Raw genomic sequence first — 135,791 nt, 5'->3', positions numbered from 1 at the left:
CTCTCGTTTCATTGAGTTTATTCTCCTCCCATTTTTAGTGCCATTATTTTATTTTTACTTTATGGAAACATAGAACACATAAAGAGCAGGTTACCTAACATTGTTCTCTCCTTTGCACCTTAGTTTCCATCTTAGATTTTCAATGAAGTATCTATTAAAGCTGAATTGCTTAAGTTTTCCCAGTCATTTTTTGCTTGAATGAGGTTTATTCTCTTGTAGATTCCTCAAAAAAGAACTCATGGAGAGAGTTCTTTGAGTTCTTGATGTTCAGCATCTTTTCTAAGATGTTTCTAAGTCTCTAAGTATATTTTCATACTTAAGAGACTATGGGTGGATCCAGCGATGTTGTTGCTGTTCTTTGTGGCAGCTAAACTCTTCATTGTACCTTTGGTACGCATCTCCTTTGGAAGACTTTCTTGCCCCTCCCCAAGTTAGGAGATCTGTCTCATAGTCTGGGCACAGGATAGCTTCCTTACCTTTCCCAGCGATATAGTTTTTGGATTTTTGTGAGTTGTTTGTTTCCATTTACCCTTTTCCAAGCCACAATGAGAATTTAAATGTGCCTACTTGACAGTGTTTGATGACCTTACAGTGATCTAGAGTGACAGGCTTTTTTTCAGTAGGGAACAAGAGCCCTCGTAGGTACTTGTGTCTCCTGCAGCACTAATGTCTCCTTTCAGGTGTGTACCATCAATGAAAACTTTATCTCTGCTCTATCCCCCATCTGTCTCCTGAATGCCCAGTGTAGGCCCATGGAGCCCCCATACTCTCTAAAGTTCCTGACATAGTTCTTCTCTTTTTTCCTCTACGACTTTTTATACGTTTATGTTATATCTAGCCTTTAATCTATTTGGAACTTGCCCTATATACTCTGACAGATTGGCAAACTTCTTAATTCAATTAATACACAACCAATCTGTATTTCTCAGCATCACTTGAAGTTAGATTGGGGTCCTGTGACTTAAGAATTTTTTAGTGGAATGTGGGTGAAAATGCTGTTAACTACTTCCAAGTCTAGCTCATAAAATCCTCTCTATCATCCACTCTTCTTGTGTCCCTTGGCTGGATGTCAATTCCCAGCAAGCCATTAGAAGACCCTCTTCTTAAGATGTAGGAGTAACCATCAGCCTGGGAACCTAAATAACCATGAGAATCATTGTCATCTACATATTCCTTCACTTGAACCAATTGGATTTAAGTTATCATAACAAACACCTATCATGTTAAACCAATGAAAATTAGGGATTTTTTTGTTAGAGGTGTTATTACTCTGATTCAGAAATTGGTGATGGAAAGAGGATGATACTGTAAAAATAAATCCATAGTACATGGCATTCATTGGTCCAGCAGTCAATCAAGATGAAAACTAATATCCAATATTATAAAATGAGGTTTGTGTAATGCAGTGATGAAAGAGGTTTTAAAAAGGTCACTTGCAAATACTTGGATTGTGAACCACATGTCCTTGGACCCATAGCTCTAGGGAAAGGCTAGAAAATATAATGTTGGTAGTGAGTGTTGACCCTTAACTACCTGCATTTATCAAGATAATAAAAGAAGAGATGGGATATGACAAGAATTTTTTACCTTGCAAGTATAAAAAAACAAAAAAGGATGGAAAAACCATTGCTTCTAGTCCTAAGTGATAAGAGATTATGCACATTATGACTTCTGGCTCCAGCACAGATCTGAGTAAAATTGTGGTATTTCCTCCTAAACAAGATTTCTTTAATATAAGGAGCAAAGGACAAAAAAATAAGTCAACCTTGAGAATTATATTTAGGAAATAACTTTGTGAGATGCTATTAGCATATGTAGCTGAAGAGATACCTTTCTCTCAAAAGCAAACATCTGCTTATTTATAATGCAAAAAAAAAAATCACAAGCCTTTTCTTTAGCAGCTTTTGGATGTTCTGTCATTAGAAGTATTTGGGGGCTCCTAAACTTGCTCAGGGGGAATATGGATTGCAAAAGTTTAAAAGTCTCTGAGGACGGTCATTCTCCATTATTTATATTTCAAATGTGCTAATGGACAAAACAGCTGCTAAAGAGTAGATCCAGAGCTATGAAGAACATTGAAGAAGTAGTTCCTCCCAGGTAGCAAAGTTGAAATCAAGGATATATTCTTACTGCCAGGTTAAAAGGACCTCAAAATTCCTGCCAGAAGCTTATCATAACTATTATAGACCAGTGCCTTCCACATGTTTCTTTACTAGGTACAGTTTATTACAAATTTTATCCCTGCTTGACTATAATATGTTGGGCCAGGTGGCAGTAGGAAGACTTCTATGACTTGTGTTGTTTGTGCAAGTATCACTGAATATCAAGGAACTATATCCAGAACTGATGGAAAAAACCATGTTATCACTCAGGGTTTGGACTTGAAGCTGGTTACAATAACTGGATGGAATTTGGGGTTTTCTCACTTGGCGAGTAAAGAAGTATGCTCTACTTATAGTAGGATACTTGGTAACCAGAAAGATGTACTGTACTAGATATTAGCTGAGTGCTCACTTCGTCTATTTCTTCTTTCCCTCAGGTACATGGCTGATACCTAACTTAGTTTGCCAGCCTTCTTGGAATTAGGCAAATGCTAGCCAATGGAATATGGGTAAAATGATTACATGATGTTCACCTCCCCACAAAATGTTCTAGGCCATCTTCCACATTTCTTCCCTTGTTTTCCAGCAGGAGGTTGACATCCTGGGCTCCCTTACAAGACATCTTTTGAAGATGAAGTTTCTGTCAGCCAGAGTCCTTGCGAGATTGCATGGAGAAGATCCCCTCAACCCATCCCACCACCTGTTGAGCTTTACATGAGCAAGAAGTAAGTGAGTATTCCGTTATATCATTGAAATTTAGGATGGTTATCTGTTACTGAGCTAGGGTTATTTTAATACATGTATGATATGTGGTGGTGAGCTACCTATTTTATTTTTTCCAGTATGTATATTGTGCTAATACTACTTTTAGTAGTTGGGTCATCCTTTCTCTACTAATTTGAAATGTCACCATGTAACCACAGGGATGTTCCTAGGTTCTCTTTTCCTCTATTTCAATGATCCAATATAAACATTCTCAATTATTATAGCTGATGAATGGACAAAAAAGATATAGTAGAAAAATAAAAAAATAAAAAAAAAAGATATAGTAGAATATTACTGATCCATAAAAAATAATAAAATCCTGTGAAATGCAATGACATGGATGGAGGCAGAGAGTATTACACTAAGTACAGTAAGTCAATCAGAAAAAGACAAATACTATATGATTTCACTCCTAAGTGGAATTTAAGAAACAAATCATAGGGGGAAAAAGAGCAAGACACACATACCAAGAAGCAGACTCTTAATAATAGAGAACAAACTGATGGTTATCAGAGAGGAGGTGGGTGGGAGATGGGCTAGATGGGTGATGGGTGTTAAAAAGGGCACTTGTTAGGATGAGCACTGAGTGTTAGATATAAGTGATGGATCACTAAATTCTATACCTGAAACTAATATTACACTGCATGTTAACTAACTGGAATTCAAATAAACCCAATAAATAAATAAATAATCAATCAATCAACCAGGCAAGCAAGCTTTATATTTTCCTTCGATACCCAGTAGCCTGGTTTACTCATAAGTCTTTTTTTTTTTTTTTTCAAAATTTTCTTGGCTATTCTTAGGTCTTTTCTTTATAAACAGATTTTAAAATTGGCTAGCAAATTTTAAAAAATATGTTGGAATATTGATTTTGGTTACTTTGAGAAATTATTTGTGACCTGGGAAGTACTTGTTTCTCTCACCAAGTTGCATAGAATGATAGGTCTTCTTCCATGAATAGGCCTAAATTTTAGAATTGTAGAAGAAATGATACATACAGGAGCATGTTCAGTAGCCTAAGTATGACGTCATTGTGCAGAAATTAAGTAGCCTTAAGTCAGACTCTGGAATGTTGTTTGTACTTTGGACATGTGTTTCTCTTCAAGGGAAAACTTGTTTTGAAAGAAAGTCATTCTCCATGTTGTTTTCAGGATTAAATTAAAAGGATGTTTTTTAGTAAAGACAGCCAAAATTTAGAGGGTGAGTGAAGGAAGGAGGGTTATTTGTGTTTATTTTTAAACTAAGCATGGTATAAAAATTCAGTCTTTGGCTTAACTCTCCCTATTATGGACAAAAGTTCAAGGTCCTCACATATACCAACAACAACCAATGTATTTTATGTATAAAATAGATGTGGACTAGTTCTGATCTTTTTTTTTTTTTTTTTAGCATTGGCACCCTCTTTATTAAAGAAGAGATTTTTCAGGCCTTATCAAATGTTTTAAGATTTTGTAAGCACTATAATCATACTATTAGTGCATAGAATTTACTTTATTTAGTATTTAAATTCATGCTGCCCACTTTGATATCCACATTGCTCCATACTTCAGCTTCATAGGTCTCTGCTCAAATGTCTTTCTGTCAGGGTGAGCAAGGAAAGCTTCTCTGACCTCCCTTCAAAAACATTAGCTGGTTATTCCTTCCTCCTTGCTTGGTTTTTCTTCTTTGACATTCACTACCTGACATATATTTATATAACTATATCAGCCTTCCCATCTAAAATATAAGCTTTGAATGCAGAGACTCGGTTTCCTTCTCTGCCATGTCCCAGACTTGAACACTGCTTAGTGTATAGTAGGTGCTCAGGTAAATATTTGCCTTTTGAATACATATGCTATAAATATTTGAATAAGTGTTAGTTTGAATAAATAATCATGGATATATATAAGTTTTCTCAGTTTATTAATGACTCCTATAATTGAATAGCTCCAGCTCCCAGTTAGGAATCTCTTAGAATAATCCTAGTGAGAGACAGGATGGCTTGGACTTGGGTAGCAGTGGAGAATAAGAATGGGAAAGAAGGGGATCCCTGGGTGGCGCAGCGGTTTGGCGCCTGCCTTTGGCCCAGGGCGCGATCCTGGAGACCCGGGATCGAGTCCCACGTCGGGCTCCCGGTGCCTGGAGCCTGCTTCTCCCTCTGCCTCTCTCTCTCTCTCTCTCTCTCTCTCTCTCTCTCTGTGTGTGTGTGTGTGTGACTATCATGGATAGATGAAGATTAAAAAAAAAAAATCTGCTACTTTATTAAAAAAAAAAAAAAAAAGAATGGGAAAGAAGGTAATGTCTGATTATAGAGGAGAAGGTATGGTATGGTATGAATTCATCTTCTATGAATAACTGAAGTAAGAAACTGGTATGAGTCCTGGACAGCATCGGAAGTCCATTCAGAGTTCATTGTCATTAATTCAAAGTGAGAACAGCACAGCATTCTGAATTTTCTTTTCTGGGACCTGTTTTTTGGTCATATTTATTTGGGGCTCTTAGTGTTTTTGTTACTGACTTGTAGGAGCTCTTCGTACATTAGGGCAACAAGCCCTTTGCCGACAATGATTTGCAGAAATTTTCATTTTATCATTTGTATTTTGACTTTGTTAGATTTTTCTCCCAAACAGAATATTTTATTTTATTCATGTTATAAATTATATCTGATCTTTAACCTTCTAAATGAATATGGTGGGCATATGTAAAGACTGTTAATGTTTGTATATCATCAGTTTCCCCAAGCACATTATCAAATTCTCATTGTTTTTAATAGTTACTCCATTATTTCTCTTCCATTTTTCCAGGTTTAGGATTATATCATCTTCATAAAGTGATCATTTACTTGCTCTTAATTTTTATAACTCTCTTTCTCTTACCTAATTAGAATGGCCACTATCTCCAGTACAACATAAAAAAAAATAGCACCTGCTGTCTATTCCTGACATTAATAGTACTACTTCTGGTGCTTCCCCTTAAGCAGGAAGCTGACTTGACTGATATGCATCTACCTACATAGATATATTAAGATCTATCCCTCTTACTTAGGTATATTTTTGTAATCCAAGAATAGATATAGAATTTTATCAAATACCTTTTAAGCATTTGTGAAAATGACCTCTGTGATTTTTCTCTTTTGTTCTTCAAAGATTTTGTGGAATAACTCTGAAAAAATATGATAGCTTCTTGCATTGTGATAACTTTCTCTGTCTTTTCTGTATTAATTCATTTAGATTTTCACCCAAACTCTCTCTCTATATATAATATATATGTAATGTATATATAACATATATATTATATATATCATTTTAATAACCATTTCATTCATGATATATTTTATTTGCAATGTGAAACAATGTAACCTCTTGACTCAAAATTACATCTGCAAGTTTAGGGTGTTTCACCTTCAACTTTTAGAAGTAGAAAAGTCAGTTATTTTACCAGTGAAATGGGTTTACTGGGGAATAACAGAAGAATTACAATTCAGGATACCCAAGCTATGGCAAACCATAGGCAAGTCCAGAGATGAAAGGAGAGGGATGTTACTTTACAGAGAAAGGGAGAAAATTGGGAGGGCCTGCTTTGTACACAAGTTCATTGGAGGAAAGTGAGAATTCAGGATGGTGATGGCTTCTCACTGACTGAATTACTGTGTGAACTTGTTACTGGGTAAAAAGAGAAATCCTTCCTTCCTCCTGCTAGAGCAATAAAGTAGGCTTCTTCCTGTGGGAAATGCAAGGTAGGTCTCCTGTTGGGAGTTTGCAATTGAGGACAAGTGGTAGAGCATGAGAGCTCCCCCTTCTGTCCTGCATCTTAAATGAGGTTTCTTTTATTCAGTTGCATAAATTTTTTGTCTTATTTTGCATATTTACACTTTTTTTTTTTAGATTACATAGTTAATGACGCATCTCAGTAAGACACATAGTTTTTCCTTTGTGTTCTCTTTTAACCATATCCCATAGATTCAGATACATTGTGAATTCTATGATACTGGTTTTCTCTCTTTCTACCTTTTAGTCAATTGCATTTCAAATGATTTTCCTATTTTCCTTCTCTGCTATTTTGGAATTTCTTTTGGCAATTACCTCTTAAATTTTAAAGTGAACATTTTCTTAAAATATAAATTAATTTCAGTAAGTCTTCCTGACAACACATAGACTTCATGCCTATCAATTCACTATTTTATCTTTCATGCATTTGTGTCAAATATCTTAGTTCTGCTGTTTAATTTTATCTCCAAATTAGACAGTTTCATTACTGTTTTATACAGTGTTTACATAGATCTCCTCACATGCTCCTTTGTTCATCAATTTTTCTTTGTTTCTGACCGTATTTCTGATATGATTTTCCTACTTCTGAAATACATTTTTTTAACATTGTATTATTGAAGATCTGTTAGTGGTATACTTTTTAAATCTTTGTCAGAATAATATCTTTATTTTAATCTCAGGCTCAAATGATAATCTAGTAGGGTAACTAAACTTGAATAATTATTTTCTTCTATTACTGTGAAAATATATCATTGTTCTCTGACTTAATTTCCATTGAAAAGCTGGCTGTCAATCACATTGTCATTCTTTCTGAGCAACTTCTATGTTGGTGATTTTTTAAATAATATGAAGTAATTGTATTTTTTAATAGAGGTTACCTTTATACTGGTAATTATATATACTGTACTTAATATTCTATTGCAATAGAGCAGGTATCCTCAAACATTTTCTGCAACAGGCAAGACAGTGAATATTCCAGGCTTTCCAGATTATCTCTGGCAGCTTCTTGGCTTAGTGTTGTAGCACAAAAACAGCCATAGATAATATGTAAACAAGCAGCTGTGTTCATTAAACTTTATCTACCAAAACAGATGGTGTGCCTGATTTCACCATTGGTTCTTATGTGTTGACCCCTGCTTTAGACAGTCTGTTCTGAATAATGATTACATTTTTTCTCCCTATTTCTCAGGGCACCTGGGTGACTCAGTGGTTGAGCATCTGCCTTTGGCTCAGGTCATGATCCCAGGGTCCTGGGATCTAGTCCCACATTGGGCTCCCCACAGAGAGCCTGCTTCTCCCTCTGCCTGTCTCTCTAACTCTCTCTGTGTGTCTCTCATGAATAAATAAATAAAATCTTTAAAAAGATAATAAATTAACCTATTTCTTCTTCCTCTCAATATTCTTTCCTCAAATGCCAAATATTAGCTTAGGGTTTATCTTCATAGTAATAAAGCTAAAAATAGGCAGATGGATATATCTATCAACTTTAAATTACATATTTTGACCGGAACTATAAAAATATAAGAAGTAGCAAACTTACCTTTTGTTTTCCATCCCTTCTCAATTCTTAATTGTCCCATTTTAACCTTGACATTCTGTTCTGTCACCCTTATCCTTGTCAGTCAGATGACTCTTTGAAGGTCATGCAGCAAATAAGTTGTCAAAGGCAGGATACTCAGTGAACCCTTTGACAGTGAACTTAGCTGGCCATGTTGTTAACAACTACATCATGCTGCCATGGTTTTTCCAAAGCCTACCTAATCTTCATACTAAACCAAACAAAAATTATAGGGTTGGTAAAAGGAGCCAAATCACTTATAAATGTGCTTCTGAAAATGTCATTCTTGCAAACCATATTCTCTGTATTTTTAAAGTTGTTCAGCATTACCATGGTTAATTACATTTTAGGAACAGAATTTGATCATAATAAACATCACTCCCATGAGACCAATATAAGTAAATCTTTTTTCACCCCAATAAGAAACTTGAAAACTCAATCTATCCATTGCTAAGCAAAGCATTCAAAAAATCTAGGAATAGCAGGCTAACTCCTAAACATGAAAATGGATATCTTAGACTAATAGCCAACATTGTATCTAATGAAGAAATATTAAAATTTAGAAACAAAAACAAGTTAGAAACAATACTTGCTCTTGTTATTACATCATTAGTACATTTTTACTTAACAGAGTACTGAAAGTTGAAGCCATTACAGTTTGAAACAAAAGAATTGTGGCAGGTATAACCAACTGGAAAGAAAGAAAATTAACATTGTTTTTTACCACTACCTCATAGGTAGGGAGGTTCCCCATTGATTTTATTCAGTTCCAGTTTGATTGTGATTACAGTAAGAGTTTTGTTTGATTTGCTTTTTCAGTGCCACCATCTTCTCATAAAAGATCCAAGTTCCCTTATCCTTTCTTTCAGAAGAAACCACAAGTGTCCAGGGTTTGTGAGGTTATCCATAGGTGAAAAATCAGAAAACCTTTCACTCTGTTCCATGAACCTCTGAAGGTTTTTGTCCTTTGTCCTTCTAACCATTTCCTTCTCCATTTTGACTTCCCACTCTACTCTGTGTCTTTCTTTTTTCCAATTCCAGTTTTATTTGTTCTTTTGGGATCAGAGAAAACAGCCCTCCAAGTATGCCTATTAGAACTCACCTGGCATCTTAGGTCTACATTTTTTAAAATCTTGGTTCCTGAGTGAATGTGAACTGAGACTAGAGTGATGACCCCCTGAGTGTAAGAGAGAGAAAGAAGAGAGAATGAGAAATACCCCCAAATACCACAAAATAAACACTAAGACGTGGTTTTGCCACATTTGCACATAGGATTCTTTGACAAGCACTCAGTGAATATTAGCTATTAATACTTGAAAAACTCATCTGCCTGCCGAGTAATCATTTCTAACCCTTCTTAGTCTTTTAGTAACTGCTTATAATTAAAATTCTATGGTGAAAGTGTCTTTTAATCCATCTAGGGTGGGACCAGGAGCTATCTATTGTTTGGTGTTGGACACCATGATTAACAGGGTCATGTGAGGGAGGTATTACCCCAAGAGGAGTTATGGTGCTCATTTCTTTTAAAAAGCATGAACACAAGGTGCTAGCCAAGATAGAGTAGCTGTCCACTGGAAGTCTAGTAAGAGAGCATGCATATGTGTGAATATACAAAGAAGGTGTTTACCTTAAGAAATAGGGAGGTAAAGCTCCTGTGTATCCAAAGGGCAAGTACTTTACACCTCAGGGGAACAAAAGGTCTAAGGGGAATAGTCAATTGTCAAGTTTGACTAGAAGGGAAATGCACAAAAATGGTAGGGTATAAAACCGATGAAGTTGGTAAAGGGGCCAGATAAAGGCAAGCATCAAATATTGTTAGGGTTCTTGAGATTTATTTTACAGGAACTTGAGAGACCAAATTTGAAATTGAAAAGTCTGAGGAAGAAGAAAGCTATGTAGTTGTGTAGAGATTTAAAGTATGTAATGTATCTACCTTGCCAAATGTCCTTAGCTTTCTTGTGTTTCCAGTAATCTCTTTGAAAATGTTCTAGGTCAGAGTTTTCCCATGATATTTCAAATCAACAGATCATTTGTGTAAGGCTAAAATTACACTTGACAGTAATGGAGGAAAAATACACACACACGATAAAAACAGCTCCAAAAACAACGTTTTGGCTTTTCTTGTGAAAGAGCACAGCACCTTAAGTGTCTTTTATAAGATTCCAAAATTATCTCAAATTACTAAAAGGAGGGAGAAAAAAGAAAGGTCAGTTATCAAGTTTCATTTTAAATGTTATTTAATTCAATAAAATACGTTAATGAAAGAAACAAGTAGTTCATTCCAAATGAAAAACCATATATGCCATTATGGAATACTCTCAACTCTTCAAAAAAAAATTAGTGATTCTGATAATTTGAGAGTGGATCTGACAGTGATCATTAATGGCTGCTAAAATGAGTAGGTAGGAAGATGTAGCTGGGAAATTTTACAGTGGATGGATCAGATGGACAACCCTGAACCCACTGATCAATCTTCACATAACAAAAAGACAGAGATAGCTGGAGACATCTTGGTATGAAAGACGTACCATCACCTAGCAAGTCTTCATGCTCTCCTGTATCAAACCTAACCTGTATCTAGTCAAGCCTCTAGGTCCGAGTTTTATAGGAAATACAAGGAACAGAGGAGTGGATTAAATGATACCACCAGGATATAGTCTCCAAAATCTAGAATATGGAAAATTCTGAAACAACAGGTATCCTATAAAAATCCCTATTTTTTATACAATTAATAGCAAGCAAAGGAAAAATGATAAAAGGAAAATCTATATATATATATTATAAAGCAACTGAAAACACATAATAACCAAATTCAATGTGTGGTCCTTGTTTGATCGTAATTGAAATGAACCAACTAAAAAAATAGTTATGAAACACTTTCTGAAGTATGAATACTAATTAGATTTTTGCTGATATTAAAGAACAGTGGTTCTTAGTGGTTACATCAGTGGATATTATTGATTGATGATCACCAACTTAAATGATTTAAGTGGAAATAGGATGAAAATATTGATTTTGAGTAAAGATCCAAAATATTCTGATAGGGTAAAGTACCAGTCTTGGATCTCCCCCCCCCCCCCCCCCGCCCCCGGATTCAAATGAGACCAGTGTCTGAGGTTAAAGCATTCATGATGGCCTCTTGTTGATCACTGAGAAAGAATCCCTGGGGACCCCCTGAAGCTAAATTGTGAAATCCTGTGCATGAGGACAGAGAAAAGAAGACTATGTCATTTTTTTTCCACAGCCCTAATACCCAGAGTATTCTCCTGAGAAAATTGGGGATGTGGGAGCAGGGAATAAAGCTATGTGTGCTTCACTCCTGATGAGCCTTCTCAAACCCTGAAACAATAACAGGATAACTCCCTGGGGACTAAAAGACATCCCTGGTCAGCCTGAATCTTGGGCACAATTTTGGCTTGATAGGGTATTTTCCAGACAGCAGGTTGCCTAAATTAGGGAAGAAGCCACCCCATGTGTATATTTTTTTCCCATCCCTCTGATCTCATCTCCTTAGATCTCTGATCTGCCAAGAAAATTTGGCCAAGTCACCGATGCTCTTGGACTCAGGTTCAGACACCTCTGGAATGAGTTGCATATCTGTACACCACCCCCGCCTCACCCCAGTGTCAACTGCAAGTCAGTTTTCTATACCCTGGATTTAAAAGAATGGTGTGAGCAATAGAATACTGAGAGATGGATGAGCATAGCTGACTGCTAGTTACTCTCACCCAAGGTTCCCATTACCACTTCAGGTGTTCCAGAATACTGAGATTGTGTTGTGTTTTTTTTCTCTGAGTTTTCCCTCTGTCTTTTTTCTACGATTGAACTATAGAGCATGGGTATACCATGCTACAGAGACTGTAAGTGTTTAAAGCACAACGTAACTAATAGAAATAAAGAGTGCAATGCCCCCTCTTCTAGGTATCCCTGCCAGAGAGAGCCTCTCATGGATGCTCAAAAATTAACAACAGGATAGAAGCATGGGGGAGGAGTTGACAGAAATGGGTAGCACCTGGACAAACAGAACCTTAAAACAATGCCTTTTCTCTTGTTCTTTTCTCTTTTTCTCTCTGGGTTGATCCTTGTATTTGGATAAGCAAGAACTAAAGTCTTCTTACCAGTAAGGATGAGCTTCCATTCTGAAATGTCCTACTAAGACTTCATGACACAGTAAAGGTGGGTTGAGAGTGAGCCGGCTGTTTAGCCCTGCCAGTAGGAGAGGCAGTAGCACTGAAAGGGAGAGCAGGATGGCACTACTTTCTGGAGGAAAAATCAGCTGTTTGATACTGATAATATGGGGTTTTCTTCACAGAAATCAGTTGAATGAGTAGCTGGAAGGAAAGGTCATGAGTTGGACTTTATAGACATTGATTTTGTTCAACTTTTTGTTAAACGTAAATAGGGTGGCTTGCTGGCTCCCAGTAATCCTCTCATTGACAATGCCCATAATAATTCAATCCCTACTGCTGGAGTAATCATTTTCTTTTCCCTCTCTTTCCTTACACGCCCACCCAAAAAGTCAAAATGCAGCTATTGTTTGGATAGGGGCAGCCATTCTCTTACCTAACCGTGTGTCCTTGACTTTGATGATTGAGTAAGAAAAGTACCTGACTCAATCTAGACCTATCTTAATATCCATATTACTGGGTCTGAGTTTGGCACATGACTGAGTGAGACTATGAAATGCCATCCTCTAGAATTTCAAACTTGAGCTATAGATTAATGCTGTTTTCTTTCTGATCAATAAGCCAGGTAGATGAGCACCCTGATCTTGTTGCTGATCTGTAAGCAACAAGGTTTTCCATTTTCATGGAGAAACTAAACCAAGAGAATGAAGCTGACACACAAATAAACAGAGAAAAGGCAGTAAGAATGTGACCTTGATGGTATTTGATTTCTGATTACAATGGCTCCTTACCTGAACTTTGCCTTTCCTCTTTTTGGTTACATGAGCCTACGAATTCCTTTTTGGACTAAGCAAGTTTAAGATATATATCTGTTACCAGAAACCAAAAAGCCCTAAAACAAAAATGAAGTGATCACAACTACCAGATTGTTGATATATCCATGAATGTTAGCTCCAGCAGCAACCCAACTGTAGATTGCTATAAAAGTTTTTTTTCCCTAATCCCATCCCTCTAAAAAAATAATGTCATTGTAGTAACTAAAAATGATTGACTCTGATGCTTTCTGCCTAACAGTGGTAAAATTAACCTGTTTGCAAATGACTGGTTGCAGTATCGATAATAATATTGGCTTCAAATTTGTCAGGCTCCAAATTTCTGCATTATCTCAATAAAGATAAGTGTAATGAAGATTCAATATTATTTCAATCATTTGCTACAAGGAATTGTTTCTTACCAGTCTCTGTCATTACATCTGTCCTTAATCCTTGTTACATACAGTTGTCACGAAGTCCAGTTTGACCAGTTTAAGAAATTGGGAACTAGCGATGTTCTCCTTCTAACAGTGAGGACATATCCTTGGTCATTGTATTGATGATTCACCTTTTGGTCTGTGCCTTTATATTTTTTTTCTGTCTCCAAATTTGGTGCCTATTACCCATAGTTAAGTAGCAAGTTCTTGGCAGCAAATTATAAATATATGCACATATCCTTCCAAGTCATTCATTTTGAGTCCTGTTTTTCCCTGCCCACTATGAGAAGTTCTAAGATATACTTGAAATTTACTTAAATTATGCTGTTACATGTAACATAAAATCATTTCAGTTATATGAAACGAATGAACCATGAAGAAAATGATTCACTCTGAATGTTATAAACAAGTATCTAGGAGAGGAGAGATTTTAATAAGGATTAAATAAAGCATTCAAGTTATCGGACAGATAGGAAAGATCTATATTTCCTTCTAAAACAGAACATGGTTTAGAGACTAAAATGATTGTTTCCACTGAAGGGATCCTATTTAACCATTAGGTTTTTTATAAAGCAAGGCAAGTGGTAAATTAGTGGGTTTTAGGTGTTTCTGTGTCCCATAGGCCAAATACTTCCACTTCTTCTATTTGTTTTAATTAATTTCTAAATTACCTCATTTTTATGAACTGGTTATTACTTACTATGTCAAATCCCAAATCTTCCAAGATAAGTGGTTTAACAGAATAGCAGTTGTTATTTAAAAAAAAAAAAAAAAAGATTTCTGTGGCAAATCAAGTTTAAGAAACACTGGATAACACAAAGTGGCTTCTTTACTGCAAGGTTTCTGAGATTCTTTAACATGGTAATATGTACCGGGAATCTCCACCATAGTGATAACATCTTCCATACTACTTCTTCTATGGGATTCTTTCTGAGTAACATGTCTTGTGAAAACTGGAATTCTTCTACATGTGCTTTAAGTGATTATTCAACCTCTGTATTAATCCTCTGCTAATAGCAATGGCAAGGATTAGAAATATTAATAAGTAACATGAGGCAGTCAGATTTTCTGAGAAGGAAAGATCCTCCCTCCCCTGTCTTTGCTTCATGAGCTTTTGTTTGAATCAACAGTGCTTGAAACACTGACCACTGATGAGACAAAAGAAATCATATTTTCATTAATAATGAAAGTGTGTTCAGATACTTTGAACAGGTAAGGGAAGCATGAAACTGGCAATGTCCCAGATACCATACAACTCAGATTTACACCACAAGCCTACATCCATTTTACCTGTAGGAGCTTGTGAAAGATGAATTGTTTTTGTGGGTTAGTTTTGCAAATCATGCCCCCAAAGCACTTGTCCACAGTTTGAGGCCTGTTTGTCCTTCCGGGTTACCAGCTTCCAGGCTAATCTGGTCCACATTTAGGTAAGGGTCACTGTAATAGCAATGGTTCTTTTTATAAGTAATTGGTAGCTTGAATTGGATAAGTTCTTGAGTATTTAAGCTCAGATATATTTCTTATAAACCCTAATTAGAGTGCCATTGTTCTCATAATGCCTGCTCTGCATCCTTAGAAGTTGTTGCTAATGGTGATAGAGGCTAGGATCCATTCATGTATGAGTTTCTTTTTAAAACATCGGCTAGGGGCACCTGGGTGGCTCAGTGGTTGAGAATCTGCCTTTGGTTCAGGTCATGATCCCGGCAGGCTCCCTGTGATCCCCTTGGTAATCTCCCTCTGCCTATGTCTCTGCCTCTCTCTCTCTCTCTGTATCTCTCATGAATAAATAAATAAAATCTTAAAAAAAAATAAAACATCAGCTAGGGGGGCACCTGGGTCACTCAGTCAGTAAAGCATCTGACTGTTAATTTAATTTTTGGCTCAGGCTGTGGTCTCAGTGAGATCAAGTCCCAGTCAGGCTCCATGCCCAGCATGCTTAGGATTCTCTCTCTCCATCTCCCTCTTCCCCTCCCCACTCCTTTTCTTTTAAAAAAAAAAAAAAAGAAAGAAAAGAAAAAAGAAACATCAGCTAGATTTTTATCCATCGAAGACAAGTTTCGGGTATGTGAGCTCTTTAAACAGTTTGTTAATAAAAAAGGCAGTTAAGCAAACCACCAACCATAGATATGGTTTTAGGATTTTAACGTAAAATGAAAGTCCTATCATTTATTTACACTTAGCAACAAATGACCACTACAGACACTTGAAATCATTTATTCAAGGCATTTTTACATAATCTTGCAATCATAATATAAGCATATAATAAAAGAATGTGAGAGTGTAAAGAAGACTATAAAGCCAGTGTCTGGGCATTTAAAATAAAATAAGAGCTCTTCAGAAAAAGTTACAAATGTTTTACAAATAGGATACCTGAAAAATTTGGAAGAAATTAAAACTTCATTAAAAACATTACAATACCAGATCACGTGTCGCTTAGTTTGTAGCAAGCATTAATTAAATGTTTATATCCTGTGAGCTACGATTTAATACATTTTACATTCAAGTTGAAGTATTTCAGCACCATTTTGGTTTGAAGGATAAATGAAATGCTTTAAGTGTTCAAAAGTGGCCCAGGACTTTTAGTAGTTAGGAATGAAATCAAGCTGTTGATTGAATATGTTGATTGTGAATATAAATTCTGAACATAAAAAATACAGGAAAAGGGTAATTTTTACCTATCAGTTACCATATGGTTAATATCAAAACAAGGTATTTTTAAAACAAAATATTGTCTGTATTTTCAGAAAGTTTACTGAAGATGAATTCTCAGTGCTGCAATCATTTTAGTGCACTGCATTTCCTCCGGAACCTGAATATTGGGAATGTTTATATATGGGATTATCCTATGAAATTTCAAAGAGAGAAAAAATTGTTCATTATTATGAATAATACCTAATTAGATGGTAGAGATTGTGAATAAAATTACTATGTAAAAATATAAAGATTCCCTGGAAATAGGCAATGGATTCTTATGGATACGTGTGGATTCGTATGTTATGGTACTGCTGGGAAACTGAATCCTAGCTTTAAAGGTCAAGACATCTTTAATCCAGACTGTAGTCTGAATAAGTGTGAGGCCACAAATATGGCATATGGAAGGAATCAATAAATTATTTTCCTATTTAGTTCATTTTTTTAGTCTTTATTAATTTAAAAGCCGGTTTCTTTTCAGTACTCAACAGTTTTAGGATTATTTCTGCTTCCTATTGTAAAAATATTTTATGTGGAGTTTGGTAAGACTGGATTAGGTTTTTTATTTAAATTTTATTAATGGGTGACTTTTACCAGCTAATCATTACAATTTTTGTAGTTACTTAAAGGAGAGATCCCTTGAGGTTCAAAAATATTGAGTGTTAAATCAATATGTGTAAGTTTTTTGAGAGTGTTTAGGGGTAGTGGGAGGAAGGAATATTTACATAAGGAATAAGAAGAATCTTTAGCCTCCTAATTGAAAGTTATTTTAAAAAAAACAACCAAATAGTAGGTGTTATATTTAAGAGGCAGACATTTTAATGATTGAAAACATAGTTTTAATTATTAGTAACACATACATGCATATAACTATTTATTTTAACTTATTTTTTAAAATAAAATATGGTCATGAAAAACAATAGTGCTAAAAATAGAAAAACTTTAGACATACATGTATAGTTGTTAAAAATGAAATAAGGTGAACCTAAAGGGTAATAATGACATTTTTAATACCTATTGAAGTTAGGGGAGAGATTTTTTTTAATATCCCAAGGCCTAGCATGTAAGTGCCTGACACGTATTAGGCCCTCAAATGACAATGGGTGGACAGACAGGTGGAAGGCTCAGTGAATGATTGAAAATGTCTTCTCATATATGTCCAAAGGCCATAATATAATTCTTATAGGGGTAAGATTCTTAATGAAATGATAGGCCTTAATCTGTAGATGCCAGTCTGGCTCAGTATTAATACTGACAGTAGTTTTGTGTGTGTGTGTGTGTGTGTGTGTGTGTGTGTGTGTTTAAAGCAAGTATATTAAAATATCTCTATTAAAAAGATTATAATTTGAAAGGATGGTTCTACAGTCTTAAAACTAACAAAGCAATATAAGGCAAAGAGGTACATCAAAGAAACTATTCCATAGCTCAGATACCAGATCAATAAAAGTTCCTGGTCTCTATCAAGCTGCATTCTCTGTTGGCAGATGAGGATTGCATCCTCATCTCTGGATGACTGTCCATCTTCTAGACCCTCTTGCTGTGCTAGGCACTAGTGAGTGCAGAAAGACTCTTAGTAGTTGGTGTTGATTGACTTTACAACTCTATGACATGTAATACAGGGATCCCAACTCACTTTTAAATTCTACCAAACATGTCCTGGCATTGGAAATCCCTTGCTTGAGATTTTAATATTGGTTAATGCAGGAAGACTTCTGTCTAAGCACCACTAACTTAAAAGTGTCATTTGATTTCTCTCTGCACCTTTTAGAACTAGGAAAAAAAAAGGAATTTTCCAAATTTTGTTATGGCACATGATTTCACAGTTTTAAAATAAAATCACAGCTGTCTCATTATGCAGCACAGTCCTTCAGTTTTATGGAAAGTTTTTTTTTCCCCTTATTCACCAACCCCTCAATTATGTCATGTTATGTGCTTTGCTAATTTGGTTTATACTTCAGATACAGAAAGAAAAAGAAAAAAAAAAAACGTGTTACTGATTCCTTGATGACCTTGATAATGTTCCTATATCCAGATACTATGTTCTATTCTGGATAGTTTAAATTGTTTTTAGCATTCTTCATTTTAAAGCTAAACATTGAAGAAAAATGTAAAAAAGTTGAAAACCTAAGATTTTTTTAATTAATTTTTTAAAGTGAGAGACAATTGTGGTTTGGGGACTTGTTTGTATGATTTGTATGTCAGCCAGGAAAATTTTTAGGCTAATAGTTCTATATATTTAAACACATAGCTAGTATCTCTGAATATATCACATCTGTCATCAGAATGACCTCCCATAGACAAAGCTGTCCTCCATACACCAGTCCCCAGAATGGTGATTTTAAGAATGCCACTTAAAAGGTCTCTGCCTATAGGAAAATTAAAGAATTAAGGCAGCATCAACGAATGTCAGGCAGGAATTGGACAGCTCAGTTACTCATTTTGTTCCAAAACAAAAGCTGACTTAAGTCAGAATGAAATGGTACACTGAACAGAAAGACAGGAGTTTACTAATTTTAAAATGTAAACATAAATTTTATATAGGGATGTAACTATCTGAATACATATATTGCCATTTCTCTGCTATATAGTAATATTGCTCGACACCAATGGTAATCTTTGTTCCTTGCTCAGCACCAAATGTGTCTGTATCTATTTGAACAGTAGGAACCTCCTTTCTGAATTAATCTATACTAAGACAAATACAAGCCAGTTAGTGTTTTGGTTCACTTAAGTTTCAGCACTTAAGAAAATTCTCACTTCCCAGTAATTTTGTTTCATTTTGAAACACTGAAATGTTACTTTCCCTTTTCCACCATAATTTCCAAAGGAGCATAAGAAATTTGGATTTCCTTCAAAGAGCCAAAGTGTGCATCTACAGAATGAAAACACTGTGTTCATTCACAAAGTGATATGAATGATATTAAAAATTTCCCAAATAATGCCAATTTAAATGTTCAAAATCCAGTTATGTGCTATGTTATAAAACAGTCCAAACAAAAGTTCCTTTGCTGTTTTCTGTTCACTCTTTCAAATTATGTAAATCCTACTGAAGTTAATCTATTTTTTTTTCCCACTTCAGAACACCAGGCACTGATTTATCCATTGGGAGTTTTGGCTTGCTTTCTAATACCTAGATTAAGAAAACAAAATAAGACAAATTATTAACTTGATAATATTATGAGTGAGTACAGTAGACAAGTTTAAAGTTGATCTTTAAAAAAAAAAAATCTGTGGCAATTTCCCTCCACCTCTGCAGTAGTCTGCAATAGTCACCTCGTGAAATTACTCATTAATACATTATTTTAATGATGATTTAAAGGAGGGGTGCCTGGGTGGCTCAGTCAGTTAAGCGTCTGCCTTCGGCTGTGTCATGATCCTGTAGTCCTGGGATTGAGTCCTGCATTTGGCTGCTTAGTGGCAAGCCTACTTCTCCCTCTGCCGACACCCTCCCCCCATACTCTGTCTCTCTTTCGCTCACTCTCTCAAATAAATAAATAAATAAAATCTCTAAAAAAAATAATTTAAAGGAAGAGACTATGTTAGTAGCAGAAAGTGTATACCTGACTTAATGTTTAAAGTGAAAAGAAACAGCCTCTGAAGTAACCAAGAGTAAAGCAGGACTTAGAGAACCAACAGCCCTGTCCAGATGAGTTCACTCCATGGAGCAAGCACTGTATGCCCACCTAGAAGCAGTTTCATGGCCTCTGCACTGTCCTACATTACTCCTTTCCCAGCATTGTTTTGGATGTAGACTGATGCCTTAATAGGCAAAGACTGAGTCAAAGCCAACCAAACAAATATGTTGTTTACACTGTGATCATAGGTCCTCATGTAAAGAAATGAAGCATTCCAAATCATAAGCCAGCAATTTCCAGATACTAAGTTTTGTGAGAGAGAACTTAATCATAGTATCATAAAACTGACCTGAACCACAGTCCCTCGGTCCATACATTTTGTTTACAATGGGGAAAAAAAAAAAAAGAGGTGTAGCACCTGGGTTGTTCAGTCGGTTAAGCATCCAGCTCTTGGTTTCAGCTCAGGTCATGATCTCAGGGTCATGAGGTTGAGCCCTGCATTGGGCTTTGCACTTAGTGTGGAGTCTGCTTGAGATTCTCTCTCTCCCTCTGCTCCTCCCCCAGAGCCTGTTCTCTCTCTCTCTCTCTCTCTCTCTCTCTCTCTCTCTCTCTCTCTCTCATAAATAAATTTTTAAAAGATTGAGAGAGAGAGTGGATATATCAAAGGCACACCCTCTCTTCTTGGGTAGTTTTTACCTACCAGTGGAATGTTCTTCGGTATGCGATTAGCATGAAAACAGTGAGATGAAAACAGTGAGGCGAACTGAGAGATGATATGTCTTTCGGAATTAAAAAAGTTCAATAACATTACCAAGGGAATCACAGGCAGGGCTGCTCTCAGAGCCACCAGACTGACCACACTTTAGGTTTAGCAAGTTAGACTCCTTCCTCAAGAACTTCAAAGACTCCCCATGGCCTTTAGAATGAAGTTCAAACTTTTTAGCTTGCTCTTCAATGCTCCCTGGTCCCAATTTACCTTTCCCATCCTTTTCACCCAAATCTTAACTCCTTAATCACACTAGATGACTTGGTTTTCCAAACACGCCTGCAGTTTCTTCCTGCCACAGGGCAGCCAGGATGTTGACCTCTCCTGGCATGCCCTCCCTTAACTGCCCCCAGTGCAATCCTCCTCAGCCTTCAAGGCTCCATTCAAATGCTTCCTAAAGCCATTCCTGAGTCTCAGCCAGAGGAAATCTCTCCTTCCTCTGAATGCTGATCCCTCACAAGGGAGACCAGAAATGAAAGTCAGAATAAAGGAGGCCAGGCATCATTCTCCTGAAGGTAAGGATTCCTCTGTCATGATCTCTGCACAGCTCTCATTATTTTCCACACATAGAGTGGATCTTGTTATTTGATTACAAGTCACTATGGGTCATCACACCGTCTCATATTTCCATCTGATCATTATTGCTTATTAAAATGTTACCTCAACCACTCTTAAAATTTAGTTGTAGTTAGTGACAACTGGTTTAAAAAAAAAAAAGAACAACACTGTGCTGGAGCAATATAATAATTTTTATTTGTTTTAAATACCTGGCAATACCCAATTCAATAGATTCTACTGATGAAAAGTAAGACATATTCTATGCAAAAAGACTCACGTCTCCAGACCTGTTCTCAGTGCAAGGCCAGCAGTTGTACCTGGGAGTCAGCTAGCCTATAGCAGAGGTCCTGCTGTTTCCTCTGCATTTTATTTCACCCCTCTTAGAATTTTCATAGTGTATCTCTGCTACAGTTATATGTGTATTTCTCTTGGCCTTTCAATTCCACATCCTGAAGTCCCTGAAGGAGAGGGTCATTTCTCTATTACTTGAATGTGGAATGAGAGGCTACATGGTGGTAGGCCTGCCCCCGGGGAATCCAGTGGTGGACAAGAGTGTCTAGGTCCCAACCATGTCAGAGTGGGTAGGAGACAAACATTATACAGGAGAGCCACAAGTAATTAATTGCAAATTATTATAATACAGCTAAAGGGGCACAGTAAAGGGTCAGAAATCATATTTATCTTTGTATTACTCTCTAACACCTGATGAAGGACCTCAATAAATACAGAGTGCAAAAGTGAGACTGTCAATGAATATATAGAGAATGAGTGAATAAGGAATGATAAAAAATAAGAGAAATTAATTAAACCATGTATTTTATAATGCTTTATTTTTGCTTAAATTACACTTATGTGCTGAGGATCTTCATTTATACTTTGACCAGCTCCACACAATATGGGCCATAAACCCAGCCAGGTTTTCTGCACTGTGGGCATGTTCAGAAGAATATATTTGATTATCTTATTTTCTGTGCTGTCCCTTTGCTGTTCTAGGCTGCATCTATCTCCAAAGCTGTGATGACACTTGTAAAGCACAGGTTCTGCTCCTTTATGGAATAAGGAAAGGGCTCCCTCCAAGGTGAACGCAACCCAAGACACTATACATTGAACATGCACTGCTCAATAGAAGCCTCACACATCCCCTGGCCAGGAGCCCGGGTGTGGAAGACAACCTGAACAATGAGGTTTAGGGAAGTTAGGAAACCCCTCAAACTACAGATGTATGGGTGGCCAACTGTTGTCCTGGTTTGAGTATCTGGGAGAAATGTTTATTAAGTGTAAGCATAGCTCTTTGACAGGCCTCCACGTGACCCAGAGACATGGGTGCCTCTCCTGCATGGATGCATGTTCAATATCATTCTAATGCTGTTTTTCTGTTGTGATCAGTCACAGGTGGCACAAGTAGTTAGGAAGTTAGCATCACTAACCCAGCAATACTAGAGCAGGTAAGCTTAAGGATGGAGTAGAAGAGAGACAAGCAAATCAAACTACCTAACCTTGGTCCCATTACTTTAATCACAGCACCACCCCTGTTAATATTCATGTGCTGGGATTCCCTCTAAGATTTCATTCACAGAAGGGTTCCAGGGCTTAAGAAAATTACAGAGGAACCTCCACACACCCTTCCTTTTGTAAGGCACTTTTCTAGTACTTGTGGTTTTAGAACTCAAATTTGTAAAATCTTGGGTTTCTATAGAACAGGCAGTCTGACCTCTTCAGTTGGAATACTTTAAGGCAATGATTTTCAAAATGTATTTTAAAGAACTCTAGGAATTTCTTCAGAGCTGCTTCATGGATTCTGGCAAGGAGACAGGAAATCTAACTGTTTGGGATCCCACAAGGTCACCCACACTGCATATTGCATGTTTTACATATTCAGCCGCCACACGGGCTTTTTGGATAAACAGCGTGTTCTGTGTGTATGTCTTGTCTTGGAAGCTAAGCTTTAGCTGAGCTTAGATGAAGATGATAAAAGATGATTAAAAAAAAGATGATAAAGACATGAGTACATTTCCCCACCCCCTTCTCTAGCTCGTCAAAGAAAGATCAGCTCTAATGATGTGATAACATGGACCGTCTTATAAGGAAGCTGCAGTAGTATTAGAAACAGACACTTAGAGGGGCACCTCTAAGTCGATTAAGCATCTGCTTTCAGCTCAGGTCATGACCCCAGGGTTCTGGGATCAAGCCTGAGCCCTGCATCATCAGGCTTTCTGCTCAGAAGGGAGTCTGCTTCTCCCTCTACCTCTCCCCCCACTCATGCTCTCTCTTTTGCTTTCTCTCTCTCTTGCTCTCAAGTAAATAAAAATAAACATCTTTAAAAAATACAAATATATGTTTAATGCCTGTCAGTGAACTAAAACACTTTGAGAAGAGAATTATGAAACTAGGCAAATGGGACTCACGGTGAGATTGTGCAGCCCGAGGCATATGCATGGTGTCCCGTGTAGCGGATTTCACAGCGCACGACATTGTTGGAATAGTCTGATTCAGGCACCAGGTAGCTGGGATTCACACTGACCTAGGCAACATAAACATCATCCATGTTTCAGAATTCATCAGCAGTGTTTGCTGGTTAATCTCTTCCTATTTCCACAGGGCTAGAACAAGGAAATGCTTCAACTAAATCAGGCAGGGAGGGGATTTAAAAAGTTAGGCAAGTGGTAAAGTTCTGGAGAAGTTATAGAAAGAGGCTATATATTTTCCCCCAAAGTTCCTTAAAATTTTCTTTCATATATGTGGGTTGGTCAGAAATATTTCTAGGAGGTGTATAGTTGCTTGCACGATTGTGATTATTTAACAGTGATTCAGAAGGGGAGGCCCCTTGAGTTGCAATCGAAATAAATTTTAGGTTTATATTTTCAAAAGTCTCTACCTTTAGAATATAGTTTCCAGGTTTTACATCTGTAATATCAATCCATTGGCAGTCTATGTCTGCATTGTAGGTATCATAGCAGCCAGGACTCAACCCCTAAAACAAATAAAATTTAAACATTTAAAAAGAGGATAAATGGTCAGAGTATGCTAAAGAATGTGCTTATTATTTGCAAATTAAATTTTAAGTTAGTACTTACAAGAGTTTGACATAAAACTATACTTATATTGCATCTCCTTTGAGAAGTATATATTACTCAGCCTTATAGCACCTCCAGCTAAAAAAAATACAGGACTAATATAAGTAGTAGCACATCTAGCTTCTTAAAAGTGTCATCAATCACCAGCGATAAATACAATCTTAAATTGACAGAACAGGTTTCCATCAAAATTCTAGAATATCACCAGTTCGAGAATAATGGTCATGTAATAATCCACCTAGCTCAAGTGTCATCAGTACAACCCTTCCCACTTTCTCTTGGAAATTACCTTCCCTTATTCTGCCCAGATTTTATAGTGTTTGTCCTCTAATGCTCTGTATTATAACGGTACTGTATAAGAATATATCTAACTAGAGATTATAAACTCCCTGAGGGTGGACTTTTGTTGCATTTTTTGTTATGTTTAACAATTTTAAACATATTACATTTATAAATTCAATATTCACAAGTACATGAGATAGGTGCTATTATTATCTCCATTTTGCAGATGAGGAAAATGAGTCACTTTAAGGTCAATAAAGTCACTCAAGGATATATAGCTAGCAAATGGCTGAGCTGGTTTTGAGTTTAGATGTTTGGGGTCCAGGGTCCCTAGTCTTGACCACCACACTATTCTCTGTCTCATATCCCACTGAAATATTTTATTGAATGAAAAGGATGAATGTATGCCTCAGTTAATGAATATCAGCACATCAGTCCACTTGCTAAGATACTCACTTCTATAAGGAAATGATTGCCTTCTACAGGTAGGAAGGAGAAAAATTCTAATAGATAGGGTCCTTACTCTCCAGAAAGTTACAGTCTGGGAAAATTTGCTTAAATTGAAGTCCATAGGTGGGTTCTTGATTCCATTAGTTCTTCTTGAGAAGCTTGAATTGTTATATTTTCATTCTAATGCTCATCTAAAGTAAATTTAAAATCATATGCTAGAATCATTTTAATTCATTACTGCCATTTAATTTCAGCACCCAAAATTTCTTTGGTCTTAAGAACACTTTGATCACCAAAGAGATGGCAAAACCCGCCAAGCATATTCTATCAATGCCAGTATGGCTATTGCCTAATTTGGGAAGAATGGTGTAGCACCGTGCTTTCATACAGCACACAGTAGTACACACAGGCCAAACTCAAAAGTACCTGTGGCCGCAGCCGGGAGAACCAGATGAAGATTGTTTAGTTTCCGGGCCCGGCACATTTAATTCTGATCCTGGCAGTAGTAGATACTCAGTAAGTGCTAGCTATTGTAATTGTTGCTCTGCTGCTAACTCAGAGTCCCACCCCTACATATTTGTAACACGTCCATTGACTGGATTAGCTATCGATTTAAGACTTTAAAGAATGCTACAGTACTGATCTTACCTTCAAGTGAACAAAAGAGCTTTAAAGAGTGCTGAAGTTGGTACTCCAGCTGGCAGGATTTAAGTTAAGTTTTAACTTTGATTATTTGAACTTGTACACAAATAATAGGAATTTTTAAGACTATTAAAAAAAACAAGCATATCACATATTCACAAACTTTAAAAACAGGTGAAATGTAGAGCTTTCGCCAGTGCTGGCTAAATTAGCTGATTGGTTTTAGCAAAAGAGAACTGTTGGTTACATTAAATTAATGACGTTAATGTAACTGTTTCTAGTTTCATATATGTTGAAAATGTAAATTCGTTATCTAAGAACTTAAGGTTTATATGGAAGTATAGATATAAGGAAGTTATATCTTCTTTTATGTTTGGATACACTTAGACAACATTGTAATACAACTAATCTAAGTCAACACTGGGGCTTTGTGAGAATTTTGTGTGTGTGTGTGCCTTCAAATGAAGTCCATGTTAAAGAAACACCAGTATAGTGAAAAGCACGAATAAACAAATCACTTTCAACGCAAGACATGGTGAACAGTAGTTAAATAGGATATAAACAGAAGATGATTAGTCAGAAAGCTCCCATAGAAAATGAAGTTGGGTCACCCCAGGGAATTGAGAGACTGAAGTACTATATATAGCTATAGACTTAAATTCAAATATTTCAACACACAGCTGTCCATAGTGCCTCTTTTTCTAAATGGAGAGAATAAACTACAGCCACAACACGGGCAGATGGTGACTGTGGATCACTGAGTGTAAAGGGAATCTCTCTGCCCACATATGTGTAATGTGGGTAGGTTGCATCAACTTTTACTTAGAGTAAGTGCATTGCTTCCCCCAGAGCATGGAATTGAATCTTCTCCCTCTGCAATTGCTATGATGTTTTAAGCTCAGAGGAAGAGGCAGTGGTAACATTTGGGTCACTGAAAAGCTTCCTGCCACAGCCCTGGAATTTGCTCCCTGAAATGCCAGCTGCTGATCCCTTGGTGCGTCATGCACATTCACTGCCCCTTGCCAAGATTTCCGCTGGAGTAAAATTATAATGTCCCTTTATAAAAATGAGGGTTTCTTATAGAAATACTGGCTTGGCTTTTAACTGACACACATTTTCCCATTATAAGACATACACACTGTTTAGGTCAGCACGATTTTTAAAAATCCACAAAGGACATCTGACATCAATTATATCGTAGGTTTAACTATATACGTGTGGAAAAAGAAATTATATCCTTCCGCTCTCATTTGCATGCTTTAAAAGAGACTGATTCTGAGGTGCTTTGTAGGAAACTTAGGTTCTCTCTTTGGCTAACCCCAATCACTGTTCTCTCTCTAGCTTAATGGGTGGAGAGAGGAATGGTTTTGAAGGTGAGAAAACAGAAGTGTCTCCTCCACAGTTATTTACCGAGGCAGTTAAAGAGTACAGAATGAGTGCAGATACTGGAAGCCAGTCAGATTTGTTCAGGGACTAAACCACTGCTTTTCACTATGGAACATAGCGATTATGCACATTGACTTTTTGAAATGATGAAAGTCTTTAAAAACTACTTTGAATCTGGGGCACCTGAGTGGCTCAGTCACTTAATTGTCTGGCTCTTGATTTCATCTCAGGTCATGATCTCAGGGTCACGAGTTTGAGCCCCACGTCAGGCTTCATTCTGTGCTTGGAGTCTGCTTGGAATTCCCTGTCTCTCTCTCTCTCCCTCTGCCCATCCCCAACTTTTCTCTCCCTCTAAATAAATAAATAAATAAATAAATAAATAAATAAATAAAATCCTCAAGAGACCAGTTTCCTTTTCCCAGTTATTTTCCATCTTGATCAGATGAACCCCTAAATGAAATAGTTTATAAAAGAGTGGCAGGAGGAAAGAAAAGACCACAGTTTTCTCTCTGAAGCTTTTGGGTTTCTGATGTCAGAGGGCCAACCTACCTGTGTATGTGCTGTACATGCAAATCGCCTGTGGTAGCCATAGTCACAGGATGTGTCCTCAAGACAGAAACTGGCTTTGTGGCCTTCAGCCACTCTCCTCTGGGTACTGGCATCAAGTAGGTCATAGTGGCTGAATTCATCCATGCTGTGGTAATGCCTGATGTCCCACACAACACAGAGACAGATGTCAGTAACATACAGAGAAACAAAGCCATGAGGACTTTAGGTGACTCCCCCACTGCCTCCCACACGTGTTTTCACACTAAAATTGAGATCAAGTTTATCTTCTTAAAGCCAGATTCATGCTAGCCCTTTCTCCTAGGAATAGAGATCTATCAGAATTGTAAGCTTTTAACTTTGCTTCTAGGAATAAAAAATGACTTAGTTTGAATATCTTGTTTCCTATTACACCCTGTTTTATATTTGAATATTAAATAGAAATAGATACTAAATTATCTGAGTTTAAGTAAAACCTGCCATATGCTCTCTAATCTGTTTCCTTTGGCTGCCAGGATTGATGTTTCATTCCAAATAAAAGAAGAGCACATGACTCATGGGAGGTTTCTGTGAGATTTTTAAAAATGCAAAACCATTACTAAAATGCAAAGGAGAAAATAATGGTATGTTTTCCCCACAATTATTATTTAATAAGTATAAACTTTTATTGAGAAATAAAATAATTTTATTTTATCAGAAAATTCGGTGTTTATATCTGTTTTCTCTCATTTCATTTCAGGGAAGGTACTGAGATGTTTATCTTCTCATGTAAGGAAAGAACAAGAAAAAATTGCTCAAATTGCAGAAGGTTTCAGGGCACCCATCAGGATTTCCTGGCATTAAGTACCTGGACAAGTTACCAAGGCAAATCATAGAACCACCTTCTGTAAAGATCTTTAAATTTAGGACAAAGCAGGCTATTACCCTGGCTTTGATACAGGCCTTTTAAAAGACAAGGCAAATCATAGAACCACCTTCTGTAAAGATCTTTAAATTTAGGACAAAGCAGGCTATTACCCTGGCTTTGATACAGGCCTTTTAAAAGACAGAGGTAGGTTCTTCTCAGCTCATGGAGTATATCATGTCTATTTTTCTCTGAGATTGGTATATGAATCCTTCTGATCACCTGTGGACTTTATGAAATGCTGACTAACTGTAGGTGATCTTGGCTAGAACAAGTGTTTTTTTGGAAATCTTACCTATAATACATTGGAATAAAATACTAGGGAAGCCAATGCTGTATCCCTATCAGCAGTTTTAATGAGCTGGACTTAGAATTTTAACGAGCTGGATTTGAATTTCCATTTTAAAAGATAACATGATCTTGTAGCTGATATGTTTCCTTGATGATGTCACATCACACAGAGAAAATTCTGAATGTAATCATAACAGTAATTTTCTCCCTTTTCTGTAAGAAATAAGACTTTGCACTTGTCACATCAAGAACTCTGTGAAAAAAAGGAAAACACAACTCAGAAGAACCTAGGAAGCCCATCCACTTACTGATGACAACTGTGCCATTCCCAGGAATATCTTGGTCGGCTGGGTAAGAAATCTGATGTCCCTTGGTTTTTCACTCTTTGAGGGAATCTTAGCAGCACCCTGTGATCATAATCTCTGACATCTGCCCTGTATGCTGAGCTGTGGTTTTGAAAAAGGAAACATTAGTACTTTCACAGGATACTATCTAAAGATGAATTACAAGCAAAACCCTTTCCATTTTATAATGGCAACTACCTCCCACCTCCAACTAGACTATCAGTTGCAAGAGACCTGGGGAATTTTGCTTATTTTGTTTATTGCTGAATCTCCAGATCCTAGAATGATGCCTGGCAAGTGGTCAGAGTTCAGTGAATATTTGTTGAATCAGTGAATGAATGACCACTAGAAAAACCTGCAGTTAAAAAGTATAATAAAATTAGGATTAAGAGTGTACGTGTGATAAGTAAATTTTGTACTTATAATCAGTTCTTGTTTAGCCACATGAATGAGTAGCAGTTATCTCAAATTTTTTTAAAAAATCATATGTACTTATTAAGAACTTTGAATTTAACAATACATTTCTTCTTAAATAGTTTCCTAAGATGTAAAGTGGGGAAATAATTCTAGAAGCATACACCCAGATTAGATAAATAATTTTGCGATTTCGCTATCTTGAAAACAATGGCATGACTGTAATAACATCCTAGGGAGTGCAAGACTCAAAATGGTTGAGTTCAGCTTTCTTCTCTTCCTTTAGCCTGACAGTTACAATGGGTCAAAGTGGAAGAAGTATACAACTGAACAGATAAACACTACTCTCTTCCTTCTAACATATTTTGTGGGAATATATATTCACATACTGTTGAGTATTTTCATTTTCCACTTGAAAAAATTTTATGAGACCTATCAAAACATCTTTTGCTCCCTCTGCTGGTTTCCCAGCAGCAAAGTCAGAGAATTCCATTCCCCAAATTGCTATGACTTTATTTTAGGACTGATTCAAAAACAAAGCTCTTGATCATGCTCTTATTCTGGCTGAAGTAATACCAAAACAACGAAATTAAATTGTGGCCTCAAACAAAAGAAGAAAACTTAACCTTTGCTGATGAGGGGTGCCACACTGGCAAATTAGCCCTCTATGTTTTAAGGGGTTATTAACAAGCTCTTCCATTACAAAATTTTTTCCATGGCATTGTACAGTTCTTTGATAGAAAGTTATGGGAAACCACTAGCTCCAAAGTCTGAGGGTCTTGGAAAAAGAACGCGAGATCTCAACTCTCCAGGATTAGGGTTTACCCCATCTCCCTGATGTGTGTCACAGTTTGAAAGTCAGAACCCACAGAAATCTTGAAAATGTTAAACTCTCCATCCAGTTCAGCATGCCCAGGAGACCACATTCCACTTCCCAGCTCTTGCCGCATTTCCCAATTCTTGTGTGCATGGAACAAGAGCAGCAGTCAGGAGGACCAGGCACTGGAGCAGCGCCTGACCCGCAGATGGGGCAGCCCGGCCGCGGAGAGCCCGACCAGTACCTGGCCAAGCAGTTCTCCTCCGCAGCGCATCTCAGGTTGTACATGGACATCTTTTGCACGTACGTGGACGCCTGGATGTAGTACGGATCTGGCACCAGGTCCGGGAGACCTAAACGTCAGGAGGCGATGGGGATAGGTAGCTGTGAGCCAGCCCAGCACCCCCTACCCCGGCTCTGGGGCTCTGGGTACCCTCCGTGTCCCTGACCCCTCACCCCTCACCCTTCACCCAGGCGGGCTGCGGGTAGCAGGAAGACGGGGCACGCCAAGGGCTGCAAAGCAAAGTGGAAAGAAAGCAGGAGGGGCCAGGCGCGCGCGGTTTGCACCGGATTCCAGGGCTGCCTCTGCAGGCGCAGGGGGAGGGATCGGAGCCGCGGGGACTCAGGCCTGCCGCGCCCAGGCAGCCACGTTGGGGAGCCACGGAGTGGCGGAAGGGGTGCGCGGCTGCTTCCTGCGACTTGGGGGTGCTTACCGTACTGGAAGTAGCCGGTGCCGTATCCGGGCCGATACCTGCTCCCAGGCCGAGGCCTTTCGTACGTGTCGTAGTAGTTGTAATAGGGGTTGTCGTCGGAGTACTTGTAGGGGTTGTAGGGGTCGTCGCCCACCATGCCATCCACGCGGCTGGGCGGCCGCAGGTTACTGAGCGCCGGGCGCTCTCCCGGCGCGGTCTGGTTGGCGTCGCGGGCCCCGGACGCCGAGTAGCCAGCCTGGAACCAGTGGCGGGCGGCGGGTCTGGGGCGGCCGGCGCCCCCCGCGGTGCCTGCGGCCCGCTCGCGCGCTGCCGCCGTGCGGTTGCGGAGCAGCAGGATCGGCGTGCGCGGCTGCGGGGCCGCGGCGTTGGCCGCGCCCGGGGCGGTGGTGCCCGCGTCCCGTCGGCGCTGCGGCTGGTACTGCGAGCCCAGGCTCAACAGGCTGAACACCTGCCCGTTGTTCTCCCACTGGATCCTCTGGCGCCAGGCGGCCGGAGCCGCGGGCGGCTGGCGAGGGGGCTGCTGCTGGCCGGCGGCCGGCGGGGCGCAGCGCAGGAGCGCGCAGAGCTGCAGCGGCCCGAGCAGAAGCGCGGTCCAGGCGAAGCGCATCGCTCCCGTTGCCTGATTGCTCCCACTCCGGGGGTCGCAGATCGGAGAAGAGAGAAACGGGGCCCGAATCACGTGAGGGAGGGGAGAAATCTTCAACCGGGGAGGCCGGTAACTCAGTCCCTACAAGCAATGCCAAGGGTGGGCTGCGGACCCTTGTGCAGCAACGGCGGCTGCTGGGACGTGGCACCCGCCTGTCTCCTCTTTCCCAGTCCTCCTGGAAGGCGGCGGGGAGCGGCGCGGCGGCCCCGGCGAGCGGGCAGCGTCTGGAGTGAAGGAAGGAGGAGAGATTTTAAACTTTCTGGCACGTTTGCAAAGTTACACAAGCAGTTCTGGCCCGGCGGCCCCTCCGCTATTTGTTCACGTAATGCGATTGGAAACGTGCAAGGCGGACAGCTCCTCGCCTCTGCCCCTCCCTCCCGTCCTGTCCTCCTCCCCCCAGACACGTTGCACAGGGAGCGTTAAGGGGAAAGAACAAAACGGAGCACACATCCTGAGACACACTCGGCTTAATCTGGGGCGAACATGCAGGAATTTCAAAAGACTCAGACAGGCGAAGGCAGCCAGGCCATGGGGCGACGCCAAAATATGCATGAAGAAAAATGCTATTAGGTCACCAGCCCTGGAGAGGCGGGAAGTCGGGAGGTGGGGAGGGTGCTGGGGGCGAGAGTCGGGGAGGAGGGTGGGGGGAGGGATGCTGGTGACTAACGTTTATCCATAAGGAGTTAACCAGACGAATTTCCCAATGCATACTCACTCGCTTTTATGGTAAGCGCCCTCAGCAAATAAACCCCAGGATATCAAATTTTGTTTTTCTGTGTGTAGGTAATATGAGAAATGGGTTACAAACTTGTTTCCTACAGTGAATATTTTAATAACCAAAAGTGAAATTTTACAGGGAACAAAGCCACATCTAACCCTGAAGAGATGGATAAACCTGTCTCTTTTTCAAAACGCAGGCCTGATTTGTACTTCCAGCAGAAGTGGAGAACCATCTTTCATCTGGACAGCATCTACCAGGACATTTCAGTAAAGGGGGGCTACACCAAGTGTGCCCAAGATAGCACTTGGAAGGCAGCTTCAAGGAAGCGTTTTTACATGACTTTTCTCATTCTACATCCGATGTGGAGGTTTGGCTTTGGATTCTTTAAAAAAAGTTAAATCATCATTTGCTAAACTTTGAAAATTCAGTAAAACATCCTATGGTGTTTGGTTGATCTTCCAGTGTAAGCAAAGGGGTTTCTGAAGAAATAGCCTCGGAGTTCAGATTCTGATAAGGACAAAGGAGTAGGAGTAGCCAGACAAGAATGGGTGGCAGATGGGTAGGAGGCAGGTAATGCTGCCTGGAAAGAGATGCTTACTGGACCAGTTACCCAAACATACCATGCAGGGTTTGGGTAGTGTTGGAAGCATCTCAAAGAAAAAAAATCTTTAGGCTGATTTAAAACTGTGACTCAGAACCAGATTTTAATGACTTTTTTTATTAGTCTCATTACTAGGCTGTTGTCTAGATATACTTCATTATTCACCTCTCACTGTCGATCTCTTTCTCTGCAATTTAACCACCGCATTTTGATGATGTGGTGGACAGCTGCTGATTTGAATGCCTAGCATCCATGTTCCTTTCTTTGTTTTTTGTTTTTTTGTTTTTTTCTAGCGAGAACAACTGTATTTTCCTTTGGGAAAACTCCCCTACACTGTTGCATGGTGGGATTGACTGAGCATTCATAAGAGGTTTGCCACTGCAAGCAGTGGCAACAAGATCCGAGCTTAGCTCATCAAACCATCTCCCTACAATTGGAATCATGAGCAGATGGACACAAGGCTCAAAAATGTTGGAGCTCACTCTTGCTGCTACTCAAGAAAGTTACTACGAGTTCTTGCTACACGGATTCCCCTTGAGCTGTTTCAGACCAGTACCTTCCAAGACCTGATCCTTCAGCTTTTCCTTACTTTTCTCCATTGCCTTCCTTTGTGGCTTGACATGGTCAGAGTCAGTTGCTGTTGTCTGCCACTTAAGAACCCTGACTGATACTGAGGGGGATTGTGACTGGTTCTCTCAGCTAATCAGATCTCATGATTCTACATCAAACGTGATGGGTTTCGGGTTTTTATTTTATTTTTTATTCATAAGTGACACACAAAGAGAGGAAGAGACATAAGCTGAGGGAGAATAAGGCTCACTGCAGGGAGCCTGATGTGGAATTCCATCCCAGGACCCTGGGATCATTACCTGAGCCTAAGGCAGACACTCAACCGCTCAACCGCTGAGCTGCCTAGGTACCCTGGGGTTGGCTCTTTTTGAGTCAAATTAGATTTGCTCTGCCTGTGACCACACAGCATCCTTGGTTACAAAGGCTTCAGGTGGAAGCTTGCCAGTGGATTGGCAAGTCCACCATTATATGATGAAGGTGAAAATGCAAGTGCAAATCCCACTGAGAGCAAGTGAACAGTGCCACATCTCTGTCTGAAAGTCAGAGACATTTTATAGACTTGCTGCAGAACTTAAAATTAAACTACTCAGTTTTCCGAACCCACTAAGAGAAGATGGAGCAAAAAGAAGCAGGTGTATACAATTTGGATGGACAGGCTAAATGATAGGGGAAGCAGGAAGGGAGAGAATGTAATTATCTCTCATCTCTCATCTGCCCATGAATGGCTTATTCCCCAGAAACAGAATCCCGTAACTGCTAGTGCTTGACCACACGTGGCTGAGGGAAGATCTCTTCTGTGGAGATGACAGACACTGTCAGATTGGCAGACCAGAGCAGCCCCTAATGGGAGGGTAGAAAGTTTATGCTGGATGTTGTTGAAAATTTTCCATCCTGGTGCTCAAAAAAAAGAAAAGAAAAAAGAAAAGAAAAGAAAAGAAAAAGAAAGAAAGAAAGAAAGAAAGAAAGAAAGAAAGAAAGAAAGAAAAAGCTGTGTATCTTTAAACAGCTGATTTACTTCCCCTGGCTTTTAGTTTTCTGTAGGATAACTGAAAGATTAACCCAAATTCTTTCTAAAGCCTTTATTCCTAGTTTTAAAGCTGCTGATTCTTTGTGTCTAAGTAATTCCAGTGACTTTGCATTTATTCACTATAATGTTGCATTATGAACATTAATATTTCATTAAGTAACTCCTTTATTTGGACTTCAAAACATTTGATATATTTTATGTGTGAGTTAGAGTCTATGGACTACTATTTTCCCATTTTACATATTTCCCTTCAGTGAAATTCAGTGTACATTTTTGCTTTTTACAAATCTCCCTGGATCACATTTATGCTCTGAAGCGTAGTATACCATAAGGTTGATTTACACACATGAACACTCAATGAATGTCAACTGATTCACTCATTTGCAGAATTTATAGCTGAACGAGCTTTATCATTTGTTTCAAATTTGTTCTAACAGACTTAAAAATGTATTATCAGAGTATAAATAGCTAGAACAGTAGTAGTATGCAATATGTATTTTCTTTTAAACACACATACAGTACTTAAGGGTAGAAAACATATTATCCTATGTCACCCTTCCTAATAAGATATTTTTCTGGTTTTCTCTCTCTTCCACTTTCTCTAAAGTCTCTCTGGCTTAAGACTCAGTCAGCTGAAAACAAACATATGGCTACCACGTGGGGGACAATTGAAACTGTGTGCAAGGCCTGTAGGAGACACTGTAGCTATATACCATGCCCTCTTTTCAATGACAAAACTATTATTCTATATAAATGGATTTCTATAATGTATTCTATAAAACTGGATTAACCACACTTTCTTCTAATCGACAATGAAATAACAACAACTATGGCAGATACATCAAAATACCTTTAGCTTTTTAGCTTTGGTAAGGGCCGGAGCTGATTCCACTTTGACCTTGAGACTTTCTTTTAATGGATAATTCTGCAGTATATACCATATGAAGAAGAATGTTGGAATGAGACTAATCCACTTTTTTAGGTTCTAGAACTATTGACATCGAGAATTTTTTAAAATTTTATTTTTAAGTAATCTCTGTATCCAACATGGGACTCAAACTCACAACCCCCAAATTAAGAGTTGCATGCTCTGCCGAAGGAGCCAGCCAGGTAACCATTCCATATCAAGAATTTAAACTGAAACAATGGTTGGTCCATTGACCTAGAAGTGGAATTTGTCATAAGGCTTATATTCATGATATTTGTTAACTATATTTATAGTTATGGGATAATTCATATAAATGGGAAGTAGAATTATGCAGGAAGCCCAAACCACAAAACAATGCCACTTGAATGACCAGGGCCAGAACACTAAAGAATTCCAGGTTGAACATAAATTCTTTTGTTTGGGGATCAGAAAGTTCGTATCAATTTTGTTCATTAGTGAAGATGAATGTTCATATGTGCTTTGGTGCCATGTAGTTTGGAAACATCACAAAGAAAAATAAAGTGGGTAGTAGGAGATGTGGGGGGAGGATATGATTGAGAAAATAGGAAGGTATGACATCAACACAAGAGGAATGACTTAAGAGATGAATAAGGAGCACATTTTTAAAAAGAAATTCAGAAATGGCAACAGAGTGAAACAAAGAACTAGAACTCATCTTACTTGGAGTAAAATGGAGGAGAGGACTGAGTAAGTACTAAAGTCTACAGTGCTCTTGTGTTCCCTTCTTATTCTTGTCTTCTGCCACATAGCATTTCCAGGTACTCATCCAAATATAAAAAGTAGACAGTTGGTACACATTTGTATGTGTGTCAAGAATGGGCTGAAAAAAAATCTGTAAACAGACTGAGTAGAGGAATTCCAGAAATAACAAATTTTAAATATATCTTCTTTGGTTACCCATCCCCTTGGGCCACCTAGGGAATGGAAATGTGGAACTTGACCGTAGGGAATTGAAAAGTATTTCATTCTAGTGTCTTTTCTACATATTCATATGTGATTAAGTAAATAATGGTAGTCATTATAACAAAATGGAAAAATGAGAAGAGATGAATTTATGATAGGAGAATGGCCCTTTGAAATTCACTGAATCAGAGTTCAAAGTAACTTGGTTATATTGACCACAAAAATAAGGGGTCAGCCAGTTGGCAAAACTGCCGAGAAGTAAAGTCCAAGTGACTTGATTGGACTGGACAGACTGTCCAATGACAATGAAGCAAGTGTTCTTCACACCGTGCAGTGTACAAAGGTCATTCCTATTTCCAGTGGATAGCCTAATATGCTCCCTGGTCTACATCCTGGCCTGCCTGGCCTCTCAGCTCTTCCTGGATGGATTCAGCTTCATTTCTTAGAACCATGGATGTTGTTTAAGGTTTAATTTCATATCTCAGACGGTGGGATAGAGGGTAGGAGGGCATTTATGTTGAACTATGGCATCTCCTTCATCTGCCTATCACATGCAGTGACTGTAGCCAACCATTAGTCTTCTCCCTGTTTTGGGGTTTTTAAAAAACATTTTATTTAAATTCAATTTGCCAACATACAGTATAACACCCAGTGCTCATCTCTTCATTAACCCTAGGTGTACTACTTTTTTGGGGGGCCCCAGGAGGAACAAGCCAACAAATTACTAACAACCTAATGCAAATTATTTGGACTTGTGTTTTTTCTTTTTCCTCCCTCCCCTATAAAGGAATAGATCTCAGAACATTTAAGACTGTTATGCGTATTTGGGATAGAGGCAGAGTGGAAGGAAGATGGTGGGGCTATGAAGAGAAACCCTGTTTCCTAACTGTACTTGAGATCAGTCTCGAGAATCTTAATTCTTTTTGGTTTTTTTATTATTGGAATACTACTCATTTAAGCCATCTTACTTCCTCTTGACTATATGGCACTTTGAGTGCAGAATCACAGATTTCTATGTAATGGTTCTTAAAGCAGTGAGAATCTCTTAAAGCAGACCCACTTAGGACATGGTTGTATACATGGGTTTCTTTGCCTTCTACATATATTTTTTACATTTCAATTCTCTCATGGATCATAGTAATTTCTTCCAGAAGGTAGGTGATAAAAAGAGAAAAACTGAGCTCATAAAGTCTTTGGGAACAGTTTTTGTCTCATGACAGTATGACCACTCCTCTGGGCTGCTTATGGGAACAAGATAGGTTTTTCTGCCAATGACATATCTTTTATACTCTATTGTCCATGGTCTGCATAAGATTTTGGAAATAATACGAGAGCCTATAGCAGAATGGAATATTGGAAAATATTAAATGGAAACATTAAATACAAAATGAAAAATCTTGAATGAATGTATACAACTTCAAAATGATCTGCAGCTAAGGAATCACCAATGCCAAAATGATCAAGTTGACTACTTAGGACCTTTCCACACTTGCTAAATTGATCTGTAGTAGAGGAAGGAAATAATAAGGAAATATGCAATAATAAGAAAAGTAAACACCCTCTTTAATAGGGCAATACCTGTCCTTCATTAATAAAACACATTTCTATTTCTTGTCATTTACTGTGTTCTTGGCACAATGCAAATACTTAAGCACATTACCTCATTTTATCCTCACAACACCCCTGTGAAAGTGGTTATTAATACTTTCATTTTATGGATAAAGGAATGAAACTTAGATAAAGCAGCATGCTCAGTTAAAAATTGGCAGAATTAGATCTTGAACCCAGATCTACCCTATTATATACACCATATTAAACTCCTGCCATGTGATGTAGAAGGGAAGTGTTAGGGTTTTTTTTTTTTTTTAATATATTCATGGTTTTAATTATTGGAGAAATTTGGCTGAATGACTCATTAAAGGTCATATGACAAGGAGATTGTGGACAAGACAATTAAATGAGTAGGCTAGCAACAACTACTTACCTAGTACCTCCAGGCAAATGATTTTGGAATAGGTGTGATATACAAGTCAACTGGAAGATGGCATATAGTAGAAAAAATATAGGCGATAGAGACAGACAGTCCATGGAGAAACTCTCACCTCTACTATTTACTAACAGAGAGTTCTTGGACAACTTACTTAACTATTCTGAGACACAAGTTTCTTAATCAAATATAAAGATAGTAAGATCTACCTTGCAGGATTGTTGCTAAGTGTATGGCAGAGAATCTAGCTTATACTAGGCACTAAATAGATGATGATTATTGTTACTACTTGGTATTTGGACATTTGAATTTAAAAGTCAACAATGACTATTTTGTATATAGACAATCATGCAAAAAAGCTTTCTATAAACATAGAAACAGAGACATTTTTGTTTACTTTTTAAAGTGCTGATTTTGTTACATTGAAGCAGGAATATTTTGTGAAAAATAAACGTTATCGAGTTATAATTTACATAAAATAAAATGTGCAATTTTCAAGTGTACAGTTTGAAGAATTTTAGTAAATGTATCTGCCTTTGAAACTGGCACCACAATGAAGACACAGATTATTTCCATATTATTTCACAAAATCCCCATAAGCCTACTCTACTCCTCCCCCAGGAAACCACAGTCTGATTTTTTTTTTTCAGTTAGACTAGTTTTATCCCCTTTAGAAGTTCATGTAAGTGGGAATTATACAGAGGGGACCCTTTTGTGTCTGTTCTTTTGCTCAGCATGTCTGCTAAATTCATACATATTGTTGCTCAATCAGAGGTTCATTTGTTTTTCTTGGTGAGTAGTATTTCATGCTATGAAATTATGTGTTTTCCAGATGGGGCTATTATGAATAAAGCTGCTGTGAGCATTCATCTACAAATTATTCTATGAATGTATTTTTTGGTAAGTACTTAGGGGCAGAATTGCATCTTTAGAATAGGTACATGTTTAATTTCACAAGAAACTGTAAAATCTTTTTATTAATAATTGTATTATTTACCTTCACGCCAGCCACATACAGAGTTCTTGTTGTTCTACATCCTTGCCAAACCCTGAATATTTCAGGGTTTTTTTTTTTCCATTTTAGTCATTGGTTATGAAGTGATATCTCATTGTTGTTTTAATTTGCATTTCTTTAAGGACTAATAATTTTGATCATTCCTGTCATGTGCTATTTTTCATGTGTTACACATTTGTGAAATATATATTCTAATCTTTTGCCCAATTTTTTATTTTGTTATATTCTATTGAGAAGGAAGAGGTTTGTGTACGTTCTGAACACAGACTTATTTATGTGACACATATGCATTACAAATATTTTCTCTGTGGCCTTACCTTTTCATTTTCTTAATGATGTCTTTTGAAGAACAAGATTTTGTAATTTTGATAAAATCTAGTTCACCAGTTTGTCTTCTTTTATGGTTAGTACTTTTTTTTGTCTTGTCAAAGAAATCTTTTTCTAGCTCAAGTTCACAAGATTTCCTTCCACGTTTTCTTCTAAAAGCTTTGTAAGACAGCCTTCTCTATAGGTCTGTGGTCCATTTAACACTATTTTGGGGTATAGTGTGAGATAGGAGTTGGGGTTTATTTGTTTCCACATGGGTATCCAGTTGATACAGCACTATTTGTTGAAAAGACCATTCTTCCTCTAAGATGCCCCTTGGCAGCTATGTCAAAAATCTGTTTACCTTTTATGTATAGAACTCTTTCTGGACTCCATATTATTTTTCACTAATGTATTATTCTTATGCCATTATCACACTGTCTTGATTATTGTAGATAGTAAGTATTGAAATTACATAGTGAAAGTCCTTCAATTTTATATATATATATATATTTTTTTTTTTTTTACTAAAAATATTCTGATAATCTTAGGTTCATTGCATTTCCACATGTACTTCAGAAATAGCCTGTCAATTTCTACCTAAAATACTGCTGGAATTTTCACTAAGTTACATTGAATCTATAGACCATTTGGGTACCATTTACATTTTAATAATATGAATTTTCCAATCCATGAACATGGTATATCACTCCACTTATTCAGATCTTCTTTAATTTCTTACAGCAAGGTTTTGTAATGTTCAGTATAGAAGCAAGGCATCTTTTGTTTTAGATTTATTCATAAGTATTTTATGTGTTTTGAAGTTATTATAAGTGAAAATATTTAAATTTAATTTTCTAGTTTGTTGCTAGTTTATAGAAATACAACTGATTTTATATATTGACTTAATATCCCCTTAAAAACTCTTCTTCATTAATATGTAAAGAGAATTACAAGAGACTGCAAAAGAGGTGTGGTGGATGTAAATAAAAGAGAGAAAAGGTCGAGAAATGCTCACCATGACTGTATGTAAACAATTTTAGAATATAGATAAGGAAAAAAACCCACCATTTCAGTTAACTATTGCTATATAACAAACCATCCCCAAACGTTGGGCTTAAAAGAACCTACTACTGTTATTTTACAATCCTTTGGGTTAGCTGAGTGGTTCCTCTACTATATTAACTTGGGCTCACGCACACAGATACATTCAGTTATATCTTTGTCTCAGAAATATATATATGATACATATTTATCTGTGAATGAATCATTTTATTGGGGAAGATAATTTTGACCATAAAAAAAATCTACTGAAAAGAACATGAATAATTCATTTCATGTAATCACAATATTGGATATAACCAGATATTTTCAAAAATATTCACTTGCTGTTTTTTCTAAGATTTTATTTATTTATTCATGAGAGACACACACACACACACACAGAGAGAGAGAGAGAGAGAGAGAGAGAGAGAGAGGCAGAGACACAGGCAGAGGGAGAAGCAGGCTCCATGCAGGGAGCCTGACATGGGACTTGATCCCGAGTCTCCAGGATCATGCCCTGAGCTGAAGTCAGCACTAAACTGCTGAGCCACCAGGGCTGCTCTCACTTGCTATTTAATCTCAAGAATTAACACTTTGCAACTATTTATGGTAATTCATAAAAATCTAGAAGATAAAAAAAATTATAAGGTATTTTATTTACTTTTTAAATAATTTTAACCCATCACAGAATCAATAAAAGGGTTGCATAAGAGGAGGCAGGAGCAATATTTGTATGTATGAAAGTTATGTTTAAACATGGATAAGAAGGAAATTATTTCTAAATGAATGGTTAATAATACATTAATACATATGCATCTATTCCAAAATTTCTAATATATAATATGCCCAAACATTATTTTTCTGTGCCATAATTTTTCCTTTACTGTCATTTATCTTAGTAACTATAGTCCCAGCTGGCTAGTCCAGAAACTGGGAAGTCATCCCTCAGGTCGCTCAGTCCTTTACCTCAGTATCCAACCCACCAAATGATCCACTGGACCTGCTTAAATTTTTCAGGCATTTTTACTACTCACTAACTTCATTTCACACACTCTGCACATGTCACCAATTATCTCTCTCTTAGGCAATAACTTCCTAAACAATTTCCCCACATTCACCAATGCCCAACATTCACATATTCCATACAGCAGCCAGGATGACTTCTTTACAAACATACTTCTGACCTTGCCATTCCTGTCACTACAACGATTTAAGAGATTCTCACTGCCCTTGAGATAAAATAGAAAGCCCATGCTATGGCCTAATGAACCCTGTTCTTGCCTCCTCTGTAGGTCCGATGGCACCACCATCCCTTTCTCCTCACAGCCCTACCCCCTTACACTGCTACTATTTGTTGCAATGTCCAGACCAAGCTGTCATGCTTTCTCCCATCAGGGCCTTTTTTACATGAACCACTCTTTCCTCTTCTCTTTTGCTAGCCAACTTTATCTATTTCTTCAAGTCTCAGTTTGAAGGTCATTTCTTTCTGGAGACTTTCCCAAAACCCCAAGACAAGATCAGCTCCTTGTCTTTTGCACATACATAGTATACTGAACTTCTTTGTAAAGCTGGCCTTGCTTGTAATTATATGTTCAGTGTTTGTCTTCCCAACTGAACTATCATTTCCATAAGGATATAAATTTCATCAGTATATTCACCCAAGCTGTTTATTTCCATCTGTAAGAATGATGACTTTCTTTATGTATTGTGTGTGGACCAAGTACAATATCTGTTCTCAACACATGTTAATAAGTAGTAATCATAAAAATACTTTGTCCTAGCCTGGTATGGTTTCAACAAACATGTATTACACTCCCAGAATCAGTGTGCCAAATGAAAAGTCACTTCAGTTGTCTCAGCATGGGAACTGAAGTATTTACTCACTTGGGAGAGAAATGGGCATAATTTAACCAGAATAGCAGAGCGTCTGCTCCAGAGGTCTTGGGCTGAGGCAATTGGAACCTTAATCTCACTAAAATGACAGGGTCTTGGCGGAGGTGAATGGGAAATCTTGCCCAATACTTGACCACACCAAACTGGATTTAGTCAGGCTCTCGCATTGACATGTACCAGTATCTACATGTTTCTTAATTTTAAAAGGGTAAGGGGTAACTTAATTGTAAACAAAGCAGTTTTCTAATAGACTAAATAGTTTTAGAGTTATCTTATTTAAATATTCATTTATAAATTGAATAATTTGTTCAAATCAGCTGTTGCTCACGTCTTCTTAGAACTCTGGATATTTTATACACTGTCCTTTGTTGAGAATGGTGTCTGGGCAGTTCAATAATAACTGCATGGTGGATTGTGAATGAGAGGAGAAGGAACTTTAAAATGATCTAACACTAAACTACAAAGTTTACGTGGCAAAATGCAATGCATGAGCATTGAGATAGGGTTCCTAAAAATACTATGACTTGTCCTGGGAAATAACAGAGCCTGCTAAGAGCAACTCCAGCTGCATTCCAAATGGTGATATTTTCATATGTGAAGTGCAAAATGATCATTTAGTGATCTTTTAAGCAAGCCACAGAGGAAATCCGCAAATTACAACAGACTTTGTGTTGACACTTATGTACACAGTCAAATAGGCTTTTCTCTAAGTATCTCCAAGGCTTGCTTTCAAAAAAGAAAAATACCCTCTACAAGTAGCTAGAGGAACAAAGAATAAACATAAATAGAAACTGCTGTTTTCTTTATCAATATATTTTTACTATGCTATAACCTTGTACTAATAACCAGTTTTAAATAAGTGATTGGTGAAAAGTTGACACAGTTTACTCATTTCCTTATAAATAAATAGGTATCATCAAATTGATTATTTCTAGAAAGAAATAATATACCTTACTGATGATACTAAGGGACCACTAAATAAAATACTGCTATAATGTGCCATATTATTCTTAATCACCTATAACAAAAAGACTTATCTGTCATGATCGTACTCCAACTTAATTTCTGAGAATAGAGATTGGCTAGAGATTGAGACTGTACGATGTCTAAAGAGGTTTTAAAAGAAAATTGTCTATATATTCAGTATGTACCCCCTATTTTGGCATTTCCCTTGGAGACAAACTAAATTTCTAATTGCTTACTTGCTATTAGGATGATTGATTATTGTTTAATGAATCAACATCCTGCTGAGTTGTTATGGAGCCTAAATTCTATTTGAGTTACATGTTAGGACTACTTTTCAGACTTTTGAGGCTAGTATACAATAATTGCAAGAACTAAACACTCCATGCCTGCCAAACTATTAACAGAATAGTTATAAGTGAGAAAATTGTCCCCCAAAAAAGTGCCAGTGAGTTTTAGAGTAATACTGAAAACCAATGACATGTTGGGGAGATGTACTGAAACAAAATGTCAATTTTGGGGACAGGGATGCTCTAATGTAGAACTAGATGTATGTAGTAGCATTGTAATGAGGGAATCTATGAGTTTGGTTTTGAAACCATTCTCAACAGATTCTCAATTGCTTGGAAATTTTCTCAATTTCTTGTAGCAATTCCGAAAAGAAAGGAAGACAATAGTAAACGTTATTTTAATGTCTCTACTCATCTTCCAAAAATTTCATGTCTTCAGAACATGGCTTCCACTGAGACATCTGAAGTTAAACATCTTCTGGATTTACCGATACAGGCTACTTGCTACTAGGAATTTGAGAAATTCTTGGGAGGTGTCTCACCAGGAACTCAAGAAATGGAATTTTAGGTGTGGTTAACAAATGACTTGAAACTGCTTTAGTAGCCCTCCTTGGAAACAGAAAAATGTTTTCTATAGGTCTAGTGGGCTTCAAGCGACACAGTGCTTTCCTTTCCATAGTGGACTTCCTCATTGCTCAAGCAGGAGTGTATGGCAGGATGGGGACGTGCTGGAGGCCCTATGTCAAGTTCTTAACTGTGAATGGGTAGAAACTGCTCTTGCATTCATAGAGAAAACCATTGAAATAAGTCATCCTCTAGGGGGCAATAGAGTCTGATATAGGCTCATAATTGCCTGGATCAAGTTCCTGAGGGAAGGATCAATTAGGAAGAATTATCTAACAGTTTTATACTTCAGAATACATGAAGCAGTCTTCAACTTTACTATAATTTCTCAGAATCTCCCTGAATTTTTGTGGTTAGTGAATCTAACTAGGGCTGACGTAGGCCAAGAGATTCCCTGCAGGAGCATTACAGATGGATAAGCCTAAACCCCAGATCTAGGGAGGACTTGAAGAAAAAAGGATGAGGCAAGGCTGACTCAGCCTCTCTAAGTGGGTTGCTTTATTTAAAGTGTGGTTTCTGATGGTGGGGCCCCCCTCCTCTTACCAGGGGAGTGCCAGGTTGGGAAGGGTCCTCATTTAACAACAGTGAATATTTTCAACTAGCAATTCCCTACATTTTATAGTACCTAGAATAGGAGAAAAGTTTTCTGAACCATTTCTGATTCCCCCAAACTTTGGTGGCTCGGCTTGGTCCCATACTGCCTCAATTGTGTTGGTGCAGGTCATCTAGGAGCTAAGTGCCCATGTCAAAGAATTCTCAGTGTGCCCAGGTGGCTCCTGATTAAATGTCCAACTTTTGATCGTGGCTTGGGTGATGATCTCAGGGTTGTGAGATCCAGCCCAGGGTCGGGGTCCGTGCTAGGTGTGGAGCCTGCTTGAGATGCTTTCTTCCTTTCCTCTGCCCCTCCCCCACCTCCACCCCAAACCCCCCCCCACATCTGCATATGTATTCTCTCTCTTTCAAAAAAAAAAAAAAGAAGAAGAAGAAGAATTCTGTGAAATCACCTTCCTTCTCATGTGAGGAGGAGTACCCTCCTGAAATGAGTAATGAAAATGAGTACCCTGGGTGTGCATTAAAATCCTGCAACTGGGATCCCTGGGTGGCGCAGTGGTTTGGCGCTTGCCTTTGGCCCAGGGCGCGATCCTGGAGACTCGGGATTGAATCCCACATCAGGCTCCCGCTGCATGGAGCCTGTTTCTCCCTCTGCCTGTGTCTCTGCCTCTCTCTCTGTCTCTCTGTGACTATCATAAATAAATAAAAATTAAAAAAAAAAAAAATCCTGCAACTGGGGATCCCTGGGTGGCTCAGCGGTTTTGCGCTGCCTTCAGCCCAGGGCCTGACCTGGAGACCCAGAATCGAGTCCCATATCGGGCTCCCTGCATGGAGCCTGCTTCTCCCTCTGCCTGTGTCTCTGCTTCTCTCTCTCTCTCTCTGTATCTCTCACGAATAAATAAATAAAATCTTAAAAAAAAATCCTACAACTGATGCATTTCTTTTCCAATCTTTTAGGAGAAATTTAGATGGACACAGGCATGGTCTACTTTCCACAGTAGGTGGTGGGAGCCTGTCTGACTCAAGCAAAGAGGAAAAACATGTTGGAGTGTGAAGCGTAGGGGTGGTGAGTTGTGCAAACACAGATGGCATTCTCCTCTTGGTAGTGTGAATAAAGATCTAATGAGGCCAAAGGTAATAGAATTACTTTGCAAATATCCATAGCTTCCCTCAACTCTTTGTTTTCTTACAAGGAGAAAGTCTTTCTGGTTGGATCTCATTTTCCTTCTTTTTTTTTTTTTTAAGACTTTATTTATTCATTTGATACAGAGAGAGAGAGAGAGAGATCACAAGTGGAGAGGAGGGTCAGAGGGAGAGGGAGAAGCAGACTCTTCACTGAGCAGGGAGCAGGGAGCCCCACTCGAGCCTTAATCCCAGGACCCTGAGATCATGACCTGAGCTGAAAGCAGACCCTTAACCAACTGAGCCACTCTGGTGCCCCTGGATCTCATTTTCTATGCAGAGATTGAATGATGGGATAATTCTTATGAGAAAAGCTATCAAAACCCAGGGAAAGAGTAAACTTGACAGGGAAAGTCATGCAGCTGAGAGTGTGTCTATAGGCAGCTCTAGCTATTGGTAAGAGGCTGGTGGGAGGGTCCCTCCTCTCCAAGGAGGCAGATGAGAGAGAGGGTGGCAGTGGGAAGATCATGTTAAGGGGCTAAGTTAAGTTTATAAGGAGATGAGGAAAAAAACTGTCCATGAAAAAGAATGTGAAGTCATGTGGCTTGTATTAACAACACACGATCCATTTGTAGGCAAATTTTCCCCCACCAAGAGACTTAGTAAAGATTCCAACTGCTTTTATTTACTATTTGAAAACAGGCCATTTGGGGACAGGGACTCAATTATATTTCAATTATAATTAAATAGTATATTGATTTGGAATACTATTGTCTACTTATTATCCAAAGTTACTTCTTCTAGTTCTTACTTCACTTTATATTTTGATAATACACTTTCCTAAGTAGCAATAAATCTGAGAAATATTTTAGAAATGTATTTTTAAATCAATAAAAAAATAAAGTTCTAGCCGGGTATTACCAGGCTTCCTGCCAAGTACAGTAATTGTTACTTGTGGAATTTTCTTAGAATGGCCAAGGCATTTGACTCAATAACTATAACTCTGGAATGAGTAGCTGGGTGGAGACATTCGTCTGTTGGAAAGTTGGTGGGTAGGTCAAGCCCATATGCTGGAAGAAGAGATTTATGGATAGATTCACTCAGCACATCCAAGAAACAGGGTATATGTTTTCTTCAAATTCACCATTGAATTTGACTCTCTTATGCTCTTTCTTTTAACCATTTCTTTGCACTCCCCCCCCCCCACTTTTCTTTTTTTGTTGTTGTTCTTTATACTTTACCAATACACTGTTTATTAAATTATACTCTTTTGGATATGTAGGTACAAAGACCACACTTAGGTCATGTTAAGAAGGGGAGGTCAGTTTTGTAAGAACACAATGGACTGGAAAGACCCCCAAAGCTGTGAGGAACTCAAGCAGTGATAGGGACCCTAAGGCCACAATACCACTGCTCAACCAAACACTGAATACATGGCTCTCAGTCAGATTTTGACATTGTTCTCTCTGAATTTCTTTGCTCTTCTTTCCAGTTAGGCAGTGTATGGAACAAACCTAAAGAAATACAGAATATAAGTGTAAGCAACTAAATTGCAAATGGTAGACCCTGAGTACCAAAAGTAACTTAAAAAAATTTATTTGTGAATGGGCTGGTTTATCTCCAAAGTCTTAGTTAGGATATGCCCTAATGTAGAGAACAATTCAAGAATGATTTTAAATTTTAAAGACTTTTTTACAGTTGCACCTTTGTGAGGTTCTGAGCATGATTACAATACTTTTGGTTTCCTCCCCTGGTTTATTTCAGTCCATTGAATGTATTTGTGAACAATTCATTTTTGCTTTCAAAAGTCAAACCATTAACCTAAACAATTAAAAAGTATGACTTTTTCTCTTTTTTTATTTGTCCATACTTTAAAAATCCTAAACCACAAGATGCAGTTGTACACATCTCATGTGGGACTTTGCTCATATGTGGCTCCATATCCCAAGGAGCCTGGGGCTGTTAGGGGCTCAGCGTGACTCATTTATTCTATTTTTCCCTTGCACATAAGTCACTTTGATATCTGTTATTTTGGAAAATTACTATACCTCCTCAAGATACTATTTGGCTTCTTTGTCAATTAATGTAGACAAAAAGATCACCACATTTTCTAGGAAACTGGTCAACCAACCAAAAAATGCTCAAGGAGACAATGGTCCTCCCTTACATCTGTAGTATCTGAAATATTCCCTTGCCTCTTCCACTAAGATATATGATGCCTTACCCTCACATCTACTTTAAATAAATTTAAACGTTATTTTTTAAAAAGATTTTATTTATTTATTCATGAGAGACACAGAGAAGGAGAGAGGCAGAGACATGCAGAAGGAGAATCAAGGAGACTTGATTCTAGGACCCTGGGATCATGACCTGAGCTGAAGGCAGACGCTCAACCACTTAGCCACCCAGGTGCCCTAAATTTAAACATTATTTAAAGGCTATTTATAGAACCTTTCAATTCATGAATCACTAGAAGTTAATTTGTTTTGCTTTGGACTCAGCCCTTGACCACATGGAGAAGGAAGCTCAATAAGTAGTACAGGCCTGACAGAATGGCAGCTAGCTGGGAAAAACATGGTGCTTAAGCTAGACTCAGAATGGAGCTTATTAACATTGTGTAACTGTGAAGCATCCAAGAACTACATTTATTACAAATCCAAGAATAAATGAGGTCATTTGTTTCAGGCTTGCTAGAATTTTGCTTTGGGATTTTATGGGGGAGATGGTCCTCCTTGTGAGCCTTCCTGAACTGCTAAGGTAGGACAGCTAACATGTGTACCTTTCAGAGCCCCCTAAAGCTAGGGCTCAAGAATTAGTCTCTGCAATCAGATGGGATGCACAAAACCTGAACCTGAGGCAAGGCAGTTTCTCCTTCTTCCATTTCTGCTGACTTTGCTGGCAAACGTGATTATGTGGGAATTGGGGTTGTCTGCTGCAGAGGTCACAGGATCGATTCTGTAGTTTTGTGGGGCTAGGACTAGCACAGAGCCCAGGGGGGACAAGAGGGCTCTGGAGCTAGCAACTGTACCTTCCAGATCCCTGGACTGCAGCTAAGGTAAGTGTTCCCAGAGCAATAGTTCCAGGGACTGCTTCCAGCTTCCCAGCTTTTCTAAATGTGGTCTAGGTAACAGTTCCTTTGGCGAGCCAGTGTTACAGAATCATTCTGCAACTATTGCTGGAGGCCAGGCTAACATCCAATTCTCCATCTCTTTCAAGGATTTTATAAAGACCTAATTCCCTGATTTAAGGTACTTCCTGCTTAAGCTAGAGCGTTTTCTGTTATCTCTGACTGTATCCTGATTGATAATAGCATTTGAGACATTGGAGTAGACATTTAGCCTACTTGGATTTGAAGGAAATGAGGATTGACTTACTGTAAAATGATGGATTAATAATAATCCATGGCACCTGGAATGCAGTGCCTATAGAAAACATAGCTGTGAGGGGCACCTGGGTGGCTCAGCTGGTTAAGCCTCAGACTTTTTTTTTTTAAGATTTGTATTTATTTATTAATGAGAGACACAACAGAGAGAGAGAGAGGCAGAGACATAAGCAGAGGGAGAGGGAGAAGCAGGCTCCATGGGACTCAATCCTGGGACTCCAGGATCACACCCTGGACCAAAGGCAGGCGCTAAACCGCTGAGCCACCCAGGGATCCCCAGCCTCTGACTCTTGATTTTCAGCTTTGGTTGTGATCTCAGGGCTGTAGGATGGAGCCTCACTTCAGGCCCCATGCTTAGCAACGATCTGCTTAAGATTCTCTCTCCCTTCCCTTCTGTATCTCCCCTCAGTCAAGCGTGCTCTCTCTAAAATAAATGAATAAATAAATCTTAAAAAAAAAAAAAAAGCAAAAGCCACATAGCTTTGATAATTGAATGATAAGGGCCATGGGAGAGTAAATGTGACAAATAGGGGGAAAACTGGCTGCTGAAAACTGTACTGGAGAGATTAAAAAAAGAAATGAGAAATTGAGGGCTTTAAATTTTCCACTCACTACCAGGGAACTAGGACATTTTTAGCCTTACAAGAATTTTCTTTTTTGTGGGTTGTCGGTAGCCAGAAATCAATCACAGAGTCTGACTCAATGGCCTATCAAATTACAGCATAGGTTGAATTCACAGACTTGCCAGATTTCTTATGTGAAAATGCATTGCTTGGGAAGAGGAAAGTTCTAAGAATCATGGATGTGAGCCTTGAGAAAATTCTGCTTATCCAAAACTAAAGCCACTGACCTTCCTGTGACAGCAAATGTAGCTCCTTCTACCTGGTGTACTAATCTTCCTGTGCTTTAAAAACCTGCTGTGACCTTCACTGATGTAGTCCACCTTGTCTGTGAATGCTAATTTGCCTCATCCATCCTCACATCCCATTTTGTGAGTTGGAGTCAACATAGAAGAGGAAAGCTTTTCCTAACCAGTATATGTGGTCTGGGCAGGAAGAGGTGCAATCCAGAGTAGCACCACTGTTCATATGTTGAAGACAATCTTGCAAAGTTCTTGCTTTCTACCTCACTATGACCAGGGGATCCAAAGCTCCAACTGACCAGCTATCAGTCTGTGTCAATGCCCAGTACCAAGCATCAAGTCAACCCAAAACAAATCATTTGAAAATTGGGAAGATAGTAGTTCTCCAAAGGAGTATGTGGATATGATTGCCAGAAGAAGGGAAAGGAATGGGTGGCAAAAACAACTGTTGTGTTGTCCGAGAAGCCACTGCCATATGTATCTCGTATGCCGTCAGAATGCCTGAAAATCTGCCACAAGCAACTTGCTACTGCCATTTAAGATTGGCCCAGTTTAAAAATGGTGAACACTTCTTATTTAGAGTCTTCCCATCATTGTACAGATGAGAGGTTTACTAATCTGTCTAGACTGGTAGAAATGAGACTTGAAATGAGACTAGAAATGAGAGCCGTTTGACCACAAAACCCCTACTCACAGCACATTCTATGAAATTCAAAAGGCACAGTTAAGGGATGTGTTGTGAAAAATAAATTTCTTTTACACCTGTATTCCACAGATACTAGTTTATCTGCCACTTGGGTGACCTGAAGCCTGGTCTGGGTACTCCTAGGGTGCATGTCCCCACAGCCTGCCGTCTTTCTTGTTAGCACCTCAGGGGCACCCCCAAGGCAGAGGACGGAGCTGGAGTGAATACAGCAGAACAGAATGTGGTGAATTCCCTTTCCTACGGCATTGGAGTATCACCCTTGAAGAGAACAGGTGGATGGACTGGTGAAAGGGAAGCCGCATCCCACCCTTTCCCACAGCTAAGCAGCTCTCAGGCCAATGCAATGCCAGGACTTCATCCATGTCCACAAAGAGCTCAGGAGACACACAGGAAAAGTCTGTCTCCTGCATCCGCTTCAACACACTAGCTCTCTGACCACAGAGCAGTCACTTACACCGACTCCTCCAGACACCTGGATTAGGCTTGGGTCAGATTGCTACAGCCCGCAGGAGAGAGCCAGGCAGGGGCTAGTCAGACATGGCTTGCAGCCCCAGAATTCTATCTTTTGTCTTTTCATCTTCTGGGTATTTTCCCCAAGGCTCAACTGGTCTTGAACACTCCTGCCAAGGAATGGCTCCGGCAGCCAGTAACCACATAAAAACCCTTGCTTGTTTTGACACTGGTGGCTCTCAGGAAGAAGGCAACTGTTCAGAAGGATTATATGCACTTGTGAGATTTTCTGTACCTAATCTTTTAAAAATAGGCCTTAGGTTTGCTAAAGCATGTAACGTCACCTAGTTTGAACTGGATGAAGTGTATAAAAGCAATTTTAAAACCTGTGTGGTCTTTGAAGCATAAGCACATGGACAAATTTTTGAGATAATCTACTTGAACCTCCTGAAATTTGTATTTCATCATAGAGAAGCATATACTGTTGTTTCAAGAATTTGATTATTAGATCGTGAAGGACTGTATCTAACAAGATTTTTACCTGCGCTTAAAACTGAAATTAATAGACACACTGCCTTAATATTGATTAATAATAAGATCTCTCAGAAAAATGTATATAGTATTATGTACTCAACCTACTAACACAAGTGCACTTTTTATGGGCAGCCCTGGTGGCCCAGCAGTTTTAGCACCACCTTTGGCCCAGGGAGTGATCCTGGAGTCCCAGGATCGAGTTCCATGTCGGGCTCCCTGCATGGAGCCTGCTTCTCCCTCTGCCTGTGTCTCTGCCTCTTTCTCTCTCTCTGTCATGAATAAATAAATAAAATCTTTTAAAAAACAAACAAGTGCACTTTGTATCATAAGAACTCACCATATTTTCTGGATTTTTATTAGGTGCAATATACAGTTAATTTGCTTTGCTCTCCCTTTCTGCCCTAAATTCAAAAACAGAATTAGGAAAGTAGTTACTGTTGCTATGAATAGAAAATGGCATCTATGTTTCAATATCAGAAAATAATACACACAGTTGAGAAGAGTGGTGGCCACAGTAAGGTTGAGTAATCAGATACAACCTGTGCCATCTCCGCTTCTGCCACTAATGCTCTGCGCTTTGGGATGGTTACTTGACATCTCTGAGACCTTCAGGCTTTTCATGTTACTTCTGTAACATGGGGACAACCAAAGTGATCTTGGAAGATAATTGAAAGGATAATGGCACATAGCAGCCACTCAATAAGGGCTTTGTTTATCATTACTAATAGCATGGACAAAAATTGTCAGCCAGGAGCAAAATGTACTTCCTTTGAATGGTAAAAAAATTAGGTTCCTGAACTACAGTTGGTTACAGTAGCTATCATGTAAATTAAGCCATTATCACTTTGGATTAGTTTGCATTAATTTCGATCAGTTTGGATTTCTTTATATCTAGTAGACAAAAACAATACGGAATTTGCAGACGATTTTATAGTGTGAAATCAGTGCCTCATGGGTAGGAATATTACCCACAAAGTTGGACACATTGCGTGTCCCTGAGCAAGTCCCTCAGCCACACTCTGCCACAGTGTTACTTCTCAAATACTAGAGATGGAGAGCTAGTTTCAGGCTAAAATTAAAAGACATAATGGTTTTGTTTTGGAAAAACCAATTCATCAATATGTTTTTTTCCATGGCTATAAAAAGTATTTGAAAATGAAACAAAATAAAGTAGTAAAAAGTCTTGGTATGTATTTTTTTCCTTGGATCATGAGATGCTCATTCAAGTCCTCTTGGAAAAGATTATTTTGTGCTCTGGTCAAGGAGGCCTACTTTCTTTTTGTGTTGAAGGGCTTTGCAATTAGAACTTATTTGTATTTTCCCAGGGAGTGTCTGCTTTGGGAAGAAAGAAAATTACATACCTGAAGATTATGGTTGGTCAATTTATTGTTGTTTATGTCTGTGCAATACCTAAAAAGAAATACATAGAATTCAGGTTTCTTTTTTGGGGTGGGGGTGGGGGGGCGGTGCAGATATAGCATCCCATTTTGTTTTATGATATAATAATATTATGTCCCCTGTTTTCATGTGTTCAGCAGTGAATTCTTTGAGCTCACAGTCTGAGCCAAACCACATATGTGTGTGTAAGAAATGGGAGGGAGAATAAATCAGATATCCTTCCATACAGGAAGGATAAGTAATAAGTATATTTCCCCTCTTCTGAAAGATTCCTTAAACACATTTTAATTCCTCTAAAGTGTTCATTTTGGGAAACTGTCTCCAAAAATAAATTCTTCCCACTGAAATTATTTTTTACTCATATAGACTTATTTCTGTGCCCTATATGGGGATATGAGAATCTTGGCCACCTGATATATAGTACCGAACTGTCATCAAGAAGAATGTGTAACAATTGTCCTTAGATTAAGAGCAGTTTGCTGTGGACACATGAAATAAATTGATCTGTAAAGTGCAGGTAGTAGAGTCCAAGAGGATGCTGTTTGCTGTTGCCTGGATTTTTTCATTCATTTGTGCTCGGTGCCCTCTCCTGGTCACTGAGAGTAACGTTCAGGAGCTTATTTTCTAGATTCTGCTCTGTTATAAGCGTGTTAGGTCCAACTGCACATGAATGCCTGGCTTCCCATATGAGGAAAGAAACCTGAAGATGAGTGACTTAATTTCACAAGAGTTGGGTTCCTTATTTCCATGCCTCACCCTAGCACTTCTAATCATGAAGCAATGTTTGATTAGCTTTCTGTGGTGGGGTAATTCTTGTGTTACCTTCTGTGCTCTCCTCTTTTTCTCATGACTTCACTGTTGATCCAAGGAGATCTTGCATATGGCCTGTTTGTACATGACAAGAGTGACATGTGGAATAGGCAGCCAGCCTCTGTCCTAAGCATATCAGGAAGTGAATGTCTTCCTATCCCCATGCTCACTCATTCTACCACATTTGTGCCAGCCACAGGAGCTTCAAACCCCAGGGAAAGGGGGAGGGCATCCCAGTCTGATTGTGTGTTAAACTACAATATCTGTGAAGTCGCTGAATTTTACTCATTTTGTCTTAACTTTTTGGCCTCAGGCAGAATGAGGTTCTCAGAACCAGAAATCACATGAAATTTATTACTGAAAAAAACTATCTTCATAAGCCTGTTTAAAAATGGTGATTGAATTAGAAACTCTTATAACTCAACAGGAAAGCACAATTTTCAATCCGAGACCTTAGCATACCAGAGTTGGGAGTGAGTGCAGATGCCCTGTAGTCTAGTTTCTAGTCCAGGACAGAACTGAACTTCCAGTCTCTTCTGAGACAATGAGGTATGTGTATTTCCCCCAGACAAGGAACAGGCTTGCTTACCATTTGTTTAAAAAGTAGTGGCTCAGTTGGTTAAGCTTACAACTCTTGATTTTGGCTCAGGTTGTGATCTGAAGGTCGTGAGATCAAACCCCATATCAGGCTCTACATTCAGCATGGATTGGGCTTGTCCTTCTCCCTCCCCCCACTTGTAGTATCCCTTTCTTTCTCTTTCTCTCTGTCTCCCTCTTACTTGTTCTCTCATAAATAAATAAATAAATAAATAAATAAATAAATAAATAAATAAATACTTTATTTAAAAAATAGTGGATTTTCCAAGTTCATTGTTCTTTAGCAGTGATGCAAACCCACTGTATGCACTGAACATAGTGAGCATATTGGGTCATGCTGGGGAACCTGGGGGCAGGGGAGCCAGTATAAATATGCTGAAGCTCATGCTGCTTGTTGTGCCATGAGCCAAAGAGTCCTGTATTTTTGCAGGATCTCAAATCTTCAGCCAGCGTTCATGAAATGAAACAGCAACAGGCTCATTTATTACTGTGTAAGTGGGGGTAAAATCAAATCCCAGACCTGACAATAGCTTCCTCACCAAATTATAAATATTTTTACACTGTACTATTCTACAATTAATATTTTCACCTTCTTTATGTTAGCAGGCCAGTGCCAAAAGCTAATTAATTTATCTTATCAACTTGTCCCACTTTGATAAGAAGCTATTTATAGACATTAATTTGAAAGTAATGTGAAAATATGATAATCTTATAAAAAGTATATTTCCTATTAGAAGCCAAATGTTGGGAAAATTGTGATAAGGCATTCTGTACACCTTATTCTTCCAATAGAAAAATAGATAAAATCCAGCACAGATTTAACAAATATCTATTTCTCACACTAAGATTTTGAAAATACATCTATTTATTTACCACAGATAACCCTAGTGCCTACCACACTGCTACTGGTACACAGGAGGTATTCCATTTATATTTGTTAAATGAATTTTGAACAGAAATACTCTGAAGTTTGTTAACTCTGTGATAATGAGCCCAAGATAATTTTTCCAATTACCGTAAAAATAAATACCATAAGTAAATTATAAATAATGACAGCAGATGTGGCTATGGGAAAGCAGATGTGGCTCATTATTTTAGGATCGGTTGCATTTTAACTGAATACAAGCTATTCCAATGATCTTTTCTTTTCCATTTTAAGAAAATGAATTAGAAGTGTAAGTAGGAAAAAAAAAAAAAAAAAAAAAAAAAGAAGTGTAAGTAGGATTATGCCTGAAGTAAAATCAAAAAAATGGAAGAGGAAAAAATCTTTCTCTTGTGGAAAATTTAAAACATCAATAAAAGTAGAATAATAGGATGAGCTCCCAAGCACCCACATCCAATGTCAGCATTTACTAAACATGGCCAGTCTCACTACATCTATGGCCCCCACTCCTTTAATGGGTTATTTCAAAGCCACCTCGTGAGTACATATCTACTTATCTTACAAATATTTGAGAACAAACACACTTTTTAATGAAAAATACAAGATTTTCCATAAAGGATAATTATCATGAACTTAGTATTTCTAGTCAAGTGAAGCATGAGCAGAAGTGGTATTTCACCCTAAAAAGTACTATTAGATCTTTGATACAATCAGCTCTAACTTCTACTCAAATAGAGAGAAATTCTAAAGCTCCCATTACTCTTTTTTTTCTTCTCACTTATATCACTGAATTTAGAATATATGGATGATTTCATTAGATCGAGGCTGTTAATGAACCCCAAATTAAACCATTTCAAAAAAAAACCATTTCAATTTTAAAGTTTTCCATCAGAAGCAAGAATATGTTCTAATTATCACCACTCTCAGAGTAGAATTGTTAATATTGGACCTCTATGATGGGAAATCTAAAAATAATTATTTTTATATACTTAAATGGCCATATTGACTTTTTTTTAACAACTCCTAATGTTACAATTTGCCAATAGAAACAATTCTGGGGAGTGACGTTAGTGTGGGTATATATTTGTATGCTTATGTATATATAAAATGAAAGTGCCTTAGAATTGTAAGAAGGTTCTGTAGTCTGTTAGCTTATATTCACTCAGCACATATAACTTTTTGCTATAGTTGATAAAATATTAAGATGCTTGTAGGTGCATAGCTGCTGTTGTAAGCCTCTCGACTGTGTTCCTGCTGCCTCTGACTCGGATCTCCCCGTGACCCAGGAACTAAAAGGTTGAAATGTAGTCCAGCAGAGAGTCTGTATGACCCTCTCCTAGCATTAAGCAATCCCCTAATCTGATGGCTGGGTGCCCCTGCCTCACCAACTGTAAACATTTTGAAAAACTCAAGTTTAGAAGATGGAATAGGGCTGATCCAGGCAGTAGATAAAAATGTGGGGAAAATCTTGGCAGGAAAACTAGGAAAGTCCCAGAAAAGCAGGATGGAGATAACTCAGAAAGCTCAGCTAAGAGCTCCCTATGTACATACAAGAAGCAGAACTTACTCATTATTTCAAAGGAGAAGACCAGGTGGGAAAGAGATTATAGAGACAATAATAAAAAAGTCACAGTAGCATTGTAGGAAGAGTACCTGTTCTGAACAGTACAAAGCAAGTAAATAAAAGCCCAGTTGACTTTGTTAACAAAGATTGCTGCTGGTGGACACTGTTAAAAAATTGCTTATGTGGGATCCCTGGGTGGCTCAGCGGTTTGGCACCTGCCTTTGGCCCAGGGCACGATCCTGGAGTCCCGGGATCAAGTCCTGCATCGGGCTCCCTGCGTAGAGCCTGCTTGTGTCTCTGCCTCTCTCTCTCTCTCTCTCTCTCTCTCTCTATGTATGTGTGTATCATGAATAAATAAATAAAATCTTTTTAAAAAATTGCTTATGTAATGCAATGTAAGTTTACCAAGAATGGTTTTGTAAAAAACTTTATTAGTTTATGACTACTTCATCCAGGGGCTATACTAACCAGTGTTTTACCTTCCTCTGTGTAAAGCACACTCATCAGTGCCCATGACTTACTGAATGTTTACTAACAGCAGGCTTTTCTCTGTCTACCAAGCTCCTACCTGCCAAGGTAAGCTTTTACCCGTAAACAATAGTTGTATTTGTTCTCCAGTCTGTTTTGTCAGCTGTACTTACAACCTTAACTTATAAATTATTACATAAATTAATTAAAGTAAAAAAAGGGAAATCATTGTTCATATGAAAATTAAGTTGAAAACTTAAAACACTTGATAGAGATAAATCACTAAGAATTGCTGTTGAATTACATGTAGACAATTAGGGTAAAAAAATGGAAGAGGAGAGAATCATTTTACTCTGGAAGGCTTTTACACTCAGATTGCTTTACAAGCATCTTCAAAATCTCAATCAACCTAAAAAAAAAGAAAAATTGGAAACTATAGATGATGCATGATGAAGTGGGTTATTAAAAAAACAGCATGTATTCCATCATTTGACCTATTGGCTATACATCAAAGGATTGTAAATAAATCTGCATGCTTTTTCATAAACAGTGAATACATTTCTATTTTTAATTTGAAATATAAGTTTAAAGGTTAAGTATAATTTTTATAAATAAGTGTTTGAACTGAATTCTTAAATGAATAAACAACTGTTGATCTAGACTGCATCAGGATTTCTACTGTATGGGACAGAACCAACTAGAAGCCAAAAATTAAGTGTGCATTTTGTTATTTTCATAAATATCCTATATAGAATTTTTATAAGACTAACAGAAGGGACTAGACTTCCATAAACTTTCTTTGTGTCTTTCATGTATGCTATTCATGTTTGAAGAGGAAACAGAGTAAGAGTCTAGTTCTTTTGTCCTCTCCTATGTGGGAGAAAGTGTGAGAAGAAGGTGAACTGATCAAACAAAGGGCATTGTGAGCTGTGTTTACTTGTTCCAGGAGATTCTTATTATGCCCAAGGCAGCAACATCAGTTGCTCAGAGAGGGGAGTAGCCTTGGTGCTCTAGGCTCTGGCTCTAGGTTCTGACTTCAGGAGACTGGGGAATCTGAGTCACCCTCGAGAACCAGGCTTTCTCTGGAGAACTTTGCCCCAAAGATGATCACTAACAGTTAGGCATGTATTATGCAGTGAGGGAAGGGACTGAAAAGTACACACCAAGATTCAAATCTACAACAAATGTAGTTTCTTTGTTCTTTAAAATTCTCATCTTGCCTTGGCAACCCTAATCCTGCTGATGCCAGAAAAATAATTGCACTTGCCAATTAAAGGCACATTATTCTCTTAACATTCAAACATGTTTGTCCAGACTAACTTTCACTTTCAAGATTTCTTTTCCCTTTCTTTCTGCCCACAATGACATCTGGATATAAGGGGAAGCTAATGCAGCCTTTGAACCATGGAGGAGGACAGTCTTTCTCAATAGCATTTGTTCAGATGCCTTCATGTTTGCCTGCCTTCTGCAAACCTCACTGCAGGGTGCAAGATTCTGTGAGTTTGCCCAAAGCACCTCCCTCAGTTATTGCTACTGACTTCATGCATCTCTATCAAGTGTCAGTCACAAAGTAGCTTTAATAATGTCTTCTTGGTCTTGTTTGCCCATTAAAGTATAGACAAAGAAAACAGTTCCACAGATGGGTGTTTCCTCATTTAATGTGACAGTCATTTCCTTGGGTCTTTTCCAAAGAGAAATTGACAGAAGCATGCGTGAGCCAGCATTCTCTCAATCACACAGACACCATGAAGCCAAAAAGATGATGAGGAATATCTATCAGCATATTGCCTGACACTGAGAGAACTGCTAGCAAAGAAAATAAAGGAGGGGGAACCTGGGTGCCTCAGTTAGTTAGGCATCTGACTTCAGCTCAGGTCATGGTCTCAGGGTCCAGGGATCAAGCCCCACATCAGCCCCAGCTGCCTGCTCAGCATGAAGTCTGCTTGTCACTTTTCCTCTGCTCCCTGCCACACCCCCCATGCTCTCTTGTCTCCCTCTCAAGTGAATAAATAAAATCTTTTAAAAAAAGAAAGTAAAGGGACTTGGGTTTTCTTATAATAATAGTTTAGGTGACCCTAGACTTCATTTTCAAACTGCAAAATTTTAAAAGTGAAAAGGAGTTTATTAGTAATTAGCTCAAAACTATGTGTCATAACCAGGAATGTCCCAGTCAAACAAGGACAGATAGTTTCCTCAACAATGACACAGAAGTTATGCTCTGAGATGTGGTCAACACCAGCAAGAAAAAGGTTTCTTCAGCTCATAGATGCTGTTCACTGAGGATGAAGAAACATTTGATGCCCTTCCTTGGATGCTTAGTAATGACTCATCACACATTTCCTCTAAGAGTCAGTTGTACACATGAGGATTCTAACTGGCAGCTCCAAGAAACTCAACAAATCTCATCACAAAAAACATGATGAAAACCACATAATCATAATCATAGCCAAATTGCACAAAAATCTGTGATAAGAACTCTTTCTGAGAGCCAGACAAAGAAACTTTACCTGCATAGGAACAAAGACCAGGTCTTAATGAAACAATGCAAGTAAGAAGACAATGGAACATCTGTGAGGTTCTGGAAGAAAAAAACCCTTCCAATTTAGAATTCTATACTCAGTCAAAATAGTTTTCAAAAATGAAGGCAAAATAAAGACATTCTTAAATGTATAAGAGCTGAAAAACTTCATCACCAACAGACCTGGATTGTATAAAACTTTACAGCAAGTCCCTCAGAAAGAAAGAAAATTGTAGCACTGGGAACATGGTTATACAAAACAAGAGCACTAGAAAAGGTGCAAATATGTAGAAACAAATATGTAAGATTTAAGAAAATTATTTAAATATCTTTAAAAGGTAATGAGTATTTAAACAAAAATACGTGTGTAAAAAAATGTGTGAACACAATAGTATAAGACCAAAGATGGGGAAATGAAGTATATTATTATAATATTATTAAACTATACACAAAATGGCATAATATCACTTGACAGTGGATTGTGTTAAGTAGAAGGTGCATTCTATTAACCTGAAAGGAACAATTAAAATAACAAAACAAAAAATTTTAAGTAATAAGCAGAAAAAAGGAGTTAAAATTAGAATCAGAAAAATAGTTAATTCCAAAGAAGGCAGAGAAATATTGAAAACAATCAAAAATTTGTGACTACAAAACAAACAATGTATGATCAACTGAATAGACACAGGAAAGTCATCTGAAAATTCCAATATCCATCCCTGATTGAAAAAAATAATAAAAATAAAAATAAAAAAACCCAAAAAATAAAACTCTCAGCATACCAGGTATACAAGGGAACTTCTTCAACCTGAGAAAAAACAAGCAAACAAATAAACTACAGTTAACATCTCACATAAAGGTAAAATAATGAGTTTCCACAAAGACCAAGAAAAAAAACAAGGATGTCTCCTGTCACCATATTGAATCAATATTCAATATGAACTGATTCAAATTGAATCACCATTATACTAATGTATCCAACCAATTCATCAAGGCAAGACAATAAGGACATCCAGTATGGAAAGGAAGAAATAAAACTGTATTCACAGATGATATGATTATCTTTGTAAAAAAACCTCTTGGAATTTTTTTTAAAATTTATGGAAGTAATAAGTGAGTTTAACAAGGCTGCAGGATAATGAATATATGGAAACCAATTGTATTTCTATATGGTAGTAATAATTGATCAAAATTTTATAAAAACAATGTCATTTCCAATATTAGATAACATGAAACACTTAGGGATAAATGTACCAACAAATATACAAGTCCTGAAAACTCTAAAACAGTGTTGAGAGAAGTTAAAGAAGACTGAAATTAATGGAGAGATATTGCTTGATCATGAGTTAAAAGATGTTAAGATATTGTGAAGATGTTAATTCTCCCCATTTGTGTATAGGTCAACTATCCATTCAATCTAAAAAAAGAAAGAGAAAAAAAATCCCAGCAGGCAGTTTTGTAGAAGTGAAGAAGTCAATTCTAAAATTCATATGGAAATGAAAAAGACTTAAAACAGCCACAACAATTTTGAAAAAGAGGATCCAAAGTAGGAGACCAAACACTGCCCAATTTGAAGATTTATAAAGCTGCAGAAAACAAGGCAATATGGTATGGGTTTAAATATAGACAAACTGATCAGTGAAACAGTGTCGAGGGTCCAGATACAAACCCACACATTTATGGTAGGTTTTCAAAAGGATACAAACACAATTCAAATTATCTTCTCAACAGATGGTGCTGGAACAAATGACTATCCATACACAAACAAATAAATTTCAATGTATATCTTACACCACATACAAAAATGAACTCAAATGTATACTCTAGAACTATAAATTTTTTTCAGGAAAGAACACTGGAGAGGCATTTTTTAGATCTTGGTTTAGGCAAAGATATTAGATAAAACACCAAAAGCAGATGCCCCCCCCCTACAAAAATCAGTAAATTGGACTCTATCAAAATTAAAAACCTTTATCTATAGTAGCCAAATTGTGGAAATAGCCCAAATGTCCATCAGCTGATATATGAATAGTGATGTACTGTACACACACACACACACACACACATATATATATACACACACACACAATGGAATATTACTCAGCTATAACATAGAATGAAATCTTGCCATTTGCAACAACATGGATGGAGCTAGAGAGTATTATGTTAAACAAAATGAGTCAGGAAAAGGCAAATGCCATACGATTTCACTCATTTGTGGAGTTTAAGAAACAAAATAAATGAATCACAGGGGTAAAAAAAAAGGAGAGGAAATCCAGGAAACAGACTCTTAACTCTAGAAAACACACTGATGGGTACCAGAGGGGAGGTGGGTGGGGGGATGGTGGAAATAGGTGATGGGGATTAATTAAGGAGGGCACTTGCTGTGATGAGCACTGGGTGTTGTATGGAAGTGTTGAATCACTAAATTATACATGTGGAACTAATATTAGACTGTATGTTAACTAATTAGAATTTAAATAAAAACTTGAAAAAATTAAAAACTTCAAAAGTCACTTTTAGGAGAATTAAGTCATAGACTGGGGGAAATATTTATAAATCATTTATCTGATAAAGCACTACTTGTATCCAAAATTTGTAAGTAACACTCAAAATTTAATAATGGATAAATAATAAAAAATTTTAAATGGAAAAAATATTTTAACAGACTATTATGAAATAATCAGCATCTAAAGAGTGGATATTAGAAAACAGAGAAGAAGGCCTGATTTTTAGCTTGGTGATTGGTGATAAAGTGAAGTAATATTCATTCAAGTATTTGCTGGATTCAGTAGGCTTCCTTCAGGTAGCACTTCAGGTGATTGCTCTGAAACTTCTTATACATGCATCATTTGTTCTTTCTTACATACCCACCAACTCCTCAGTTTTAATAAAAATTAAATTTATTTCCCTCTCATACCACCAGAGTGCTGGACAAATGTCATCTTGCTGCTACTTGCTACCCAAAATGATTTTTTATAAGGAGCTAGGAGTTTTATGCTTTTTTTCCAAATTGCCATCCTAAATTTCTATTTTCAAATCAACAGAAATATATTAAGGCCTATTAGGTATAATCTCTCATGCTAAGTATCATTAGGCAAACAAACAAGTAAATATAAAAAGCAAGACATTTGTCTTCAAGTGTATGAGATGTTGCTGGAGGTAAAGAGTACAAGTTTTAAATAAGAAAATAAATAGAATGTAAACTTAAAATAACTTCATTACAAATGGAAGAGGTACTTCTCATTAGGCAGTGCCTGGTTAAGTGTCCAGTGAACATTCCAGACAATAGTCATGAGAAATTTGAGGTTCATTTTAATCTAGGCTAGTTGGGGAAGCTTTTCTTAAAAGAAGTAGGACTGAAATTTGGGCTTGGAGGGTTGTATAACATGCACCAAATGTTTGGCTAGACCTAGGAAACACACAATTGCTTTTAATAAATTGTTGGGCTGATGTTCTCTGTTCAGAGAGTCAATATGTTCAGGGAATGCACTCTGCCAGTAAAAAGTCAGTCCCTTTCGATGCTGCTGCTGACATCGCTGCCAGCAGATTGCCCTTCTCTCTGGCCAAACACACCAGGTGATTGAGGTCTGAAGGGCTCCTTCAGAAATAGCCCACTTGTCAGGACTGGGATGTGTTTGTGGAAGTACATGTTGAAGCACCTGTGCCCACCCATGTCTGGACATAGCTATTAGTCCTTCGTTTTCTGAAGGGGTAAACTTGTTCACAGATGTTACTGGAGGGAAAGAAAATGCTCAGTGTTTATGCAGCAAATCTGCTCTGAAGAAACCATTATGTTCAACTGAGGAAATGCCATAGTTATTTTGGTATTCCTTTAATTTTGGAAGCCTGTATTATTTGCAGGGCTGACCAAAAGACTTTTTAAAAAATCCACAAATAAACATGAAATTCCTGTTTAATATGGTGGATGTTATTGGTCTTTGAAAAACAAAAGAACAGTCACTCTTGAGCCCAACCAAAAAGCTAAAGGCCTTTCTGCTATTGACAACCCGGAAATCTTATGAACACCTACCTCAAAAAGTAGGATCTGCAGGAAGGCCTTCTCTATTTTGAATGCTTCTGAAACTGGTAACAAGGAGCAGACAGAGAGAACATAAAGCTAAGAGGAAGTTTCCAAATCAATCTCTTATCGTCAGTCAATAAATTTTTCCCCCTCAAAAAAATGATCTCTAGCTCTTTTTAACCTAAGCCTTTCCTGAGCTAGATAAATAGAGAATGCATTTGGGTTTTCTATCCATCTTAATGCCTAATAAAGTATTTATTATCTTTCAGAAAATAAAGACAAAGGAATGGTAATGTATACTTTTTTTCATAGATGTGTAGCCTCTGTCTCGATTAATCAAAATAATCCGGAATCCGGGGATCCCTGGGTGACTCAGCGGTTTAGCGCCTGCCTTTGGCCCAGGGCATGATCCTGGAGTCCTAGGATGAGTCCCACATCAGGCTCCCTGCATGGAGCCTGCTTCTCCCTCTGCCTTTGTCTCTGCCTCTCTCTCTCTGTGCCTCTCATGAATAAATAAATAAAATCTTAAAAAATGATAATAATAATCCAGAATCAGTTAGGATCACCTATGATAGTTCATGCAAACCCCTCTCTGGAGATTCTTACTTGGGGGCAAGTTGGAGATTACCAGGGGATTATCACTAATCTTACCTCTGACTCTGATGAGAGATCTGATTATCTTTGATCTTAAAATCCTACTTCTATTGAATTCTTAATTTCCTCTCATCACAGGTGCGTTATATGACACTGACTTTTGCCTAAATACTACTGACCCAAGGCAGTGTGTAGAGAATTTCTCAAAGATTTGGAACACGCATAAGGGTGGAATCGGATGGAGCACTTCACAGTGAATGGTAGGTGTCTGTGTTTCTAAAAATACTCCAGACATTTCTATAACCAGTAGGCCCTCTTTCCTAAAGTAAGGCCCTAACTTCCTTTCTACAGTGCAGCTTTCACTTCTACTCTTCAGATCTCAAAACCCATTCTTTAAAGTTTTACTGGCCCCCAGTCCAAGATTTCTATCAAGTAGTTCCTCTTTCAAACTGGCCCCAGACCAGCGCTATCTAACAGAACTTTCTGTGATGAGAAATTTCTATAATCTGAGCCAGGTAATATGGTAGCCACATGTGGCTATTGAGTACTTGAAATGAATTAAATGTCACATTTAATTTTAATTAATTTATGTTTATATTCACTTGCTATATGTGGCTAGTGGTTCTTGTATTGTATAGCACAGCTCCAGATCATTCAACATTGACCAAGAGGATACTTTTTCTGAACTGGATAGATTTATTAAAATATATTTCTCAACACAGATATTTAAAAACAGCAATAACTTAAAAAAAACCAAGAGTATAAAAAAACAGGGATTTTTTTTCTACTTGCTAAGTATCTAGTATAGTATGTGTCCATATGCGTGAAATTTAGCCATAAAAATATTGGAGTAAAATGGGAAAATATACAACTCCCAATTTAGTCTTTAATATGTCCTAGCCTCGCTCTTTCAAGTACATCTTTTTGAATATATGCTTATACATTTATTTAATGCCATTGTCCAAATATAAGTGAGCAAGTCATGATTCTCTGTTGAAGTACTCGATAAATAACTTCTTAAGGTAGCCAAACAATTTAAAATATCTAAGCCATGGTTTTAAAATACATAATTTGTGTTTCTAATTTTTAGAATATACTCAAGTTACACATATATATATTTTCTCTTGTCAGGCATCTAAGGGGGGGTTGGCATTCCATATAGTGGGAGCATGTGCATGTTTTTTGGCTTAATATTCTTCCTTCTCAAAAACTGAATATGCCTCTGCTAACGTGCTGTTCTGCATCTAATTGTTATTTCTTTTGGTGTAAGGAATGAGTTTTGAAGCCCTGAAGTTCTTTTAAAGGAAGTATTACTTATCCCAGGAGTGTAGATTTTGTTTCACAATATATATTTGCTTTCCACATTCCTTCCTTTAAAATGTTTATTACAAATGTTAATCTCAAACAGATGGGTTTTGTTTTTGTGATTGACCGTGCATTTAATAGAAGCTGTGAACCCTTCACAAAAAGACTTTTGCTTTTGAGCCAAGGCCTGGCATGGTAATTCCTTTATGAAACACTGCCTGGTTTAGTTATTTGCTTGTTCTACCTTTACATCTCTTCTGCGTTTTTGGCACTCAATAATTCAGGTGTTTCATGTGAAAATTTAGCGTTTCTGGTTAGCAAGATCAGAGAAGACCTACACCTGCCCTAGCATTTCCTACTGTGACTCAAACTGCCACCTTCCAGTTGTGCTTTCCTCTTGGCTTGGGAAGTAATGCAACTGCCTTCATTTAGTTGGATAAAATGAGTTCTGCAAAAGAAACCTTTGTTATTAGATGAGTAATTTATTTTCTATTAGTTTATTACATGAAGTAAAATGTCTACTTTTATCCAGTCAATAGCAGTTTCCAGTCTTAGAACAGTAAGTTTTAAACTTTCAACTATAACAGTTACTCAGACTCTTGTTACCCAGAATACATAATTGGCATGTGAAGTCACAATATCTTTGTTACATACTTTAATTGTAAAAGTAACATAAACCCATGAATTTACATTGCAGGCTCAAGAAGAAAATAACCCAGGGTCAACCATTCTAATGTGATCATTCTTTTTATTTTTTTTCACATGCATGTTTTCGTATAGTTAAAATAATGATGTCTGTACAGTTTAGTGTCTTACTTTGTAATTAGTTATGGCATGTTTTGTATATGGTTTTTCTATGTTGTGATAGTCTCCTCAGCCATCTTTTTTTTTTTAAACACCATTTCAATTGGCTACATATTATTCCATTCAGGTGCCACACTATAATTTATTTAAATAATCCCCTAATGCTGAGCATTTGGAATACATCTGATATTTAAGTCTGATAAACAAGATGCCTAGGAGCATCTTTGTGTTTATTGAGTTTTACATATTTTGTTTAACCTAACTGTGGAATTATTTATTTATTTATAGATAATGTATCACTCTGCCCAGATCCATGTCTGAGAGAATAAATCTATCCATATCTATTATTACTTTACTGAGATAGTTAAATTTTGTTTTTTTTTGTTTTGTTTTGTTTTTTATAATTTTTTTTAAATTTTTTTTTTTATTTATTTATGATAGTCACAGAGAGAGAGAGAGAGAGGCAGAGACACAGGCAGAGGGAGAAGCAGGCTCCATGCACCGGGAGCCCGATGTGGGATTCGATCCCGGGTCTCCAGGATCGCGCCCTGGGCCAAAGGCAGGCGCCAAACGGCTGCGCCACCCAGGGATCCCCGAGATAGTTAAATTTTGAAACCCTAACACCAGGCAAGGGTACAACCAGTTAGTATATGGAGAAGAGACAATTTCTACAATGTTAAGTATATTAATTAATTTATTCAAAGTATCCTTTTGAAAGCGAAGTCAAATACTGTTCCTGGCATACTAAGAAGGCAGCAATTACCATTCCTGTCTTGATGAAGCTTTCTTCAGTAGAGGTGTACAGACCAGGATACAGAGTGGTCAGTACTTTGAATGGGGAAATGGATGTCCTACAGACATACATACATAGGGCTCAACCCTTACTCCCAGAGTTGTAGGACTTCCTAGAAAACATAGCATTTAAATAAATCCTAAAGAAAAAGGAAATAGCAAAAACATAAGATGGTAGGGAAAGAAGGTAAGTATACTTTAGGCAGAGCTAATGACATGTTGAAAGACCACAAAGCAAAGAAGCACGTGTGCACCCAAAAAGAGAAGAAAGTAGTGTGCCTGGAGAGGGGATTATGTGTAAGAATATTTGAACATTTCTTTTGCATTTTGCTTAGCATTCATCAACAGTTGGATTTAATCCTTTATTTATCTGTGGAGTTGATAATCTAAGCTTTCTTTCCTGAAAAGTATGCCTGTCCTAATACAAGGCAATGATTTAGAAGTCATTTAAACTGCATCTTTGCCAGCATTGGATGGTATCAGTTAGGTTATTGTAACAGCAGAAGAATTTAAAAAGGTATTGTTTATGTTTATAGTGATCATTTCAAAGTTTATGGAGTGATTTGAGAGAAACCCCCCGGGGAAGTTCTATTAAAAGAGATCTCCCATCATTCTTTTCCCCAAGACTGAAATTCTTCTTGTTCCTTTCTCTTTTGGCTTAAAATATTTGAAAGCGCTTGTTAATTTGTAAATTTATTAGTGGAAAGGATTGCACATTCTATTCCTTTAGCTGTGAACACTTTGTAATAATTTTTTCAAAGAGTGGTGTCCTTAAAGAATGGATCACAGTAGAGTTAAATTCTGATTGTGAATTTTGAGACTAAAACCATACCTTATAAGAGTTTCTTTTTGGAATGTGAAAACTCAGGTGTGGGTATTAGACTTCTGGAAGCCTTAAGAAGCAGGGGTGGGGAGTGGAAAGAAAACATTAGCCGTGGAGTGCCTGGGTGGCTCAATTGGTTCAGTGCCTGACTCTTAATCTCAGCTCAGGTCTTGACCTCACGGTCATGAATTCATGTCCCACACTTGGCTCCACACTGGATGTGGTGCCTACTTTAAAAAAGAAGAGGATATTAGCCACAAAAGATGATGAAATAGTTCCAAATCATACTCTGTACAAATTTTCCTAATCCCAGCCCTGTGCACATTAGCCATTCTAGAGGAAAGTAGAAAATACCTTTGAAATATAACTTCTTTTAAACATAAATGTGAGACCTTATTTGATACATAGCTCATTTGTCAGTATAATGTAGACCAACAGAATCATGGTTTCCTTTATGCTACTAGGCTATGTATTAGGAGACACACCCTATATCTTAGAGTCATGGAGAGTTGCACTAGGTGGGGACAGTAGTGGTTAATGTATTTGCTGGCACCAAAATGAGGTGGAGTGATTCATTTTCAATTTGGTTATAGCAATCATCATGACTAATATTTCCAGTTCTATCATATGACATTTGCAATCTACTCTTTAAGTACTGTGGCAGTCATTTGACTGTTTATATGTGTTCTGATTCTCTTCCTCGGGGTATGTTGCAGTTATTTCACTCCCAGCTTCCTTAAGATTATGACTTACTTTGGCCAATGAAATGGGAAGGAAAACGATCTATGTCTCTTTCAGACAGAAGCCTTAACCAGTGGAAGAAGGGATCAAATGGGCTTGAACCACACAGATTTAGTAGCCATTGGGAAGTGTGGAATTGTGAGGACTACTGAATGAAGAATAAAATCTCATAAGAGTCAAAGCAAGAATTAAAATGGACAGTTACACATCAGGATTTTTTCTGGCCATGCTCCACTTGTTAGGTGGAAAAGCCAGCATCTGTCAAATTCTTCCAAAGTAGTCCTAAAAGTTGTCAGGAAACTCTTGCCATGTTTTGCAGCCAAATCTTTTGACTTCAATGTGCCATCTGTGATCTCTTTTGATCCAAATCACTATGGCAATGACAATGAACAAAGAAGTAACTCTTTCGACAGTGCACATCAGTAGTTTTCCTGCCACCATACTGCAATCACTAAATCAGAATGTGATGCCATATGCCCAGGAGAGTGGCACCTAAACCAAAGCTCTGACTGTTAATGGTTATTGCAAATGCCCCCTCTCATTGTTATGGAAGCTTCTAGTATGGATATAGAAATGCCATGAACTCCCCCAAAACCTTGTTCAGATTAGTTTTTATTCGTTTTTTCATTGTAGTCCTCTTAGTACAAATATGAGGTCATAGTAGCTAGACCAGAGTAACAGACAGGGGACTATGCTGCAAATTATCCTTACCTCTGTCCTAGCACTGAGTACTCTAATAAACCAGGCATCTAAAAGGACAATAATTGGGGCTATTTTTTTTAAATCATTGTTTTGGAAAGACAATCACAAACCCTCTGAGCCAATTAACCAATGCATCTGACAAAGACTGTGTGTCTCTCAAATGCATTCTTCACTTCTATTTTTTGTAGCAAAATTTGAGTTTTACCTGGTGCATGGTCCTTAAAGTCCTACATGGCTTTTAATGGGAGGGACATCTCTTCCATTTCCTCTTTTCCCTTTATATCTGGTTGGATTAGAGATATAATGGTGGGAACTTGAGCAGCCACCTCAGACAATGAAGCAGAGAAGCTCCATGATGAAGCAGCAACAAGATATAAGAAGCTTGAGTCCTTGACACTGTGAAAATGCTTCTCTGTCTTGAAATGTTTTCACTCAGACTATTAAATGAGACATAAATACATTTCTATCTAAGTAAGACTATTTTTCTCTTTTCTTTTTTTTTCTCTTTCTTTTTCTCTTTCTTTCTTTCTTTCTTTCTTTCTTTCTTTCTTTCTTTCTTTCTTTCTTTCTTTCTTTCTTTCTTTCTTTCTTTCTTCCTTTCTTTTTACAGCAAATAAGTTTTGTAGCCTAACTACTACAATGAGAAAATCGAGACAGTGCAAAGAAAGCTACCAAAGATTTAGAGAGAACTGGAAATATCAGAGTTCTTTGGGGGTAAAAGAAGGTAAGGTAAAGCTTTACTAAGGTAAAGCAAGAAATTGAAAATGCATTGTTGGCAAAGTTACACCACGCCATGTTTGTTAAGTAATCGGAGAAGCAAGTGTGCCCCGCCCCCCAAATACACATTAGTTAACTCTTAATTCTGCAACCCACATCCTCAGTATGGAGCATCAAAGTATGCCTTTGAGTGTCAATGAATTTCAACAGTTAACTTCACTTTCTGAGCCCAACCATCGGAAATAACTGATTCTCTCATTCCTCAGAAACGTTTCATTAGAAGAATAAGACAGTAAAAGAAACACTTCAGCATCTTTCGTATCTCTACATTCCCCCATTCCCTACCTCAGTGCCAGAGGCTAAAAACCAACTTGCTATAATCTTCAGACTAAATTTTCATTCTGGCAACACATAAGTGAATTTCTTTCCTCCTAGAAGACTTATAGCCTAAATTCCAGTACCTCAGGCCCTGTGACTCTCAGCAGGCCCCAGGCTATAAAAAATGGGATCTATCTCTGGGCTGATTGATTAAAATGCAGTTCTGAATGGATCACCTTATTTTATATAATAACTGTTTGGTTGCAGTTAACAAAAAACATGACAAATGGTGACTTAAGCCATCATAATATTTATTATTCCAGTAAAATAAGAAGTCTAGGAGTAGGAGGTTTCAAAGTGACTCAACTTCAGTGGCATTATGACACTATCTTTTTTTTAAACTATTTTATTTATTTATTCATGAGAGACAGAGACAGAGATAGAGAGACAGAGAGAAGCAGAGACACAGGCAGAGGGAGAAGCAGGCTCCATGCAGGGAGCCCAATGTGGGACTTGATCCCAGGACTCCAGGATCATGCCCTGGGCTGAAGGCAGGCGCTAAACTGCTAAGCCACCCAGGGGTCCCACATTATGACATTATCAAACACCTAGATGCTTTCCATTCTTCTCCTTTGCTATTCTCAGCATTGGCTTCCATTCCTCTTCAGTACAAGATGGCTGACATAGTCCCATACTCACATCCCTCTCCAATCCTATTTGAAAGCTGGAAGCTGCAGGAAGTACAGGAAGCAGCTTTTTCCTTGTACACTTCTGGCAAAATCAAGGAAGAAAATCCTTGCTGGAAGCCCTCTAATACCTTGCTACTCAAATTGTGGTTCTCAGGTCACAGCATCTTCACTCACCTGGGAACTAATTAAAATGCAATGTCCCAAGGCCCATCCTGATTACTAATTCAGAGTCTGTAGATTAACAAGATCAGGTGATTCGTATATACTGTTAAATTTAAGAAGAACTGCTCTAATAAACTTTTTTCTTGTGTCTTTTTTAGCCAGACCTTAATGACATGGCTATCCCCAGGTGGAAGGGAGAAAGGGAAAGTAATTTTTTTTTTTAAAGAAATAGGAAAGAGCAAATGAGGTAAGGAATGTCTTTCAGTAGGATAACTCCTGGGATCTGTCATGGTGTTTCTCCAGGGACTGGGTGGTATAGAACACCATGCTCCCGGCAGTTCATTACTACTCACTGTGGCTCTCTGCATTCATGTAGCCTATGAAACCTGCCCACAGCATGAAGCACTGGCCCAACAGCAGTATTTTTAACAGCAGGTTGAGACTTTACCCATGTGATTTTGGAAGGTTTCTTGTTTTTATGATCTTGAGGTTTTAAGAGTGCTTTGTAACCCAGGAGAATTCAAAGGAAAAACATTAAAGCTAGCATAATTGGAGGGAAGGTGAAAATTGTAAAAGAGAACATTTTTTTTCAGTTGTTTTAAAATATTTTTTACTAGGGCAGCTAATGAAATCTATTTTCACCTACATCTTTCTCTGCTTTGCATTGGTTTTCTGGCCTTACCAAAAATTTACTAGGAAGTAAATTTCTAATAGGAAGTAACTGGCTTTGAGGATTTTGGTCTAATTTTAAAAAGAAAAATTGTACTGTTTTAAGGTTTAGCCATTGCATTGATAAGCTAAGGCTTCTTCAGTATTTTATAAAGTAAAATTCTAAAAAGCTTTTCAATAATAGAAAGTTATATGACACAAGGATAAAATGGGATATAGAAAAAATCAGAAAATAAAGGAACAATGTGGGGGGCACTTCTCAATCTTGGGGCAAGGACCTTGAAGATGCCAATTTTAGGCAATTTCAGTTTGACTTCCTGGTGATGATGTGATGATTTACATATGGTAGCATAAACATAACAGATGTCTCTTTTTGTCTCACCATACCTCTGTACATTTATTTAAAACCTCCTAAATCAGTGCTCTTTTCCACTGGTGACTTAAAGGGCATTTTGAGAATGGGCTTGGGCTACCTTCCAATCTCTTCCCAACCAAATCTTTACTTATTTAATTCAATGTAAAATGTATGCTCCTAATGAACTTACTTTTCTGTTGTCTTACCTTTTGATACAATAGAGCATATTGAGTGTTACTCCAGAGAAAAATAAATCTTTGCAGGGAAAAACCAGAGTAAATTCCAATATAGAAAGCTGTTTGACTTCAGAAATGCTGCAAATACACGCTAAAACAAAAGTGTCCCTAAAACAAAAGTGCAAATGAATCAGTGGTCCTATGCAAGCAAGCTAGCAAGCAAAGAGCTGGAGGACGTGTCACACCTTACAACATTTGGCATGTTTTAAGTGCACATAATTCTCATCGAATTGGCTGGGAGGCCCCTACAGAGATCTGCTGGCAGACCATGGTGCCCACTAAAACAACTGTGACTTTCAATAAAAATTCATACCATGGGTGCCAAAGCAAACTTGTGAAAATTGTCCACTTTTAGGCAACCCGGACAAAAGCCTTAGGAGGGCTGAAGTCACTATTTAAAAGGGTCTCCATAAGAGCCAAGAGAAATGTATCCCTGATTTATTTGAATACAGATTCTTGTAAATGGTAAAGCTGTAGTGAGCCAAATTTGCATTTCATACCTGGAACCTGGATTTGGCCCAACCTGACCTGGCTAGTGAAAACAATGAGGTTCCTTTTGGTCCTCATTTTTGGAGACGCTAAGTGGAGATGTCAAGTAGATGGTGTAACTGGATCTTAAATTTAGCAATTTGGTGATGAATTGGGGATTTGGGGGAGTACTGTTTTTATTCTTTCAGATCAACTGTGTTCATTGAACTGGAAGGAAAATAATATTTTCAACAAAGCAAGAAAGCAAGTTCAATTACGAAACTGGAAGCCTTAAGAAAATATTTTTTTTTCCTTTTTGGTATTTGAGTTCCAGATTCTCGTCAAATGTGAGTTGTGTCCAGTCTGCTTAGTGGTAAATCAGAATGTCACCACTTGACCTTGGCAAAGTTACCTGGTAATGAGGATGAAAGGTGTATGGAACAATTTGTGTCTATCTGAGTCACTGAGTTTTCCTTCAACAGCACAAATGTGTCATCTGTTTTGTCATGGCTCATCTTGAGCAATAGAAGCTGCTGTGGTCATAGAGAGGAATGGGAAGGGCACCCGCCTTCGGATCCTGAGGCAGTATTCACACGTAGGTATATAACTGTCAATGCATAGGCTTTCTGGAAGGAAGCACAAGAAATTGATAGTACAGGTTGCTACTGGGATAGGTCCTGGAGTGGGTACCTGGTGAGTCAGAGGTGGGAAAAGAATTTACTCTTTCATGTGTGCTCTTTTGTCATCTCTCATATATATAGATGCATCTCCCATTCAAGAAAGCATATATATATTGCATACACATGTGTGTGAATGTATACATGCATATATATATATATATATATATATATTGTTCATTGAAAAAAAAATCAATGTATCAAAAGACTGAGCAAACAAAAACCATATTCTTTTTGGCTCTATATTACACTGGATGGATAATTTTCTCCCTCTGAACCTTAAATGACTCTTCTAAAATGAAGTGGGATAAATTTAGACTACAGAAAAGGCTAACATTTATTAAAGCAGGGACTCCCCAGTTTTAGAAAGTAAATGTACTCATTTTGAGTCTGATATTGGAGATACTGTATTGTTAACAATATGAACCCCAAGCAGTATCTTACTAGCCAAAAAGTTCAAAATTCAGTGGTCCTGTTTGAGCAGCTGCTCTGTCTGTGAAGAAGCATTAGGGAAGAGGCAGAGACTTGCCAGGAGTGGAAGCTATGGGGGACAATGGGGCAGAGTGGCTAAAGGTTCATGGGGCATAACGAACACAGCACATTCAAAGGTAAAACTTGGTCATGACCATGTTCACCTGACTGGGACCATCACCTCTCAAGAGCCTCTGCCAGTCTGTGCTTTATCTAGGAGTGAATTTTGGTATGGCTGTCCTTGACCAGCCCAGGTAAACTTGTCTCAATATTTTCCTGTAACTGGGCTCTGGCCTCATACCTTAGTGTATGCACTTCCCCATACTTCACACAGCTCACAGCTCCTAGCTGTATTCCTGTCCACTCTGATTCCATTACAGCTTTCATAGGAGAAGACTCATCTCACTTTTCTGTCTTTGCACTTTCTCGAACTGGCTTTTACATTACAGAAGTGATTTTACACTTAGTCACACACAACTGAATGTCTGCCACCTAGCTGCTTGGGGTAGGTGATGTGGACAAGAGTATAGGCTTTGAAGTCAGTCAGGCAGGGCTGACTGGTATGCATTTCCAAGGTATCCTCACTTGTTGGCTGCAGAAACATGACTAAGCTACTTAGACTTTCTGTGCCTGCTGCTTCATTTATAATGTAATCCCTTAGTTATGCACCATGAGTCTGAAAAAGAGCCTGTTGACACTGCCTATTCTGGAAAGAAAGCATTCTCATCTGAATGCACAGAGAGTCTAGAGCACAAGGCTCAACCCTGGCACTATGACAGTTCAAGCCAGGTAATTCTTTCCTGTGAAGGGCTATGTTGTGCGTTATAGAATGTTTGGCTGCATCCCTGACTTCTACGTATTAGCACGTCAGTAGCACTCCCATTACCCCATATGTGACAACCCAGAATAACTCTAGACATTGCCAAATGTCCCTGGAGTGAAGGGAGGAATCATTACCATTTAAGAAGTACTGATTCAGAGGATGATTTTCCTATCCATTTTTAATTTGGTTCATATAGTCAGACTGGAGTTGTTATCTGGACAATGTTTTCTTTTCCTGGTGTCCCTCACCATGTATTCTGCTAGGGCAATGGGGACATGGTCCACCATGCTCTGAAAGTTTACAACTTCATCTTGAGGCGTTATCTGCCTCTACCATGAGCCTGTACAAGGCAAACAAACTTGGTCTTGCTGATATTGATCAATTCTTTGGAAAAGCTTTTGTGAGTTACACTCTACCTAAGTTTCTGTCTAAGCAAAGATCTATAGGAAATCAGGGAGTGAAGATAGACAGAAAACTCCATCCTATCATTGCAGAGAGACAACTCAGTAGCATATTGCCTGGCACAAGACATGATATACAACAAGAGTGACCTCCTTTCTTTCTTTCTAGGTCTCAGAATACAGCATTCCTTATGGCCATCTGACCAGCTGCCATGTCTGTCCCCACTAATCTAGGAACTATGGGTCATGACTTAGGCTTTGCACTATTTACTTCTTGACTGGATTGTATTTATATTCATCAACTCTTAAAGTTAGTCTGAGGTATGTATATTTTTTTTTAGCCAATAGGGTGGTTAAAAGGACAGATATTCTAATGGTGGGAGGGTGACCATGTTAACTACATCAAAGTCACCAAGAGTGATAGAAAGTGGAAAAACTCTTCAATGAGTTGATTGGTATGCCATTGGTGATATTCTAAGAAGATGCTTCAGACAGAAAAGGGGACAGAAATCAGCTGATAGGCCAAGAGGAGGTAAAAACTGAAGGAAGCCGTAAGAAGAGAGACAGTGACTTGAACCACTTTTGATCAGGAAAAGGGTAGAACCACTAATTCTTGTCTTTTAAGACAGAGGACATTGGAGACTTCCTGAAGTCTACAGGGAAGAAGCCCGTAGAAGAGAAGAAATTAAAGGTGCTAGAGAGAAGGGATTAACATAGGGAAGCCAACTACCAGAGAAGAAACATGCCTCCATCTGAAACCTACAGAAAAAATGAGAATAAGAGGGAATTCCCTTACAACTTACTGTTTTCAATTAAGAGTTTGAAATGCCCTTCATAAAATGCACATGGAAAGGTAAAATATTAGACTGTTATCAGCCATGAACACTCTAATTTAAACCAGCTTTAGAAATCTGTGGGCAATAAACTGGTGATTAAGTATTTATTAAATATTTATTGTTCACATGCCATAAGGCATTGGACTTCTGCCAGTTGTCTGAAAAGAGAAGCAAAATCATTTCAAAATGTTTATGTTATATAAAGTAGAAAACTTTAAGGATTAATCTGGTCTTAGCATCTTGTAACTTTTAATTATCTTCAACCAAGCTAGTCACATTATCTTTTTTTAAAAGAAAGATGTGTACCCAGCTTAGTGGGTAAATATTTGTAGGTACCTACTATGTACAAGTTCTGTGTTTGGCTGGGTTTATAGAGTGCCAAAAAAGAGAAAGAGAAGCAAGATGGAGAGCTGTGCCAGTACACTCTGGAGAGCCAGAACTTGTGAAGAGTTATCCAGATTCACAACAGATATTTAAGACCTAGAATCACGGGCCTTGGAAAAAGGAGGATTTACACACAGTATATCACAAAATATTTTATTATCAGTGGAGCATCTAAATATATTACTGAAAAAACATCCCCCATCCACAGGAAAGGAGATCAAAAGAAAGAAATGCTTTTCTCTGCCCTGACAATGTTTTTCACTATGCCAAGGATAAAGCAAGAGCGTCCTTTAACATTTTTTTTTTATTGGAGTCTGAGTTTGAAATTTGTGGCACATAAACAAATAACTTAATGTCCTCTGCCTCATCAATTTAAAAAAATCAGGCCAATTCTGTATTTTTCCTGAAGACAGTTGGCTGGACTAGAGGCTATCTTAAAGCCCACTTCAGCTCCAAGAGTTCTGGTTCTATGGTAAACCACTCAAGTGCATAGAAAATATCATACACTTACTGGCCTTCACAAACAAATCCATTTTTCTCTTGAACACAGTTGTAGGACAATTTGCTGTGCTTTTTGTTTTGGCAGTTTAGGAAGGTTTCCATGGTTTCTGTGTCCCCTTGGTCATCTTTTCTGTGTATCAACTTGACCATAGATTATCTGAGGCCAACATTGTCAGCTCTTTGGATGTATGTCCCTCAGGCATGCATTCCATGGAGGCAGTACAAATTGGTTTGGGGGTGACATAATTTTAGATAATACATTGGTTTATGATTCACCAGGGGCCACTGTGCATAAACAGATATAAAGTTTATCTGTGGTATTGAAATTTCCTGGCTGGGAGTGATTAGAAAATATACATATTTAAAGTGATCTGAAGAGAGAGCAATGATGAAAAAAAAGAAAAAGGTTGAGGAACACTGTCCTGGGGCAAGGAGTCCTTTAAGATGTGTTGGGCAAGAGTCCTGTGCCTCAAATATACTTTATTTTTTTAAGTTTTGAAAGTCTGCATGTAAAGCATTTCCTCTGCCTTTTCCAATCTACCACAGGACATTTTCTGCAAATGCTTAAATGCAGCATATAAAACTCTTTCCTTGTGACGAAAGGCATATCTTGGAAAACGAGTCTCTCTTTTGAGATCAGACTGTTCTGTGTGGCAATCTGGCAGTGAGGTCTTGCAGGAGTCCACGAAAGGGGTGTCCTTGAACACCAGAAAGACACATATTTCAGTCTCAGACTTGCTTTTGGTTAGCCTGGCAACCAGGGGCAATCGCTCGAAGCCTCTAAACCCATTTCCTCATCTGTCAAACAAGGATACTCATGCTTCACCTTGCAGGGTTGTTGGATGTTTTGAGATAACCAGCACTTGCTGTTTCTGAGTCAGGCAGAAGGCAAAGTAAACAATAACTGGGTAGAAAAGAACAAGACGCCCAGTGAACCTATTTTGCCAAACTTCACAAACATCCTGTTTGAGTTCCTGCCGTTGCCATTAAAAAAAAAAAAAAAATCTTGCAAGCAGAATCGAGCCCCTGCCCAGTTTAAAGAATGAAGTATTCAAAAGTATTATAAGGAGCTTTCAGAATGAGACTTGGATTTTGCATCAGTGAAGGGACATAAAGATCATTGGAGAATCCGGCAAGGAGCTGTATTTCTCCTGCGCCATAAAAATCACCATGATTTATTCCTTTAATGAAAAAGTCGGGGGCTTGTGCAGGCACAACAGCTGTGATTTTATGAAGGGAACATATGCCAGAATTCCCGGTGATGGGGTTGTTGCCACAAGGGGTCAGATCCCGATTATTGGTGGAGCCTGGCATCATCCCACAAAGACACAAAGATGATTGGACAGCAAAGAGCTTGAAATGACTCTCACTTGTTTGTGCTGAGAAGAGCTCATGCAACACCAAACCAGACTCTGTTTAAGTAATGACTTTGGTGTCTTTGATCTGAGGTTGAGCTCAGTGTCTGGAGAGGGAAAAGAATATAGAACACAGTTACCTTGAACCTTAAACTGGTCGCCGGTTGTCCACTCAACACATGTGAGCACTTTAGCTGTTGCCACGAATCAAGGGCTCTTCTACTCAATGTTAAATATAGGGATGGGTAAATATTTTAGATTCATCGGCCTCCAAGTATTCTTCAGATGTTTTAGGTTCAAGCAAACAGAATACATCGTGCTGAGCACATTCTCCCTTGATTTTTTTTTTTTAAGGACCGTGTGTGATTTATAGAAAATGGAATCCATATGTTTCTGCTTCATTTACACTTAAGTCATCAAAAAGTTGTGTTGTAAGAGTTATTTGATGTCCAAGATGGCTTGTGAGCTAGATCTTCTTTGTTGTTTAATTATAAACTGCTTAAAAGTGTTGATCCCTTTAAGAGGCAGAGAAAGAGACAGAGCAGGACAGAGAGGACCTAGGAAGATTCTTGTCTTTTAAGACAGAGGATACCAGAGACTTTCTGAAGAGAGACATAAGAAGGCCTGTTTGGCCAAGATGAAATAGATTTGAATACCAGGAAGTTCACTTTAAGCTGAAACTACAGACCCATGAATTTCAAATGAGCCCAGAATTTGCAAGAAAACAAAGGCTCCTCTGCAGTCAGTTTTCAGAAGCAGCTCTGATAAATGCAAAAAAGCAGCTGGCAAGTCAGCAACTCCTCCAAGGAGGAGAGTGCTGTGAATGAGTTCTTAGCTGCCCACTTAGCATGTGCCCACTGCTGGAGGAGCTATTGTTTTCAGGCCTCTCGAGAGCAGTCTTTCCAGTTCAGATAAAGCACTCTTTGCCCAAGCATGGCAGTATCTGCTCTCCATGTTTTCCTGGGACTATCCTGCCCTAGGCCTGAGTTTCCTATCTGTTCTTCTGCCATCTGGCCCAAATGGTGGGTCGCTGAATGTAATACTGTGGGTGCATTTGGGATGGTGTTTATTTATTGGGCAATATCTTTAGAGAAATATCTCAGTTAGCTCACAGTAGGGCCAAGAAAACATGGAGTTTGGGCAAAGTACAAAATAGGTTAACTAGGGACCCACAAATTAGTAAAAAGCCCAATGTAAAACGAAGTTTTCTGGATCCCACTCCTAGAGTAGCTCTTAGGCATGCTTCATCATTTATCTGTTTATCTGGCATTTTATAAAAGGTTTCAGAAGAAACACATCCAAACTGGAACTGCTTTAGGTGGTAATATAACTGAAATACCATTAAATCTCTCTATATAAATAATCATCGTTAGAGCATTATAAAATGTTAGGATGTGAAATTTCATTATCTGGCAGGATCTTTAGACAAAAATTCAATAGAATTCAGTCCTGTGAATGACCTATATATCCCAAATCAGTTATCTGGGGATAAGAGATAGGGTTGTAGAATCTCAGAGGTTAGGGCTTTCCCCCCTCCCCCAACTCCTAATCTTCAGAAACATTTAGTAGAATGTTTTCAACATCATCATCCAGTAGCCACTACTGTTAACATCTTGGTGTATGCGCTTTGAGTTAAAGCACATGCATGTACCTACACACGTACACATACTCAGAGTTTGATGAGATTGTAGCATTTATTCTGTTTGGGAGCTTCTCTTTCCAAAGATATACTGTGGACTTTCCCCAAGTTAATGAAATGTTTCACCTCACAAGCCTTAGTGCATGCAGAGTATTCATCACAGGAATGTACCACAATTAGCTTAATGTCTCAGAGTATTTTTAAATATGGGACTTAAAAGAATAAGTCTTTCAGATGCATTTTCAAATGTTGATCTTAGTTCTTAAAGTTGTTTGCTGTAACTTAGGAAACATTGGAAAATAAACTACCTGTAATGTCCACATCTTAGATGTGCTTCTACATCTACCCTTTGAGAACCATGGAGAATCTCCATCTGTTGCCCTAAGAGGCCAAGCTTCCTCACTATAGATGATGCTTTCCAAAGACCTAAGAAAAGATCAGTAAGACAGTAAATTGTTTCTTTTTCTTCCTTAGAAGAAGAAAAAGCTGGTTCCACTCCCATTTCCACCCTGAGAAGAGTCTTGTGACTTAAATTCATGCATGTCTCCTTTTTTGGTGCTCAGTCCATTGGCAAAGTTCCCAGAGTCAACTTAAAAGAAAGCTGAAACTCATACCTATTTGACTGTTGGTTTCTGAGTTCCTTCACCCCTTGTTTTGGATTTTTCCAATCCGTTACCAGAGAACTCTGTCCTTTCCCTTTTGTTGACAGGTTGCCAGGATACCTCTAGGCGACATAGGCTGTGGTTCCTCTTCCCAGCAGCCACATGTACTGTAAGAACTCCTGCAGGAGGCATGTGAATCCTGGAGCTCCCAGACCAATCTTCTGCTCCTGTTTCCACCAGCCCCCTCCCTGAGGGGCTCAGCAGGCCATTAGAAAAGCTGAAGCCAAAAGGTGACAACAGATGTTATCAGGTGAGACTCTCTCAGAAGCCATGCATCTCCTTTGTTGTCTAATCAATTAGTCTCCTACCTTACCTTTCAACTAATAATAGGTTCTTATTTTATCTTGATCTTGATTTCCTCCATCACTTCTATCTCACTAGTACGTCATAAATACTTTCTCACTATAGAAAAGGACTCCAAAATAAAATGACTCATTAAGTAAAAACCCTCAAGTACCACTAAACAAAATAAGCAGTAGCATTTTATTTTATGGGATGATGCTGGCAATAGTGTGAACCATGGATTCAGTGTTTTAGGGGCTAAAAGAGAACCAAATTCCTTTTGAAGGGATTTTATTTATTTGTTTTAGAGAGAGAGAGAGAGTGAGCAGAGAGAGGGGCAGAGGTTGAGGAAGAGAGAGAGAATCTCAAGCAGACTCTACACTAAGCACGGAGCTGACTCAGGGCTACATCTCTTGACCCTGAGAACATGACCTGAGCAGAAACCAAGAGTCGGACACTCAACCAACTGAGCTACCCAGGCACCCCAAGAATAATGTGATTTAAATGTATAATTATTTAAAAATAATTGTCTTCAAAGAAAGGTAAAGTATATCTTACATTAATCTAGGATTATACGTTTATTAACCAACTTATCCTTGAAAGATAAAAGGTTGATAAAGACTATAGTTACTCAATTGACTTGACCTCTTTTTTTCATTAATGGAGATAAAATGTACATGTGGAAATGTAACTGACTTTAAGTTCTTAAATTCAAGTTCCTAAAACCAGTGAGTTTGACAGATCTATATAACCATGTAAGCCATCACCTTAATCAAGACATAGGATATTCCTATCATCCAGAAAGTTTCCTCATATCCTTTCCAGTCTATCATCCTTCTGAGAACAACCACTGTTCTGATTTTTATCACTAGAGAATAATTTGTGAACTTCATAGGAATAGACTCACATAGTATATATTCTTGTATCTGACTTGGGCTCAGCAGGATGTTTTTGGATTATTCCATATTACCATGTATGTTACTAGTTCAATTCTTTTGTTAGACGAGTGTTATTGCATTATGGGATTATTCCACATTTGTTTCTCTTCTCCTACTCATTGGTATTTGGCTTGTTTCCAATTTGGGTCTCTTACAATTAAGGCTGCTGTAAACCACTTTTTTACAAGTCTTTCGGTAAACATATGTTTTCATGTATCTTAGGTTCAGACCTGGCATTGAAATCGATGGTATATATAGGTTTAACAATATACTGGGTATGAAATAATATGTCACTGTGGTTGCATTTCCCTGAGTAATGAAGTTGAGCATTTTTATAGGAGTTGGTTGGAGATTGGTAACTTGCTTTTATTAAGTATCTGTTTATATTTTTTGTTTATTTTGGATGCTTCTTTTCTTGTTTATATCATCTTCACTGATATATAATTCATATCCAGTAAAATGCACACATTTTAAGTGCTTGGTTTGATGAGTTTTGATAAATGATTACAAATGATTACTGATGTTATCAATATAAGAACATGTCAATTAGCCTTTATAGGACATTCTCTACCCACCCAGCCACCCACAAGCAAGATCTACTTTCTGTAGATCTACTTGCAGACTAGCTTTTCCTGTTCTGGGGTTTCATAGATAGAATAATTCAGCATATACTCTTCATATATGATTTTTTTAATTCAACAAAATATTTTTAATGGGATCTATATCACTATATCAGAAACTGGTTCATTTTTATTGTGGGGTAATAGTCTATCCCATGAATTTGCTTACTCATTTACCTGTTGATGTGCCCTTGTGTTGTTTCTTAAATTTTTCACTATTAAGAATAAAAGCTGCCATAAATATTTGTAGATATCTTTTGTGGACATATGTTTTCATTTCTCCTGGGTAATTATTTAACGATAGAATGCCTAGGTAGATGTAGGTTTAACGTTGTGAGAGTCTGCCAAACTGTTCTCCAGAGTGTTTATATATTTCACACTCTCACCAGGCATGTGTGAGTGTTCCAGTTTTCCACATCCTCACTAACACTTGATATTAGCAACCTTTCTAATTTTAGCCATCCTAGTGTGTGTGGTATCTCTGGCTCTAGTTTGCATTTTGCTGATGACTAACAGCTAATGATGTTGAATTTTATTTCATGAACTTACTCCATGACTATACTTTTTTGACTATACTTTTTCTGTTGTACATAATCTATTCAAAGTGTTTGCCTTTTTAAAAAATTAGGTTGTTTGAATTATGACTAAACATATATGGTATAAATCCTTTTCAGATATATGTCTTATAAACATTTTTTTCCAATCTATGGCTTAGCTTTTAATTTTCTTGAGGGTGGTTTTTATTTTTACATTTTTAAAAAGATTTAATTCATTTATTATTTGAGCGAAAGAGAGAGAGAGAAGAAGCAAAGGGAGAGGGACAAACAGACACTGCACCAAGCACCAAGCCTGACGGTAGGACTCGATGCCAGGCCTCTGAGATCATGACCTGAGCCAAAATCAAGAGTCGAATGCTTTACTGACTGAACCACCCAGGCGCTCCTTGATGGTGGCTTTTTAAAAAAATATTTTTATTTATTTATTTGAGAGAGAGAGATAACAAGAGAGAGTGCCAGTGGGGTGGAGGGGCAAAGGAAGAAGAGAAGCAGGCTCCTTGCTGATCAGGGAGCCTGATGCAGGGCTGGATCCCAAGACTCTGGGTTCATGACCTGAGTCAAAGGCAGACCCTTAACTAACTGAGCCACTCAGGTATTTCTTGAGGGTGGCTTTTAAAGAATGGAGGTTTCTAATTTAAATGAAAGGAAAAAATTAAATTCTTTTTAAGTTTAGTGCTTTTCTTGTGTTTTGTCTGAGAAGTCTCTGTATCTATTGAAGTCATAAAGGTAATCCATGTTTGCTTCTAGAAGCTTTATAGTTTTTGTATTTGTACATTTAGTATATTATAGTTTTTATTTTTAGTTCTATAATCCACTTTGAATTAAAGTTTCATGTGTGGCGAAAGTAGAGTTAATATTAACTTTTCCCCTACATTCCCTTTCATTTGTTTTAAAAGGTTTTCTTCCCTCCATTATATTGTCTTTGCATCTTGGTCAAAAATGAATTGACTGCACATGTGAATCAACCATGTATTTCTGGACTCTTTTCTATTACATGAACATATTTATCTATCTTTATTGGCATTGTTAATTTTTAATAACACAGCTTATCTTGGCTAGTAAGTAGCCCAGCAAGTATTAAAAACAAATATATAAGTGGAGTCCCTCCATGACTTCTTGCCAGTAGAACTATGCACAACAGTTTGAATTAGGTTGGACATTTTTTTCTTGCATGTTGTCCAAATTTCTCCCTAGGCAACAATCTGATTTTAAGTGATTCTGTAACAAACAAGCCCCCAAAATATCTAGTTGGACATGAATTCAAGAATGATAATCCCAGCAAAAGAGATGCATTTTTCAAATGCATTTATACAGAATGATATGTGAGCTTAATTTTCATTCATTCATTCAGTAATTTATTGAGTGCCTACTATATTCCAGGCACTATTTTTGACAAAGAAAGAAGGAAGGAGAATATTTCTTGGTTCATAATTTTTGCAAGGAAGCATTATTTATAATCTCCACTTTGTTGTCTCTTTGACAATGTATTCCTCACAATTATAGAGAAAAAAAATCTGTATCTGGTAAAATAAACACCAGGTTCAACGTCTTTATACATCCTTGTAAATTGACAGAAAATTATCAACACTCAAGCGTCTACTAAAGAACATTTCCTCAGGCTTTCCAAGTTCTGCTATTGCCGTCAAAAAACATCCATTCCTCTAAGCTTCAGAATGTAAACTATAATTTCTTTCAGTTGCAGTTTTCATCTTATTTTAGAATTTGAATTTCATATGATATTTCTAAGAGAAATCTCTTTATAAATTTGGACATTAACATGGCTGTTTCTTCTCTGTGTCTGTATAATTTAAGTTTATATATAATATCATCTTAAATCATTTTCCCAACTTCTCTGGTGAATGAAACGTTTTCAAGAATATATACAATTCAAAACAAACAAACAAACAAACAAAAACCTCCCTGATGAATGTGAACTGTTGCAAAACACCCTTCCTGAGGAAGCAGGTGGTGATTCCTGTGGAGTCTTAAAAACACAGCAGCATTTTCTAAATATCAGAGCATACAAGTATGGCACTACATATAGTGTACACCGTATTGGGGCAGCAAGGAGGGAGAATGTACAGAAGGCAAGCTGTTAAGAGATTCAAGTGATGACAAGCTGCAAATGGAATGTCCAGAGTGCAACGCAGCAAGAGTTTTATGAGGTTTTTGTTGTTACTGTTTTTGTTCTTGTTGTTGTTTGAGAGAGGACTATGAGGAGCTTGATGGAGTCCCATGCAAGCAAAACTTGGTAGAATTCTCGTGTTGTTGAGCACTACTTTATAAATTCTCGTTGATTTATAATTGGATGTTTCACTATTAAAATAAAATGGGGTTTCATTTGTATGCTTTAATTCAGGAGTCCTCAAACTTTTCCTATTAAATGCCCAGATAATAAATAATTTAGGCCTTATGGGCCATATGCTCTGCAGTTGTAGGGCAAAAGCAGCCAAAGATAAATACATAAATGAATAAGCGTGACTTGGTCCAGTAAACCCTTATTTACAGAAAGAAGCAGACAGTTGGCCAGATTTGACTAGTGAGCTATGGTTTTCTGACACTTGTCTAATCTTCAGTTCTGATGAAATGCCTTCCAATTTTATACATTAACATTTAAAGGCCCATGGCTATGAAGCTCTTCTTTCTCTGAATGCCTAGTCCTTTGGGGTTCTCTTCAAAAGAGATATGACTTCCAAGGAGAATTAACCTTTGGAAGTCATCTGCACTCAGAATGCATGTAATCAAGAGAAACAACTTTTGAATAAGTTCAGTGCAGGAAAGCTAACTTCTTGGATCCTTCTTCAGCTTTCTGCCTTGTCGTACAGCACCCAGTGTCTTACCTAGCTAATCATATGTCACCTCTGGTGTGCCTATTATCCCTAATCTTGGGGAGAAGCTCCAGGCTATAGATGCTTGTTGCTCATTACTTGATAAACTGTCTTTACCATGAGGGTTTGGTCCAAGACATAGTCCTTGGCTAGATTCTCATTTCTCTCAGATTTGGTAGAGTTAGACTTCTAAAGCTAACATACTAATTCCTAATTGCTTAAGGATTATAAGGAACATGGTTTAGATGCTCAGGTACCCAAAAGACCTGGGAAAATGCCACAAAGCTGGCTGTTAACTGTTCCTTTCCAAAAGTCCTGTTATGTTTTTATTCCTCTATTTCAATAAAGGAATTGATTTCTATTTAAAATTATTAATATAAAATTAAGCTAATCTCAGTGAGTTCATTCAACATTCAGTTTGTTAGGACCTAGTATGTGCCTAGCACTAGGGATACAGTTATGTGGAGAGAAAACAAGCCCTTAATGTCTTGGAGTTTACATCCAAGTGGAAGAGACAAACATTATACATACATACATACATACATACATACATACATACATAAGACAAAAATATAGTAAGTGCTATGAAGAAAACAGAGTAATGTCACTGTCATAGTGACTGTGTCGATGGTGGTAGCAGTGGTACATGTGTGCATGTATGCGTATGTGCATTTGTGAGTGTGCATGATGTGCATTTCTGCATGTGTGTATTTGTATGTGTATGCACACATGTATCTCTGCATGTAGGTGTGTCTTTGTGCTCCTCTGTGTGTCAGTATGTGTGTTTGAGAGAGAGAGAAAGTACTGGAAGAAGTGTAATCAGAAAGATTCTCTTTAAATTGATGATGTTTAGAGAGAGAAAATATGAGAAAACTTTGCAAAGAACTAGGGGAAGATTCCTGGCCATGGCAAGAGCATGTGCAAAGCTTCTTGCCAGTTCCTCCCCTAACCTACCCTGGAGTGAGAAGGCCTTTGGGTTCTTTGAGGACCTGAAAGGATTAAGCTTAGGACTGGCAGGAGGGAGAGTAAAGGAAGACAAAGGAAGAAACTTAAAGAAAAACAAGGATACAGAGGCCTTTGTGGAAAGAGTTTGGGTTTTACTTGAGAGTGGTGGGACAATCATGGGACACTTAATCCAGGTACGTTTAGGACCTATTTTGTGATTTAAGGAGTTGAATATGACTGCTCCAAAAAAGACAGAAGCTCGGGAGTGGATATTCACCTACTACCACTGTAACAGCACATGGTAGTGAGTCGTGTCCATTCACCTGCCTGACAACAAACTTAAGAGGGCAGGCCAGACATCCAAAAGGAATAACTGGCCACATCAATAATACATGTCAATTAATGTAATATCATATGGGGTTCTCAATTATCACAGGGGTAGAACTGAGACAGGTATGAAAGTATGTAGGAAAAAGATGCATGAAGATTCTCAGATGAGAAGGTGAGCAGAAGGTAGAAAATGAGCAGAGTGTTTTCTTCTCTGCCAAATCATTAACAGGTGATCATACAGAGAATAAAAAGACATCAGATGTTCTAGTGTCTAATAAAGTAGTGCCTTTTACCTTTCCTCTAGCTCTCTTCTCCCCAACCCCTCATCTCCCATGCAGGCCCACACTAAGATCAAGAATCTCGTGGGAGAGCTAGGCAAAGGAACACATGATCATCTTAGCCTGAACTCACCACCACTGTGACTTCTTCCCAGCCCAGAGGTATGGTCAATGGTTATTTTAGTAAAATTACTGTGAAATGACCAAAGAGCAAAATGAGAAGTAATGAGGATGGGGGAAGAAATAAACAATTGCAGATAGAGTCAGAATTCAATTTTCAGCCAATAATTGTCCTTATTAGTACCATCTGACCTGATTATAATCCAACAAATCATTACCAAATAAGTGTTAGATAGACCCTGGCATGGATTCATTGCTAAGTGAAGATTATGACAATGATTCTCAATATATTCTCCGACCTAGAGGGAATATGTGTAGAGATGTGTGTGTGTGTGTGTGTGTGTGTGTGTGTGTGTGTGTGTTCTTGTTTGCCAGCATTTAGAAGCAGAGTGTTAAGTGATGTGATAATAAATATAGGTAATAAAATTCCAGCCTCTTGCTAAGCAAGTATATATATTCATTGGAAGGATAGAAATACGTATATTTAATTTGTAACAAGCTATTTACATTATGGATAATTTTAAAACCATAAATGTGTAATAAGAAATTAGGGTTTGCATTATTTGAATCAGTTCATGGCTTTTCCCTTCAAAAATACCAAATGATATGCAACATTAGAATAAGATAAATCTTGGATTGCTTTATCTATTCAGTTCCAAGTGAACCGTCTTATATATGAAACACATGAGATTTTAACAAACAAAAATTAGAACCACATTTTCCTCTTCAGTTAGCCTATTTCCTATGTCAAATACTATGTCAAGTGGAGTTTAATTATTTTAGCTATTACCATATTTATGGGTGATGAGAAACTTGCAAATAAATTTTCAACATAGGCTCTCAGGAGAAGCTTATTGATAAGTAGCATTGGAATACTGCTGTAGCTAAAATTACTTAATTGGACACTATCTACTGTTTTCCTAAATAAAATAGGTTCTGTTGTGATTCACCAACAATTTAAATATCTTTAATGTGATGGGATCTCTTTCAATGTTGATTTGTAACTGAAATTTCACAATTAACCAAAAAGGACTGAGTTTTGTAGCCTAAAATCGTCATCTTTCCATGCAACATTTGCAGGATAGATTCTAAATTTATGCATCTTCAGGGATCCCTGGGTGGCGCAGCGGTTTGGCGCCTGCCTTTGGCCCAGGGCGCGATCCTGGAGACCCGGGATCGAATCCCACGTCGGGCTCCCGATGCATGGAGCCTGCTTCTCCCTCCGCCTGTGTCTCTGCCTCTCTCTCTCTCTCTGTGACTATCATAAATAAATTAAAAAAATAAATAAACATTTTGAAAAAAAAAATAAAATAAAATAAAAAAAATAAATTTATGCATCTTCAAAAGTTGATTCCATAGCATCTTGAAATATGATATCCTGTTATATATATATATATGATATATATTATGATATATATATGATATATATTATATATTATAAGATCCTAGTGATTTGAAAAGTAGGAACATGATGGTATGAACACATAAATGAAAACTAGTTTAAAACATTTAAAAGAAACCTCCTGGAAGAAAAGAAGAGTGGGGGTAGGGTGGGTAAAACACTGAAAAATTGTCAAAGCTCACTGGAAGCAAATGGAGATTTCACTAAGTGTATCTCTGCTGTAGGTACCCACCTCAGGATCCAAGGTAACAAAAGAGTTCTCAGGGCAGTGAAGAAGGGAGAACATTTTTAGGCAGCTTAGGAAGCACATGACAGATTTGCTGTTTTGTATTTTGGTGAAATAGTATTTGTAGGTAGGACTTCTGGGCATGAAAACTCAGGAAAGGAAAAGGAGGAAAGAAGAAGTAAGAGGATGTTTGTGACGCCCATTTTTCATGTCCTGTGGATATCGGGTGATGGAATTCTCTAAAATGGTTCCTGGGAGCTGGGCCAGCCACAAACCATCACAAAAAACCTATATAGGAGAAGAGCTCAACTAGACCCTAGGAGCAGGGACCCTAAGATTAGCCTATCTGTTCTGTAGGAAGACAGGAAAATGACATGATTTAAATAATACTGTAGTACTAGTGCAACAGTTACATCCATGAGGGGAAAGCCAAGGCCATCACTGAAGCATGGGTAATATCGAGCCTCTGATGACCTCCAGACTTCTTACTTTGATAAAAAGATATGCCTTTATTTCGTGAAATGACTGGATAGGATTTTCGCTATTTGTAGTGACGTAAAATCTCAACAATACATAACTGAGTAAACATATTGTAAAAATTAGCCTTTTAACTCATGATTGGAAGAGTTGGAAGAAATTTGGAAATATCTTTAAGGAATAATGTGTTGGTGGTGGTGGTGGAGGCAATGGGAACTCGAAAATTATGTCACAAAATTTCTGTTCTGGACTCTACTGCCAGAGGCAGCATTCCAGGCTGGCCTTCTTACCATATTCAAGTGCTTCAGACAGTGGGCCATTTATGAGAAGGATACATGTGCATGGAAGTACAGGGGAATCTAAAAACTAGACCTCTGAAAACATAAGACCTACGTGTCCCAGGGGAATTCTTAGCCAGAGAGTTGAGTAGACTCTGTTCTCTGGCCCAGACACCAAAATAATTTATAGGCACTTTTTCATAAAGTTTCAGATTTCTAGAAGAAAATCTAAGGAACTTCTCAGCCAAGCTCTTTTTATTTCTGCTGAGTAGAGCATTAAGAACCAGATATTACCCCCCATTGGTTTTCAAGCCTATGTTCATGAGGTCTCTTTCTCAAATTGTTGAAAAGTCTGAAGAGAACTAGAGACCATAGTCTGCTTCACTTTTTAAGAGAGCTGGTGACAGAGGCCTGTCCACAGCCAAGTTCCGTGAACCTGACCTGGTCACCACTTTTCCACCTGTGAGGCAATTGCTTCCTCTTTCATACCTGACATGATTGACAGTGATAACATCCAAATCAGGTTTTCATTTATTTGTGACATGGTGACAAAAGCTGCTTCTTGTTTCTGGTAGGAGTATCATGACATTATAGGAGCACAGATATTCTCTAAACCCAAAGTAATATGTAAAGACTGAAGAACATCACATTCTTCTGTCCCCAAGTAGCAGTGGCAGCTCCAGGTGTCCTGTCATCAGCTTGTCCCACCAGCTCTACTCTGTTTCTCCCATGGCCACTCCTGTTCCCTCTGTTCTGCCTTCCTCCAACTCATCACTTATTTGCTGGGATGTGTCAGCTCTCTCTCAGTGTCCTCTCTTGGCTTAGGTGACCATTACTCTTCTTTTCCCAGAGGAAGGAACATAATGAACCAGTTCTTATCATGTTAGGCCATGGGTTGGCCACATTTTGCCCAGCACCCAGTTCTGTTCCAAGGATCCCAGATTGGGGACAGGTAGTAGAGTGATACATTTCATACTGATTCAGTTTGACACCTTTAGAAAATGTACTCCTTTATCTCCTAACTTTTCAGTTGTCTTTTTTAGGACTGCAGGTTGGAATGTGTTTCCATAAAATATGTTTTTGGGTGCCTGGGTGACTCAGTAGGTTAAGCGTCTAACTCTTGGTTTTGGCTCGGGTCATGATCTCAGGATTGTGAGATTGAGCCCCACAACAGGCTCTTTCTCCTCAAACAAACAAACAAATAAATAAATAAAATCTTAAAAGTAAAATAAAATAAAATTTGATTTGAGTTAGCCAAAGAATGAAAATTTTGAATCCCTCAGAATATTTTACCAAAAGAGAATAATTACAGAAATCTATAGTTAGTCTCCTAATTACATTTTCCCACCTGCGGGGTTTATGAAAATATGGAGAACACAGACATTAAAGCCTCATAGTGACAATGATGATAACATACATACTTAACATACTTACCTACCAAACAGCGTGCTCAGCATTTTGTCTTAAACCTCACAATCACTATGCAAGGTATTATTATCTCACTAAACCTAAGATGAAACTGAGACATCCAGAAGTTATATATCCTAAGATTCCACAACTGATAAGCATTTTGGAGCTAGCATTTCAAGTAGGTCTCAATTTATAGAAGTAGCATGCAAAAAGTACTTCAGAGTGGAGACTAACAAGAGTATAACTTGAATCTTTGCTATAAGCTATTTTTTTCTGCTTTTACTTAGCAAATTAGAGCTTACCAGTGGATTTCATGGTTGGCTTGAACTTTGACTTTTTTTTCCCCAGATATGACAGTTCAAACTTAAAATCTGAGTGACCTGATACCAGGCCACACAGAAAGGGGAATGGGAGTTGGTTTAGCATCCAAAGTGAAGATGCTTTTGAAACAAATTCTTTCATTTTCTAAAGTTCTGTCTAAATGCCGCAAAATTCTACAGCAGAATTTGCTTTCTGGTCCAGAAGTATTTGTCAGGATTTTTAACAAAAATATTTAGACATGTGTCAGCTACTAGTAATATAAGATGGGACATGGAGGCAACTGTCTGAAACAACATTAAACAGATCCTGAGAACTGGAAGAAACATATAAGTTTGGCTTTGTGTAGTACACATAGTCTCAAGAAGTTAGGTACAAATTACATTTTGTAGATTGGGGTGATCTATTTTCCCACTAAATGTTTGCTTTTTAGAGAAAATTCTGCAATGGATCCTTTTAGGAAACTAAAGAACTTCCTTTGTGTAGTCCTTAGACGTAAAATGTTGATATTCTCCAGATTTCATTACTCAAGATCTTTTTTCAATTACATGTTGCATGTGTTATAAGAAAATCTATAAAGGTTCCTCATTTCCTATAAGGCAATCAGATTTCCTGAAAGTAGCTATAGTGCTCTTCATAATTTGTTTTCAGATTGCCTTCCCTGGTAATCTGTTATTCTTCACTCTTTTCCCTCTGCCATTTCACCCACATCTTACTACCTGTCCACAGATACACACACACACACACACACACACACACACACACACACACATTTATATCCATTTACAACTTGTATCCATTTATATATACACAGCCTTCTACACACTCACAATCATCTATTCACACCTACCCACACACCTCAATCACTCATACTCATCTAAACACACATTTACTCACTTTCATATACACACTGTACTTAATTCACATCCATTCACACACTCACATCCATGTCTTCACTCACATCACACCTATCCATTTCTTTACTCATACATATGCATCCATTCACTCACCGTCAACCCATACTCATTCACTTGTATCCATCTACACACTCAAATACATACACTCACTCAATTACACACACTCATACACTCATACACATTTCCAACTGTTAATCTCAACCATCTACTCACATCCATCCTCACACACCCACCAACTACTATCCATTGACGCACTCACATTCATGTACCACTCACCCATACACATACTTATCCACTTATATCCATCTGCTCACATCTAATTACATACCCATCTCCTTATAGGCATACACACTCAAACACCCACAAACTTTCACATACACCATATACGCACCTGTCCTTCCTGCCACAAACCAAAGCCCCACATTTTTCAAGCACATCATGCTCTTTTAGGTTCTCACACCTCTGCATTTGCTGTTGTCTGTTTCAGCTGAAAATGTCTTTCTCCCTATATAACTTCTATTCTTCTTTCAAGAACCAGCCCAAATGACATTGTTATTTTACAGACAAATGTTTATAGTAACTTTATTTGTAATAGTCAAACTGTAATCAGCCTGATTGTTCTTGAACAAGTAAAACAAATTACCACAGAATAGTACTTGCCCATTAAAAGCAGCTAATTATTGAAACATACAACAACTTAGATATGTCATTAGGGAATTGTGCTGAGAAAAAAGCCAATCCCAAAAGGTTGTGTACAGCATGATCCTATTTATAGAACATTTTGAAATAAAAAAAATTATAGAAATGGAGGACAGATTAATGATGTCTAGGAGTAAGAGATGGAGACTTGAAGGAGGCAGTGGGAGTGAGAGAGGTGGGTGCAAATTGGTGACATGAGACATCATATGGTGTTGGAACTGTTCAGTATCTTAACTGTAGTGGTGCATATGTTTGTAGTTAGTAAAATTATATAAAGCTTAATACACACATACATAAATACAGATAAAACTGGATTGTGTCAATATCAATATTTTGGTTGAGATATCATACTTTTATACAATGTTACTTTGGGAGAAAATGGACAGGGGCACAAGGAATCTATATTTTTTCTTAGAACTGCATGTGAATCTACAATTATCTTAATAAAAATTGTAATTAAGAATATAATCATCTTGTCATCTTCAGACCTAAGACATTAATTCTTAATATCTAGATAACAAGACATATCTTAAAGGATCATGATGAGATAAAACCAAATGGGATGAAATGAACCTAGGAAAATGTAAGCTTCTACAATTAGATCCAAACAGTCGATCACATTAAGTGTAGACTGAGGGAGACAGCTCAGCAGCAGATCACATGGCTGCAACTAAAATCTGGGAACAAAATGATAAAGCAAACCAACCATTCACCAGTACTTTAAGCAACATACTCTGAAGTTGAATTACCAAGTAGGTCTTTGTGAGGAGCACACAGACAGGGAAACATGAAGGGGTGTTCCATATTTGAGATGGCTACATCATGTTAATACAGTGATTTATCTAGTGTGACCTTCCTCTATTTATAAAGAAATTCCAAATATGACTCAGTTATTGACAAAATAGTCTCACCTCTGTATTAAAATCAAATCTACCTCTTTTTTTCTGAGCACTACAGGCAATATTTCTGATGTTCTTGTGCTGTTTGTACAGAATATTCCAAATTTTGTTTTTGCTTTTCTCGTGTTTATATAACACATATACATTGGGTATGAAATGGCTGAACTGTAATGATCATGAACTATTGATGCCATCCAATGTGGTTGCACAGAGTGAATCATTGGCACAGCATGTTGAGGGATCCTTTTTATACTAGGGCTCTGCAGGGGAGGAAAAAGTTTCTAATCTTTTTTGGTTCGGTGGTTGGATCTACAGAATACACTAAAGACAGATAATCAAGAGAAAAATAGTGTATTAACAAGTGCTTCACACATACACACAGGAGGACTCAGTGATGAGAAACTCTCAGGATGGTCAGAATTCAAGGTTTATATTGCATCTTAACAAAGAACAATAAATTAGTGTAGAAGTGACAAGACAAATGGATTTAGGCTTTCAGGGGTGGCAAAATATAGTAAGGTAAATATATGGGGGAAACTAATAGAAGATATGGGTTATTTAGTGATGTTTTTTTGTAGCTTCCTCTTGGTGCTTGGCTCTGAGCTGACAAGAGTCTAGAGTTGTCTTTGAGTTTCCCTTCTTGGTTTGGGAAAGAGAGACATCTTTTCAAATTTATGTCTTACTTTTAGGCAAATAGGGGGAGAGCGGAAAGCTTTCCTTGTATCTGCTTCTCCCAATTGCCTTCAACTCAAAATAATCCTTATGCAAAGTGGCATAATCTGATACACTACAATTCCAAATAGGAAACCACTCCACAAAACAGAAAAGGCTTTTCAACTCAGAATCCAAAATGGTAATGACCTTTCCACCTAGGAAGGGTTTCAATATCCAGCTCCAAATGTTTGAGAAGGATGCTTGTGGTCCTGACAACGCAGTTAAAGAAAGAGAAGGGGACACTTGTCCTGCACATGGCACACCACTTAAGAAGTAGTGGAGTCAGTTAGCCATGAGCATTTTCTGAAGAAAACAGTCAATAAAGACTCTACCTGATGTAAAAATGTAGATGCCAAGACAAGGAATACAGTCAAAGAGGAAAGGGGAATAAACGCTTGACATGTGGACAAGAAAGCTGTATAGACCACACTGAGGAGAATGAAAAATCTGAAAGGATTATTTCCTGAGCCACACTGGTTAGGGTCCTCACCAGAGCTACAAAGAGAGACTGGTTTCTGCTGTATAATATTATGTAAATATTTATGCCTTTGTTACAATAGGGAGAATTGTACTATAATTTTCATTCTACAGGGCTGCCTGGGATGTCTTATCATGACCCCTGGGATAGAGTTGCCCCGGTGGTGTTTCCAGTGGAAACAAGAGCTAGGTGACTGTGAACTATTAAAATCCAGAGTACAAAATGGGTAAAACCAGCTGAGCAACATTTTTGCAGAAGTCTGCATTCATTATGCTGATCTTTTTCTGTTGGGGCATTTTAGTTTTCTATGCCTGCTGTAGCAAAATACAATAAAATTAGCAGGTTAAAGTAACCCAAATTCATTGTCTATGGTTCTCTGTGTTAAAAGTCCAACATGAGGGTCTCTTGAGGCTAAAATCGGTATCAGCCAAGCTGTGTTCATTTGTAGGAGCCCTTTTTGAAAGCCCCATGTGTCCTTGGTCTTCCCAACTTCTAGATGCCTTACATGGTCCTTAGCACATAGCTCCTTTCCTCCATCTTCAAGGCAGCCATAGGTCCCTTTCTTCTTCAGTTGTCCCACCTCTTTCAGTGGAAAGCTGTCCACTTTTGAGTACTCATGTGATTATATTTGGCTTATCATTTTTCATCCTGCTTCCTCCAGAATATAATAGAGTTAAATTATAAACCACACTTTTCCAGTGGTGAGCTAGTCAGCTTTGCCTTTAAGGCTCAGAGGGCAAATTAGCAGTGGAGTCAACCACAGGTGCCCTTCCTAATGGCACTTTCTCCTTATTGCATTGGGTTGTCCTTCCAGATCTAAGGCTGAGACAGATAGTGGAGCCAATGAAAGAAAATGCAAGAGACAGCACAGAAGGTGGGAAAGGAGCCTGTTGAAACCACAAGACAATGGAAAAATCAACATCCACACAATTTATTTTAAATTGAATTCTTATCAAATATCCTGATCTTTCTGATCCTAGGTATGACTTAAAATTGCACACAGATCTTCTTTGTGTTTACTAAAGGAAAACAGAACAAAGCAGTTGACACTCATTGACTTTCTTGCTATCTGATAGTTATCAGGCATGGGGTGGAAGAAGGTTTTCAGTAAATTTTAAACTACAAAAGAAAGTAAACTACAAGCTAAGAAGATTTGCAAATAAAGAGGTATACCACATTTCATGTTCAGCCTGTGCTCTGGGGACAGAGAGGATGAACACGTTCCTCCTAAACACTAGGAGATGCCTTCTAGTGGTTTTCTTCAGCAGTGGATATCCATGTAAGATTCCTGAGCAATGAAAGGATGTTGTAGGGAGGACTCTGAACCATCAGGGATCTCAGACCATCTGGCCTGTGAAAGAGAGCCTTGTTCACAAGAATCAGATGTGTCAAAGGGAATGACAATAGTTTGTTGATGACTTATTTACATTGGAGGACCAGAGTTGTGGGGAGAACAGCAACAAAGAGCCCACGTTCAGAAACAGGCATCAGTATGTAGCCGTACATAAACTCTCAGGTCTCCAGAGCCACCATCAGGGAAGTCATGCTGAGCAGATCAGAAAATAGAGGCACATTCATTACACACACAGCAGAAATGCAGCCTCATGGGCTCAGCCCGGTTTTTGACTTTCTTCCCAGGGATTTTCCTCAGAAACAGCTTTGGGTGGAGAGAGCATTAACAAAGGGTGTTGATGTCTGCAATGAATGGTAATGAAGATCAATTTAAGTGTCAGCCAGGCTCTGGGAGGCACCGACCTCCCGGAGGTGGGTAGCCCTAAGGCACGATTTTGAGGCTGTTGTCTGGTAAGTAGATGATGTGGTTAAGAAAAGGTTCCTCCAGGATACAGTGAGGCCCATCTCTCATTGGCCAATCTCTCCTGGTCAGGCAGTTCCCTTCAAAGGCAGCTATATTCTTCTTTCTGTTTGCTTCCACCTGGACACACTAATCCAGTGACTATCCTTCTGATACTACCACCCTGTGGTTTGTAAGTCTTTGCCAAAGATACCATAGTGAGGTAGCATGCTGAGACAATAAATCATGAGCAGGAAGACAGTGGGAACTCTCTGCAAACATATCACATAATGGGGGCTAGGAAACACATGCATCTATTCATAATTTTAAAATTCTAAAATTGTTTCTATCCTTCCCCCACTGTTTTATCATAATACATCACCTGTAGACACCTGATACCTCATTCTAGCTTGAGAAGGAATCACTATGCTGTTCTTGTACATTTGCGATTCAAACTAATTTATAGGTGGTACTTGACAAAATGGCCAGTTTGTCAGAAAGAAAAAGTGCACCAGATTCTGTAATCCATACAAGGAAGCATAATTCTCTTAGGAAGTATTTCCAGCCCAAATCTTGGAATTCTAACAATATATTGTTAATGGTCTGTTGATGTTCTTTTGACTGACTGATTCTTTCTTTAGATTAATAACTTAAACAATTCAACATTCTTCATGTGAGGAATCATTTAATGGAAAATCAAGAACCCTTGGCTTAAGCAGAAGAGTAGTTTTTGTTATATCAGTGGTAACTAAATAATTATGGGCAGGCCTCCAAAAAGTTCAGATGGGCTCCAAACACATTTCTTTTTGTGTTTTTTCCTTTCCATATTTCTTTTTTTTTCTTTCATTCTTTCCTTTTTTTTTTTTTTTCATTCTATCATCTCTCTTGTGGCTGATCTAAACACTGACTGCTAGATTTTTTTTCTCTCTTAAATTAGATGCATCATTTCCTGTTACCTTCCATTAATGTATGAAAATTCCTCCTCAGGTCACTGGTTCTTTTCCCTTTGGATATTTCCTTCCTTCCTAGAAATAAGTCTTTCAGTCTCACTCTGCTGTCATTAAAAGTTTTGTTTCTAAATTTTTGCCAATAACTCTGTCAGGCTTTTAGTAAATATCTCCCCTAGAAAAACCTTCATCTGGATTCCCCGTTGACTGAGAGTGAGTGCTCCTTGAAGTGGTATTCAAATATTTAAACTGAGGAGAAAAATTTAAATATTTCATTGAGGAGAAGAACACTTTAAAGTGTTTAAACACTTTAATTATTTATTAAAATATTTATAATTTAAACATTTAATTGAGGAGAAAAACACTTTTAAGGGTTTTAAAAACACTTTTAATGTTTAAAGAGAGGGTTACAAATGGTCAGGAGCTCAAATGCCTTTGAGAATCAAGAATGAACTACAAATGAATAAAGCAAAAGACTGAGGAGAAACTTTGGAAGTGTAAAGATTGGCTGGCTCACCTATAGGCACAGACTTTATTCCGTATCAGTTTATGTGGGTTGTTGCTGCATTGGAAGGTGTACTCTGTATGGCCAGCTCTCCCACTTTCTCACAAGAAACCCAAATTCTGCTTTTGTGTGATAGCTCCCAACTTTGAAGTAATGGCACCTAATTCAGACTTTTTTTAAAGATATATTTATTTATTTTAAAGAGACAGAGGGCGAGTCAGTGTGCGGAGAGGCAGAGGGAGAGAATCTTCAAGCTGACTCCCCACTAAGGATGGAGCCTGACATGGGGCTTAATCCAAAGGCCCATGAGATCATGACCTGAGCCGAAACCAAGAACTGGGTACTTAACCAACTGAGCCACCCAGGCACCCCTAAACTGTTTTTTTTAAGTAGATTCCATGCCCAGCATGGAGCCTAATGGGGGGCCTGAACTCATGACCCTGAGATCAAGATCAGAGCTGAGATCAAGAGTCAGGAACCCAATTGAATGAGCCACCCAGGTGCCTCAAAACATCTTTAACTCTAGGAAGGCCAAAAAGAACTTATCGATGGGCCAAATTTGTCCTATCAACCACTGCTTTAAAGTCTTGAGAAAGAACTATTTAGAATAGAGCTTTTTTAATGGAATAGTAGTATCCCAGATGTTAGCAAAGATGGTTTATATACTTGTTTATGATTCAACAGCCTGACTTCCCCACTTTTTATTGTGTCTACACTTTGAATTTCTATACATGATAGGATTCTAATGTGCTTATACTGATGGTTTCCATAACCAGTTCTCCACCACTCCAAATGTCATTGTTACAATTACATGGTCATACCTGTGTGGCATTCATGACTCTTGAGTACTCTGTGATTTGGAAGCTCAATATAGAGTGAAAATTACAGACTCAGTCTAACAATAGCCTTTACAGGGTGATATTATGAGCTCTAACAACATAAAATGTCCTTACCGAAAGTTCTACTTAGAAGTGTAAAGAGTACATTTCTCTCGTGTTCTGTTTGCATGGCTTTCCTAACACTATAGACTACTATGTCTACACCTGACAATTAGATTGAATGAAGGTGGAAAAACTGACTTCTTGGCTTAAAATTCTCCACCGTGAAGGAAAGATGAGGAAGGATAATAAATTTTCATTAGTTATTCAAAATCAGCCTGGAAATGCCAGCAGGGACAGCCAGATTCCCTTGAAGCCATTTGCCTCAGGCTAAGTGGATTTTCTGAATATATTTTTATTTTTTACCTTACAGAAAATGCTCCTGTCTTTTCCAAACCAGACCATTTCCAGTTCCTGGTTGCTCTCTTCTGGCCTTTTGTCACTCTCATTAGAATTGTTGAGGACTGCAAGTGCTACTGGCCCACGGGCAACACATAAGGGAATGCAGAGAACCAGCCAGAGTGAGCTGGACCACTCTCCTCAGCAGTCCCTCATCAGCCTTGATCTAGGAATGGGATCACTTTAAATTGACTCCCTATGTGACAGTGGTGGCCTTATGGTTCAGTGGTCAGCTATAGAAGGGAATCATATAAAAAATGAAGGAAAATATGAATATGCCTAAAACAGCAGGTTTCCTTTTTTGGTTTAATTCAGTTACAAAGGGTCAAACAACATTGTCTAGTTCTTGAAGCATGATGATGGTATAAAATTACAAAAATATGTTTTCAGTGGTCTGAATGAGTTGAGAATTCAATGTTAAGATAAACACTATATTATTTTCTAAGATGCTATTAAATAATTCATTTGAGTTTATATTTATTGCAATACTGAGGTCATGTGCAGCTGAATAGCATAGATTTTTATTACTTACATTCTGAGGGTGGTTGTATCAGTTAGGAGATAGAACCCATACCAATTATTTAATTACAATTTCATATGAAGAGTTGTTAACCAGGAAAGAAGTTGTCACGTAGGTAGTAACTAGCAGGATAAAAAGAGAACATAACTATATGAGGGAGGCAGCAGATACCATTCCTAGGGCTGAAGTATCAAAGGGAAGAGGTTTGGATTATCAAAACCTAGAAACTTTGGAGAAGTGCTTTATGGAGTTGAAAATCAAATCTTCAAGGAAGAGACAGACACAGACTGGCTGATGATGTTGTTTGGAGAGGGAAAAGGAATGAATCTTGTTTGGAAGTGTTGGAAACACTGTAAACTGGTTTCAGGGGCTCCCAGAGGAAGCCACTCCTGTCAGGATGAAGAAGTGTTGCTGGGGTTGATGTTCATAGGAACCACAAGCAGACAGGAAACCTTTAAAAAGGAGCAAGACGAGGTGCACCTGGGTGGCTCCCTTGGTTAAGTGTCTGCCTTTGGCTCAGCTCAGAATCACAGGGTCCTGGGATGGAGCCCAGAGTTAAGATTCCTGCTCAGCGGGGAGTCTGCTTCTCCTTCTCCCTCTGCCCCTCCCCCAACCCCATCCCTACCCCTGCTCCTGTACTTTCTCTCTCTCAAATAAGTAAATAAATAAAATCTTTAAAGAAGGAAAAGGAGCAAGACTTCTCTTTCTGATCCAATCTTGTATCCTCCTTCCTTACCACAGTTCACAGAGCATCATGCAGAGAAAGCCTGCTGGCAAAGCAGAAGTGAAGCGTCTGGAATTCCAGAACATCATAAAACTGAATACAGAAAACAGCATTTGGAATACACAGACACTGTTAATAATTGTAACAACAATGATGCCTTCATGTTCTTTCAAAAGCATATGGAAAAAAATAAGTTTTTATTTTCCTGAAGCAAAGCATGTTATTTGAATTTGTTCCCAAAAAAAGGAATTCTAGGAAAGGAAGACTGTGAATCAATGTGTTAAGGACCATTGGTTCATGTTTAGTTTCAATTTATTTTTGATTTTTAGAAAAAAAGCATATATTTAATAAGTCATTTTTTACCTCAAATATGCACTCTTTCAAAAAAAATTCACTCATCAAAAAAGAAGATCCTGATGCTTGAAATATCACTGTTAAAATTCATTTTGTGCTAAGCCAATGGCAGCTATTAAAATACAACTGCATCTCATTAGAACTAGGCCTTACGGATAGGTTTCATGCAAGGAAAAGACTCCTTGAAAGTGGCTAAAATACAATTAGATATTTATTTATCTTACGTAAATAAAGGCCAAGAGTGACACTTGAGAGCCTGTATGGTGACTTCACCTTTTTTAGGGACTCAAGTCCATCTAAATTTCTGCTCCATCACATTAGGGGTCACATGAATATAGTCTGGTCCATGATGGCTGCTAAAGCTCCAGCTATCACATCCATCCATCACATCCAGCTTTAAACATCAGTATCAAGGAAGGGAAGAGGAACAGGTTGCAGACATGTCTTACACAGTCCTGCAAATAGGCTTGCAGCCTTTTAGTTGGGAAATCATGTGCCTAGCTAAAAATTGGGGCTCTCTTAATTTGAGGAAGTTGGGCAGAATAACTACTGGTGGGGAACTAGTTGTCTCTGCCAGACGCTGGGAGGGATATTACCTCATCAATCCTAAGGCTTGGTGCGAGTAAGTCTATCAGCTCCTTTTTGAAAGCGAGATTTCAAAAGTAAGGAAGACTGGCTGGCAAGCATATGAGGACGCCAGGCGGGGGAGAATGGAGCCTGCTGGATGGGGTGGATAGAGGATATTAAAGACAAACCTTCTGTATTTTATAATTTTCCTCAGAGCCAGCATCTCCATCTTTCTTATTTATTCATTTGTCCATTTAAAGACTTTGGATGCTATACTAACAGGGAAGGGGTCATATATCACTTCTATCTATTTTGTTTCAAAAGACTAAATTTTTTTTTAAGATTTAATCCTTTGGTTGTGCTCTGTCCCCTTACCCCTTTTTATAGGGAAACACCTTCTCATGCCAACATGGGTTTGGATTTCCATGGTTATTATATTCATCTTTTGAGTGTCTTTTCCTTCTCATGAACCCCAAAGGGCATGGGAAAAAAAAGGCATCATATTGATAAAATGTGATGCCTTCTAAGACATTCTTTAAACATCCTTTGTGCAAATATCGTCAAAATGAATAATTCAGACCAATTGGAGTGAATGTTTCTCCACGGTTGCTTGGGGTAAAGCTGACTGGCTTTGAAAAAAGATGAATGGATAAAGAAGATGTGGTTTATGTATACAATGGAATATTACTCAGCAATTAGAAACGACAAATACCCACCATTTGCTTCAACGTGGATGGAACTGGAGGGTATTATGCTGAGTGAAATAAGTCAATCGGAGAAGGACAAACAGTGTATGTTCTCATTCATTTGGGGAATATAAATAATAGTGAAAGGGAATATAAAGGAAGGGAGAAGAAATGTTGGGAAATATCAGGAAGGGAGACAGAACATAAAGACTCCTAACTCGGGGGAACGAACTAGGGGTGGTGGAAGGGGGGAGGAGGGCGGGTGTTGGAGGGGAATGGGTGACGGGCACTGAGGTGGACACTTGACGGGATGAGCACTGGGTGTTTTTCTGTATGTTGGTAAATTGAACACCAATAAAAATTAATTAAAAAAAAAAAGAAAAGTAGTTCTCTTTATAAGCTTGCAACGTTGCTTTATGATGTGTCTGAGTGGCAAGCCAATTTCTTAAGTGATTTAACTATATGTATTTCATATTTTCCAGTAGTTTTGCTTGTAGAATTAACCTATAGGAGAGAGCTGCTTAGGCCTTGTCAGAATTGTTGGTGGAAAGAAACATGGTAAGGCTCTCCATGAGACACTGAAGTTCCCCAAAATTTCACTTCTTCCAGGTATTTCATCTTTCATCTTTTGATAGCTTTAAGCAACTTCAGGAGAAGATTGAAGGAGGAAAAAGATGGTAGAAAAAAGGTTGAAGTTACAATTAGGAATATGATGACACTCTCATGTTTGCTGCAGAGAAAGTATCTACAGCACAAAAATGCCTGTATGCACGAAGATCCATCCCTAATCAAAGTGGTGAGGTCAGTGCAAAGGGAAGATCATCTGGCCTTTCGGAGCTGCCTTGGCTTTCACCCTGCACCCCAATTCCCCCTCGCCTGTCCCCTCTCCTGGATAGTAATGTAGATTTCTCTCAGGTTGTTGTTGAGATCAGGAAAAGAACCCTTATTGCACACGATGCCAGAGCCACTTCCAGCAAAATAGAATGAGTCCTGTTGCTTCAGGAAAGATGCTGTCTCCAGTATTCCCAGTTTGTCTCTCCTGCTTTTTCCATCTCAGAGACTTATCTCCTCCTGCGCCCTGTTTCCCTCTTCCCTTTCTCCCCTTTCTTCTCAAGGGCAGTGTAAAAGCTGGTGGGAGCTTAGTTACCTTCAGGTGAGGCAGATGAATCATGCATTAAAACAGGGATAAAAACTAAAGAGAAGAAGCTCTGTCAGTGGAATTTGAGGCAGAATGAATCATGGAAAGAGCTGACTGACTCTTAGAGCCAAAGAGAGTTGGAATTGGTTTTCAGTTTTGTCATTTAAAAACTGACTAGTTTTTAAGTTGGGCAAGTTATGTGTCTTCTGACTCATAGTGTCTTCATTTATAAAACTGAAACAATCATATTGGCCTTCGTTTGAGAATTAATTGAAATTGTGTACATAAAAAATTAGTACAATACCTGATACATAGTTGGGGTTCAGTAAATATTAGTCTTCTTACCTGATCCTAAGGGAGATAGGAGTTGCTGAGGCAAGTTATGGGGCCTCTCCCAGTATTCTGATCAGCTGGGAGCAGTGTGTGTGTGTGTGTGTGTGTGTGTGTGTGTGTGTATGTGTGTGTAAGAGAAACTGTGATCAAGTTTAGGGGAAGTAAGATTATTTATATGCATTGATTTTTCCTGTCTTCTTAAGTCCTTTTGTTTTTTTTTTAAAATAAATTAATTTTTTATTGGTGTTCAATTTACCAACATACAGAATAACACCCAGTGCTCATCCCGTCAAGTGTCCCCCTCAGTGCCCATCACCCATTCACCCCCACCCCCCGCCCTCCTCCCCCTCCACCACCCCTAGTTCATTTCCCAGAGTTAGGAGTCTTTAGGTTCTGTCTCTCTTTCTGATATTTCCCACACATTTCCTCTCCCTTCCCTTACATTCCTTTGACTATTATTTATATTCCCCAAATGAATGAGAACATACACTGTTTGTCCTTAAGTCCTTTTGTTATCTGCAACTTCCTGGTATGAAGGAAAGTGGGAAAGGAAAACAAAGATCCTTGGTAAACAAGATGCGAAAAACAACAAAGCAGAGTGATTTGGGGTTATTTCCCTTATGTACCAATAAAAACCTAATGAAATCAGTTTACTTAATTCCTTCTGTTTTGTAGATCCACTTTCTCTTTTGGATGGTGCCAGCCAGGTGATACATTTTGTTTCTGTGAGCTTAATTTTCTGTGCTAGCTACCCTGGGGCCAATGCATTCTTTTGTCACATGTATTAATATCACTGTCTTAGGATCTGTCAAAATGAAGAATCACTTCCTCTTCTGTGCCAGAACTGATCTGATAGTCTTATTTGCAAAGATTCAGACCTTCCTCAGCACCAAAATATACAGGAACTAGGCATGGATCTTACGGCTCTTTTGTCCCTTATCAAATGTAATGCCCAGTGTTTTGAAATTATCAGCAGGCTGTCCTTGTACTGCCCGAACTCAGGTGTCTGCTGTGGTCCACAGTCTAACCTCAGATCAGGCGCTGCTCCCTTTGTGATTGGGCGCGAGTGATACAGAGCCTCCCATCCAGACCTGAGTGTCCCTTCAGGGAATGAAGAAGGCCTTAAGACTTCTGACAATAATCTTTCTTGAGGCCTAGACAATAATCTTCACCCTGGATGAAATTCACTTATGCCTCTCCCCAAGGTAAAAACTCCCTGGCCTTCTGCCCATAACTGGATTTTATCAGCTAGCCTTTCTTGTTTGTTTGGAAAATCATGAGCCATGTTTTTAAAAAAATTATTTGAAAGATAGATAGATAGTATCTACTATATTATGTAGTATATAATATAATTATATGTGATTAAATATAATAATATATTAATAATTTATTATTGATAATTAAAGTAATTTAAAATAATACATTATAAATATAATATATAGCAATATATAATATATAAATATAAAGTATATTTTTATATGACAGATATCTATCTTATATTTTATAGTAATATATAATAATATGTAATATATAACTATACTTATAAATAGATCATATTTATCCAATTGTATATTATTTGAATTATCCAATATTTAACTAGTATCTATATTCTCTAGCTGTATAGATGTAGGTACAGATAGAGATAATACAAAGAATTTAGTACAATAGCTATATAAAAACATCAAGTAAAATCTGAGCATCCTCATCTCTGGAGATATCTACAGATATTTTACCAGGAATAGTATTGGCTGGGGTTGCACTCTTAGCTTTGGGGCCAAAATAAATTTATGGCCCCAATTTATTCATACTCCACTCCCATAAAAAAAAGTGGATACATGGTAGGTTATATGAAGTTTACCCTCTCTGTGGGGTTTCCTGACAATCCTCATTATATTCACTATTGAATTCCTTCTGCAGGGGCTTTTAACTTTAGGCTAAGGGGCATTCATTAGGTATGGCATATTACTATAACTCGAATAAAATATATATTGCAACTAAAGATATTTGATTAACTATTTCAATTAAATTAGTTTCACTTGTGATAGTAAGATTTTTATTGTTTACCTTTAAAATAATAGGCTTCAGAGAACTGTCAAAAGGATCATGGCACTAAAAGGCTAGGAAACAAACTGAAGGTTGTTGGAGGGGAGGTCAGCAGGGGGACAGGTAACTGGATGATGGGCATTAAGGAGGGCACGTGATGTAATAATGACCACCAAGTGTTATATAAGACTGAGGGATCACTGTCCTCTACTTCTGAAACCAATAATACATTATGTTAATTAATTGAATTTAAATTAAAAAAAATTTTTAAAGCTAAGAATCCCTAAGGGAATGGAAAAAGGTCTTTTTAGGGATCCCTGGGTGGTTCAGTGGTTTAGCTCCTGCCTTTGGCCCGGGGCGTGATCCTGAGGTCCTGGGATCAAGTCCCACATCAGGCTCCCTGCATGGAGCCTGCTTCTCCCTCTGCCTGTGTCTCTGCCTCTCTCTCTCTCTCTCTCTCTCTCTCTCATGAATAAATAAATAATTTTTTTTTAAAAAAAGGAAGAAGGTCTTTTGACATTATCTGCAGTTTTATTAATCTCATTGTCATAGTTTCTAGTTCTGTCTTCTGTGATCTTACCACCATGCCTCTGTAAGTTTATGCCGCATGTGTCTATGATATACTGTAATTGTCGATCTTTCTTTGGGCAGAACACGACTTTAAATATAGTAATAGTGCAATTCATAGTGGAAATTTTTTTCACGTTTATTTCAACATTTGCTGAAAAAATTTTATGTGCTAGTTACTATCTAGCCAAAGGGGATACTAGGTCAAAAAAAGAAAATGACTGTTCTTTATCAACTTACAATCTAAAAAGTGTGTGTGTGTGTGTGTGTGTGTGTGTGTGTGTGTGTGTGTGTAATAAGTTCTTAATTTATGTTTCCCCCACAGATCTTGGAGACATCTGAGGTTTAATGAGGACTTTCCAGCATTCCAGACTGCTGCCCTGCAATGAAGCTCTGAGTCATGGTCTTTGGGTCTAAGGAGTTGGCAACAATGTGGAACCCCAGGACAGCCAACCTGACTAACCTTCATTCTGAGCAGAATCCCAAAAGGAATCTGGCCTGAAATCAGAGCAAGCATAGAGAAAGACTTGCTTGTTAATGGAAACAGGAAAGGAGAAAAGGGTTTGCAACAAATTGCAACAGACTTTCCACCATTCTAAAGAACCCACCTTCCTTATCAACCAAGCCATTCTATGTAGTGACTCCCATTCTAGCCTTTTGCCAGAAACAGAGCATGTCAGTCTTGCTAGAAAAATAAAGACAGGACCTCAGAAAATGAGACCTGGAACAGTGATACTCTCAAAACGGTCTAGTTGGAGAATTATGTCAGAAGGTCAGCCCAGCCCCCCAGTGATCCCCTCCCGCAGGCCTGGATTCCGGGTGTGCTATATCTGTGGCCGAGAATTTGGGTCACAATCAATTGCCATTCATGAACCTCAGTGCTTGGAGAAGTGGCGGATTGAAAATAGCAAATTGCCCAAGCACCTGAGAAGGCCAGAACCCTCCAAACCACAGCCTCTTGGGGGCACTGGGTCCTATAATCTTCAGGCAGTGAATGAGGCAGCATACCATAGTTTCCAAGCTCAGCTGCTGCCCTGCGAATCCTGTGGCCGCACATTCTTGCCAGATAGCCTTCTTGTTCACCAGAGAAGCTGCAAGCTAAAGGTTGATAGGCCCAGAGCACCAAACCCCACCAGTTCTGATGATCCTGCTGGTCCCAAGAAAGCTTCTAGTGGCATCCCAGCTCGACCAAAGACTCTCATCTGCTACATTTGTGGTAGGGAATTTGGCACTCTGTCCCTTCCCATTCATGAGCCCAAATGCCTGGAAAAGTGGAAAGTAGAAAATGACCGGCTCCCCAGGGAGCATCGCCGACCACTCCCACAGAAGCCCCAGCAACTTTCAACTGGACTGTCCAACCAAGAAGGGTCAACTCAAGCACAGCTGGTGCCCTGTCCAAATTGCCGCCGGACCTTTGCCCCAGACCGCCTTCCAGTACACCAGAGAAGCTGTAAAGCTCAACCTAGTGGGCAAAAAATTCAGAATTTGACTTTAGGGAGTAAAGGTGGCCTAAAAGAGTCCACTAATTCCAAGCAACCAAGGAATATGGCAGCACCCACTGTGACTGATAAGGTAATTCATGCCACATGAGATGCATTGGGTGGACCTGGGGGTACATTCTACCTCCAAGGGATTGAGAGAAAACTATCCCCAGACTCAGCTACCTCCACCCCTAAGATGGTTTCTTTCAATGCCAAATGTCTGCCTCATTGCAGCCTATCCAAGCTGACCCCTGTTGGGCCCTATATCTCTGTTGACAAAGTAGATATAAGAACATCCCTGCCTGGTAGGTTTATTGCCATCTTCTATTCTGCTGTCTAAAAGAGAGATGGACGTCTTTCTTCCCTGATTCCTCATACCAATAATCCTTGGGAGAGAGTCTGTTATTTGAAAATGAGTCATTAATGCTGTGTCTACATTGCAGAGATATAATTCCCATTCCAACAGCCAATATTTATTACCAGTTTATTTTAGTCATCTACCTTAGGAATTCATTTTTGGCAACACCACGTTATGCTGAGTTTATCTTACTAAAATAGAATCTATGTCAAAAACCCCAAATGACTTTATCAACAATTAAGCAGTAGAGCGCTTACAGAAATAGATGTGCTCTTCAGATACAGCATGTTTTCTTTTAACACTTCCATGATTATGATATGTGGGAGATTAGCCCCGGGGCATACTCCAAAGCAAAGAGGTGCAGATTCATGGTTTTGGGCAGCACTCAGAACTGTTGCTCTGTGCCCTGTGTTTGGTTTGGACCCGAGGCGCTGCTCCCCACTTGGGCACCTGTGAATAAGCATGACTCCATGGGTCTCCAACTGGTATGGTGAAGTATTGTTTACCTGAAGGTTCACCATCAACTACAACTGGGGAAGAATGCTTATGAGGGTGGCTATCCACACGATGTGGTCCATGTGCTTTGTCCTGCCAAGAAGCACAGGACGTGGATGCACTGTTTTGTGTCATTCCTTACAGAATGTCAAATCATGAGAAATAGGAAGTGGTCAAAATCTTTTCTCTATGGTTGGCTATCTAAAGCAAATCCTGTAGGGATTCTTTTTCTTTCTTTCTTTTCTTTTTTTTTTTAGAGTAGGTGCCATTCCCGATGTGGGTCTCGAACTCACGATCCTGAGATTGAGTCACATTCTTTCCTGACTGAGCCAACCAGGCGCCCCTGCCTTTAAATGGACTGCTTGGGGAAACTGAAGTTACCCAAGCCATTCTAAAAGAGCTAACCAGAAGGACTAAGTTTGGGGAACAGGAAGCAGCCTTTATTTTTAATGCAACTTTTCTTCCTTGCTTTTTTGTTGCATTACATTGGCAAACTTCTAGTACTTTTTCCTAACTTTCATGTTTAAAATGAAATGACTAGAAATGTACTGGTTTAGAAGATTCCAAGACAATGATCCTAAAGCCAAAGAATCAGACTGAGAGATACTGGGCAAGTTTTCTGATGCACACTGAAGCAAGAATGGCTAGTTTCTGTGCTAAAATCAAAACCCAAACTCTTAAATGTGGCATGAGCTGCAGGCTGGTCTCATAAACATGATCTGTTTTTCCCATCTTCTGGCTGTTGCTTTTCTTCCAAAACGTGTGGGGTCTGGATTCAGAGAACACAAGACTCCATGGCTCGGAGCCGCAAATCAGCAAGTCCGTTAGCTCTCTGACTTGCCGCCCTGTTTCCTGATTGTATGCATTTGCTTCACATGTTCTAAGTACAGATCTCGAGATAGGGAAGAGTGTGGTCAGGATTCTTGTGCTTTTTGTTATAACACATACTTTGTGCCAGCAGGCTGAGCACGGCGTGTTCCCACTCAGTCACGACTGCTAAAGAAGGCTGGCCTGGGCCCCTGGCTTCACAGGAAGACACTTCCTGACTCACCCAGGCATCTGGAGGGGAGATGTCAGAGGGAGAGGTCAGCGATGGCCCTCGGTGACTTGGGCATTTAGATCAAAGTAGTGGACTTCTATCAGAACAGGGGCATCTAGGGGACGTGGCTCTGTCACAGCACAACCAACCCTGCTCCCAGGCCTGGGAAGGCGCATGTCAGTGAGAAACTGGCTCTCAGTGCTGTTGGATATGTGCTGGCCTGTTTGGGGATCACACAGGCTTTCGTGGAGGGCCTAGGAAGGTCATCCAATATAGGGTCCCTTTAGCTGCCAGACTTAAAGCAAGCTTGCATTAATTAAAATGGACAACAGTGGCAGGCATCAGAGAGGCATGGACTTTATTTCTTCCCTAGGAAAGATATTTGCCATTCCATAGTGTTTTCAGCAGGAAACCTCTCCCAGGTAGTATGGTTTTCTCTTTCAGTAACCATTTGATCTATGGCTGTTTTTCTTTGTGTCATTTAAAATTTAGGTAGTACAATTTATTTGTATCATTCAAAGTTTAGACACTATGGGAAATAATCCACTTCTCATGAAGATCTCTGCTTTGTGCACTATTAGATTTCAATATTTCATCTGCCTGTGACAGCCAACTTTTGGCTAGGACACACAGCCATTCTTTTCACAGCTCAGATATATGCTTCTTCTCTTGTCAATCAGAGCAATTTCCTTCTAGAATCCTTGATCGGAATCACCAATCATGCCTAATGCTCTCGGGGGTTCAATCTCGTAGAGAATTCAGGTGAGGAAAAGTATTTTCAGAACCATGATCATAGTGCTTGGAAAACAATTCACTCCAGTTGGGCAACAATGACTAAGTCTTGCTGGCAGAGTGAATTGCCCTCCCCACTCAGAATGTTCCTCCAACATAGACTGGCTCATTCTCTTATGACACAGGGGCTCCTGTTACCCTTCAATCAAATCTGCACACAAATAAATACCTCCTGAGACAAGTTCTTCTCCGAGACATCTGTGGGCATTTTGCTTTCACTCTGCTTTGCCCAATGAACCACCGTATGCGCTCGAATTATCCTGTTGCTTCTCTTCCAGAATATAGGCCTGAATGTACCCTTTCTGATCTCGCAGGCAAGCTGTGAAGGATGCTAAGCAGAGGAAGTGAAGATCTTTATTTCAAAGGTGTGACTGCCCTGGGGTCACTGCATCTGCATTAGATAGTATCAGGAGCTGAATCATTCTTTCTTTCCTCCAAAAAAAGGGAAAACCTGTGTAAGCAATATCCACCTAAGCAAGAATTTAAAAGTAGTGATAAGGGACACCTAGGTGGCTCAGTGGTTGAGCGTCAGCCTTCAGCTCAGGGTGTAATCCCAGGATCCTGGGATGGAGTCCCATACCCAGCCTCCTCGCGAGGAGCCTGTGTCTCCCTCTGCCTATGTCTCTGCCTCTCTCTGTCTCTCATGAATAAATAAATATTTTTCTAAATAAATAAAAGTGGTGATAAGTCCAGAGGAAATTTGGATGCATAATACAGGTATGCACAGATTAACATTTTAAGTGTTAATATTGCATTTATGTAATCTATTAAATTCTAGTCTCTTTAGTAAGCCTACTATTTCAGTAAACATTTTAATAAACAATTGCCTAAGTGATGCTCAGGAGTATAGTAATAAAGGGCATTATTACTCCTTATCTTGATATGAGTGAATAAATTTTAATGCCTGCATTTAATATTTGGGGAAAATGTTGCCCTTTCCTATAAGCCAATCATCTTTTATTCTTGGATTTCAGGTCATTTCTGGCTAATTGGAACACAGATCAGTAGTTAATTAAATGTAATGACAAACCAAAATGAAGCTTTGTCTCATTACCTTTTATTAGATAATGCATGTGGTTATTTTCTTGGAATTTTGCTTATACAATGTGAAACATTGTTCCTAAAAATCCCATACTATATTACAAAGCAGGCATGTTTTTATTTAGGGAAATTATCTTTTTTTTTTTTTATAAATGATTCTCTCTGAATCTAGTTTTAAGTTACCTTTGGCATCCTAGATGTTTAGATTTGAGCTAAAAAAATCCCACCAGACACATCTCTAGCATCTGGTGCTGCCATCTACTGTTTTCTTTTAAAGTATGGTCTGTATGCTGTCAAAAATCTCCTGTTACCTCCAAATATATTTGAGAAAGTGCCCATATAATACACACTGCAGTTATTTAGATCGACAGCTATATATTTGCTTTAACATTGTTAATGCTGTTCTGTGGCTAAGTAACTTATTCTCTAAAGGCAAAACTCTAAATGGGCATGTCACCATCAGAAAGACTCAGAAGGGAAGGATGCATGTTCTCACCTTTTCAAGTGTGTTTGCACATTTGTATCTATGGGGTCAAAAGTATTTAGAGTTTATAAGAAGGCATGGAAGAAAGGAAACTGATTTTTTTTGTTGTTGAGTTCCCTTATGATCAGCACTATATGTGCATGATCTCATTTTAATATTCCATAATATTGCCATAACAGATAAAATTTTCCCACTTTCTATCTGTGGAGATTGAGGTTAAACAACATAGTGAGTTTGGTAGTGGGTGTCAGAACCAGATCTAATTCCAAAGACCCTATCATTTCAAGTCTAAGAGACATGGCATGTGTGGGATACAAAAAGAGTATAAGTGTTAAGAAGACAGAGGACAGAAGTGTATTTATTCAGCAAATATTTATTGTTAGGTATTCGACTGAGTACTATATATAGAGTCATAAAGAAGATACACTTCCTGATCTTATGGAGTTTTTATTCTTATGGAGGAAATAGGAAATATAAATAAATATAGAATTCCAAATTTGATATGATAGTGTCTAATGATGAGAGGTTGACATTCAGGATCTTAGTTAGAGAAAACCTCTGGAAGGAAGTGACATTGCAGCTGAGATGTGATGGGTAAGAAAGAATTAACCAAGAGTAAAGATGTGGGGAGAAGGGAATGGTAAGAGGAAGAGACATTCTGGCCAAAGATAGGTTAGTCAGAGCCTGATGAAGGGGGTGACAGGCACACAAGATGTGGCTGAAGAAACAACATAGTCCCTGAAGCTGCCCAGTGGATGTAGGTTATCAGTTGTGTGATTCTTGCAGGCATCCAGCTGAAAACAGATGAAAGCTTGGCCAAGGATGTTGGTAGCAAAGACAGAGATGAGGAATATTGGACAGAATTTGGTGGTAGTTGGGATGTGAAGTTGTGAGGAGAGGAAGAGCATGACTCTCAGACTTCTAGCTCGAGCAAGTGCTCTGGTGTCATTTTCTAAGATGGCAAGAATGGAGACAGAGGAAGATCTTGGAGGTTAAGACCAGTAGTTCCTTCATACACACAGCAAATTCAAAGTGCTGATGAGATATCTAAGTGGTTAAGTCAGGCTGAATATATAAGTCTGGGTCTCAAAAGAGAAGATTGGACTGGGACATATATTTGTGCATTATTAATATATACATAAAGTCATCAGAATGAGTACTGGGTTGGAAAAGGGACACAGGCTGAGCCCTAAGGCATTACATGATTTAGCGGTTAGAGGAGGAGGAGCTGGAGAATGAGAGCCTGGAAACACTGCAGAAAATGTCACACACAAGAGTGTAGAAAGCAGTGTGGGATACTGGGAGGTGGAGTAGGATAAAGGTAAAAAAAAATACCTATTCAACTTGTCAATGTGGATTGAGTTTCATAACCTTGGAAAGGACACATTCTGTGTAGTGGTGGCAGTTCCGCAATGTGTGGATGATGAAAATCATGTCCAGTATTTTTGCCATGAGTATCTTTGCCACAGACATCTTTGCCCCAAGCATTTTGCTGCAAACGTTCTTACTACATAACTAATTGGCTGTAAAAGACAAAATAACTGGTTAATAGTTTGGTTTCATTTCTTCCTTGACAAAGTTCCAATTTTTATATTACATAAATCTTACCTAGCCCTCATAAAACTCTGTATGGTGACGAATAGATGTGATGATCTTAAAATAGTGAATAACAACACCATATGTAGACTTGATAGAAAATAGGGTGATAAAACTTATTTGAAGTGTGAAAGAAGAGAGTGTGAAGCCAGACTGTGCATTATACCATACCAGAAAATGATAATGTATCAGTGACAATAATAACAAACCCAGCAACAAATGCATCAGAGTGTTAGCATTTCTTCCATGTTTCCCATAGAACTTTGGAACATCTATAGACAGACTATGTGACAATATACCAAGAATGAACAGTATAGAAGGCTTTCACAATGCAATGCAAAGCTCAGTTTCAAATATGCATCCTCGTATTTGGAAAACTGATACCTTTTTTAATGAAGGAAGAAATGAATAATTTTATTACTTTTTATGCTTCATTATGTCCATTTTACTGTTTCTTCTTTTGTTTTTCATTATTTTATCTCTTATGGCAAAATTGTCTTACAGCCAATTAGTTATGCAGCAAAAAATATATGCTTGCAAAAAATACTTACGGTGAAACTACCTAGAACCAATAACAGTAGGATGTGTTTTGAGAAGTTTGGCTTTGAAGACCAGGAGAGAAATAATGAGTAAGTTAGAAATAGAGATGTTGGGTTAAGAGAGGCTTCTTTAGAAGATGGGAACCTCCAGATCATATGTGAGTGTTTAGAATCCTGATTCAGTGCAGCGAGGGAGGTTGAAGAAACAGGAGAGGTCATAGGGCAAAGTGTGAAGCCTGGAGAAGAAACACACAGCAGTGGGTGGGATCCTAGCACACTGGGAGGGCGGGATTTCATACCTGCACAATGTCCAGAGGAGGTTGCATGCAGATAAGGCAAGTTTTAGGCTGTTAATGGGAAGATGAGCCAACTTTGATCTGTTTACTTATACCTCATATGTTCTTAATGAAATGCCAGTCAAGCTTATCAAGCCTATCTGATAGAAAAGAGAGGCATAGGGAGAAAAAGGTTATTTTTAAGTCTACTTGGTCATTTGTGTCTTCATCAAGACACAAATCAAGACTAAAGCTCCTGGAACCATTTGCCTCTATGATTCCCAAACACAAGACTGGCTTGGAAGTCTTTGGAGATGGTAGATAGAACATTCAGTGGGATCCTTCTGGGGGTTCTCACTTTTATAATCCCTTTCAGTGGGCCCAATTCACCTCAGCTGTGTTGATGTCATGAGACCAGTATTGACCTCACAAACTGCCCCCTGATGATGCTGACATTTGAACTACTAATGTCCAGCTCCGTGTGCCATGTCTTCATCTTTCCTTGGTGCCAACCATGCCTGCATATCAGGGAAGCATGCTTGGATCCCATGGCTCTCAGGTGTACCAAGCACAACTGTAAGGTAACCACACCAGTTCTCTTCTGCATTCTTGGTTCTAGAAGCCAGCCCAAAGGCATTTGTGCGTGTATATTGCCTGTGTGGACTATGTGTGTAGTGTGTGTGTGTGAGGGGAGTAGTTACAAATTTTAGAGCAACTGCATCACCAGTGAAATTGATGTATCACTTCCAAATATGAAAATGTGAAGAGTAATGCTCCTCTGTACAAATGACAGTTTAACATAATTATTTTTTTAAATCAGCTTCAAATCGCAATTGTATATGTGATAGGAGAGAACATGACAGAGTTACCTCCTTCAGAGTCCCAAGACCAAAGCAATATTAGATAGTCATTGCACTGGTGCTCCAATATGTGGCTTTCTGCTCCTATAGAAACAGATATACTGACTATAACTTTTGTGAGAGGAGAGTATCACATATAATAAATTCCAATATTTTTCAGGCCTAAAATGAACAAAGCTACAAGATGCCACAGTCTCAAAGAATTATTAATACAGCTTAAATAATTTCATTTGTCTTCATGTTCTTGTTTCTCCCTGTCCCTCCACTCCCTGCTTCCAGCCCCAAGCAGATATTCATGTTTTCTAGCTGCAAAAACTTAGTAAATCTTTGAGTAATGACTGAATGGATGTACCCAGTTCTCAGAAATCCAAATTCCAAGGTCAACAACTAAGATCTCCCCCAAGATTCTTAGAACTTCACTGAAGGCAATACAACCTGTGAATAGAAGTTCAACCTATATAGAGCTTCAAGAGGGTCTGACTTAGGACTCTGTCTCTTGCTTTCCCTTTATATTACATAATTCATCTCCTTCTTACATCTACTTCCCTTTCAAATTTTTACCTCAGAGCACCTGGGTGGCTCAGTAGGTTAAGCGTCTGCCTTTAGCTCAGGTAATGATCCTGGGGTCCTGGAATCAAGTCCCACATCAGGCTCTGCTCAGCTGGGAGGCTGCTTTCCCCTCTTCCTCTGTGATCTCTCTCACTTTCACTCTCTCAAATAAATAATCTTTAAAAAAATGTTAACTCTTTGAGGTTGTCATACAAGGAAGAAATGTCCTAGAAATTGAAGAAGGGTCTAATATACCCAGGAACTCAGTAAGTTTGCAATATTTCAATATATCAATATTCTAATATTCTTCTTTGGCCTCTCCTCTGAGCTGGGGGGCCCTTTAGCATATAAGTTGGAGACAAATCAAGCATTGGAAATAGCATAAATTCCAAGTTTTAGGTCGGAGAGTTTCTAAGCTATGCTTTTTTTTTTCTCTCTCTCTAACTATAAAAGCTGGAAAAACTAAGTGGTTTTCTCAGTTTGTAAGTTTTTCCTCTCTTGCTCTACCTTGATGTTTCATTTTACCTGTGACCTGAAAGTCATCTGATGGCCACGAGGTCAGGCATTATGCCAAACAGAGAAGCCCAGAACCAAACACCAGGGACATCCTCCCACCATTTTCTTCAAGGAAGGTAATTCTTAACACTAATTTGGCAAGTCTCACCTTCCAACCAATCTCCTTCAAAACACTGAGGGCAAAAGAATATTTATCTCAAATGTGAGAAAAAGGGGGTAGGGGAACGACCTCAGCTAAGAAATTATATTCCTTTTGGGAGCAGAAACCAATGTGGAATTTATTCTTTAACTTACATTTTTCAGCCTTGTATCTCAGGATGAGCAATTCAATAATTCAAATGCCAAGCATATAATCCAAATACTAAGTAGCTAGTTTTTAAAAGTCAGGTACGTGAAGATACTTGAATATTAGCAGCATTTCCAAATGATTGTCTGAGTCTTTCTTATCATTAAAAGCCGCAAAACAGGGATCCCTGGGTGGCGCAGCGGTTTGGCGCCTGTCTTTGGCCCAGGGCGCGATCCTGGAGACCCGGGATCGAATCCCACATCAGGCTCCCGGTGCATGGAGCCTGCTTCTCCCTCTGCCTGTGTCTCTGCGTCTCTCTCTCTCTCTCTGTGACTATCATAAATAAATAAAAATTAAAAAAAAAATTTAAAAGCCGCAAAACAAAACTCTACATCATAAGTAACAGACTCTAATAGTTGGCCGATATATAGGCTGGGTCAGAAAATTCCTTAACGTGGCATCCAGTGATTTCCAAAAACAATTCAATTTCAAACAATGATCCTTCCAGATGTGACATTTGGGCAGAATTGTTTGAAAACTCTAGAAGTAAATGTGAAATACCGGTGGTTTCCAGACAATCAAACTACAATTGTTGAGGTTTGAGATTGAGCTGTGCTGTTACTCCTATATATTAAAATGCTATTTATACTTTGTCGGTATGTGTATGACATGCCTGAGGGAATGGAAACTTAATTATACACATTCATTCTCAGTCAAGTTTGTTGAAATTATGCTCTAAATGGCTGCAGGCAAAATTCTGACTTTGGGAAATGAGTCTCCGGTGACCCGGTCTCATATTTTGATCTTGTTCTCCTTTTTAGGCCTTTCTACACCCTGTCTGTCCCTGCCAATCCCACCTCTCTATATTGTTGGAAAGGGGCTGGGAGGATTCTATAAAATACTTCACAGGAAAATCTTTCATAGGACTATTTGCTTTTGGAAAGAGGATCTGAGGGGAGAACAGTGTTCACTCCAAAGGAATGAACATTCAAGGTAGTCAAGAGAATAGACGTAGGAGTGTTGCTGGTTTCTCTCAAATCCCACCCAGTGGCTGACTCTGTGGACAAATAAACTGAGAATGATACTCTGATAACCTTTGGTGACATGGTGACCTTACCTCCGCCTTGTTTCTAGAAACATCAGACAGACCTGGGATCAGATAATAGAGGAACAGTGACGTCACAGGTCTTTGAGCCAACTACTAAAATTTCCAAGCTTCAGTGTACCCACTGTGAAAGGCTGAACGAAAGATCTCCCATATAGTACCCGGGATGGTATCTGACAAATCATCCCTCGTCAACTCCTTCACAGGGGCAGGGGAGGAAGAGCTCCAGTCTGAGTGAAAACAAGTTTTACTAATGACTCACTACTCTGTGCCTTGTGTTCTGATTTGTAAAATGGGGCACTGAGTCCCCCCCGGAGGATTATAATGTGAATTATTGGCATTAAAACCTGTTAAGTGCTTAGTACAAGGCCTGGCACTTAGAAAGTGCCGGGTAATTATTAACTGCTACTTGGTCAGATATTCTCAATATTGGAATGTTCACAAGAATTTCTAAAAGAGATTTTATTCTTTTTCCCACAAGTATGGAGGAGAAAAACTTTTGCTTTTATTTCTCCATCCAAACTTTCTGCCTTCTCTGATATGCCTTGTGCACTTACCACAGACATTTCAATTATTTGGCCCTAATGGAAGGAATCAGGAGTGTGGAAAATCTAAAACAGCAGTGAGGGCCCAACTTCTTTCTGTTTAATTTTGTCATGCAGAAAGAGGAACGCTGTCAATGGTATGACACCCATCCAAAGAGCTGCACAGTCCCTCAGCCTCTGGCAGGACACGCCCTGTTTTTGACAGCCAGCGATCAGGAGTGGGGGAAGCAAAACATCCTCCAGCAAGCAGGCATCTTATGGGTTTGCACCGTTACTGTGCACACGATTGCTAGGCGGTCTTGGAAACCATTTTCAGCCACTAAAGTAGAAACTTCTCTAGACCTATGGATGGGCTTCAAGACTCCTATTGAGTTCCATCAGAACTACCTCAGTGCTAAATTCAAAGAAAGCAGGGGATTCTCACTGGGACAATCTGTTAATTTTCATTGTACGCCCTCTTCTCTAAACATCTCCCCTGCTACCTGGTGAATTTTGAATTCCACAGCCTGAGATTTAGTCCTTTGACTCAATGCACTGATTCTGTAGGACATCCCAGCTACAATGTAAAGATTTCCTAGATTGAAAACAAACCCCCCTCAGCCATTGGCACATTCATGCCAATTAACCATAAGTTCAGCTCATTTCTTAGAAATGAGATATAAGGCAAATGCCTTGTATTGGAGCAATAGCTACTCAGGACCGCAGGCTCAAGTGCTTTCCGGGTTTGGGTAGGCTGCATGTAGGGCAATAGAGTGTAGTAGAGCCTGTGGTATTCTGGAAAAGAAGTCCTACCTAAAGATAGCACATTTAAAGCTTTTAAGAACACTGTGTGCCCGTCAAGTAAAACATGCCTGCCCATTGGCTGAAATTGTCATTGGTCCATCAGGTTACAATCTGAGATCCAGAGTATGAAGCAGAGGGGAGGTAGTTATGGGGGGAATCCTGGGTGAGAAGCTGTGAAGGGGATAGCCTGAGTTGTAAGGAACCTGTGAAGGGATGCACATAGTTGTGTGACAGCTGTGTGCAGGGACCTCTGGCATGCACACTTCATGCCTGAGCACAGAGTAACTCACCCCAGCTGCCAACTGCCATTTGGACTCCGTGGGAGTCCTGGGGACAATGAGGCTATTCTTGTGGGTCAAACATTCAGGCGTCAAACCTTCTAAGAATTTTACAGGGCCACAAAAAGTGCAGGATCCTAGAAAGATCCCACAATCTGGAAAGTGGTTTTCAGAACTTATACTCTGAGTTCCAACATGTTAGTGGGTGGAGAGGTTAAGAAATGCTTCCTCCACTCAGCAGGCCCCTTTGTCACCCTGTCCCTGCTTCTTTTTTTTTAAAAAATTTTTATTTATTTATGATAGTCACACACACACAGAGAGAGAGAGAGAGAGAGAGAGAGGCAGAGACACAGGCAGAAGGAGAAGCAGGCTCCATGCACCAGGAGCCCGATGTGGGATTCGATCCCGGGTCTCCAGGATCGCGCCCTGGGCCAAAGGCAGGCGCCAAACCGCTGCGCCACCCAGGGATCCCCCTGTCCCTGCTTCTTGACTAACTTCACATGCAGTGGGCTCTGTGCATGCCACATAGGGATCTGTCCACCTGACCTACTGTTGCAGAAAAAGAGCTTGGGAAAAAGTGAAAAACCATTTTCTAAATAAAGGTGGGGAAGTAAGTATGGTTATTCCAACTGTTAGGACAAGCTGCTGGTTCTGTACCTAGCAGGGTGCCTGGCACATGGCCTGTAACCAGAAGATTCTTCCTATCTGGACTACACTGAGTCACCTCCTGACAGACAACCCATTCCTCTAGATGCATTTCCACTTAGTGTAGGTCTCAACCTTCCAAAATCCTGAGCTATGCTTTTAGTAGGTGTCTCTGGGTTCTTTCTGCTCAGTGTGCAACTTCAGTATCAATATTTAGAACCTCATTGCTTTACTGGCTTTTGTGAAGTTGAAAAAAATCTCATTTAACCCAGATATTTACAGACTGACCATACTGTGGTCATTACCAGTCACACTCCCAGAAACAAAGTACATGTCAACATACATAAGAATATTAGGAGGCCGAGTCCTGAGACGGAAAGGATTGTCATGTGTATCCCTCCCATGACCATCGCCTTTTAATTTTGCATCTTGTGACTTCTGTCATTACAGACTAATGATTGCAACCAGCTGGTTTGAAAACTGTCTTAAGGCGGGGCACCTTTCTCTTATGTACTCATCAAGGTCATGGTTTACACCAAAGGAGATGGTTTCTTTTTCAGGATGTTCTTAGCTCTGGGTTCCTTGAGTCCTCTTTGACTCTTAGATTAATGAATGTCCCCAAATGAACACAGGACATATGGTTGTTTTAATGCAAGGATATTATGGTACAACTTTAAAAAAAAAGGACAAATAAAACTGTATTTTTGGTTTCATTTCCAAGTTATATGCAAAGCATGTTCCTTGGAAGAAACAGGCAGGCATTTAATTTACATACATATTTGGTAATAAAATGACATCCCTTACGTTTTGATGTGGTTGCTTTGACACAACACCATTGAAATGACCTCCTCAAAAAGAACAGGCCAACCGTTTCCATGACAGCAAAGAAACCCAGCAAACTACTGCCTCCCAGTGTGCAAACCTGGGAGGCTTCCTCTGCTCTCTGGTAACACATAGCTAATTGTACTTGTGGCTTTCCAGAACCAAAGCTCTCAGCACTCTCTCTCTCTCTCCTCCTGAGGGAACTGAGCCAAGAGATGATAACCATAGGCTGGAGGAAGTCAAGGATAAGGCCAGCGAAAATGTAGAGGAATGGATAGTATGAAGCAAAGGGAGACTCTGGATATCCCTGACATCACCTGAGTAAAGTGACTGACCTGACCTCTGTCTTTTGTGCACACACTCACACACACACACACACACACACACACACACACACATATATTAAAAGACTTTGAAGTTCCTTTTACTGGAAGATGAGAAACTGGTGCAAGTGATGTTACAAACAGACCAGATGCCGTGCACATGGGCATGGAGGGATAGCCCTACTTTCAAATTATTCATCTCTGCCCCAGGGCTGGGCTTGACGATCTAGAATTGGGCTTTTCTGAATGAAATTGTATGTGAGTGAGGTTGCTCCTGGTGCATTGTCTCGGGCAGAAATTTTGATGTCCTGGGAAAAAAAAATCTCAATAAAACATTTTCTATTCTCTCTAGTTCTTTTTTCATTTTTTTCCCCATGGTATTTTTTTTTCTGTTTTCAAGAATTTCTTGGGAGACAAGTTAAAGGGTTTCAAATCTACATTGACTTAACAATAGTCTCTAGTGCCCGGCAAAAGTCACTCTAAGATACATCATTTGGTTCTGCAATTTCCTCTGACAGTGTGTGCTTCTGACTTGGAACTGACTGCAGTCCATGAGCACAGCAATGCAAAATACTCCCCTAAACTAGGTCTGCATGAGTGGTTTTTAACCAGCTTTATTGGGAAATGATACACAAACAATAAACTGCACTCATTAAACGTGTGCAATTCAGTGAGTCTTGACAGTTTTATGTACCTGCTACAGCACCACCATAATCAAGATATGGAACGTTTTCATCACCCCGAAGAGTCCTTATAACCTTTATTCTGCTTCCACGTCCAGGCAACCCCTGATTTGATTTTTAAGCACTAGAGCTTAGTGTGGATTTTCTATCCCTGGAATCAGGTGGTAGTGTATTACTTTGCATTTGACTTCTTTCAGCATAACTAGGCTCTGAGTGTTATCCATGTTGGTGCAAGTGGCAATAGCACTTTTCTTATTGCTGAGTGATCGCCCGTGGAATGGTAGGGTTATACTTTGTCTATCCACGGATCTTCCCACTTGTGTCACTGTTTTTCTTATCACTTAAGAGTGCTGTCTACTTCAGGGCAGGCAGAACCAGTCTGCATTTCTTCAACAAGAAAGAAATCAAGAGGTTTTAATATACGAGAATTATGAAGTGTCCCATGTGACCCATTCATTCCTTCATCTGATTCTATCTCAAAGGTATGAGGTCCTCATCCTTATGCTCAGATCTCAGTACAATCATGACACTTTTCATTACTTTTTTCATTGCCCTCTCTCTGTCTGCCCCCCACCACACCCCTCGGCCAACAACACAGCCACAACACAGCTGTGGAGCTGTGGCTGATGCAGTTCTGTCCGCAGAGAAAATACTGGCTGCCAGAATGTTAAGTCAAACCGCTCCCTAGTGCCTGATGTCTGGCTAGCTTCTAATGGCAAGAAAGTGGAGTCTGGGGTCAGGACCAAGGCAGGAAGGTGGCAGGACACTTGGAAGAGGCGCCAACCTTTGAGTGTGTTCTCAAGGACTGACCACTTATTTTGAACACACTACTTCCTTGCTCTCACATGCTTTCTCTCACACCTTCATGACCTCCTTTAACGTTTTCATGTTAACTTACTACAGTAATTGTTGAACAGGTCAAGTGCATTTCCACCTGTGCAGCAGCCCATTATACTGGCTTCTGGTTAAAACCCTTCCTTCCTTCCCACTGTAGGCTCCTGTGGGACTCCGTTTATCACAGCACTTACACATTTTGCCTTCTAAATGAGTAGTTGATATGCTAGTCTCCCTTACCAAGGAAAGCTAAGCTTGGCATTCCGCATGACCTCCAATATGGGGAAGATGCTGTCCTCAATTTAAACAGTTATGCTGGAAGGAGCAGAAGAATAAAGTCACGAGGGCAATAAAACTTGAGGACTGCGGGCTCTAGCTTGGAGTCTGGGGCCGAATTTGGTGTGGCTAATAGACCTGCTTCGTGGGGCTAAGGTTGGCGTGAATGAAGTCAGCATGAAGCGTTTAGCCTTTGTTCTGTAGCCACAGAGAACCACAGAAATTCCGAGTACCACATCAGACAAGCTAAGTCTGCACCGAACATAGTCAAGTGTAGAGAAAAGAAGGGGGCAGCTGGGAGGCTGAAAATTATATGTTGATTTGTCAGTCTAGCCACAAATGGGCAACAGTACCCAGGGGATGATTCAATCCATCCATCCCCCCAGATTATCCCTTTGGCTGCCACTTCTCAGCATAAGATGGCTAATATGATATGGTTTCATTTAGTTATTTCTGAAATCATATTTTGGCTAATGCAGCCAAGCCAGACAAATGAGCCTGAACAAAATTAAAATACCTGAAAGAGTTGTGTTTTGATTATCTTAGGTGGAAACAAATTCATGCTAAATTCTATCTTCAGGGTTTTTTTTTTTTCCAGGTCTTTTTATCACTTTTTAAAGTAACAGGGTGGAATTGTAGGGCCTCAATTAAGTTTCACTATGTAAGCATGTGGATGATGTATATTCAAGTATAAACAGTTGACAAAATAAAATGGTACTCGTGGAACAATGTAATTTAAGATACTGTAAATATTTTCATTTTACATTATAGTTTTATTTTATGCTATGCAAAACTATTCATTGAAACATTAATTCTAGTTCCAATTACTAATTGATAACAATACTAGATTGGATTATATACACAGACTTGATTATCATCTTTTATCAGTTATTTAAGGAATGTTCAGAAAGTAATTTGGGCTCCACTTGATTTTTCCTTTTAGGACTGATCTGATCTGATTACCTAATCCCAACCTAACTTTTGACCCTGGGGTTTATATTTTCTTTATTCTTATAAAAATGACACAATAGAATTTTATTATAAAAATTCAAGCCATTAGGAAAGTACAATGATCAGCATAAAAATTACTCCAAGATCCTTCCAATTTGACTTAAGTGGCTATCACTCCAAACATCTCTCTCCCTGTGCATGGACATATATAAATAAATAGGCATGCAGATGTTTTCATAGGAGCAAGGTTGTCATATCCAAATTATTAATACAGATATCATAAAGGCAAAAACAGAGATATTTAATTTTACTTTAATTTGACAAAATTAAAAAAAGAAATGAAAAGACAAGGTGATAGTATTCCTGAACTTTAGAAAATTATTTCTTCACTACAGAATATTTGTTTTTAGAGGGCCCACTACAGTTAAGAAACAAAGATAAGTTACCAGATTTGGGGGAAAAAATGTAGCAGCCAGGTTTTAATTTTATACAGTTCTAAGTGACAGTTTATCATGACACTAACATTAACATCTTTGTCCCTCACCTTCCTTTGCCAAATTTTGATAGAGTATTTTTAGATGTCAAGATGTCAATTTTTAGATGTCCTTTTTTTTTTAATTCTTTTCTCAAACCCCAAATTTCTAGGGTCATTTTGCTTTAGTTCTAAGCTTAACTCGATCTATTGCTAGTCTTAGAGTCAAAGCTTCAGGATTTCTGAGCTTGTCTGCTTGTTTCGTCTCTGCATTGCTTCTATTTTTTAAATAATGTATCCAAAGGGGATCAGAAATAGAGTGATTACAGAATTTGTTCATCAAAGGGAGACACCTTAAAAAATGCAAGAAGGAGCTATTAATACTTGTCAAGACAACAGGTATCATGGGGACTAGTTTAGGCAAAGTAGGACTTAAGATCACCCTAAAGCCAAAAGTGGTGTTTTATATGTTCTTGCTCCAACTCAGCACTTTTTTGAGGCATTTAAATGGTGCCAAAGAGTTCCTTACACAAAGAAGCACCTATTTGGGGGAAAAAGTTTGATCTAAGTAAAGGTCCAACAGCTCACTTCCAGGGGTTAATGAGTGGGCTCTAGGGAGTCCACCAATCAGTCAAAATCATATCCATATACATGTGCATTTTTCTGGAAAGATGTTCATATAACTCATTTAGATCTTCAAAGGGTCTATTGACCCTTTATGTTTAGAACCTGTACAGATTGTTGAATATCTATATACATAAAAATATATATTATATATGTATATGAAAACCAGGTAGTTATTTGTGTTCAGAAGAAAACAAAACAGAACAAAACACCCTGTCAAATCAAATGATTAAATTATATGTTGCACTGTTAAATATAAATTTTTATGGCTGTGGGGCAGAGTTTCTGTGTATAAATTAGTATGTAAACTCCATATTTACATGGAGTAAATGTAAATCAGAAAAGTTACATTGCTGGATTATGCTCCCCTAACCTCCTAAAAATAATATCATACAAATATAATTTCACATTATTGTTACTTAGTTTTTGTTGTAGGATTAATAGAAGAAATGACCTAATGTAGAGTTTCTGACCTTTTGTAAAATTGCTAGTAATGACTTGGATTTCACTTTTCAGTGTCTCTTTCATGAAGGTTTGTACAATAACACTGAATGTTAGGAATATTTTTCCCCTTCAACCAGCTGTTACACTTCCTTCTATAAGCTCTATGGCAACCAAGTTGTACAGTTCACTGGGGTTACCTTTTAGCCTGAGCTGTCAGGAAGGTCACTGAGGCTATTAAAATAGATATCCTAGTCTAGGATTACTGGAACCATTTCCATTCTTCTTGATAGAAGAATTCCTTGGTTAATACCGAAACATTCTCTTTTTTGGTCCTTATTCTGCTGCCATTGCTTAGATGGTGGTATTACACAGCTATTTTTATTTTTTTATTTTATTATTTTATTTTAATTCCAGTATAACTAACATATGGTGTTACATTAGTTTCAAGTGCACATTATAGTGATTCAGCACTCCCCTAAGTCACCTAGTGCTCATCACAGCAAGTGCCCTCCTTAATCCCCAACACCTTTCACCCACCCCACTAACCATTTCCCCTCTGGCCACCATCATTGTGTTCTTTAGGCTTAGGAGTCTATTTCTTGGTTTCTCTCTCTCTCTTTTTTCTCATGTTCTTTTGTTTTTCTTAAATTTCACTTATGAGTGAAATCATATGGTATTTGCCTTTCTCTGACTGCCTTACTTCACTGAGTATTATACTCTCTAGCTCCATCCACACACTTGCAGATGGCAAGATTTCATTCTTTTTATGGCTGAATAATATTCCACTGTATACATGTGCCACATCTTTATCCATTTATCTATCAATGGGCCCCTGGGCTGCTTCCATAGTTTGGCTATTGTAGAAAATGATGCTATAAACATGGGGTGCATATATCCCTTTGAATTAGTGTTTTTGTGTTCTTTGGGTAAAACACCCAGTAGTGTGATTCCTGGATCATAGAATAGTTCTGTTTTTAACTTTTTTGAGGAACCTCCATACTCTTTTGCAGAGTGGCTACACCAGTTTGCATTCCCACCAACAGTGTACGAGGGTTCCCCCTTCTCCGCATCCTCTCCAATACTTGTGACAGTTACTTATTTTCAGTTGTAAAAGTGAGTAGGTGGATGACTGCTCATGACACTGACTAGGAGAAAAGTTGTTAAATGTCCTCTTTCCTTTGCCATGCACAGTCCTGGCCCAGAAGATTAAACATGAAGTGTTCCTGAAGGAGAAAAGACATTAGTAAAAAGGAGGAAAAAACTGCTGCGTGGAAAATAAAATGATAATGCCAATAGTGGCCAGCAAAATGATTGGAAACATATGAAAGTTAGTGGATTCAAGTTAAAAGAAATACACACATCTGAAAGCTTTCCCTGAAGTGCTCAACCCCCTCTGTCCAGATCCAGCCTCAGTAGACTTTCCCAGGAAATCAGGAAGCAAAAGCAAATTTGTGATGAGCCCTAACAAAAGTTTATTAGGGGGCATTTAGCTGCCCCGCCCCATGAAACAGTTCACACCTGAAAGAGCCCTTATGTAGATTGGGGGATTAAGTTCTTAAAGAATGTTATACCTTGATGTTAAAAAAAAAAAAAGTAATGCCTCACCCCAGAATATCTGAAACATTGACAGGAGAACTGTTGATCTAACCATTTGCTCTGCAGGAACTTTAGACTTATCAGCTTCCTCTTTGCCTTCCTTTTGATTACAGTTTCCTGGAATCCATGGCCCTGGCAAGGCCCCAGGTAGTCAGCCCCATGCTGCAGGGCAAAGCTTCACTGGCGCTTGCCTTGCTGGGCTGGGGCTGTGCCGAGTCACAGTAGCGCCTTAGCCAAGAAAGGGTCTTCTACCTTTTTGCTGGGGCACGCACCTCGTCTTTTACTTCCTCTCCAACTTCCCCACACCCACATCCATCTCAAAACACCAGAGAAAGAGGCTGAAGAGCAAACCCGTGGCAAGGAACCACGAGATGGAGATCGTTCAGCTCTCTGCAAGTTTCAGATTGACAATCCTGAAACTAATGAAAAATAAAGAGGTTCTCTTATCTCCATTCAGACCAGCAGGGATGCATTTTTCTCTTCCCTGGTGTCTGGGTTGCTTGCTTGCACTTCCCTAGAGCAGGCTTAGGAGTAAAATGTTTAAAACCTAAGAATATGGAGTGTGTTGCAGGTTCAACGGCAGTTCAACCACAAGTAGAGCATGGAGCAGGCTTTGGAAAATATAATATAGAACATCTTAGCCTTTTTATGGTATTAATTTTCTCCCACATCCCTTTAAGTTATTTTGTGCATGTCTTCTGGCCTCTACGTCTGTCTGCTTTCTTCTAATTTTTCCTTCCAAAAGAAACCTTCTGACATTGTGACATGAATGTCTTCATTAATGACCCGTGCCATTTATTTTGCTTATATGCTTGGTTAAATACTGGATTTGGCTCATACTTTTCATATGGAATATTAATATTCATTATTCTCAAAGTAGAAAGACAAGCTTCTCATGTTAAACTAAAAAAACCTGTATTTAATTAATCTTCGAGTAAATGAACATGTAAAAAACAGTAAGAAATTGTTGGATGTTTTGAAAATTATTGCTTCTGCTTTAGCCTTTCTCTTAGGTCTTGAATTCCCCAAATATTTTTAAAGTCACTTTTCAGGCATTATTAGATCCTGTTACATGGCTAATAAAAAAGAAGGCTAAAACCTATTCAGTCATTTTTTGATGAATGTGGTTTATTGGCATAATTCAGCATAAAATAAGAGAAGAAAAACATTCTGCTTCAAATAATGTGCCTTTGAAAAAATTATTCTTTTAGGGCACCTGGGAGGCTCAGTCAGTTAAGTATCAGACTCTTGATTTTAGCTCAGGTCATGATGTCAGGGTTGTGAAATCAAGCCCCAAACTGGGCTCTGCACTCAGCTTGGAGTCTCTCTCTCTCTCTCTCTTCCTCTGCCCCTCTCCCCTCTCACATGCTCTAGGTAAATATATAAATAAAATATTTTAAAAATTATTTTTTAATTATTGAAGTATAGTTGATATATGTTAAATTAGTTTCAGGTATAAAACATAGTGATCTGACAATTCTGTTTATTCCCAATGCTCATCCCACTAAGTATAGTTACCATCTGCTACAATGTTATTACAATATTATTGACCATATTCCCCATCTGTCTCATTTCAGTGACTTACTTATTTTATAACTGGAAGTTAGTACCTCTTAATCCCATTTACCTTATTTTACCCATCCCGCATCCACTTCCCCTCTAATAAATAATGTGTCGGTTTTTTCAACTGGATCATCTCAGGAGTAACTCCACTTTCCATTTATGCTTCGTGTGTGTCAGTGGCTTTACTCACCTAGAATCTTGTCATATCTGCTTGGGTATGCAGAAACCAGAAACGTGTTTCCTTCTTATTTTGATTTTGCTCTTTCCACTGCAGGTGTAACCCCCATTAGCCTTAGCGAAAAGCTGGCTGACTCTCCAACATGCACACATTTTACCCTTTTATATATATACCCAAAGGAAACCACACCACCAACTTAATTTGTTTCTGTTTTCATGCCACCCAGTGCTACTTACACACTTATTGGAAAAGGTCATTTCATTCCACTGAAGTTTCGTGCAGCTCAGCTTAACTGGGTCTTCCCATTATTCGGTGAGTATTTTTCCTTAATTCAGTTACTATCATGTTCTCTGCAGTGCTAAGAGAATCCCAGATTTTTTTTTCAAAAATCTCAGTAATTTTTGCTATTCTAATTCCCAGAATCCAAATCTTTTCATTGTCTGAAGATGGTTTGCCTCATACTTAGAAGACTAAATTCATCCTGTAGGAGCTCCACTTATGCCTCCCTTCTTGATCATCCATCTCTCTTTCACTTTTTCTCTATGTCCTTGGAGGCTAACATCTCCAGTTACATCCCGGGATCCCATCTCCTCATACCTCCTCTGAGACCTCGTTCTCTTACTTATTATCCCTCTTCTCTGAGTCCTAACAGGCTGTCTCTACCTCAGACACTTCCACCCCTAAAACAGCAACAAAACAGACCTTTTTTTTAAGATTTATTTATTTATTTGAGAGAGAGAGAGAGAGAGAGAGAGAGCAGGGGAGAGGAACCAGGGAATGAGAGAATCTCTGGTGAGTGTAGAACCCGATGCTGGGCTCAATCTCATCATGACCCTGAGATCAGGGCCTGAGTGGAAACCAAGAGTCAGAGGCTTAACCAAGTCAACCAGCGAGGCACCTCAAAAATGGATCTTTCTTCAACTCTACCTCTCAAATTTCCTTTCTGCAAACTTTTTGAAAGTGGATTTCTGTTCTCCATGACCTAATCCTTAACTTCTAGCAGTTTAGTTGTTATCCATATCTGTCCATTGGAGCTAAACTCTCAAAAGTTACTGGTATATAATCTGTCGGCAACCAAATCTAGTGACTTTCCTCAACCTCCCCATTACTTAGTGTGCCATTGGACAGAACTATTGACACCACATTTCTGGAAACCAGAAGTGTGTCCAGAATTCTGAGTGGAGTCTTTTGTCTTCATGCCCTTTTTAATTGTGAACTTGAACCTTTATCTTTTTAGGCTGTGATTTCCCTTGACCAGTCTCTTTACTGTAGACATGCTTTCAGGACTTTACCTTCATACATTCTCTATATACTCCTTTTCTGGAATTTTCATGGTTTTAAACATCTTCTTTATGTGCATAGCTCTGAAATCCATGAATTCTGAATAGCAGGCCTCTATTTGCTATTTCAGCTGGACTATGTTTGAATTCTACTAGGTTATCAAATTTAACAGGTCCAGAACAGAATCCATTTTTTCTCCTTCCCCAACTTGCCTTTCTGTTTCCTTACCCCAGAGCCACATGGACGCTCAAGCTCTCATAGATATGGTGCCAAGACATGGTGCCAAGACAGCCCTTGATATACATTATCGGCAGACTAATTTTTTTGAAGTACATTTATAAGTTAGTCCCCTATGTAACAGTTTCATATCATTTACAAGACAAAATCCAGATTTTAAAAAATATATTTTATTTATTTATTCATGACAGACATAGAGAGAGAGAGAGAGAGAGAGGCAGAGACACAGGCAGAGGGAGAAGCAGGCTCTATGCAGGAGTCTGACATGGGACTTGATCCCTGGTCTCCAGGATCACACCCTGGGCTGACGGTGGCACTAAACCACTGGGCCACCAGGGCTGCCCCAGATCTTAACATGGCATTCACGGTTGTTCATAGCATGGCTGCAGCTGAATCATCTGTTTCTAGTTCTCAAGGCTACACTGATCGCCAGGCAACTATTTGTTATTATTAATAAAAATATTTTATGTTAGTTGCTTTTCTCTGTATTCACCTTCAGGTTTTCATCCCTGAGGCTTCACTCACGCTGTTTTCCATCTACTGTGGATGGACAGGTGGAGGTGGGGGGCTCTTGGAGCATGGCTTGGTGGAGAAGTGGCTACTATCAACCAATTCCCAAATGCGATTGATTAACCATCCTGCCTGGGGGTGGAGCCTGGTCCATATCAAAAAAAGCCTAGAATCACAGGAAGTTGTTCAGGTGGTATACAGTGTCAGTTCTAAACTCTCCAATGACACGTGGGACTCTACTTTTCAGGAATATTGGCATACTAGACCCCGACTTTATTGAAAGGATACCTGATTTATTTCCGTAGTCTCTGCCAGTGTTGAGAATAGCCAGAAAATAAGTGATCAATAATTATTAAATGAGAAAACACATTTTATAAAGTACCAATTTGTAGAATTCTGGTGATCTCTTTATTTCCTATTATCCTCCCAAACCATCCTTACTCCCACCCCAATCACTCAGATGGTTTATTATCTTAATTGCCAAAAAAGTTCAATTTATCTGGTGGTTGGAATTTTTTTAATGTGATTGTCTAGTTAATTTGAATGTATTATAATTTTAAAGTATAATTTCTACACCTGAACTTTATCTAACAGATATTTTATATTACTTGTAGCCAACAATGATAAGGCGTCCACCAACAGTTGTTTGCTACATTTGTGGTCGTGAATATGGAACAAAATCTATTGCCATCCATGAACCACAATGTCTGAAAAAGTGGCATAATGAAAACAACTTGTTACCTAAAGAGTTAAGGAGATCAGAACCTAAAAAACCAGAAGTCAGGACCATTACTGGTAAGTTTTTGAAAAAACAAAAACAAAAACAAAAAACTTGACTGTATAAGGGGAGACTTTTCTCGCTAAACTTATAAGAGGACAGATATTCCTTTCTTAGTTATTCAAATAACTGAAATCAGCAACCTACTTCCCATTGTTACCATTAAGAAATTTAGCCCAATGTGGGCATATTTTTCAATAACACAAAAGAAACAAGAAATCCAGAAATCGATAGGCAATGCCCAGATCATTGAAATTTTGCAACTAATATTTTGTAAAGCACCGCACAAGGCAAATAAAACTCCATAAGCTGCTGTGTGTGTGGCCTCCTAACAGAGCCTTTGCTTGCTCATTTAGGGCGAGAACAAAGTAGTTCAGAGAATGTTTGCCAGGCAAACTAGGGCTTGCTCATCTTATTTCTACCATTGTCACTTTCTCAGTGGATCCCCTCAAAGGAAAATCATTCTTGGTCTTAAGAAAAGTATTATCTAATTCATTAATCCTCCTTATGTAACTAGATTTGTATAACTGGAGGGTACTCCAAGTCTTTTAGTATAAATGAGTCCTAAGTACCTTGTTAGAGATGTGACCCAAGAGAGTTCTCTAACAACCTAGAGTGGAATCTAGATTGTCATGATAAAGTTCTAAAGGCTGCTAGAACCTGACTATTCATAATCCTTGCCAAAAGTAGGAGGACTCATCATTCAGATGGGAAAAGAGCCCAAGATGAGGGGCCCCTGGGTGGCTCAGTGGTTGAGTGTTTGCCTTTGGCTCAGGTCATGAGCCTGGAGTCCTAGGATCGAGTCCCACATCATGCTCCCCACAGGGAACCTGCATCTCCCTCTGCTTCTCTCTGTCTCTAATGAATAAGTAAATAAAATCTTAAAAAAAAAAAAAAGCCCAAGATGAAAACATCCATCCATAGAAATTAGAGCATTTGCCCACAAAGAAGTTTACTTTGCTGAAACTCTCTTCCTAGACATTCTCTGTGGGATCAAAAATCTGTTTTCTGCACTTCTGACTATATCAGCTTCTCTGCCTGAGTATAATGATCATGAGTCTAGAAAAGGAGAGAGAAACAACTGGTTTGAAGGGGGGTTCATTAGTCTGTTATTGCCCACAAGTGGAAATGGGAGGCCCTATAGCCTCACTTCCCCACAGTTTTGCTCTGGGCCCCTTGCTGTTTTTGTTTCTAAAGGCATTCTTCATCTGGAAGCAGAGAGAATTCCCATCCCATTTCCCACTCCATGACTTACTGTGGTCATGGAGTCCAAACAACCCTTCCTCCGGATCCAAAGGCAAAGCCCTACTCCCAACATTTGTAACCATGTTACAAAATCATCCCCAATGAGACTCAATACTGTGGAATGTTTGAATCCATATTACCATGGATGAGTAAGGAGAAAGTCCGTGCTGTTCTTTTTTCGATAATTTTCAAAGCTCTCAAAATACGTATCGTATCCTGCAATGGAAAGTGATACTGAGTTTGTCCGAGGTTGTATTGGGGTTCATTTCCCGTGGAGCGAAATAAAGAACCTGAGGAGTAGCAGGATGGGAATCTAAAGTTTGCTATGCTTGTGTGAACCATTAGGATGAAGTCATAGGAGAATTGCCTGGGCTTTAATGAAGAAATATTTGCTGTGAAAATGACAAAAAGAAAAGTATGCGATTTATGTTTGAGTGCCTGGCTACACTTAGGGGGGGCCTATTTGGGGCGATATGAAGACACAGTCAATTTAATGTACTAAAGCCATTCTATTTAAATAAGGTTTATTAAAGCTAAATCCCACACTGTTTTTCTAAAATAAAGCCATATGCCTTTTCTCGTACTCTCTGCCAGTGAAGATTATACATCTTTCGATGTCTTCCTTGTTTTCTTAAGGACACTTCTCTTCATCCGATTAACTATTCTGTTTGCATTCTTCACTTAAATTATTTAAAGAATCTTCAAGTCTATGGCCATGAAGAGATGATAAATTTTTAGGATATCATTCATCCTAAATTCACTCTAAACTGTCAGTTTTGGCCTATTAAGAACATTCCACTGAAGGATTACAGAAGAGGAAAAACACAGATGCATGTTCTTTTCCCTTTGTCAGTTTATATTTAGAGTCAATTGAAAGAAGGCCAAAAGTTGTATTTGCAAGATAATAATGTGTAAGCAAAGATGTTAATAATTAGTGAAGAATGCATATCATAACACATAAGACAACATTTTCCCCTTTTTTAAAAATCCAAGGAGTGAAAAGTCTCCGGTTCGTAGCTAACTTTTTACTCAACCCTTGAAAGAGGGAGCGGTACTCTTTTTTTTTTTTTTTTTTTTTTTGGCAAAAATGGTCTGATTTGTTTAAAAGCCTCAGTCAACAGGTATTTCCTGAAAATATTTTCCATAAAAAGTAGAGTATGGTTCTCCAGAACAAAAACTGATCCATTTTACCATTTTTCTTTTTTTTCTTTTCTTTCCTTTTTGTTCCTTTTTTTCTTTAACTTTCCAGCCAAAGGTTTCTATGATCTCGATGCCTTAAATGAAGCTGCTTGGACCAGTGCCCTGAGCCAGTTGGTTCCCTGTAATATTTGTGGGCGTACCTTCCTGCCAGACAGGCTGATTGTTCACCAACGATCCTGTAAACCCAAAGTCGCCAAGTAAAGCCCTCTCTCCCAGCAAAAAGTGTTACAGGAATTAGATCATTTGAGAGAGATTGGGGTATGGAGGGAAGGGGGGAAAGGAGGGAAGGAGAGGAAACAAGAAACACTGGAACCCACTCAAGGCGGTCTAGTGTGGGAAGCCAGCTCAGGGCTCTGGTGGCACGAGTGTGACCGGGACCATGATGCGGTGGGCCAACGCTCTGCTTTT

The 135,791-nt window shown here is 38.5% G+C and overlaps 2 protein-coding genes across 6 annotated transcripts; one reads left to right on the top strand and one right to left on the bottom strand.

Moving 5' to 3' along the window:
- Positions 1 to 15,745: 15,745 nt before the first annotated feature.
- Positions 15,746 to 32,252, bottom strand: LOX (lysyl oxidase). Of its 2 annotated transcripts, XM_041762918.1 has the most exons (7): positions 31,001 to 32,247; positions 30,532 to 30,640; positions 29,021 to 29,158; positions 27,521 to 27,677; positions 24,013 to 24,108; positions 23,543 to 23,658; positions 15,746 to 19,368 (listed from the first exon to the last, which is right to left on the bottom strand). In XM_041762918.1, exons 1-7 carry the CDS (start codon positions 31,605 to 31,607, stop codon positions 19,362 to 19,364), a joined length of 1,230 nt encoding a protein of 409 aa, XP_041618852.1. In that variant the 5' UTR covers positions 31,608 to 32,247; the 3' UTR covers positions 15,746 to 19,361. The 2 variants fall into 2 exon arrangements, with proteins under 2 accessions (XP_041618852.1, XP_041618853.1); XM_041762919.1 differs by lacking the exon at positions 15,746 to 19,368 and having other exon boundaries at positions 23,539 to 23,658; positions 31,001 to 32,252.
- On the top strand, positions 29,167 to 135,584 carry LOC121495445 (zinc finger protein 474). 4 transcript variants are annotated; one of them, XM_041762915.1, is made up of 9 exons: positions 29,167 to 30,590; positions 39,237 to 39,304; positions 65,139 to 65,260; positions 74,264 to 74,376; positions 76,323 to 76,474; positions 81,578 to 81,780; positions 108,025 to 109,271; positions 132,775 to 132,955; positions 135,433 to 135,584. In XM_041762915.1, exons 7-9 carry the CDS (start codon positions 108,237 to 108,239, stop codon positions 135,582 to 135,584), a joined length of 1,368 nt encoding a protein of 455 aa, XP_041618849.1. In that variant the 5' UTR covers positions 29,167 to 30,590; positions 39,237 to 39,304; positions 65,139 to 65,260; positions 74,264 to 74,376; positions 76,323 to 76,474; positions 81,578 to 81,780; positions 108,025 to 108,236. The 4 variants fall into 4 exon arrangements, 3 of the variants coding, with proteins under 3 accessions (XP_041618849.1, XP_041618850.1, XP_041618851.1); XM_041762916.1 differs by lacking the exons at positions 29,167 to 30,590; positions 39,237 to 39,304; positions 65,139 to 65,260 and having other exon boundaries at positions 74,112 to 74,376; XR_005988987.1 differs by lacking the exons at positions 65,139 to 65,260; positions 74,264 to 74,376; positions 76,323 to 76,474; ... (2 more) ...; positions 132,775 to 132,955; positions 135,433 to 135,584 and adding an exon at positions 51,233 to 52,474.
- Positions 135,585 to 135,791: the final 207 nt, after the last annotated feature.

This window comes from Vulpes lagopus, chromosome 7 (assembly GCF_018345385.1).
Source record: "Vulpes lagopus strain Blue_001 chromosome 7, ASM1834538v1, whole genome shotgun sequence".
Classification (NCBI taxonomy): Eukaryota; Metazoa; Chordata; class Mammalia; order Carnivora; family Canidae; genus Vulpes; species Vulpes lagopus.
Note: the sequence above shows the minus strand (reverse complement) of the source record. Positions and strands in the feature narration are given on the sequence as shown.

Bases quoted from the DNA above. Each gene is read 5' to 3' on its own strand.
- LOX (XM_041762918.1), bottom strand. From the start codon at position 31,607: ATGCGCTTCGCCTGGACCGCGCTTCTGCTCGGGCCGCTGCAGCTCTGC. The intron at 27,678-29,020 runs GTAAGTGGATGG...GTGGGACATCAG, and splicing joins GAATGGCACAGTTGTCATCA to GCATTACCACAGCATGGATG. The intron at 24,109-27,520 runs GTAGGTTGGCCC...TATTTGTTTTAG, and splicing joins CATGTACAGCACATACACAG to GGGTTGAGTCCTGGCTGCTA.
- LOC121495445 (XM_041762915.1), top strand. From the start codon at position 108,237: ATGGAAACAGGAAAGGAGAAAAGGGTTTGCAACAAATTGCAACAGACT. The intron at 109,272-132,774 runs GTAATTCATGCC...TATTACTTGTAG, and splicing joins CACCCACTGTGACTGATAAG to CCAACAATGATAAGGCGTCC. The intron at 132,956-135,432 runs GTAAGTTTTTGA...TTAACTTTCCAG, and splicing joins AGAAGTCAGGACCATTACTG to CCAAAGGTTTCTATGATCTC.